The sequence below is a fragment of the Diceros bicornis genome, chromosome 25, assembly GCF_020826845.1.
Source record: "Diceros bicornis minor isolate mBicDic1 chromosome 25, mDicBic1.mat.cur, whole genome shotgun sequence".
In the NCBI taxonomy this organism is placed as follows: Eukaryota; Metazoa; Chordata; class Mammalia; order Perissodactyla; family Rhinocerotidae; genus Diceros; species Diceros bicornis.
In genome coordinates, this window is record NC_080764.1 from 12,679,731 (window position 1) to 12,821,725 (window position 141,995).

At 50.0% G+C, this 141,995-nt stretch overlaps 3 protein-coding genes across 4 annotated transcripts; 1 reads left to right on the forward strand and 2 right to left on the reverse strand.

Annotated features, from left to right (window-relative positions):
• The first annotated feature begins 1,445 nt into the window (after nucleotides 1–1,445).
• On the forward strand, nucleotides 1,446–31,386 carry LOC131421679 (cytokine receptor common subunit beta-like). Its single transcript, XM_058568427.1, has 14 exons — nucleotides 1,446–1,498; nucleotides 9,940–10,144; nucleotides 11,107–11,230; nucleotides 13,117–13,307; nucleotides 16,563–16,714; nucleotides 16,800–16,968; nucleotides 17,515–17,650; nucleotides 17,810–17,967; nucleotides 22,156–22,295; nucleotides 23,207–23,369; nucleotides 24,662–24,752; nucleotides 24,979–25,036; nucleotides 25,911–26,014; nucleotides 26,699–31,386. The coding sequence occupies exons 2-14, from the start codon at nucleotides 10,069–10,071 to the stop codon at nucleotides 27,690–27,692; spliced, it is 2,556 nt and encodes an 851-aa protein (XP_058424410.1). The 5' UTR covers nucleotides 1,446–1,498; nucleotides 9,940–10,068; the 3' UTR covers nucleotides 27,693–31,386.
• Nucleotides 31,387–33,482: 2,096 nt separating this feature from the next.
• On the reverse strand, nucleotides 33,483–56,252 carry LOC131421681 (cytokine receptor common subunit beta-like). Of its 2 annotated transcripts, none has more exons than XM_058568428.1 (14): nucleotides 56,151–56,252; nucleotides 48,787–49,034; nucleotides 47,700–47,823; nucleotides 45,047–45,237; nucleotides 41,641–41,792; nucleotides 41,387–41,555; nucleotides 40,705–40,840; nucleotides 40,388–40,545; nucleotides 39,101–39,240; nucleotides 37,981–38,143; nucleotides 36,801–36,891; nucleotides 36,519–36,576; nucleotides 35,544–35,647; nucleotides 33,483–34,856 (listed from the first exon to the last, which is right to left on the reverse strand). In XM_058568428.1, exons 2-14 carry the CDS (start codon nucleotides 48,860–48,862, stop codon nucleotides 33,716–33,718), a joined length of 2,703 nt encoding a protein of 900 aa, XP_058424411.1. In that variant the 5' UTR covers nucleotides 48,863–49,034; nucleotides 56,151–56,252; the 3' UTR covers nucleotides 33,483–33,715. The 2 variants fall into 2 exon arrangements, with proteins under 2 accessions (XP_058424411.1, XP_058424412.1); XM_058568429.1 differs by lacking the exon at nucleotides 56,151–56,252 and adding an exon at nucleotides 49,370–50,026.
• A 43,181-nt stretch (nucleotides 56,253–99,433) lies between these two features.
• Nucleotides 99,434–116,860, reverse strand: NCF4 (neutrophil cytosolic factor 4). The gene is made up of 10 exons (XM_058568430.1): nucleotides 116,689–116,860; nucleotides 111,257–111,341; nucleotides 110,740–110,893; nucleotides 108,353–108,423; nucleotides 105,235–105,362; nucleotides 104,043–104,100; nucleotides 103,274–103,372; nucleotides 101,342–101,472; nucleotides 101,006–101,071; nucleotides 99,434–99,814 (listed from the first exon to the last, which is right to left on the reverse strand). The coding sequence occupies exons 1-10, from the start codon at nucleotides 116,718–116,720 to the stop codon at nucleotides 99,619–99,621; spliced, it is 1,020 nt and encodes a 339-aa protein (XP_058424413.1). The 5' UTR covers nucleotides 116,721–116,860; the 3' UTR covers nucleotides 99,434–99,618.
• Between the last annotated feature and the right edge of the window lie 25,135 nt (nucleotides 116,861–141,995).

The following is a 141,995-nucleotide window of genomic DNA, read 5'->3' on the forward strand; positions in this document are numbered from 1 at the left end:
TCTACACTCTCCCTGGCCAGGTGTGCCCTTGCTGGCAGGAGGTAATCAAAGAACCATCAGGAGAGAATGCCAACGGTTTCCCACTCTCTCCCTCTCCTCCTCCCTGCCCTTCTCCCCATCCCAGGAGAAAGGCAGGGTACCAGTGTGGGAATTCTGAGCATCAGGGCTCAGTGAGCCCACCCCTGTGGTCTACACACTTCACCCAGCTTGTTGTATCACCAAGTGAGCCTCCCCCATTTGTGTGCCCAGTCCTGAGCCTGGCTGGACAGAACTAGAGAGAGAAGGGAGGACGTGTGGGCTCTGGAGTCTCCATCCTCAAGGAGTCACTCATTCATTTATTCATTCATTCGTTTGTTCATTCATTCATTCATTCCACACAGTCCTGAGTGCCACCTCTGTGCCAGGCCATGTGCAGACAACCAAAGAAAGAACTATTAAGCAGGCTGGGGAATGGAAAACTGAACTATGGGACAGTATGGGAAGGTGCAGGGAGAAAGAGAAACTAGGGGAGTAAAAGTAATTTCAGCTCACACCCATCGAGTGTTAGCATGTGCCAGGCGTCATCTCATTTGATTCCTTCAAAACCCCTTTGGGGTTTGTAGATGATCATCTTCAAGCAACAGATGAAGATCCCATGGCTTGGAGAAGTTACAGGCAGGTATTTGCATAAGGCCACTGTCTCAGTCTGCTAGGGCTACCATAACCAAATACCGTAGACTGGGTGGCTCCAACAATAGAAATTAATTTTCTCATAGTTCTGGAGCCTAGAAATCCCAGATCAAGTGGCCAGCCAGGTCTGGTCCTGGTGAGAACTCTCTTCCTGGCGTGTAGACGGCCGCCTTCTCGCTGTGTCCTCGCGTGCTGGAGACAGAGACAGAGGGCACTTTGGTTCCCCTTCTTCTAAGGACACTAATTCTACTGGATTAGGACCCCACCTTTATGACTTTATTTAACCTTAATTACCTCCATAAGGCCCTATCTCCAATACAGTTTCATTGGGGGTTAGGGTTTCAACATATGAATTTTGGGGAGACACAATTCAGTCCATAGCACTCACACTCTGCGCAGTGGTGGAGGTGGGAGTTTAGTCCAGGTCCCTCTGGCTCTGGGCTCTCACCTGCTCTGGTTAGTGCAGCCCCCTCCCCCTGCAACCTCCTGGGGGCGTCAGGGAAGTGTGCATGGAGGAACTTTGCATTGAGCTGGCAGTGAGAGGATGCGTAGGAGTTTACAGGGAGACAGTGTAGGTAGAAGTACTTCTGGCAGCAGGAACATTTGCAAAGTTAGTAAGGCTTAGAAAAAAGTCAATATCTTGGTCCATGATTCTAAGAAGGCAGGCAATCTTGTGAAGAGTCGCTTGTGCAGAAACAGGCCTGGACCAGCATCGCTTCCTCTTTCTGCCTCTCCGTTTCCTAACGACGTCAGCATAAATAGGAAGCATGAGAGGCTCTCTGCCGCCTGGAGACTCCAGCAGAAGGCTGGGCTGTCTCACCACAGAGAGGTATGGCCAGGCTCTCGGGGGCAGGCTGAAGGGTGGGGTTGGGAGCAGGGGACGCGTGGGGAGCCTGGGATGGAAAGGACAGGGAGAGCCTGGGGGTGTTGGGTGAGCAGGTGTGCTCTGGGGATGGGGGAGGTTAGGGCTTGGCCACTCAGTCGGGCACTGGAATGAAGGGTTGGAGGAGAGAGCTCTGGAGTCAGATATCTATTCTGTCCCTTGCTTTGCCACTAAGGTGTTGGTGGCAGTGAGAACATTCCCTCTGTCTCCCCATCTTTAGAATAGGGGTATTGGAGCCGACAATCCCTGAGATCTCTTCCAGCTCTGACATATAGATTTAAAAGTGTTTGTGTGTGTGGAGGTGTGTGAGTACACACGAGGGGTGTGGAGGCAGAGGAAGAGGGATGCAGAGGGTGGAACCTGGAGGTCTGCTCTATTCAGGCTCGAAGCTCAGTGTGGCTTGGCGAGCTCAATTTAGGAGCTGAGAAGGGCTGTCCTTTGCCCAGAGTTGCATAAGGACATTGACTGTCCTTGAGCACCAATCATTCCTTTCCCCCAGATGCTGTGTATTGACCTTGTACTCTGTAACTTTGCTAAATTCACTTGGTTCTAATAGGTTTTTTTGGTACTTTCCTTAAGATTATCTGTGGACGAGTATCATCTGTGAATAAAGACAGCTTTATTTCTTCCTCACTGATATGTATGCATTTTACTTCTTTTTCTTGACTGATTGCATTGGCTAAGACCTCCAGCAAAACGTTGAATAGCAGTGGTGAGAGTGGACATTCTTGTCTTGTTACTGATCTGGGGGGGGGGGGAAGCAGTTGCAGCTTTTTCATAGATGCCCTTCATCAGGCTGAAGAAACGCCTTCATGGTCCCACTTTACCGGCAGGTGTTTTGTTTTTCTTATTGTATCATAGATGGGTGTTGAATTTTCTCAAATGCTGTTTCTGTGTGTATTGAGATAATCATTTGATTTTTCTCCTTTAGTCTGTTAATGTGCGAAATCACATTGACTAATTTTCAAGTGTCAAACCAACTTTGCATATGTAGTATAAACCCCACATTATCAAAATGTGTTATCTTCCTTATATATTGTTGGATTCAACTTGATAATATTTTGTTAAGGATTTTTCTGTCTATGTTCATGAGAAATATTGGTCTATAATTTTTTTATCTTGTAGTGTCTTTGCTATAAGGGTATTAATGACTTCATAAAATGAGTTGGGAATTATTCTCACCCCCAAGTTTGTATAGAATTGATGTTATTCATTAGAACTCATCAGTGAAGCCATCTGGGCCTGGCATTTTCTTTGTGAGGAGGTTTTTAATTATAAATTTGACATTTTAATAGATACAGGCTTATCCAAAATTTCTAGTACTTCTTGAGTTAGTTTTGACAATTTGTGTCTTTTAAGAATTTTTTCCATTTTATCTAAGTTGACAAAAATATTAGCATAAAGTTGCTCATAATATTTTCTTATTATCTTTTTAATGTCTGTAGAATGTGTAGTGATGCCTGTTTCTTTCCTGATACTGGTAATTTGTGTCTTCTCTCTCTCTCTCTTTTTTTTTTTTTTGATTAGCCTGGCCAGAGGTTTATAAATTGTATTGATTGAAAAAAGAAAACAGTATTTGAGTTTTCTCTAATTATTCTTGTTTTCTATTTCATTGATTTTTACTCTTATTTTAACTATTTCCTCCTTTTACTTGTTTGTGTTTAATTTATTCTTTTTTTTCTTTCTTCTTAAGTTAGAAGTTTAGATCATTGATTTTATACTTTTCTTCTCCTCTGAGATAATCATTTAAAGCATAAAATTTTCCTCTAAATACTGCTTCAGCCGCATCCCACGTATTTTGATATATTCCCTTTTCACTTTTTTCAGTTCAAAATATTTCTGATGTTTCTTGTGATTCTTTCTTTGATCCAAGGGTTATTTAGAAAAATCTATTTTCCAAATATTTGACAATTTTCCAGGTATTTATCTGTAGTTATTATTGACTTCTAATTTGATCAGAAGACACTATATATGATTTCAACTCTTTTAAATCTATTTAGTCTTGTTTCATGGCATAGAATATAATATAGCTTGGTGAATGACCACGTACACTTGAGAAGAATGTTTATTCTGTTGTTGTTGGGTGGAGTATTCCATAAATGTCGATTAGATCCAGTTGGTCGATAGTATTGTTTTAGTCTTCTATATTCTTACTAACTGTTTTATCAATTACTGAGGGAGGACTGTTGAAATCTCCAACTATAATTCTAGATTTGTCTATTTCTCATTTCAGTTTTGTCAATTTTTTTTATTGATGTTTTAATGGTTTCTAACATTGTGAAATTTTGGGTTGTACATTTTTGTTTGTCCATCACCATATATATGACTACCTTCACCCCTTGTGCCCACCCCCCACCCCCACTGCCCCTGGTAACCACAGTCCAGTTTTCTCTGTCCATGTGTTGGTTTATATTCCACATATGAGTGAGATCATACAGTGTTTGTCTTTCTCTTTCTGGCTTATTTCACTTAACATAATACGCTCCAGACCCATCCATGTTGTTGCAAATGGGACGATTTTGTCTTTTTTTATGGCTGAGTAGTATTCCATTGTATATATATACCACATTTTCTTAATCCAATCATCAGTCGAGGGACACTTAGGTTGCTTCCACTTCTTGGCTATGGTGAATAATGCTGCAATGAACATAGGGGTGCATAAGCCTCTTTGGATTGTTGATTTCAGGTGCGTTGGATAGATTCCCAGTAGTGGGATGGCTGGATCATAGGGCATCTCTATTTCTAATTCTTTGAGGAATCTCCATACTGTTTTCCATAGAGGCTGCACCAATTTGCATTCCCACCAGCTGTGTATGAGGGTTCCTGTTTCTCCACATCCTCTCCAACATTTGTTGTTTTTTGTCTTGGTGATTATAGCCATTCTAACAGGCGTGAGGTGGTATCTTAGTGTTGTTTTGATTTGCATTTCCCTGATGATTAGTGATGTTGAGCATCTTTTCATGTGCCTGTTTGCCATCTGTATATCTTCCTTGGAGAAGTGTCTGTTCATTTCCTCTGCCCATTTTTTGATCGGGTTGTTTGTTTTTTTGTTGTTCAATTGTGTGAGTTCTTTATATATTATGGAGATCAACCCCTTGTCAGATGTATGGTTTGCAAATATTCTCTCCCAGCTGGTTGGTTGTCTGTTCATCTTGATTCTGGTTTCATTTGTCTTATAAAAGCTCTTTAATCTGATAAAGTCCCACTTGTTTATTTTTTCTTTAGTTTCCCTAGTCTGGGTAGGCATGTCATCTGAAAAGATCCTTTAAAACCAATGTCAAATAGTGTGTTGCCAATATTTTCTTCTATGAGTTTTATAGTTTCAGGTCTCACCTTCAGGTCTCTGATCCATTTTGAGTTAATTTTTGTGAATGGCGATAGCACATGGTCCACTTTCATTCTTTTGCATGTGGCTGTCCAGTTTTACCAACACCATTTATTGAAGAGACTTTCCTTTCTCCATTGCATGTTCTTAGCACCTTTGTCGAAAATTAGCTGTCTGTATATGTGTGGTTTTATTTCTGGGCTTTCAATTCTGTTCCATTGATCTGTGTGTCTGTTTTTGTACCAGTACCATGCTGTTTTGATTACTATTGCTTTGTAGTGTGTTTTGAAGTCAGGGATTGTGATGCCTCCTGCTTTGTTCTTTTTCTTTAGCTATTCGGGGTCTTTTGTTGCCCCATATAAATTTTAGTATTCTTTTTTCTATTTCCGTGAAGAATGTCATTGGGATTCTGATTGGGATTGCATTGAATCTGTAGATTGCTTTAGGTAATATAAGACATTTTAACTATGTTTATTCTTCCAATCCATGTGCATGGGATATCTTTCCATTTCTTTATGTCATCTTGGATTTCTTTGAATAACGTCTTGTAGTTCTCATTGTATAGGTCCTTCACCTCCTTGGTAAGATTTATTCCTAGGTATTTTATTCTTTTGGATGCAATTGTAAATGGTATTATCTTTTTGAGCTCTCTTTCTGTTAGTTCATTATTAGCATATAGAAATGCATCAGTTTTGTCAATTTTTGCTTCATGTGTTTGAAGCTCTCTAGTGAAGTGCACACTTATTTTAGTTTGTTATGTTTTCTTGATGAATTGACCCCTTTTGCATTATGAAATGTCCTTCTCTATCCCTGTAATAATCTTTGTTCTGGTCTACCTTGATAGTGATATAGCCACTCCAGCTCCCTTCTAATCAGTATTTGCATAGTATCTTGATATCTCTTTTCCTATCACTTTACTTTCAACCTTTCTGTGACTTTGAAGTGGTTTCTTACAGACATCGTTTTGTCAGGTCTTGTTTTTTAGATCTATATATCCAGTCTCATAATCTCTGCCTTTTAGTTGTAGTGTTTATACTGTTTCCACTTATAATCACTCCAGCTATGGTTGCTTTTAAGTCTATCATCTTGCTATTTTTCTTCTACTTGTCCCGTGTATTTTTTATTCCTTTCTTCCTCTTTTCTCACATTCTTTTGCTTTAATTGAGCATTTTTTTAGGATTACATTTTATCTCCTTTATTGACTTGCTTTATTTAAAAGAAAATTTTTTAGGGGCTGGCCCCATGGCTGAATCTATAAACATGTAAACCCCGCTTTACATGTTCAATGGGTATCTTTAATTTATCACAGTTTAGCTTCAAATTATATTTTACCATTTCACGTGTAATGTAAGAACTTTATATCAGTATATTTCCATTTTCCACTTTTGCCTTTGAGCTATTGCTGTCATGTTTCTACTTTCATATATATTATAAACCCCATGATGCATTGTTATTGTTTTTATTTTAAATAAAGTTCCATAGGCTCCACTTCAGTGGCCCAGGTTTGCGGGTTCAGATCCTGGGTGCGGACCTACTCCACTCATCAGCCATGCTGTGGAGGAGTCCCACATATGAAAAATAGAGGAAGATCGGCACAGATGTTAGCTCAGGGTGAATCTTCCTCACACACACAAAATTTTTTTTTAGTGGCTACTCTAAAATATTATCTCTCAACTGGGGTGATTTTGCCCCTCAAGGGACATTTAGTGATGTCTAGACACAACTGGCAGGAGAAGGGAATGCTACTGGCATCCAATGGATAGAGGTCAGGGATGCTACTAAGCATCCTGCAATGCACAGGACAGCCCTCCATGATAAAGAATTATCCAGCAGAAAATACAACATTGTCAAGGCTGAGAAACCCTGCTTTACATGTTCAATGGGCATTTTTAATTTATCGCAGTTTAGCTTCATATTATATTTTACCATTACATGTGTAATGCAAGAACTTTACATCAGTATATTTCCATTTCCTCCTTTTGCCTTTGAGCTATTGTTATCATATTTTTACTTCCATATATATTATAAACTCCATGACGCATTGGTATCATTTTTGCTTTAAATAATCAATTATCTTTTAAATTAAAAAGGAGAAAAAATAGTTTATATTTACCCATGTTTATCACTTTTGACACTCTATTCCTTCAGATTTCCATATAGAATCATTTTGCTTCATCCTAAAGAGCTTTCTCTAACATTTCTCATAGTGCAGTTCTGCTGGCAGTGATTCCCTCGGCTTTGGTTTGTTTGAAATGTCTTCATTTCACCTTTGTTGTCGAAAGACATTTTACCTTTGTCGTCAAAAGACATTTTCACTGGATATAGAATTCTAGATTGGCACGGTTATTTTTCATTAGATCCTTTAATATTCCTTCCATTATCTCCTGGCTTTCATAGTTTTTGATAAGTCCGCTATCAGCCTTATTTTTGCTACTATGTGTGTAATGTCTTTTTTCTCTGGCTTCTTTGCAGATTTTCCTTTTATCACTGATTTTTCAACAGTTTACTTACTATTGTTAGTTAGCAAGTTCTTTCATTTTTTTTCTAATTTTTTTTTAAGTTATACATCTTATTTTGTACATACAGAAGAGTACAAAAACTTACAGGTACAGTTTAAGAAAAATAATAAAATGAACACCTGGCTACTCATCACTCATATTAAGAAATTTATTCATCCCACAAATATGTATTGAGCATTATTCTAGGTACTTGAGATGCATCAGTGAAAAGAGAAGACAAAAACATCTTTGCCCTTACAGAACCTGTGGGGAGAGAAAGACGATGGAAAGAAATGGAGCTAGTGGGGAGAGAGAAATAAAAAACACAAAAAGATAAGTACATTGTATAGTGTGTTAGAAAATAATATGTGTTCTACAGGGTAAGGGACATCAGGGATGGGAGGATGGAGGAAGTGGTTCAAGACGTGCCTTTTTGAGCAGAGACTCGAAAGAGATGAGGCAATTAGGCATGTGGATGTTGAAGGGAAGAATGTTCCAGTCAGAGGGAACAGCCAGTGCAAAGGCTCCAAGGGAAGAGCATGCCTGGAGTGTTTGAGGAACACCCAGGAGATTGGTGGGACTGGAGCACAGTGACCTAGGAGGGGAGCAGGAGGAAAGGAGACATAGAAGCAGCAAGGGGGCAGATTCTGTAAGCCACTGGAAGGACTCTGCTTGTATGCTCACTATAATGGGATAATCATGGGCTAGATTTTATCACAAGGTTGACATCTGCTTGTGGCTTCCATATTGTGAATAGATGATGAGGGGAGGTGAGGATGGAAACAGGAAAGTCTGTTAGGATGCTTTCCCACAACTCCAGATGAGGTATGAGGACGACTTGGGCCACCATGCTGGCAGTGGGGTGGTAGGAAGTGGTTGCTCGCATGCACAAGATCCTGATTAGAGCAAAGACAGACGGGGGAAGAGGGATTGGGGATGCTGAATGCAGACAACTCTGAGGGAGTTTACTGCAAAGAAGAGAAGAGAAATAAGGTGTAAGATGGTGGGGGAAAGCGGGACCAAGAAAAAGTGTTTTTGTAAGGATGGAAGAAATTACAGCATTGGTGTAAGCTGATGGGGGTAATCCAGTAGAGAGGCCCAAACTGATGCTATAGGAGAGAGAAGGAGAGGACATTTCTGGAGCCATGTCCTGGAGCAGGCAAGTGTGGATGGGTCCTGCGCACTGGTTGGGTGGTTGGCTTTGGACAGGAGCACGGAGAGTCCATTGGTGGCAATAGGCATGGGCACAGAGTGTGTGGGGGAAGAGATGACTGCAGATGCTGTGATGAGACCTGTGGGGGAGGGGGTTCTATTCAGATCAGTTTTCCCAGGGACGGAGAAAGCAGGTGGAGGCTGAGTATGGGAATGGGTGCAGTGGAACTGGAGGTGTAAGGGAAGTAGAGAAGGTGTGAAATAACCTCCTAGGAGACAGGAAGAGCAAATGGACTGGGGCAGCATCATATGGGGGTCTGGCAGCACTTCTGGATCATAGTTAAGAATTTAAAGTGAGACCAGCTGGTGTGGTTTATTTCCACTGCACAGAGGCAGCTAGGTGAGGAGTTAGAGTCAGCCAAGACTGTGGTTTGCCGGGACGTAGAGGAAGAGGGGGAAAGAGTTGAGGCTGGATGCTGATGCTGTATAAAACACAATCATTTTCTGCACCTAGAAACACCACTGCCTCCTTGCAAACTCCATCTCAATCATGTCCTCCTACCTGCCCCCTTCCTCAGGTAGGAGATAAATTTTACACTGAATTCTATGTTAACCTTTCCTGGTTTTTCCTTAAAGAGTTGCCATGTATTGCTAAACAAGGTATTATTAATCTAATTCTGGAAAACTGGAAAGCAATCACAAACCTGGCTGGTGGGGGAAGGGCAGTACTGCCATGTTGGACAGACACTCCCAGGAGAAGGAGGCGAGACAGAGTCTCTTGGGCGAGGGACCAGCTCCAGCTTCCCCAGAGTCTGTAAGAGCCCTCCTGGGGCAGTTGGTTCCTATGTGGTCATCTGAGCGCCTGTGTGCAGATGTGTGTTTTGTAGCTTTCAGAAATTTTGAGGAAGAAGAGAAGCCAAGACACCTGACTCTCCTTGTAACAGATCAGGGAAGGCGAACGGCTCAGCATCCTGCAGAGGAAAGGGAGCAGCCAGGAACCACGTGGGAAGGGGAGGAAGCACACTCTAGAATGTGGTCCAGAGTGTGTCTGTTCATCCTCAAGACCTAGGAGATGAAAGGCTCCATGTGTAGGAGGTGGATCCCTGAAACTTATCCACCAAAAATACGTAAAGAGCTTTACACAAACACACACGTGTCAACCCCATAGCAGACGCACCGAATACACGGAATCCCCACTAACACTGTGGTGACTGGTGGAAAGCTGCAGGTGAGCGGACCACCCAGGTCCAGAGGAGAGGGGCCTGATCCAGGGTCCCAGGAGGGGCAGGAACAGGGACTGGAGCCCAGGCCTGCTGCCCCTCCCATCACGCCCTTGCCCCCTCATCCCTGGTCATGTTCATGCGGGCAGAGGGAAGGTGGGCGGCCTGACCCTGCCCCATGTCTCTTTCTAGGCCCTGGGGGAGGAACAGCAGGAGCTGGTGAGGCAGGCCTGGCCTCCCGGGCAGTGAGGACCGTCAACCCGGCCCACAGCCAGAACCCACCGGTGCCGGACCCCTGCTCATCCAGAGTTGACTGCGAAGATGACGCTGACCCGGGTGCTGCTCCCCATCACTCTGCTGGCTCTGTGCTGGGGGCTCAGCGTGGCAGGGGCCCAAGGTGAGCCCGATTGCTCCCTCCCCTTCCCCGTCCCCCTCCTCACAGCTGGTCCCATCCTGAGGAAGCCCCAGGCCCTAGCAGCTCCAGCCTCCCCTCCCTCTCTTTTCTCTTTTCTTCTCTCTCCCTGATCTTCCCTGGCACCTCCCTCTTCCTCCTCCCACACTCCTGCTCCTTCCTCCCTGGCCTCCTGTAAAGTCCCTCTCCACTTGTGGCCCTGCTCCGCCCACGTTTCTCAGTGTGGCTTTCGAGGCCTCTAACCTCCAGGCCCGTCATTCCAGCCTTGTCTCTGCCTCTCCTTCCCCACCAGACACTCTGCTCCTCTGACGGCCTGGACTGGCTCCCACCTCCCCACCTTCGCTCCTGGGGGGCCCTCAGCCTGGGGGTCTCTCCCTGCTTCAGCCCCAGCATCTTCCTCGTGCTTGGAGGCCCGGCTGGGATGCTCCTCAGGCTCCTGAGGCCCATGAATCCCCCTCCCAAGGGCTCCCGTGGGAACCGCAGTCTCTTTTCCCACCATTAGGTCTGGCGGCTGAACAGGAGACCAAGGTGGGGAGGTCCAAGTTAGGGCTTTGCTTCTTAGGGTGTGTTTGTGCCTCTCCTCCCAGGCTGCCCCGCAGGGTCCGGGGGCAGGGCCTGTGCCTGATGGGCGTCCCCATCCTGGCGTGGGAGGGAGACCCTGGCCCAGGAGCAGGACACAGCAGGGGCTCAGGAGATGTGCTGTGAATCAGCTAGAATATTCTGTTTCTATCCAGACAGGAGGGTCTACCACCAGGACGCTCACACCCACAGAGCCCCCGGCCCCATGTAGGGCCCCTGGGGACCTCTGCCTGGTAGCCAGGAGCCTCTACAAGCTCTCTCCAAGAGACCCCTCTTCAGTGCCACGTGCCCCAGAGGGGCTGGGAGGGGTGGTGAGAAGGGACCCGTGGGGGGAGAGGTGTGACCCCTTCCTGCCTCTCCCCGGTCAGGGACCATCCCGCTGCAGACCCTGAGCTGCCATAACGACTACACCAGCCGCATCGTCTGCAGCTGGGTGGACACCCGGCACGCCCAGCGGCTCATCAATGTGACTCTCCACCGCAGGCTGAACGAGTGAGTGACGCGGGGCCCGGGGGCCGGAGGGCAGGGAGGGCGCTGCTGTGAGGGGCTGTGCCACGTGGGGGTGGACGGAGGACAGAGAGGGAGGCCCCTGCCCCGGAGCCCCTGCTCCGTCGGGCAGCCTGCCAGGCCTGGGCCCTGGTGTCTGATGCCAGTGTTTCTGAGAAGGGCAGTCTATGTAATATTGTGCTTGATGATGGTCCTGGTGATAATTTTCTTATTTTATCACAGTTTAACAAAATCACCCCACAGAGTGGGTCTCAATCCATCCTCACTGTGAGGTGGGCCAGGCGGGGGCGTGTTGCCCAGTTCACAGATGAGGAGACTGAGGCTGTGGAGGTGAGGTCCCTCCTCCGGCCACATGGTGGGTGAGCGGCCGAGTGGGACCAGCGTCCTGTGTCCAGCCTGTGGGGAGGGCTCCGTGTCTCCCCGAGGCCCGGCCTCCTCCAGAGTGTGGGGCTGCTCCTTTCTCCCCACGTGGTCTCCTGGGCACACGCCATGTGGGAGGATTCCTCACACCATTCTGGGATGTTGGTGAGAGTAACTCACCATAACAGACATAATTAAACAGCCGGCCTCACGGGGTCTGGGGAGAGCCCCTGGAGGCCGCCCCGTGGAGGAGCCGGCCCTTCACACGCCACAGCATCGCCCTCTCTCCCGCTCTCCCTGGAGCCTCCATCCTCCCCTCTCCACTCTCCTCGACTCCCCCTCCACCTCGCCCCTCCGCTGTGACCCCTCCTCCTGCACTGAGACCACAGACGCCCCCAAAGGAGACGCTCCTCAGCCCCCTTCCTGCTCACACTGCCCGCCCTGCCTCTGCCCGCCTCCGTGGATCCCCCTGCAGTGGTTTCCTGTCCCAGTCCCCTCTGAGGCCGCAGCTGGGGGTCCCATCTGCTCTTGCTGCTCAGGGACATTGCTGCCACCATGGTCCCCACTCTCCCTGTGCCGTGCATGGGCCCTCTCCCGGGATCTTCCCCAATCACTGAGCCAATGTGCCCCAACCCCCACTTACAGATGCCACCCAGGGATGTAGCTCCCTATCTCCTCCAGACGTGGCCCATTCTCTGCTTCCCTTTGCATCAACACTCCACTACCTTCTCCCACGTACCTCCCTTGAGCCCACTCTGATTAAGGATTTCACCCCCACCACGGCAGCCAATTTCTCTGTCAAGGTTACCTGTGACCTCGTGTAGCTGAACCTAAAGGTCTATTCTCAGTCTCTTTTTTCTTTTGCTGAGGAAGATTCACTCTGGGCTAACATCTGTTGCCAATCTTCCTCTATTTTATATGTGGGTCGCCACCCCATCATGGCCACGAGTGGTGTAGGTCTGTGCCCGGGAACTGAACCCGGGCCGCCGAAAGAGACCATGCCAAATTTACCCACTAGGCTACCGGGGCTGGCCCCTCAGTCTTCTTTATGTGATGCGTCAGCATCACGTGGCACAGATGACCCCAGTGTTCTCCACTTGACCTCCAGGACAGTCCTGTCCCAGGTGTGCCTCATGCCACTCTGGCCTCCAGATCTCTTTTGCTGGCTCACCCTTGTACCCCACACTCTGCGTGGCGGGATGCTCCAGGGCTAATGTCACCTGTTCACACCGCCTTCCCTGACCACCCATTTCAAGTTCACCTTCCTCCCCCTCCCTGCTGTACCATCTATGTCAGGTTTTCTCCATTTGACACATGACAAATTTACTGAGTTGTGTCCCGTGTGTCTCCTCCACCAGGATGTGGCTCCGTGGGCAGCGATTTCTGTGTGTTTGGTTCACTGCCAGATCCCCTGGCCCTGGACAAAGCCCCGCATGCGGTAACCACACAGCTATGTTTGTGAACGAGTGATTCTTCTTCACTCTCAGCTAACCTGTGTCCTCTCCCGGCAGGGTCCCCCCGGAGCCAGTGGCTTGCCATCTCAGTGATGACACATCCTGGTTAGATGGCACTTGTCCTGGCTGTGTGCCCAGAATATGCATCATCCCCTGCACGCTTTTCCTCCTTCATGACAGAGACTACTTCTCATTCCGACCAGACAGGCCTCTGGGCGCCGAGCTCACCGTCACTCTGACCCAGCACGGTGAGGCCCGGGGGCCCTGGCCAGGGGTGCTCCCTATGTGGACAGTGGGCCCTATGGGTGGCCAGACTGCAGGAGAGGGGCCAGGGAGTGAGAGCCTTCAAGGGTGGAGACCCTGCTTGGGGTGGGTTGGGTCTCCTGAGGGAGGAGGATGTGGTCTCCTCACGATGGGGCCTTGGAGCAGGTGCAGCGTGATGAGCCCTGGCCAAAGGCGCCTCCCCTGCGCCTGGCGGCTCCCCCTCCTGCCAGGACACTGCCGCCCGGCACTAGAGGCGTCCCTTCTAGAAGAACTGTTCTTAGGATTCACATAAAAGCTTATCTGTTTAGAAAACTCTTTCATCTTTGTGGTCTCATGCGATGTCTGCAAACACCCACGTATAGATGAGGCTCCTGTGACCCCGAGAGATGACGTAAAATTTCCAAGGTGCCCCCACAAAGCATCATGACAGTGATGGGTTAGATGTGCTGAGCGCTCCCTGCACGCTAGAGAGGGAGGTCACCCCGATGGCCCTCGCTGAGTCGCCCCAATGTGTGTACTCTGTGCCCATGGCAGCCCAAGAAAGTCAGTGGTGCTGGGTGGGGGCCGATGATCATTTTATATAAATAGTTAGGCTTTATTGGACTGTATATTAGACAGAAATATAACCAACTTTTCAAATTCTGCATTCAAGGTAATTGTTTCTTAGAATGAGGCTAAATTAAGAAGAGGAGTCATACCATAAGAGTTTACGTTGACATGGCAAAAACCACATATGTCCTGGGCTTCCAGGAGACACTACCGATTCTTATTTAACCCTCAAAACAACACCAGATTAGCAGTAACACTATTGTTATTGCTGTTTGACTGGTGAGGAAACAGGCGGAGGGAGGTGGATGCTCACAGCCTCTCAGCGGCTGGTGGCGGAGCTGAGATTCAAACCCAGGAAGGTCTGACTTTAGCATCCTGGGTCTCCAACCCTGGGCCACCCTGCTGTCCCTGCAAGTGTCAGATGCGGAGGGGGCTCCGGCCTTTGCTTCCTGCCTCTTTTCATCCCAGCAGCACAAAGCTGTGGCCTGGGAGAGGGGGTGGGTTAGTTCGTGTTGAATTCATTTCAAACAATGTCTCAGAACACGTGTTTGGTGGACGAGAGAGAGTCTGTCCCGGGGGGAGCTCAGAGTACCAGCTGGAGAGGCCGGGAGACAGCAAGTGTGGCCGGTGTGAACACTCACTGAAGGCAAGTGTGTGCCACGTGCCAAGGGCAGGGGACAAGGAGCCCATGGGAGGTCAGCCAGGCTTCCCAGAAGAAGAGCTTTGCAGAGAGATCTGAAGGGTGGAGGGAGGAGAGTGCGGCAAGAGCATTCCTGGCAGAGGAAACAGAGTGTGCAGAGCCTGGGAGACCCGGGAGGGCGAGGCAGGTTGGGAAAAGCGCTAAAATTGTGTCCTGGGAGCACCAGCTTCAAGGGGGCTGGACAGCGGGAGGAAGGAGAGGGGCAGCGCAGGCAGGGCCTGACTGGGGGGCTTCTGTGCCCTGCAAAGGAGGTTAGAGGTCAACGTCTAGGCGATGGGGAGCCATTGAAGGGGCATGACATGACCAGATGTGGGTGTGAGGATGTCGGAGGTGGGTGATGTACAGGCTAGATGTCAGGGATGGGAGGGGGCAGAAGGCTGGAGCCCAGAAAGTGACCGAAGGCGCTCATCCCAGAGAGAAATGATGAGGACTCAGCTGGAGTGTGGCCAGGGGATGGGAACGCGGGGGCATGCGAATCAAAGTTAGAATATACACGCAGTTCATTCATCAACCTGTTCGCTCGTGGAGCACCAGCATGACCAGGAGAGCCCCGAACACACCAGGCAGTCTCCCTGCCCTGTGAAGCTATGGCGTGGAGCAGGGAAGGGTCATGCTGGAGACTGGGACAGCTCAGAAATGGGAGGGCAGTGTGACATCTGCCTCCTGGAGCATATGCTGAGTAGGGAGGTCACTTCCAGCCCAAACCATTTTGGCAACGAATCAGGGAAGTCGCGGGGTGCTGGGGAGGGGACAGGCGTGCATCTCATCTGCTCTGAGGATATTTCGCTTCCTCATTCAGTTTCTCCAGCTGTGAAAGGAGCTGGTGGACTAACCTCCCTCAGGTTGGATGAATGGGTTTTGTTGGGCACCCAGGGTTCAGTTGGCAGCAGCTTCCCAGAGCTCCGGGCTGAGAAGGGCCCCCTCCATGCCAGGCTCATGGGCTAGCTGTGCAATGAACGACTGGCGATGCCCGCATGGCTGTGGGTGGGAAGCAGTGCCGAGTATCTGCCATGCTGGGCTGAAGATTTTCTGAAGGCTCCGGCTCTGCCAGGCTCTCACACGCCACGTTCACGTCCAGCACAGAACTTTTACATCTTGTTGGGGCTCTTATTGAGGTCTTTGTTTGAAAGTCATCTCTCAGCGTTTAGACACAGGAGCTTCAGGAAGGTAGGAGCCGTGCCATTCACTACTGCATCTGCTCGCCCAACCCTGTAGCTCCCAGCAGATGTTTGCTTCTGTTGGTTGATGGAATGATTTCATGAAAAGCCTCTGAAGATTGCCTACATGTATTTATTCATTTACTTACTCAATCATTCACTCACTTTGTCCCCAAACTCCCTGAACTACGACGTCTCAGGCCCTTGGGATAGGGAAGGGGGTCAAGACCCAACCTCTGCCACCCACAAGCTCCTGGACTCCCTGGGGACACAGACACGGAAACACACAAATCCACCAGGGTTGTAAGGACCACACAACTGGCTATGGGGGGACAAGAAAAAGAGTGATTCTGCCTGGGGGATGGGGACCAAGAAGGTTCTGGAGGAGATGTTTCCTCTGGGCACTGAGAGGTGCGGGACACTGGGCAGGGGAACAGGGGAAGGAGGGTGGACAGCAGGAGAGGGCGCAAGGTGAGCCACAGCAGCCTTTGCTGAAAAAACGAGGCCACATAGGCCACATTCTGGGCAGTGGGGTCCCAGGGACAGAAGTAGGCTCCACTTAGAGTTTCATCGCCAGCACCGTCGAAGGAGCTCATGTTGTATGTGCACGGCAAGCTGCACAGCTCTCACTCAAGATCACACTGAATCCCACGATTCTGCAGATGAAGGGCCTGAGGCCCACAGAGGGGAGGGGTCTGGTCCAAGGTCCCCCAGCTGGTGGGGGGGCAGTGCTCCACCTGGAATCCAGGTCTCTCCACACAAAGACCAGCAGGCCCTTGACCGCCACACAGGCGTCCAACCCCTCATGGGCCCTTTACTTTCTCTCCCTCCAGTGCAGCCCCCCGCCCCTGAAGACCTCCAGGTCACTGCTGCTGGGAACCATTTCCTGCTGACCTGGAGAGTGGCCCTTGTGGCGTCCCAGAGCCACTGGCTGTCCAACCTGGAGTTCAAGGTGGTCTACAGACAGCTTCAGGACTCCTGGGAGGTAGGGACCACGGCCAGCTCTGCCCCCAGCCAACAGGGATGCAGCCCAGCCAGCACCCGCTCCAGCAGCCCCTCTCTCCCAACAGGACGCCCCCACCCTCCTCTCCAACTCCTCCCAGGCTGTCCTGGGGCCAGAGCACCTCCTGCCCAGCAGCACCTATGTGGCCCGAGTGCGCACCCGGCTGGCCCCGGGCTCGGGGCTCTCGGGACGGCCCAGCCAGTGGAGCCCGGAGGTTCGCTGGGACTCCCAGCCAGGTAACGCAGTGGGGTCGGGGCGATGCCCTCTGCGGGGAGGGGGCTCATTACAGCTCCAGGACAGAAGGAGTCCAGGAGGCCACACTGCGGGATTCCACGGATCTTCTGTGCCCCGTGTTTGGAGTCTCTCCCCTGGGCCCACCCCACCCCCTCTGTGACCCTGCAGAGGCAGCGGCTGCATCTTGCTCATGTCTCGGCCCCAGTTTGCCGCACAGTTTCTGACTGGGGACAATTACAATGAGAGTCACGATGGCACCGTGAGCGGCTCTGTGGTCCTGAGAGCTCTGCCGTGTGCAGACACACCAGCGTCATTGTGTACACCCCAGCACTGAGATGTGGATGCTCTCCCTGCTTACACAGGGGTGTGAAGGTGCACAGACTCGCTCTGCTCTGTGCTCACACAGCCGGCGGGTTCAGGCTGACGTTTAACCCCTGGTCTTTCTGGCCCCAAGGCCCATGATCTCTCTGCGATGAGTCTCATGGTGGCCCCTGAGGGCTATGGGATGACTGAAGGAGGGAATTACTGAGGGACTGTCTCCCTCCCAGGGGATGAGGCTCAGCCCCGGAACCTCCAGTGCTCCTTCGACGGTGCCACTGTGCTCAGCTGCTCCTGGGAGGTGAGGTCCGAGGTGACCAGCTCAGTCTCCTTTGCCCTCTTCTACAAGTCCAGCCCCAGTGCAGGGTGAGTGTCCCCTTCCTCCTTCCCCTCCCCTCCTCTGGGCCTTGCCCTCTCCAGGCCTCCTCCTGTCTCTGGGCCCCAGCAGCAGCCACAGCTCCTCCTGAGGTCTCATCCCTGCCGTGGTCCCTGCCTCCCCTGCCCTCACCTCCACGTCATCCCCAGGGAGGAAGAGTGCTCCCCGGTGCTGCAGGAGAAGCGCGGCGGCCCCTACATCCTGCACCGCTGCCGGATCCCCGTGCCCGACCCCAGCAACCACAGCCAGTACATCGTCTCTGTGCGGCCAAGGGAGGAAGAGAAATTTATAAAGAGCTCAGAGAACAGTGAGTGTGCCCCCAGCCTTCTGTGTGGGGGTCTTGGGACAGCACTGTTTAGTTGTGTAAGCCGTAGAAACTCAGGGTTCCTCAGGGCCCGGTCTTCCCGTGTGTCCCTTTCAACGCAAGGCAGTCCAGTGAGCAAAGTCAACAAAACTAATTCTAATCTTTAATTGAAGTTCTCAAAAATATGTTAGTGATGCAGTTGATAACATGCCAGAGTCATTCTGAAAATACTCCCCCCATTCTTTCTGCTCTGTGCTCTCATCTCAATCTGCTGTGTCCAGACCTCCGAGCTCCAGCACTCGGGCCCAGTTCCCCTCTCCACACCACCACTCAGATGGCCCTGGTCATTCCACACCTCACGTGCTCCAAGGTGAATGCTCACTTGTCCCTCTTACTCTGCTTTTCCGCTTTCCCTGCCATCTCTCTAAATGACACATCTGTTTTTCAGTTGTCCAAGCAAGAAACTTTGGGATTATCCTTGTCACAGCTTTCTTTCAAATGCCACATCCAGGCCACCAGCAAATTCTGCCACCTTTATCTTTGAAATATGCCTAGAATCGGGCCATCTGTCTACAGCCTTGCCTTGGTGCACGCCACCACGTCTCTCTGGATCCCGGATCCTCACCACTGTCTCCTCCCAGTCTCCCTCCTCCATCCTAGCTGTCCCTCAGTGTCTTCCCAATCCAGCAGCCTGTGGGATTCCCTTAACACATAACTGAATCATGCCCTTCCTCTACCAAAGCCACCCAAGATCTTCCATCCTGCACAGAGTAACAGCCGAAGTATCCACGACAGCCCACAAGGCCCATGGCCTCTCTGACCTTCTCTCCTGTCCTGGTCTCAGGGCCTCCTCTGTGTTGGTGACACTCTCTGGGCACACTCCCACCTCAGGGCCTCCTCTGTGTTCGTGACGCTCTCTGGGCACACTCCCACCTCAGGGCCTCCTCTGTGTTGGTGACACTCTCGGGGCACACTCTTGTCTCAGAGCCTCCTCCATGTTGGTGACACTCTCTGGGCACACTCTTGTCTCAGGGCCTCCTCTGTGTTGGTGACACTCTCGGGTCACACTTCCGTCTCAGGGCTTCCTCCGTGTTGGTGACACTCTTGGGGCACACTCTTGTCTCAGGGCCTCCTCTGTGTTGGTGACCCTCTCTGGGCACACTCTCACCTCAGGGCCTCCTCTGTGTTGGTGACACTCTCTGGTCACACTCTTGTCTCAGGGCCTCCTCTGTGTTGGTGACACTCTCTGGGCACACTCTTGTCTCAGGGCCTCCTCTGTGTTGGTGACCCTCTCTGGACACACTCTCGCCTCAGGGCCTCCTCTGTGTTGGTGACACTCTCTGGTCACCCTCCTGCCTCAGGGCCTTTGCAACATTTGTTTCCTCTTCTGGGAACCTTTGTTCTCTCAAGTCACTGGGACTTCCTTCCTCATTTCCTTCAGGCCTTCGTTCAATGTCATGACCTCTGTGAGGCCTTCTCTAAAAATCTTATTTACAATAGCTCCCCAACCCAGAAATCATGATGCTACCCCTCCTCCCACTTCATTTTCCGACACTACCTTCTACCACCTGACATATAATATATTTATCCATCATGTCAGCTTCCTGAGGGCAGGGACTTGCTTTGCTTACTGCTCTGTTCCTGTGCCCAGAACAGCACCTGGCACACAGTAGGCCCTCGAAATGTGTTGACTCAGTGTCCGAACATTCCTGATGGTACAGGCCGCTCCCCCATCTCCTGTCTGCTCTCTGTCCTCCATCCCCCTCTTCCTCTAGGGTCCTCCCTCCCTCATGTGCCCCCCATGGATTTTCCTGGGATGGGGATGGGGAGGAGAGGAGATGAGGCTGATGTGGAAGAGGGGGATAGAAGGAAGGAGTTTCTTCTTCTTGAGGCCTTTGAAGCAAAATAGGAATAAAAAATAACAATGCAGGTAAATACGATATTATTATTATCATTATTATTGTCCTTGCTATCCCTTGAAGACCCCAAAGAGAAGAGAGCTCTTATGTCTGCCTAGCACTTTAATCTTCCAGAGTGTTCCTTGCTGTGTCCTCTTAATTGTGAGGGACTCGGCCTTTAGGGCACGGGGTAAGGGCAGAGGGGTTGCCAGACAGACCCAGGCTGGAGTCTCTGGCTTCCCCGCAGACTGGTGGCCCCGCTAACGCCTAGTCTGTCCCTGTAGAGAGAGGCCCCAGTCCCACAATAGAAAGATCAGCAGTTCCAGGCCAGGTCTGACTCTGGAGGCTGCCTTCTTCTCCATTCTGAGACCCTGCCTCGCCACCCCTTCCGCTTCCAGAAAAATCCGGGAGCACTTCCTGCTGCAAATGCCAGGAGGTCCTTCCGTCTCTGCGCAGCCTGAAGCTGGAGAGAGCTCAGACCCGGGGTAAATCAGGCCAGCCCTGAGGGGGAAGAAAGCTCTGTCCTGTCGGAGCCAGTGACAAGCTCCTTCCCCGTCTGAGGCCATCAGGCCCAGTTACGGGCCTGGTCAGTGGGGAGAAGGCTCAGACTCACCACCCTCTCCCGTGACCCTCAGGCCTGTTGTGAGGGGTGGGAGAGCCGTGACCCTGACCCGTGACCCCACAGATGAGAAAGCTGAGGCTCAGAGAGGGGAGGTGACTGGATAAAGTCACACAGCAAGTGCAGAGCCCTGGCCAGAATCTTCCGCTTCTGTGTTAGTTTCCTGTTGTTGCTGCAACGAATGACCACGAATGTAGTGGCTTAGAACAACACACAATTTCTCTGACAGTTCTGGAGGCCAGGAGACCGGTATCGGTCTCCCTAGGCTAAAGTCGAGGTGTCGACAGGGCTGCACTCCCTCAGGAGGCTCTAGGAGAAAATCCGTTTCCTGGCCTTTCCCAGCTTCTAGAGCGGCATTAGCCAGCCCTGGTGGTCGAGTGGTTAAGATCCAGTGCTGTCACAGATCCCAGCTGCGGCCCAGGTTCAATTCCGGTCAGGGAACCCCACTGCCCGTCTGTCAGTTGTCATACCGTGGCAGCTGCGTGTCGCTGTGATACTGAAAGCTATGCCACCGGTGTCTCAAATGCCAGCAGGGTCACCCATGGTGGACAGGTTTCAGCGGGGCTTCCAGACTAGGACAGACTAGGAAGAAGGACCTGGTTGCCCACTTCCGAAAAAATTGGCCGTGAAAACCCTATGAATAGCAGCGGAGCATTGTCTGATACAGCACTGGAGGTGAGAGGATGGGGTAAAAAGACAGGGCAGGGCTCCCCTCTGCTGTCCACAGGCTCCCTAGGAGTCGGAATCCACTCGGCAGCACTAACAGCAGGGTGACATCTTAAATCTCTTTCTGCTTCTGCCACGTTGCCTTCTCTTTGTAGTCACGTCTCCCTCCTGCCTTCCTCTTACAGGAACCCCTGTGATTACATTTAGGGCCCACATGGATAATCGAGGATAATGTCCCCGTCACGAGGTCCTTAAGTTAACCCACAAAGTCCATTTTGCCACGTAAGGTGACAAGTTCGATGGCTAGGACCTGGATATCCTTGAGGGCTGTGGTTCAGCCCTCCACAGCCTCTCTCTGGTCTTTGTATCACAGCAGCTCCGAATCCTGTCCTGAGGCTCAACCTGGGGGAGGGGTGGACACAGAGCCACTGGAAAAGCCTGGCCTGTGTCAGGGTTAACAGGGGGACAGTGAGTGCCTCTGAGTTCCCTCCTGAGAGTCTGCGCCTGTGTTCCGTCTCTGGGGGACAGGTGCCTGTCCCCACGCCCAACAAACCCACGTGGGCAGCAGCAAAGACAGGCTGGAGGCGCGGGAGAGAGAGGTCGTTTCCCAGGGCATGGAACTCTGGCCTCCTCTCTTTCCAAGGCAGCATGAAGGCAAGTGTCTGGGAGAGATGGTCTCAAAGCGAGGACGCCAACTCCGCCCAGGTTAACTTAGCGTAAAAGGCACAGCATTGCCAAACTTGCCGACTTCAACTACTACGAGTAACCAGTAACGCAGCCACCCCACCACTAGTCAACAGCCAACAGCTCCTCTCAGCGCCTCCCGGGAGGGGCTGCCCCGGCCAGGATAGATGCTGACATTCCCCTGGGGGCGCAGAGACCCCGAGATGGCCGGGACCTGGGTCCTGGGCCAGTGGAGATGGTACCTGTGACAAGCATGGAACACAAGGAATGTTCCGTGGGAGGGATATTAGGAACAAAGTTCCCTAAAAGTTTCCTTCCCTCCAGTCCAGATGGCTCCCCCGACACTCAACGTGACCAAGACTGGGGACGCCTACGTCCTGCACTGGCGAGCAGAGGAAATGCATGAAAAACACATAGGTCACACCTTCCAGGTCCACTACAAGAAAGATGCGGCCTCGTGGGAGGTAAGGGCCTGTGCCCGGGGAGGGGCCTGTGTGGGGGAGGGGGGAGACAGCGCCCAGGAAGGCACCTCCTACCAGGTGCTGGGACTCGGTGACCACGACCCCGTGTGGTCAGCAGGTCACCGCCCCATCCCTTGGTGAAGGCACTGAGGCTCACGGAAGTGACGTGACTTGGCCAGAATTAACACAGCTGCCCCTGAATTGCAAAGGGGGCCTAAACGTCAGGGTGGGGAGGGCTGAGTGCCAGCTGGATGAAGCGTTTTCCAAAGTCATAAAGGGGACGTTTCTTCAGAGGAATCTCATCTGGAACACAAATGTGCAGCCACTAAGAGCAGAGCAGATTTTGTGGAATCAGGCAGGGCCCCATCCCAGGGCTCAGTCTCTTGCCCCCTCCTCCAGGCAGCCCTCAGGGCCTGTGTCCAGAACCTGAGGTTCTGCAGAGCCCAGATCAGAAACCTTGGAGCCAGCCTCAAAGATGTGGAAACTGAGGCCAGGAGGGTGTGGTCAGGGGTGGAGCTGGGAGTGGGTCCCTGACTCCGGAGCCCCTGTCTCAGAGTGCAGACACTGCACTGCATTCCTGGGAAGGCTATCTCTGGGGTCCAGGCTGCTCCCAGAGGAGCTGGGAGGTTGAGGGGTCTCAAAGTGAGGGTGGGACACGGTGGAACCTGGAGGTTCCTGCACCTCAGTGTTGTCACCTGTAATATGGGTGGGTGGCATGTGGTGGCATCGCAGGTACGACACTGAGAGGTAGTGCTCGGTGGGCCCAGGGGAGCTGTCTCCTGTCAGGGGGAAGACGATGCTGCAGCTGATGAGGGGACATAGCCAGAGCCCCCGGGGCGTGGGGGGCCCAGTGGTGCTGGACTCCGGGGACTGACCCCCTCCTCCTCCTGCCCCCCTCCCCTCCCCATCCACAGGAGGCCAAGAAGGAGACTGTGTCACACACACACAGCCTGTCGCTCTCCAGGCTGGAGGCCTCCACCAGGTACCAGGCACGGGTGAGGGTCAAGCCTGCCCCTGGCAGCTACAAGGGGATCTGGAGCGAGTGGAGTGAGGAGCGCTCCTGGGTCACTGAGTGGGGTATGTCTCCCCGGCCTCCACCCAACCTCCTGCTGCAGCCCAGCTGGGCAGAGCACAGGGGTGATGCGGACATGGAGATCTGACGCCCAGGCCCTTTTCTACTTGGGCCTCCTTTCCTGGGCCTCTGCTAACTTTTACTAGTGGGAATTAAGAAAATGCATCTTCTTGGAGAAATACAGACCCATGGGCACAGATGTTGCATATGAGTCTCAGGCTGGATTTCGGCCACTTGCACTTTCACTGGTGTCCTTGTGCAGTGAACAACCTGCACAGCTGTATATGGGGACCCTGCTTTATTCTCTCTACATACCTTAACTTATTAACAACCTTTGGGAAGTGACAGCTGGTGTGCAAAACAGACCCCACATGGCCTGAAAGCAGAGCAGAGTAGAGCAGGTTCCTCTCTTTCATCTCCATCAGTTTAGAGCAAAGGCCTCTACTAACGTGGTCCAAGGATTCATTAGCCGTTATGGCAGACACCAACACAGGGACCACTCAGCCTGCTTTCCTGTTACCATGGCAGCAAACATCGGGAGCTGCAGACTGAGGCCTGGGACCGGAAGGTCTGGGTCTGATTTCTCAATCTCCCCCACTTCCCTGCTCTGGCTGCTTTCATTTCTCCCTCACCTTTCCCCACAGGGGCCACAGGAGACGAGTGCAAGACTAGGTCCAGGAGGTGGTTGCAGAGAGGATGGAGGAGTGGGGAGCAAGCGCCCCAGACCCAGGCGGCCTTAACAGGGGAGGAGCCCCGGGGAGAGGGCCACAGTCAAGCAGAAAGGGGGGCTGGACACCAGGCCGAGGGAAGGACAGCAAGGGGGTCCTGGAGGGCCCAGCCTCTGAGGGGCTCCAGGCTGCCTGGCAGGAAGTGTCGGGGACTCCTGATGGGCCTCTGCACCTGCTGGTGCCTCCACCAGCACAACTTTCCCGTTCTCTGCCTCTCCAATCTTCCCTGTTCCTCGAGGCCCAGTTTATATGCTGCCTCCTTCAGGAAGCCCCTCGTGATTGCCATGGGCTGCAGGTACTGTCCCCTCCACAGCACCTCCTGCTACTGGAAAGGATCTCCCCTCTGTGTCCTCCCCAGTACTTGAACGCTGTGGGGGGTGCAGACCAATGCCCTCTTCTTAGCCTGTATCTGGCCTCCTCTCTTGTTTTGCACCCCTCAAGGCTGTGAGCTCTGGAGCCCTGCGCCTGCACAGAGCAGGGTTGGGGGCACTGACCTGCCCACGTCCTGAGCCCCCAGGCTTCCCTCCCCCAGATGCTAAGGCTCCTTTTCCTTCCTTCCTGCCCGGAAGTGCTGCCCATGTGGGTCCTGGCGCTCATCCTGGTCTTCGCCACCCTAATCTTGCTCCTAGCCCTGCGCTGCTGTGGCATCTACGGGTACAGGTAAGGGGACTCCATGACGGGGGGGTGGGGTCCCCACGAACTTGGGGGTTGCCAGGCACCTCACAGCCAGCTCCCTCCAGTCCCTGCTCTGCCACCTACTCCCTGAGGGCCTTGGAAAAATCCCCCCCCCCCGGGCCTCAGTTTCTCCTCTGAGCTTGGAGAACATGAGCAGGGGGCAGCTGCCCTGAGGGCTCTGGCGGCTGTCACCTCCCTGCTGTCTTTCCAGGCTGAACCGGAAGTGGGAGGAGAAAATCCCCAACCCCAGCAAGAGCCACCTGTTCCAGGTAGGATCTGCCTGTGAGGGCGGCTGGGGTGGGAGGGGCTCTCCTGCTCCTGTGCCCTGGCCCCGTGCCCCCGTCCTCCTCCCCTTCCTGTGGCTTTGAGTGGTAGGGCGTCCGTGGCCAGGGAAGGGGCTGGGAAGCTCTAAGAGCCAGGCCAGCTCCTGCCAGTTCAGCCCTGCCACCCCCTGGGTCCCGCAGATGCACAAGGTGCCCCAGCTGCGGGGGCCCCCGTGGACCCGGAGAGAGCTGAGTGCGGGCGTGTCAGGATCCAGGGTGGGCTCAGGGAGGGGGTTAGTGCTACTGGGGGTAGGTGGGCCGGTGGGAGGCAGAATGGCTTCCTCGGGGACAGGACGTTGGAGCTGAGTTTTGAGGGGTCCGGGGCGGTGCCAGGTGGTAAAGGCCACTGCAAGCAGAAGGCACGTGGAGGGTGGAAACAGGAGCCCTTCATAAAGGGAACTGGGGGGCGGGCAGTGAGGCTGGGGGCACACCACGGGAGGCTGCGATGACCCCAGGGTGGGAGCCAGCGCCAGGGTGGAGGGAGCCCTTTGGTCAGGGAGGGACGGCCAGCTCTGCCCGCGGAGGGCGCTCATGGCCAGAGTGGGGGAGACCAGGGTGTGAGTGTGGAGGCAGCGACAGCCCAGATCAGCAGACTCGAGGGAACAGGGTCCCCATCCTTGGATGCTGGAGAGGACCCCCGGGAAGTCCTAGCCCTTCTCGGGCCTCCCCTTCCTGGTGTCAGAAGGCGTGGCTTGTCCTGACGGTACTGAGATGTCCCTGTGTCTGGGCTCACTGAATCCCCGGTCACCCCACAGCCCTCCCCACCCTCAGTTTCTCAATGGCCCTGGCACCACAGGCACACATGTCCTCTCTCTTCCAGAACGGGAGCGCCGGGCTGCGGCTCCCAGACGGCGTGTGGGTCCTCACCAGCAGGAGCCCCCCATACCAGGGGCCGTGGAGCAGCCACTTCCCTGAGCTGGAGGGGTGAGCGTCTGGGCACGGGATCCCCAGGAGGTGGGAGGGTGCCCATCATGCACCTCGGGGCTCAGATGAGGTGGCCTCTGGCCTGAGGGCACTGGGAAGAGATCCGTGGAGGCTGGTGTGCACTATAGCAGGCGGCATCCCAGTTGGACATCGGGAAGAACCTGATTCCCAAGTTAGGGAGGGCCGTGTCTCTGACTTGACCCGAGATGGGAGACTGCAGCAGATGACTTCTCCCTGCCCTGCTGCCCAGGGAGACCCCACACTGCCTTGACCTCAGGGGGTGGCCGAGGGGCTGCAGATCTCGTGGCCTCAGCACGCTGCCCCCAGCTCACCACTCACCCTCAGGAGAGGGGACTACACGCGGGGATGAAGGAGGGGGATGACTGAGCCCACGCGGTGGGGCGCTGACCTGGGCCTGACGCTGGGGCTGTCGGGGAGCAGAGGGTGGGGGCCGTCCTGGTGGAGGAAGACCCTGGACGAGAGCCCAGAGGCTGGTGGGCGAGATCCGTGGGGAAGCGAATGAAAGTCCAGTGTCCCCCTCCAGGCCTGCCTCCTCTCCTCGCCCTGCTCTCTGCTCCCTGTGGGCCCCAGTGGGCCAGGCTTTCCCCTCACCCTGAGCCTGCGCTGGGGCTAAGGTGTCTGCCTAGGGTGGTCCCAACATCTCTGCACCTGTTCTCCCCACAGGGTGTTCCCTGTAGACTGCGGGCACAGCAAGGTGTCACCTCTCACCACAAAGGACCCTAAAGATTCCCGGGACTCACCATCTGAGCCTGACACGACTCCGGCCCCCTCGGACCTGCCCACTGAGCGGGCCCCCAACCCCCAGCCGGGCCTGTCGGCCCCCTCAGTCCGGCCTGAGAGCCTGGTCTCTGGCTTCGACTTCAATGGCCCCTACCTGGGGCCGCCCCACAGCCGCTCCTTGCCTGACGTGGTGGGCCCGCTGGCACCCCTGCAGATGGGCACGAGCCAGAAGCTGCCACCTCCGGGGTCCCTGGAGTACCTGTGTCTGCCCGCGGGGGGACAGGTGCAGCTGGTCCCGCTGTCCCAGGCGATGGCACAGGGCCAGGCCAGGCATTTGGAGAAGGAGAGTCCCTCCCTGGAGACAGGGGCAGGCCCTGCCCCTCCTGCACCAGGGCTGGTGGTGGGCGCTCAGGACTCAAAGGGCAGCCCCACAGCTCTGCCCGCTGGCTCTGGGGACCCTGAGGGCAGCGGCGTGGCCTCTGGTTATGTCACCACTGCAGAGCTGGCCCTCGTCCCGCCCACATGGTCCCCCTCTGTCTCCCAGGCTCCGCCTCTGGTGCTCCCCTCAGACCAGGACCACAGCCTCTGTCCTGGACTGGCCGGTGCACCTCCTGGAGCCCCGGCCCCCATGAAGCTAGAGTTTGAGGGCTATGTGGAGCTCCCTCCCACCACAGGCCAGTCCCCCAAGTCCCCACTGGTCAGTCCTGCTCCTCCTGCAGCCTGCAGCCCCATCCTGAGCCCAGGGGAGCCTCGGGCAGATGCCGCCCCAGCCTCCCCACACCCTGAGGGGCTCCTCATCCTGCAGCAGGTCGGTGACTATTGCTTCCCCTCCAGCTTTGGAGCACGCCAGCTCTCTCTCCAGGGCAAGCCCTCCACTCTGAAAGAAGGCGCTCGGACTAAGATCCGCTGGCCCAGTGCCCTCGCCCAGCCATTGTGAAGGGCCGGGTATAACTTCACTCTAAAGCAATCAAGCCACTGCAGGATCCAGCACTATCGGGGAGTGACGACAGGCCTGGGGAAGTTTGGCCGTACTCTACCTCTGCTGGGTGCCTGGATCCTGCCTCCCTCCTTGTTCCATTCTCTGGCTCCTTCCCTGGAATTTTCTGTGTATCCAGAGGAGGCCAGTGCAGTGAAGAGCGGTGGTTCTCAAACTTTTTCAAGCACCAGCATTGACGGCAGAGCTTGTGAAACACACAGGTTTTGATTCAGTGGGTCCTGGGTGAGACCTGTGAGTCTGTGTTCCTGTGATCCCAGGGACGCTGATGGTCCTAGTCTGGGGACCGCACTTTGAGGACCCCAGGTGTAGCAGAAAGTGCTAATACAGCGCTTTCCCTCTGCCCCTCACTCACGCTGGGTCTTTGTGTCTCTTGGATGATTTGCATGTGATTGTCATCCATTTCTCACATCTGCATTGTCTAATTGTTGAATAATGGGCAGGGATTGCTTATAATTAAGATTAATTATGAGCAATGAATCAAGATTTTTTTCTTCTTTGTTACCTTGTTATTACTGATTTCTAGCTTTACTGTATTGTAGCAGAAAATGTAGCCTGGAAAATTCCTACTCTTTGGAATTTCTTTAAAGTTTTACTTGCGGCTAAGTAAATCAACATTTATGTATATATTCCCAAGGAATAAGAGAAGAAAACAAGAAAAGATCATCTCTATTTATATATTATATACATGTTATATTATATATTAGACACACATATACATATTCACCTATATAAGCTCACTTGTGAATTATTGTTTTATGTAATTATTGTTTTATGACTGTGGACAGAAGAGGGTAACAGCTGCAATTCTATAGCTATACTGTCTGGGTTCAAACCCTGGCTCAGCCACTTGCTACCTTTAGGCAAATTCCCAACCATCTCTGCACCTCTGCTTCCTCATCTGTAAAATGGGATGATAATTGTCAGCTCTTATATAATTTTATTCATTCACAAATATTTATTGAATGTCTACTGTGTGCCTTGTACTGGGCCAGCTCCCCAGTTGCTCATAAATATTTATTTTACCTATGTGATCTGCCAAATATGAGACAAGTGCGTTGAATTTGCCAACTGAGATTTTAGCTTTATCAACTTCTCTTAAATCTATAAGGATTTCCATTACGGATTGCCCTGCGCTGTTCAGTTTCAAAAGATTTGTGATCATTATATCTTCAAGTTTTGCTATTTTTAGTTGTTGTTGTAAATATCCTTCTTTATCCTATTTAATACTCTTGGCCCTAAATGTTGTTTAATCTGACATTAACACTACCACCTGCGTTTTGTTGTTGTTATTGTTATTAGCATTTGCCTAAATATATCTTTTCCATCATGTTATTTTCAACTTTCAAGTCCTTTGTTTGGGAGAGGGGTGTGTTGAAAACAGGCTAGAGCTGCTTGAAAAGCATCCAGTCCAATCAGGGAATCCTTGTGTGAGTGGCTTTGCTTGCTTTTATTGTGATAACAAATAGATATTTGCTTTTGTTTCATTTCTCCTTTTTCACTTACCTTGCTTTTAATACTTTAATATACTTTTTAAAATATTGGTTTTAATTTACACAAGTAACACGTGAACATAAAAAATTCAGTTTGAAAAGTATGTAGAATAAAAATGCCCCAATTCCGTCTCCTCACCAGAGGAATCCCCTGTTGTGGGTTGCTGTGTGTTCTCAAAAAGTTTCCCTGTTGCGTTTACAAACTTGAGCTTAGATTGACTACCTCCCTCCAGCCCCCTACAAAATGGGATGCTACTCAACAGATTGTTCTGGGCCTTGCTTTTTTTGGTTAATGTGTCTTGGAGATCTTTCCGTAATAGTCTCTCTTTTCAGTGGCTACATAGTATTCCATGAGGTGGATGTGCCGAGTCTCTTCCTATCCCAGGCAGTAGCAAAAGCATATTGTTGCTCTTTGCATGGTTCCTATTTCTAGAAGGCAAGCAATGTGGCAATAAACGTCTATGTACCTGTATTTTGGGGCTTATTTCCCAAATCATTTTAGAAACAAAATTGCAGCTTCAAAAGTTATGCATTTTTCACTTTGCTCCATATTGTCTGAAAAACTACTTCCCACCAAAATAGTCTAAGAGTACCTGGTCAAGAGAATGAGAAGACAAGCCACAGGACTGGGAGGAAACATTTGAAAAAGACACATCTGATGAAGGACTCTTATCCAAAATATTCAAAGAAGTCTTAAAACTCAACAACAAGAAAATGAACAACTCGATCTAAAAATGGGCAAAAGATCTGAACGGACACCTCACAAAAGAAGATGCACAGATGGCAAATAAGCATATGAAAAGATGCTCCACATCATATGTCATTAGGGAATTACAAACAAAAACAACAATGAGACCCCACTCCACGCGTATTAGAGTGGCCCAAATCCGGAACACTGACAACACCAAATGCTGGCGAGGATGTGGAGCGACAGGCATGCTCATTCATTGCTTGAGGAATGCAAAATGGTACAGCCACTTTGGAAGAAAGTTTGCCAGTTTCTTACAAACTAAACATACACTTCCCATAGGATCCAGCAATCGTGCTCCTTGGTATTTACCCAAAAGAGTTGAAAACTTATATCCACATAAAAACTTGCACACAAATGTTTATAGCAGCTTTATTCTTAATTGCTCAAACTTGGAAGCCACCAAGACATCCTTTAGTAGGTGAACGGATGTGAAAGACTCAGACACCACTCAGCTCCCCACTCAGGAAAGGACCAGCCACCCAGCTGCTGACAGCCTCCAACTTTGGCTCCTTCCTTCTTCTCAGCGGGTCCCAGCCAATGACCGACACCACGAGGGCCCCAGGGCCTGGCCGTTTCTGCCCAGCATGGAGCCCTTCTAACTGCAAGATTTGCTCTGATCTCCCCACGGCCTGGCAGATGTTTCACCAGGTCTGGAGGGTCTGATGGCTGACCCAGCTTTGCTTCCTTCTCTTTCCTTTCATCCCCAATAAGTCCTTTGCATGTCCCTCCTTCTCAGGGACAGCTTCCTGGAGGCCTCAAGCTGTGACAATTCCTTAATCATCACCTGCTATGTGCCTGGCTCTGGGCTGGTTCCCAGGGGCAGACAGGTGAGGAAGCCGTGGTCCTACATGCAAGGTCTCTCGGGACTTCAATGAATGGGAACGTGCATCCTTATTTAGCTCCCAGAGAAATACAAACATTCTTCATGGTCACCTCTGGCTCCATCTCCCCCCGCCACCGGAGCAGCTCGATTTGTGGATTTTTCCATCTTTCCAAGCAATGTGGATCACCTCGCATCCATGTGTGGATCTCTAGGTGAGAGACCTTGCTTTCGAGGGCAGGCTCTGAACCACAGGGCCAGGGCTTGAACCCTGGTTCTGCCACTCACCAGCTGGTTGACCTGGGGCAAGTTATGTAACCTCTCTGTGCCTTAGTTTCCTCGCTTACAAAAAGGTAATAAAGATCGTGCCTGCCTCAGAGGATTGTGAAGATTAAACGAGTTGATCCCACTAAGTCAACTGAGCAGGGCCTGCCAGGAATAAGCTCTCAATAATCCTCCGCTATTTTTATGGGGAATTCAGTCTCTTACGTAGTTCTCCACTCTCATTAGAGATCAAATACAGGACGTCCAGTGAAATTTGAATTCCCAATAATAAAAAATAATTTTTTTAGAGTGAGTATGTCCTTTATACTCCCCCTATCCCATCTTTCTCCTCCCCCCATTCCCTCCTGTCTTGTCCCAGGAACCACCTGCTCTCACTCAGTTGGGCTCAGTTTTCCTGTTCTCGTCTGGACTGTCCCTAAACTCACTGTCATGTCTCAAAGACCAAAGGTCATTTTGCTTAAAAGAATTCATTCTCCTTAATGCAAGCAAGCATGGTTTCAGATAGCACCTGCCCCATCTTCCCCAACACGTACACACAAGTTTAGGGTTTGGTTTTGTTTTACAACAAAAATATTTTATTGCCATTTTTTGCAGTTACCAATGTCTGAACATTTTGGGATTAATATCTTGGACTGCTTTCTAACATGTAGGTCCACTTCATTCATTTTTAACACAGGATTCTTCTTTAGAATGTACTAAAATATTGTTGCTGATTTCACTATTGGTGGATATTCAAGTTGCTTGTAATTTTCTTCGACCACAAACACTCCTGTAAGGAACAGAGATTTAGGAACAAAAGTAACAGGAACATTTGCTCTGCCACTTATTAAAACATAAAGCTAGAACCATCAAAGAGATGAGGTGCCATTTAGAGAACAATGTAATAAAATTGGAAGCCTAGAAACTGACTCAGTATATCCAGGGTCTTTCTATGTCACAAAAGTGGCATTTCAGATACACGAACGAAGAGTGAATGATTCCACAGATGCTGCAGACACCGGGGCTACTCATTCGAGGAAAACATAGAGTTAGCTCTCCATCTCATAGGCATACATTTCAAAATCATTACAACCGTACATGAAAAGCTTGAAATACAAAAAAAAACTAGAAAAAATATAAATTAGGATGAACGCAGTTTTGAAGAGGTTCAGAAAGCCTTGTAAACTTGACACCAAAAGTGGAGTTAGGAAGGAGTTCACCAGTAGATCTATTTGACAGCACAGAAAACTCGACATGGTGGACACCCAAAGCCTCATATACAAAATTAAAAGACAAACCACAAACTACGAAAAACATTTGCACCATCTAAGAAAGGCCGTATGTAAACGGTTTCAAAAATTCAATCAGAAAAGGATGAACATCCGACAGAACAAAAGACATTAACGGGCTTAGCCCAGTAAAAAAATATCAATCCCCAAGGAACATGAATATATGTGCAAACATGGTAATTATCAAATAATGCAAATTAAAACGATTTAATGCCACTTGTTTTGCACATCAAAAAGGCAAAGATTTCAAAGAACCATAATCCCCAGTGTAGGCCTAGACATAGTCCAGAAGCCCCCCGTATGTGGCTGGTGGGAGTGGGAGCTGTGGGGTCTTTCTGGAGAGAGGGGCAGCAGGGAGATTTGGACTATAAGACCGAAAGCATACATGCCCTTTGATGACTTTCCTTTGTTGAGCAGTTTTTCCCAACTTTTGTATAGTAGACCTGGGTCCTGGCCTCCCCTCCCCTCCCGAATTTCCCCGGGCCCACCAGGCTGGGTGTAGAAAGATCATTTCAGCACTGCAGGCTGCTCCGCTCAGTGGCCTCTACACGATGCAGGGCCCATGGTCCCCTGAGGCTCCCCAGTCCCCTCGTTGAGACAGCAAGGCTTCCGGTGAGCTCAGAACACTTCTTCCCTTACCACGCCCATTTCTCGGAGTGACAATTGAGGCAGGCGCTATGCCGCCATGTCTGGGGCTGCAGTGCCTGGCGTAAGCGTGCCCAGTCCTGGGCTGCTCTTCCCAGCCTTGAACCCCCATGGCCCCTGTCCCAGTGCCTCCTGCCACCTGCACCTGGGCTGGAATCTAATCACGTGCATTCATGCTGCCGGGGACAGGCCACGGACACAGGTCCTCCAGCACAACCAGGCAGGGCAGCATCAGACTAGCTGAGTGAGACACGACATCTCAGAATAGGCTCAGCTTGGACCTCAAACTCACACTAATAATAAATCAGTGAAAAGAGAAAGAAGAAAATAGCAAAAGCAAGAAAACCTGGTAAAAAAGAAAGTGAGGGCAAATGGAATGAGTATGCATGGAATGTTCTATTAATTCAGAACCTAAAATTAAGGTAACTCAAAAGAAAAGTGTGTGTGTGTGTGTGTGTGTGGCGCGTGTGTGTGTGTGTGAGACAGAGAGCGAGAGAGAGAGGAGAGAAGTGATTTGCTGAGGGTCGAGAGAGAAGGCGGTGGTGGACTCTTTTTCCCAGTCTCCATCTGCTCCAACATGGAAGCCTCTCCTTGGCTTTGCAGAGATGACTGTGGAAGGGACCAGGGGCTGGGGGGAGAGAAGGGCAGAGCGGAGGGAAAGCAGATCCTCTCCTTCCACTCGCACCCCCCGGGGTCTAAGGGTCTCAGCACACCTCCCCAGGCCTGGTGACATCCCAAGTGGGCAGCGACAGGTAGTCCTGCTGTTTCAGGGCTTTGAAGAGCTGAATAGCTGGCACCTGGGGAATGGCCTGGGACCGGGGCTTCTGGGACGGGGGCTTCTTGGGTGGGAGCGCCTGGTTGAGGTCCCCAATCTCAGGACAGGGTCCTGGGGAAGAGGGCTTACTCTGGGGTGAGACGGGGCCAGACCCCACGCCAGGGAGGAAGCAATAGTCACCGACTTGCTGCAGGACCAGGAGCCCCTCGGGGTGGGGGGAGGCCGGGGCCGCATCTGCCCGAGGCTCCCCTGGGCTCAGGATGGGGCTGCAGGCTGTAGGAGGAGCAGGACTGACCAGTGGGGACTTGGGGGAATGACCTGTGGTGGGAGGGAGCTCCACATAGCCCTCAAACTCTAGCTTCATGGGGGCCGGGGCCCCAGGGGGCCCACCGGCCAGTCCAGGACAGAGGCTGTGGTCCTGGTCTGAGGGGAGCACCAGAGGCGGAGCCTGGGAGACAGAGGCAGCCCCTGTGGGCGGGACGAGGGCCAGCTCTGCAGTGGTGACATAACCAGAGGCCACGCCGCTGTCCTCAGAGCCCCCAGAGCCTGCAGGCAGAGCTGTGGGGCTGCCCTTTGAGTCCTGAGCGCCCACCACCAGCCCTGGTGCAGGAGGGGCAGGGCCTGCCCCTGCCTCCAGGGAGGGGCTCTCCTCAGCCCCTGGGCTGGGCTTCTTCTCCAAATCCCTGGCCTGGCCCTGTGCCATCGCCTGGGACAGCGGAACCAGCTGCACCTGTCCCCCCGCGGGCAGACACAGGTACTCCAGGGACCCCGGAGGTGGCGGCTTCTGGCTCGTGTTCATCTGCGGGGACGCCAGAGGGCCCAACACGTCAGGCAGGGAGCGGCTGTGGGGCGGCCCCAGGTAGGGGCCATTGAAGTCGAAGCCAGAGACCACGCTCTCAGGCCGGCCAGAGGGGGCCGAGAGGCCCGGCTGAGAGTTGGGGGGCCGCTCGGTGGGCAGGTCCGAGGGGGCCGGAGTCGTGTCGGGTTCGGATGGTGAGTCCCGGGCATCTTTAGGGTCCTTTGTGGTGAGAGGTGACACCTCGCTGTGCCCGCAGTCTACAGGGAACACCCTGTGGGGAGAACAGGTGCAGAGATGTTGGGACCACCCTAGGCAGACACATTAGCCCCAGCGCAGGCTCAGGGTGGGGGGAAAGCCTGGCCCACTGGGGCTCACAGGGAGCAGAGAGCAGGGCGAGGAGAGGGGGCAGGCCTGGAGGGGGACATTGGACTTTCATTCGTCTCCCCACGGATCTTGCCCACCAGCCTCTGGGCTCTCATCCAGGGTCTTCCTCGCCCAGGGACGGCCCCCACCCTCTGCTCCCCGACAGCCCCAGCGTCAGGCTCAGGTCAGTGCCCCGCCGTGCGGGCTCAGTCATCCCCCTCCTTCATCCCCCCGTGTAGTCCCCTCTCCTGAGGGTGAGTGGTAAGCTGGGGACAGCGTGCTGAGGCCACGAGGTCTGCAGCCCCTTGGCCACCCCCTGAGGTCAAGGCAGTGTGGGGTCTCCCTGGGAAGCAGGACAGGGAGAAGTCATCTGCTGCAGTCTCCCATCTCGGGTCAAGTCAGAGACACGGCCCTCCCTAACCTGGGAATCAAGTTCTTCCCGATGTCCAACCGGGATGCTGCCTGCTACAGTGCACACCAGCCTCCACGGATCTCTTCTCAGTGCCCTCAGGCCAGAGGCCACCTCATCTGAGCCCCTGAGGTGCACGATGGGCCGCCCTCCCACCTCCTGGGGATCCCGTGCCCAGACACTCACCCCTCCAGCTCAGGGAAGTGGCTGCCCCACGGCCCCTGGTATGGGGGGCTCCTGCTGGTGAGGACCCACACGCCGTCTGGGAGCCGCAGCCCGGCGCTCCCGTTCTGGAAGAGAGAGGACATGTGTGCCTGTGGTGCCAGGGCCATTGAGAAACTGAGGGTGGGGAGGGCTGTGGGGTGACCGGGGATTCAGTGAGCCCAGACATGGGGACATCTCAGCACCGTCAGGACCAGCCACGCCTTCTGACACCAGGAAGGGGAGGCCCAAGAGGGGCTGGGACTTCCCAGGGGTCCTCCAGCATCCGAGGATGGGGACCTTGTTCCCTCGAGTCTGCTGATCTGGGCTGTCGCTGCCTCCACGCTCACACCCCGGTCTCCCTCACTCTGGCCATGAGCGCCCTCCGCGGGCAGAGCTGGCCGTCCCTCCCTGACCAAAGGGCTCCCTCCACCCTGGCGCTGGCTCCCACCCAGGGGTCATCGCAGCCTCCCGTGGTGTGCCCCCAGCCTCACTGCCCGCCCCCCAGTTCCCTTCATGAAGGGCTCCTGTCTCCACCCTCCACGTGCCTTCTGCTTGCAGTGGCCTTTCCCACCTGGCACCGCCCCGGACCCCTCAAAGTCAGCTCCAACGTCCTGTCCCCGAGGAAGCCATTCTGCCTCCCACCGGCCCACCTACCCCCAGTAGCACTAACCCCCTCCCTGAGCCCACCCTGGATCCTGACACCCCCGCACTCAGCTCTCTCCGGGTCCACGGGGGCCCCTGCAGCTGGGGCACCTTGTGCATCTGCGGGACCCAGGGGGTGGCAGGGCTGAACTGGCAGGAGCTGGCCTGGCTCTTAGAGCTTCCCAGTCCCTTTCCTGGCCACGGACGCCCTACCACTCAAAGCCACAGGAAGGGGAGGAGGACGGGGGCACGGGGCCAGGGCACAGGAGCAGGAGAGCCCCTCCCACCCCAGCCGCCCTCACAGGCAGATCCTACCTGGAACAGGTGGCTCTTGCTGGGGTTGGGGATTTTCTCCTCCCACTTCCGGTTCAGCCTGGAAAGACAGCAGGGAGGTGACAGCCGCCAGAGCCCTCAGGGCAGCTGCCCCCTGCTCATGTTCTCCAAGCTCAGAGGGGAAACTGAGGCCCGGGGGGGGGATTTTTCCAAGGCCCTCAGGGAGTAGGTGGCAGAGCAGGGACTGGAGGGAGCTGGCTGTGAGGTGCCTGGCAACCCCCAAGTTCGTGGGGACCCCACCCCCCCGTCATGGAGTCCCCTTACCTGTACCCGTAGATGCCACAGCAGCGCAGGGCTAGGAGCAAGATTAGGGTGGCGAAGACCAGGATGAGCGCCAGGACCCACATGGGCAGCACTTCCGGGTAGGAAGGAAGGAAAAGGAGCCTTAGCATCTGGGGGAGGGAAGCCTGGGGGCTCAGGACGTGGGCAGATCAGTGCCCCCAACCCTGCTCTGTGCAGGCGCAGGGCTCCAGAGCTCACAGCCTTGAGGGGTGCAAAACAAGAGAGGAGGCCAGATACAGGCTAAGAAGAGGGCATTGGTCTGCACCCCCCACAGCGTTCAAGTACTGGGGAGGACACAGAGGGGAGATCCTTTCCAGTAGCAGGAGGTGCTGTGGAGGGGACAGTACCTGCAGCCCATGGCAATCACGAGGGGCTTCCTGAAGGAGGCAGCATATAAACTGGGCCTCGAGGAACAGGGAAGATTGGAGATGAAGAGAACGGGAAAGTTGTGCTGGTGGAGGCACCAGCAGGTGCAGAGGCCCATCAGGAGCCCCCGACACTTCCTGCCAGGCAGCCTGGAGCCCCTCAGAGGCTGTGCCCTCCGGGACTCCCCTGGTGTCCTTCCCTCGGCCTGGTGTCCAGCCCCCCTTTCTGCTTGACTGTGGCCCTCTCCCCGGGGCTCCTCCCCTGTTAAGGCCGCCTGGGTCTGGGGCGCTTGCTCCCCACTCCTCCATCCTCTCTGCAACCACCTCCTGGACCTAGTCTTGCACTCGTCTCCTGTGGCCCCTGCGGGGAAAGGTGAGGGAGAAATGAAAGCAGCCAGAGCAGGGAAGTGGGGGAGATTGAGAAATCAGACCCAGACCTTCCGGTCCCAGGCCTCAGTCTGCAGCTCCCGATGTTTGTTGCCATGGTAACAGGAAAGCAGGCTGAGTGGTCCCTGGGTTGGTGGCTGCCATAATAGCTAATGAAACCATGGCCCATATTAATAGAGGGCTAAGGTCTGGTCTGAGCGAGGACTGATGGGGAAACCTGCTCTTCTCTGTTCTCTCAAGACCTCACCTGCAGCCTGTGTCACACCAGGTGTCACTTTCCAATGACTAGTGACTCATGGGACGGAAGGCTGCTTGGGCGGGGCGGGGTCACATCTCCATGTCCGCATCACCCCTGTGCTCTGCCTAGCTGGGCTGCAGCAGGAGGGTGGGTGGAGGCCGGGGAGACATACCCCACTCAGTGACCCAGGAGCGCTCCTCACTCCACTCGCTCCAGATCCCGTTGTAGCCACCGGGGGCGGGCTTGACCCTCACCCTCGCCTGGTACCCGGTGGAGGCCTCCAGTTGTGGCAGGGACATGCTGTGGGCGTTCTGGAGGGACGCTGTCTTGCTCTCCTGTGGGTGCAGGTGTGTGAGCAGTGGTGCTGAGGCTGTGGCAACCTGTCTGGGGCACGTGGGCGCAGCAGCAAACCCCTCCCACCTCTGCACCCCAGCTTTTCTGCTAGCCCTCAGTCCCCAGCTGTGCCCTCATCTCCAGGTCTCATGCGGCATCACTCCCACCGTGGAGGACTCAGCCCAGTGCCCACGGAATGAGAGCACTCTGGATAGGACCGGGGGCCGCACCTCTTGTAATTCACCCCTGTGACATATTACAGCACCGAGGCCCAGAGACCCTGAGGAGTCATCAGGTCCCCCAGCCTTGAAACCCTTCAACCTCCCAGCTCCTCTGGGGGCAGCCTGGACCCCAATGATGGCCTCCCCAGGAACACAGTGCAGGATGACTGGACTCTGGGCTCTGAGACACGGGCTCAGGAGCCTGGGGCACACTCCCAGCTCCACGCCTGACCCACGCCCTCCTGGCCTCAGTTTCCCATTTTCAGTCTAAATGTCTGGGGCTGGCTCCGAGGTTTCTGATCTGGGCTCTGCAGAGCCTCGGGTTCTGGACACAGGCTCCGAGGGCTGCCTGAGGGAGGGGGCAGGAGACTGAGCCCAGCGCTGGGCCCTGCCTGATTCCATATAAGCAGCTCTGCTCTTAGTGGCAGCACATTTGCACTCCGGACAAGACTCTTCTGAAGAAATGTGCACGTTACAACTTTGGAAAACCGTTTATCCAGCTGTCTCTCAACCCTCCCCACCCTAGGCTCCCTTTGCAATTCAGGATTGGCTGTGTTAATTTTGGCCAAGTCATGTCACCTCTGTGAGCCTCAGTGCCTTCACCAAAGGATGAGATGGTGACCTGCTGACCACACGGGGTCGTGATCACCGAGTCCCAGCACCTGACACATCGTGCCCTCCTGGGTGCTATCTCACCCCCTCCTCCACACAGGTCCCTCCCCAGGTAGAGGCCCTCACCTCCCATGAGGCTGCATCTTTCTTGTACTGGACTTGGAAGGTGTGACCTATGTGTTTGTAGATCATTTCCTCTGCTCTCCAGTGCAGGATGTAGCCGTCTCTGCTCTTGGTCACATTGAGTGTCGGGGGAGCCATCTGGACTGGAGGGAGGGAAACTTTTAGGGAGCATCATTCCTAACAATCCTCCCATGGAACATTCCTTGTGTTCCATGCTGGTCACAAGTGCTGTCTCCCCTGGCCCAGGCCCCAGGCCCCACCCATCTCGGGGTCTCTGTGCCCCTACTTCATCACATCATCTGTTTTGACCTGAGCAGCCCTTCTCTGGGGAGATGCTGAGATACACTCATTTGTAGTGAGCCGACCCAAGGCATGGGGTGCCTACTAGTATTTAAGTAAAAACAAAATCACTCTTAATTGGATCTATCCTGGAGTATTGACTACGTTCTAGGCACTGTAATGATGTTCAATCTGCATGAATTATTTCACTCAATTCTCACAACAACCCTATGTTGTAGGTACTATCAACTTGTCACACTTTACAGACGGAGAAACTGAGCCCCAGAAGGATTAAGTAACTTGTCAAAGACAGGCAGCTAACGAGTGGAAGAGATGGGAACCCTGCAGCTCCCCAGAGAGTAAGCAGTGGATTCAAACCCAGGTGACAAGAGAAACTGGCTGCTGCCTCTGGCACACAGTAAAGACTGTGCGGAAGAGTTTGGTCATCACGAAGCAATGTAGGAGTGTCCTTTGCATGGGGTCCTTGCTACATAACAGGAATCAGAGATGTTGACATGAAGGAATTACAGTTTATTTGCACACACCCTAGCCCGCAATTGAAGAAGTAAATCATAGAGCAAGACTAAAGATATCAGTCAATGGGGGACTTTGGAAACCTAAAAGAGAAAGATATAAAGAGGAAATGAAGGGGAAAGTTTGGTGGGATGACCCGCAGGGCGTGGTTGACAGTAAGAGCTTCAGAGCAGCTGCCGAATTGGAGAGAAAAGCAGAACTGTAGGAATGGAGGAAAAATATTTTAAGGATGTGTTCCTGGGGATTATAGGTTGAATTTTCCTTCATATTATTTGCCATTCACTGTAGTACTATTGCTGCTTGAGAACTTCAAGAAGAGATTAGAGTTACTTTTGTTGACTTTGCTCACTGGACCGTGTTGTGTTGAAAAGGACACACGGGAAGACCGGGCCCTGAGGAACCCTGAGTTTCTACGGCTTACACAACTAAACAGTGCTGTCCCAAGACCCCCACACAGAAGGCTGGGGGCACACTCACTGTTCTCTGAGCTCTTTATAAATTTCTCTTCCTCCCTTGGCCGCACAGAGACGATGTACTGGCTGTGGTTGCTGGGGTCGGGCACGGGGATCCGGCAGCGGTGCAGGATGTAGGGGCCGCCGCGCTTTTCCTGCAGCACCGGGGAGCACTCTTCCTCCCTGGGGATGACGTGGAGGTGAGGGCAGGGGAGGCAGGGACCACGGCAAGGATGAGACCTCAGGAGGAGCTGTGGCTGCTGCTGGGGCCCAGAGACAGGAGGAGGCCTGGAGAGGGCAAGGCCCAGAGGAGGGGAGGGGACAGAGGAAGGGGACACTCACCCTGCACTGGGGCTGGACTTGTAGAAGAGGGCGAAGGAGACTGAGCTGGTCACCTCGGACCTCACCTCCCAGGAGCAGCTGAGCACAGTGGCACCGTCGAAGGAGCACTGGAGGTTCCGGGGCTGAGCCTCATCCCCTGGGAGGGAGACAGTCCCTCAGTAATTCCCTCCTTCAGTCATCCCATAGCCCTCAGGGGCCACCATGAGACTCATCGCAGAGAGATCATGGGCCTTGGGGCCAGAAAGACCAGGGGTTAAACGTCAGCCTGAACCCGCCGGCTGTGTGAGCACAGAGCAGAGCGAGTCTGTGCACCTTCACACCCCTGTGTAAGCGGGGAGAGCATCCACGTCTCAGTGCTGGGGTGTACACAATGACGCTGGTGTGTCTGCACACGGCAGAGCTCTCAGGACCACAGAGCCGCTCACGGTGCCATCGTGACTCTCATTGTAATTGTCCCCAGTCAGAAACTGTGCGACAAACTGGGGCCGAGACATGAGCAAGATGCAGCCGCTGCCTCTGCAGGGTCACAGAGGGGGTGGGGTGGGCCCAGGGGAGAGACTCCAAACACGGGGCACGGAAGATCCGTGGAATCCCGCAGTGTGGCCTCCTGGACTCCTTCTGTCCCGGAGCTGTAATGAGCCCCCTCCCCGCAGAGGGCATCGCCCCGACCCCACTGCGTTACCTGGCTGGGAGTCCCAGCGAACCTCCGGGCTCCACTGGCTGGGCCGTCCCGAGAGCCCCGAGCCCGGGGCCAGCCGGGTGCGCACTCGGGCCACATAGGTGCTGCTGGGCAGGAGGTGCTCTGGCCCCAGGACAGCCTGGGAGGAGTTGGAGAGGAGGGTGGGGGCGTCCTGTTGGGAGAGAGGGGCTGCTGGAGCGGGTGCTGGCTGGGCCGCATCCCTGTTGGCTGGGGGCAGAGCTGGCCGTGGTCCCTACCTCCCAGGAGTCCTGAAGCTGTCTGTAGACCACCTCGAACTCCAGGTTGGACAGCCAGTGGCTCTGGGACGCCACAAGGGCCACTCTCCAGGTCAGCAGGAAATGGTCCCCGGCAGCAGTGACCTGGAGGTCCTCAGGGGCGGGGGGCTGCACTGGAGGGAGAAGAAGTAAAGGGCCCATGAGGGGTTGGACGCCTGTGTGGCGGTCAAGGGCCTGCTGGCCTTTGTGTGGAGAGACCTGGATTCCAGGTGGAGCACTGCCCCCCCACCAGCTGGGGGACCTTGGACCAGACCCCTCCCCTCTGTGGGCCTCAGGCCCTTCATCTGCAGAATCGTGGGATTCAGTGTGATCTTGAGTGAGAGCTGTGCAGCTTGCCGTGCACATACAACATGAGCTCCTTCGACGGTGCTGGCGATGAAACTCTAAGTGGAGCCTCCTTCTGCCCCTGGGACCCCACTGCCCAGAATGTGGCCTATGTGGCCTCGTTTTTTCAGCAAAGGCTGCTGTGGCTCACCTTGCGCCCTCTCCTGCTGTCCACCCTCCTTCCCCTGTTCCCCTGCCCAGTGTCCCGCACCTCTCAGTGCCGAGCAGAAACATCTCCGCCAGAACCTCTTGGTCCCCATCCCCCAGGCAGAATCGCTCTCTTTCTTGTCCCCCCATAGCCAGTTGTGTGGTCCTTACAACCCTGGTGGATTTGTGTGTTTCCGGGTCTGCGTCCCCAGGGAGTTCAGGAGCTTGTGGGTGGCAGAGGTTGGGTCTTGACCCCTTCCCTACCCCCAGGGCGTGAGATGTCGTGGTTCTGGGAGTTTGGGGACAAAGTGAGTGAATGATTGAGTAAGTAAATGAATAAATACATGTAGGCAACCTTCAGAGGCTTTTCATGAAATCATTCCATCAACCAACAGAAGCAAACATCTGCTGGGAGCTACAGGGTTGGGCGAGCAGATGCAGTAGTGAATGGCACGGCTCCTACCTTCCTAAAGCTCCTGTGTCTAAACGCTGAGAGATGACTTTCAAACAAAGACCTCGATAAGAGCCCCAACAAGATGTAAAAGTTCTGTGCTGGACGTGAACGTGGCGTGTGAGAGCCTGGCAGAGCCGGAGCCTTCAGAAAATCTTCAGCCCAGCATGGCAGATACTCGGCACTGCTTCCCACCCACAGCCATGCGGGCATCGCCAGTCAGTCATTGCACAGCTAGCCCATGAGCCTGGCATGGAGGGGGCCCTTCTCAGCCCGGAGCTCTGGGAAGCTGCTGCCAACTGAACCCTGGGTGCCCAACAAAACCCATGCATCCAACCTGAGGGAGGTTAGTCCACCAGCTCCTTTCACAGCTGGAGAAACTGAATGAGGAAGCGAAATATCCTCAGAACAGATGAGATGCACGCCTGTCCCCTCCCCAGCACCCCGCGACTTCCCTGATTCGTTGCCAAAATGGTTTGGGCTGGAAGTGACCTCCCTACTCAGCATATGCTCCAGGAGGCAGATGTCACACTGCCCTCCCATTTCTGAGCTGTCCCCGTCTCCAGCATGACACTTCCCTGCTCCACGCCATAGCTTCACAGGGCAGGGAGACTGCCTGGTGTGTTCGGGGCTCTCCTGGTCATGCTGGTGCTCCACGAGCGAACAGGTTGATGAATGAACTGTGTGTATATTCTAACTTTGATTCGCATGCCCCCGCGTTCCCATCCCCTGGCCACACTCCAGCTGAGTCCTCATCATTTCTACCCAGGGTGAGCGCCTTCGGTCACTTTCTGGGCTCCAGCCTCCTGCCCCCTCCCATCCCTGACATCTAGCCTGTACATCACCCACCTCCGACATCCTCACACCCACATCTGGTCATGTCATGCCCCTTCAATGGCTCCCCATCGCCTAGATGTTGACTTCTAACCTCCTTTGCAGGGCACAGAAGCCCCTCAGTCAGGCCCTGCCTGCGCTGCCCCTCTCCTTCCTCCCGCTGTCCAGCCCCCTTGAAGCTGGTGCTCCCAGGACACAATTTTAGCGCTTTTCCCAACCTGCCTCTCCCTCCCGGGTCTCCCAGCCTCTGCACACTCTGTTTCCTCTGCTAGGAATGCTCCTACCGTGGTCTCCTCCCCCCACCCTTCAGATCTTCCCGCAAAGCTCTTCCTCTGGGAAGCCTGGCTGACCTCCCACGGGCTCCTTTCCCCTGCCCTTGGCACGTGGCACACACTTGCCTTCAGTGGGTGTTCACACTGGACACACCTGGTGTCTCCTGGCCTCTCCGGCCGGTACTCTGAGCTCCCCCCGGGACAGACTCTCTCTCGTCCACCAAACACGTGTTCTGAGACATTGTTTGAAATGAATTCAACACGAACTAACCCACCCCCTCTCCCAGGCCACAGCTTTGTGCTGCTGGGATGAAAAGAGGCAGGAAGCAAAGGCCGGAGCCCCCTCCCCATCTGACACCTGCAGGGACAGCAGCGTGGCCCAGGGTTAGGGAACCAGGATGCTAAAGTCAGACCTTCCTGGGTTTGAATCTCAGTTCTGCCACCAGCCGCTGAGAGGCTGTGAGCATCCACCTCCCTCCGCCTGTTTCCTCACCAGTCAAACAGCAATAACAATAGTGTTACTGCTAATCTGGTGTTGTTTTGAGGGTTAAATAAGAATCGGTAGTGTCTCCTGGAAGCCCAGGACATATGCGGTTTTTGCCATGTCAACGTAAACTCTTATGGTATGACTCCTCTTCTTAATTTAGCCTCATTCTAAGAAACAATTACCTTGAATGCAGAGTTTGAAAAGTTGGTTATATTTCTGTCTAATATACAGTCCAATAAAGCCTAACTATTTATATAACATGATCACTGACTCCCATCCACGACCACTGACTTTCTTGGGCCACCGTGGACACATGGTACACACATTGGGGTGACTCATCGAAGCCCGTCAGAAGTGACCTCCCCTCTAGCGTGCAGGGAGCACTCGGCATGTCTGACCCGTCACTGTCATGACTGCTCTGTGGGGGCACCTTGGAAACATTATGTCATCTCTTGGGGTCTCAAGAGCCTCGTCTATATGTGGGTGGTTGCAGACATCGCATGAGACCACAAAGATGATAGAGTTTTCTAAACAGACAAGCTTTTATGTGAATCCTAAGAACGGTTCTTCTACAAGGGTTGCCTCCAGTGCCAGGAGGCAGTGTCCTGGCAGGCAGGGGAGCCGCCAGGCACAGGAGAGGCACCTTTGACCAGGGCTCATCACACTGCACCTGTTCCAAGGCCCCATCGTGAGGAGACCACATCCTCCTCCCTCAGGAGATCAAACCCACCCCAAGCAGGGTCTCCACCCCTTGAAGGCTCTCACTCCCTGGCCCTTCTCCTGCAGTCTGGCCACCCGTAGGGCCCACTGTCCACACAGGGAGCACCCCTGGCCAGGGCCCCCAGGCCTCACCGTGCTGGGTCAGAGTGACGGTGAGCTTGGCGGCCAGAGGCCTGTCTGGTTGGAATGAGAAGTAGTCTCTGTCAGCAAGGACGAAAAGCTTGTAGGGAATGACGCATCTTCTGGGCACACAGCCGGGACAAATGCGGTCTGTCCAAGGCATGTCATCACTGAGATGGCAGGCCACTTTTTGCAGTGGGTCCCTGGCATGAGAGGACACAGGTTAGCCCAGAGTTAAGAAGAATCAGTCGTTCACAAACATTATTGAGTGGTTACCAATAAAGGTGGATGAGGAGGCCAGAAAGGCTGGGGTGGTGGACATACTTTGAATTGGGGAGACAGCGAAGCCCTCTTGGAAAAGGTGACATTTGAGCAGAAACTTGAAGGAGATCAGGGAGGGAGCAAATTCTGGGGAAAGGGGATCTCAAGTAAAGGGAAGCAAGTCCAAAGGCCCTGGAGCAGGTACAAGTTTGGAGTGTTGCATGACTAGGCAGTTAACCAGTGTGCACAGAGTGGAGTATGCGAGGGAGGGTGGTCTAGGAGACTAGCTGAGCCAGGGAACAGGACGCCAGCGCTTAAAAGGAATTTACGGAATTTGGATTTCACTGTAAGTGGGGAAAATTTAGAGAGTTCTGATCAAAGGAGTGACATATTTTGGTGTATGCTTTGAAAGGATTCTTCTGGCTGCTGGGTTGTGGATAGATTGGGTTGAGGGCGGATGGCAATACGGGATGCAGAAAGCCCAGTTAGGAGGCTTCTAGAATATCCAAGCGAGAGGAAGTGGTATGAACCAGGGCGATGGTCTTAGCAGATTCACGTTCTATCTGAAGACAATGTTGACAGCATTTGCTGCTGGATCGAATGCTGTGGTGGGGAGGCAAGGTGGTGAAAGAGATTAAAAAACAACAACAAAAAACCTCTCAGTTGTTTGGCTGGAGCCCCCAGGAGCCCCCATTTGGTGAAGCGAGATGGGGAGACTAGGCGAGGGCAGTCTTTGGGAGCAGAGCAGGAATTTGGCTCAGGACGTTGGGGTTAAAGACGCCTGTTAGCTGAGGGGCGAAGGGGAGAGGCAAGCGCACCTACGGCCTGGAGCTTCGGGGAGGTGCGGGCTGGACAGGGTGTGAGAGTGTCAGCCGTGGCCTGTGGCTGGATCTCTGCCCACTGGATCAGGATCTGAGATTGGAGGCCCAAGGACTCCCCATCTCATCCTTCAAGTTGGAGACAAAAGAAAGGAGCAGACAAGGAGACAGAAGAGGGCAGGCCAGGGAGACATGAGGAGGAGGGTGAGGGTGGCGGCCGGAGTCAGGAGAAGGGGCGCTTCCCGAGGAGGCTGTGGGCAGTCCGGGTCAGGCGCTGCCCATGGGCCCAGCAGGGAGGAGGCTGAGACCGGCCCTCAGATTCAGCACCAAGGAGGGCTTTGCTGCCTGTGGCAGGAGCGGTTTGGGCGGCCTGGGGGAGTGGGTCGGGGGCAGCAGAACCCTGGGGGAGCGGGTTCAGGAGAGAAAAACTGGAAAGGCACTGGGGACAGTGGTGTAGACACCTCTTTAGAGGAGTGTCACCTCACAGGAAGCAGAGGATGGTCCCGGCCCTCAGAGATGGGGTCAGGAGGTGCCTGGAGCTGCAGCCCTGGGTGGCATGTGTAAGTGGGGGTTGGGACACATTGGCTCAGTGATTGGGGAAGATCCCGGGAGAGGGCCCATCCACGGCACAGGGAGAGTGGGGACCGTGGTGGCAGCAATGTCCCTAAGCTGCAAGAGCAGATGGGACCCCCAGCTGCGGCCTCAGAGGGGACTGGGACAGGAAACCACTGCAGGGGGATCCACGGAGGCGGGCAGATGCAGGGCCAGCAGTGTGAGCAGGAAGGGGGCTGAGGAGCGGCTCTTCTGGGGGCGTCTGTGGTCTCAGTGCAGGAGGAGGGGTCACAGCGGAGGGGTGAGGTGGAGGGGGAGTCGAGGAGAGTGGAGAGAGGAGGATGGAGGCTCCAGGGAGAGCGGGAGAGAGGGCGATGCTGTGGCGTGTGAAAGGCCGGGTCCTCCACGGGGCGGCCTCCAGGGGCTCTCCCCGGACCCGGTGAGGCCGGCTGTTTAATTATGTCTGTTATGGTGAGTTACTCTCACCAACACCCTAGCATGGTGTGAGGAATCCTCCCACGTGGCGTGTGCCCAGGAGACCACTTGGGGAGAAAGGAGCAGCCCCACACTCTGGAGGAGGCCGGGCCTCGGGGAGACATGGAGCCCTCCCCACAGGCTGGACGCTGGACACAGGACGCTGGTCCCACTCGGCCGCTCACCCACCATGTGGCCGGAGGAGGGACCTCACCTCCACAGCCTCAGTCTCCTCATCTGTGAACTGGGCATCACATCCCCGCCTGGCCCACCTCACAGTGAGGATGGATTGAGACCCACTCTGTGGGGTGATTTTGTTAAACTGTGATGAAATAAGAAAATTATCACCAGGACCATCAACAAGCACAATATTAGTATAGACGGCCCTTCCCGGAAACCCCGACATCAGACACCAGCGCCCTGGCCTGGCAGGCTGCCCGACGGAGCAGGGGCTCCGGGGCAGGGGCCTCCCTCTCTGTCCTCCGTCCACCCCCACGTGGCACAGCCCCTCACAGCAGCGCCCTCCCTGCCCTCCGGCCCCCGGGCCCCGTGTCACTCACTCGTTCAGCCTGCGGTGGAGAGTCACGTTGATGAGCCGCTGGGCGTCCCGGGTGTCCGCCCAGCTGCAGACGATGCGACTGGTGTAGTCGTTATGGCAGCTCAGGGTCTGCAGCGGGATGGTCCCTGACCGGGGAGAGGCAGGAAGGGGTCACACCTCTCCCCCCACGGGTCCCTTCTCACCACCCCTCCCAGCCCCTCTGGGGCACGTGGCACTGAAGAGGGGTCTCTTGGAGTCTTGTAGAGGCTCCTGGCTACCAGGCAGAGGTCCCCAGGGGCCCTACGTGGGGCCGGGGGCTCTGTGGGTGTGAGCGTCCTGGTGGTAGACCCTCCTGTCTGGATAGAAACAATATTCTAGCTGATTCACAGCACATCTCCTAAGCCCCTGCTGTGTCCTGCTCCTGGGCCAGGGTCTCCCTCCCACGCCAGGATGGGGACGCCCATCAGGCACAGGCCCTGCTCCTGGACACCTCAGGGCAGCCTGGAAGGAGAGGCACAAACACACCCTAAGAGGCAAAGCCCTAATCTGGACCTACCCACCCTGGTCTCCTGGTCAGCGGCCAGGTCTGATGGTGGGAAAAGGGACTGTGGTTCCCACGGGACCCCTTGGGAGGGGGGTTCATGGGCCTCAGGAGCCTGAGGAGCATCCCAGCCGGGCCTCCAAGCACGAGGAGGATGCTGGGGCTGAAGCAGGGAGAGACCCCCAGGCTGAGGGCCCCCCAGGAGCAAAGGTGGGGAGGTGGGAGCTAGTTGAGGCCGTCAGAGGAGCAGAGTGTCTGGTGGGGAAGGAGAGGCAGAGACAAGGCTGGAATGACGGGTCTGGAGGTTAGAGGCCTTGAAAGCCACACTGGGAAACGTGGGCGGAGCAGGGCCACAAGTGGGGAGGAACTTTACAGGAGGCCAGGGAGGAAGGAGCAGGAGTGTGGGAGGAGGAAGAGGGAGGCGCCAGAAGATCAGGGAGAGAGAAGAAAAGAGAGAAGGGAGGGAGGAAGGGAGGGGCGGCTGGAGCTGCTGGGGTCTGGGGCTTCCTCAGGATGGGACCAGCTGTGAGGAGGGCGACGGGGAAGGGGAGGGAGCAATCGGGCTCACCTTGGGCCCCTGCCACACTGAGCCTCCAGCACAGAGCCAGCAGAGCGATGGGGAGCAGCCTCTGGGTCAGCCTCATCTTTGGGGTCAACTCTGGATGAGCAGGGGGCCGGCACAGGTGGGTCCAGGTCTGGGCAGGGTCCAGGGTCCTCACTGCCCTGGAATCTTGTGTCCCTCCCTGGCTGGGGGCCAGGCCAGACCCATGTTATCGGCTCTTGTGGTTCCTCCTTCCAGGACTCTGCTCCTTAGGCCTGGGGAAGGAGGTGTTAGCTGAGAGCTGCCCGCTCCGGTCCTGTAGCCATGGCGACTCGGCCTGTGCTGTGGGGTGACGCCAGGAGCGGCCCTGATGCAGGGGCTCCAGCCCCCACCTGACTCAGCCTGACACCCTGGACAGCCCCTTCCCCTTACTCAGGGTCTGGGGCGTGATCGGGAGGGAGATGCACACATGACCTCTGAGAAGTGGATCCCCACCGGGTCGTGCATCAGGTATCCCTGGGCAATGCCCTGGTGAGGGGAAACCCGAGAGGCAGGCCTGGTGTTTGGTTTCTCCTGAGCTCCCGGCTCCCTGTGGGCTGCTGACCCACACCTGCTTTGGGGTCGCTGGGTGTTGGGGGCCCCCGCGTCCTCCCCTAGGTGTGATCTCGCGCACGCATGCCCGCTCACACGTTCACTGCCACCCTCCCGGCCTGGTGCTGTCCCCGCCCTCTCCATTTACTGTCATTCCTCCCACACCACCCTCTGAAAGCCAGTTCCCTTTTCTCCGCAGGAGGCTGGGGATTTCCTCTTTTCATCTTGTCTGGGCCTGGGAAGTACCCAGGAGAGCAAAACAGAGGGCCGTGGCTACTTTTCTCCCCGTAAGATTGTCTGAAATTCACTCAAGACGCACACACACAGGCGCACACGTGCTCACACATATGCACGCATGCTTACACACTTGTGTTGATGCACACACACACATACACACAGAGCAGCAGCTGGCTTGTTGGGAAAAGCACAGCTCCGGGCTCAGCCAACCCGACCTTCCACACAGGCTCTGCCCCTCCCATGCCCGTGACCTGGGCTAACGCACCAATGCTCCCTGCACCTCGCTCTGGGCATCTGTGAAACGGGTACAAGCTCATATCTCACATGGTGGTCCTGAGGAGAACCAAACGCTATGATGTTTACAGAGTGGTTAGCCTGATAAATGCTCAGGAAAGAAGAGCAGGCTTGTTTGGGGCTGGAGGAGCGTATTTGTCCACTTTAGCGCCTGCGGGGGGGGGAATGCCACGGGGTAGGCATGTGAGGGTCTGCATGGGCTGGTGCAGCTTGGGCTGCCTACCTGGGACTAACCTGAAAATTCAGAGCTTCTGTTTGGATCTTATCATAAGTAGAAATACTACATGTGTAAAGAGAGCAATTCATCCCCAAATAAGTGCTGGTTGAACACAATTCCAGTCAAAATCTAACAAGATATTTTTGCAAGAACTCAGAGGGAAAAAATGTATATGAGGACAGCTAATGAGATTTTTAAAGATAAGGAGGTTCTACCAATAGCAAAATTTATTACAAAGATCTGATAAGTAAAGAAGTGTGTTGTCTCACACACACGCGCACACACACACACACACACACACGTGATAGATCAATGGACATACTGACCAGACAAACTCTGTTTTTACCCAAAATGTACTATATGGTGAAGGAGAAATCGTGAATAAAGGTGAAGTGATGGAATAATAAAAAGTGCTAAGATAATTGAATAACAACACAAACATATCAGCCCAAGTCCCTATTTCACACCATTCCCCAAATATCAGGTAAATTAAAAATCTAAATGTAAGAAGTCAAATCATATTAAACTTGCAAACCATAGAAGTGAATACCTTTGAACTATTTAAGCTTAAATGCAGTAGAAGAAATCAGAGAGACAAAGGCAGATAGATAGCACATTAAAGCAAAATCTTCTATACTTTATAAAAATAACCGAATCAAGAAGCAAAGGACAAAGTGAAAAAAAAAAAGTTTACACCAAAATTGTGGAGAACAGATCACTATCTTTACACTGTAAACAGTTAAAACAAATTAATGTCACCGAAGGACACAAGCATGAAATTTACATGCACAGAGAGAATTCATATCAGTGGCTGACAGTTACTAAACACTTACCCTGAGCCAGGCAGTGTTCAAAGGGCTTTACAGATATTAATACATCAATGTGTAGGTTACTATTAGAATCCCCGCTTTACAGATGAGGAAACAGGAATAGGGACGTTAAGTAACTGGTCCGTGATCCTCAGCTAGTAAGGGACAGGCTGGGATTGAAGCCCGCAGCAGGCTGGCTCTGGTGTCACTACACCAACAGTGATTGTGTTTCCCCGTCATCAGTACCGTGCGTGTCTGTTCTGACATATACTGACCCAACGGATGCTTCTAAGGACATGCACAGATCCAGCAAACACAAAACTTTAAAACATCTAAGTTAGCATCCTCAGGGAGATTTGAGATCAGAGCCATTTGAAAGAACAGACTGCTATGCAAAGAAATAAACAGAGTTCTTGGAATTTGAAGGTATGAGATCCATAATCAAAAAGCAAATCTCAGTAAAGGGTCAAATCACAGAATGAACACTACAAATGATCATGTTACCGAGGTAGATGTTGGAGACAGAGCAAATGGGCAAGGAGATGGAAAGTCTTAGAGAAAAGTTGAGACCTGGGAAAGGGAACCAGGAGTTCCAACATCCACAGGCAGAGGGCAGAGAGAATTGAGGGCAGGAAAGGCAGACAGTGTCACCTACGTAGCTGTCCCTTCCTCTTTGGTGACAGAAGCTCAAGCTTTAGCTGGGCTTATTGCTGTACAGAATAAGAGATTATCTTTCCTACACTCTCCCGTTGCCAGGTGTGGTCATGTGACTATTATGTTGTACAAGGAGATATGAGTAGAAGCACTGGGTGTGCCTTCCAAAAAAGGCTGCTTAAAGGGAGTTGTCTCAGGTGGGAAGGGTCAATTTTTGCCCTCCTGCCTTTCCTCTTTTTTCCAGCCTGAAACTTGGAAGTGATAAATGGAGCTCCAGCAGCCATTTTGGATCATAAGGTTACCTTGAGGATGGAAGCCATATGCAAGGCTGATACAACAGAACGAGAGGAACTTGGATCCCTCTTGTCACTGTGGAATTACTGTATCAGCCTGAAACTGTCTATTTCTGGCCATCTTTTATGTGAGGGAAAAATAAACATGTATTGTTAAGCCACTGTTATTTGGGGATTTTCCATGTGCAACCAAACAAATGTAATTGGAACTAGAAGAAACTGCACAGAGCTTTAAAGCAGACAGTCTACTAAGTGAAGAGCATGATTCATTTTTAATAGTGCCCTACCCAGGCACATGCTGGTGAACTTTCAGTCATCAGAGAATAAAAGGGTAATTCTAGAAGCTTCCAGAAGGAAACAAACAAACAGGTTATTTTGGGACAAGGGTCAGGTTGGCAAGATTTTCTCACAAGTGACCCCGAATTCTAAATAGATAGTGATGTCTTGAAAATACTGAGGGAAAACATGTTTAAGCCTAGAATCATAAAAAAGTCAAGCTTACTTGGAAGTTCAAGGACAAAAAAACACAACATTTTGGAAATGTAAGGATACAGAAAGTTTTTCAGATCTTTTCTGAAAAAAATTACTCTCGGATGTACTTCAGAAAAAAAAAATCCAAGAAAGAGAGACAGCATATGATACTGAAATCAGTGGTGAGAAAAGAAACCGATAAGACTTAAGGTTAAGTAAAGAGAAATTGTTACTGTATAAAGTGAAAATAAATAAATACATGATAACAATATTGAAGTAAAACTCGGATGATCTTACTGTAGGAGTTGGCCGTAAGGTTGTGGGTGGAAGGCAGACGAGAACTGAAAGCTCGCTAAGGATCTTGTCTTGTTTTGGAGGAGCATTTATAGGTTAAGCCCAAATGCTGTTGGAAAATATAAGTTAAATACGTGTTTTAAAAATATAAGGGTTAAAAGTCACTAAGAGTGAGGGGCATAGAGCAAGAGGATGACAGGGAAAGGGAAAGGAAAGGGAGAGAGAGGGAAAAAAGAGGATAGAAAAACCTGACAACTTCTCATTCAAAATAAACACGCACACCCAGATTCTCAAACTCATGAAGAAATTTAATGGTAGGAATAAAAACTGGAAATGAAAAAAAAATGCAAAACACAAATTCATTCCGGACAAAACCAATTTCATAGGACAATCTGACAAAGACTTTTAAAAGAAGAATGCATCATGGTCACATAGAGATTATTCCAGAAATGGACGGAGAGCCATTAAGAAATCTGTTTATGATGAAAAGAAACAGATTAACAGGTTAAAATGAAAAAAAGGATAAGTTTATCTTAACAGGTGATCCTAAATATTTGATAATACAAAAGTCATTCCTGATTAAACAAACTTCAGCAAATGAGGAGTTGAGGGAAACGATGGCATTTCTGGGTATTTACTAGAAACTCGTGGCAATATCAGAGTCTAAGGGAAATGTTAGCACCTTCCTCATCAAAGGCACAGACAGGAGGAGGCTGCCCACCATTGTCATCTCCTGTGGTCAATCCTCCCCCAAATAATCTTTACATTCAATGCAACCTAAGTCAAAATTCCAAAAGAATTTTTAACAGGCTTGACAAACTGATTCTAGATTATAACAAAGCAAACATGAGAGACTTGCTCTATTAGCTAGAAAAATAATAAGGCATATAACAGTGGACAGATGGAACAGAAAACAGTAAGGAAAATAACCAAGTAGGAATTTGGAAAATAATAATGGCATCTCAAGTCACCGAGGAAAGGATGGGCTCCATACTCATAATTAATGATATTGCAACAATTAGCTGATAATTTTTTTAAAACTTAGATTATCACTTTACACATTACCCCACCCTTCCAAATTCTAGATGGATTAAAGACCTAAAAGTCAAAAATAAAATGATAAAAGCCTTAAAAATGTTTCTTTAATCTTTGGGGTTGAACAAGACACCAAATCCAGAAAGCATACAGTAAAAAAAAAAAAAAAAAATGACAGATTTGATTTAAAAACCATTAACACATTTTTATACTTGCAATATATCTTAAACATGGTAAAAAAAAAGACAAGTGATAATCTGGAAGAAATTATTTTCAACATAGGTAAATAAATGGTTAATACACATAATAAATGAATCACTCAAAGTTAATAGGTAAAAGACCAAGAACCTGTCAAAAAAAGGACAAAGGACTTTCTGTGCATGTCATAAAAGGAATAATAATAATAATCAGAGAAAGGAAAAATCTAAGTAAGAACCAGATAATTTTCATCTATGACATCGGACACAATTAAAAGATTGATCATTTCCCTAAAGAGAAATTGGTGTTTCTATGCATAACCATGAGGATGTGTGTTAATTCAGTTACTTTGAGGATGGTTTGACAATATCTATTAAAATTTTAAATGTACCATCTCTTGCCCAGAAATTTTGCTTCTAGGAATCTGGGCTGCAGAAACACTTTCATACGTGTGGAAAAATTTGAAACAACCTAAGTGTCCATCAACACAGGATTGAATAAACTGTGGTGTGCCCAAACCAATAAATGCCATGTATTTCTTAGGATTGATCAATGAGTTAAATCAGTATGTATTATTGTGAAAATTGTCCAAAACATAAGAGTAAGTGAAAAAATAAGTCATAGAACAATATATATGTTATACTCCCATCTATGTACAAAGAAAAATTATATACTATGCTTAGAAAATGTTCTAGAAGAATCTGTATGGTAAAGGGAGTGGGATGTGGGACTAGTATATCAGGATAATTGAGACTTTATCTTTTGTGCTACCTAATTCTGGGCCATTCTAATCTTTAATAAAGCAGATATCCATGTATTTACTTGTTTAATATTAAATAACTCAGGGCCGACCCAGTGGCATAGCGGTTAAGTTTGCGCATTCCGCTTCGGTGGCCCGGGGTTCGCCAGTTCAGATCTTGGGTGTGGACGTATGCACTGCTCCTCAAGCCATGCTGAGGCGGTGTCCCACATAGAAGAGCTACAACTCTACAACTATGATACGCAGCTATGTACTGGGCTTTGGGGAGAAAAAAAAAGAAAAAGAGGAAGATTGGCAACAGAGTTAGCGCAGTGCCAATCTTCCTCAAAAAAAAAAAAATTAAATAACTCACGAACTATCCCGTAGTATTGGTGGATACAGCACAACATAAGTAAAACTGATGAATGGAGAAAAGAGTGACCAAAAGCTAATAGGACAGGTTTTACTCATGAAACTATTAGAAAGAAGGAAAGACGGTAAGTAGAGAAAATTAGAATCCGGTTATGCAAAAAGATAACAGCAGGGCCTTTGAAGACTAAAAATTGCACATATGAACTTGCCACTGGAGCCTTGCACCCCAAGTCAGACCCATAGAAACACTTGCCCTCCCATCCACAGGGCAAATGCATGCACCTGCACACACCTGAACACACACGCACACACCGTGATGCAGACACCCCCAGACGCCCACCCACCCAGCCAACACACTTGGGCACAGAACATACGCATCTGGGCCCAAACCCAACTAAGCAACAGTGGTTCAGGGCGGAATGTGACAGTGAAAAGCATTCTCTGAGGGGGAAAAATATGTCCTGGGCAAGGGACTGGGCCCACTTCTCATCTTCCAAAGTGAGCTTCCCAAGAAGCACCGAGCTCTGGGCCAGAGCACAGCAAGATTCCAGGCTTCACCTTCTGCCTCCCAGTCTCTCTGCATCCCCATGGATACCCACGCATGCGTGTACACACACACACACACACACACACACACACACACACACACTCTCTCTCTCTCTCTCTCTCTCTCTCTCTCTCTCTCGCTCGCTCTCTCTCTCTCTCTTTCTAAACCAGGAGCTCTTGGTTGTCAGAGCTCTTCCCTTTCCAGAGACGAGGAGACAGAAGCCCAGGGCAGGGAGGAGATGTTCTCCCTGCCATCAAGGCCTTAATGACAACTTAGTGACAAAGTAAAGATGGATGGCACACAGATGTCTGACTCCCAGTCCTGAGCCGTCCTCCACCTCAGCTGACCTCCCTGTGGCCAGGATAGCCAGATCCTGCCAGTGAGGCCCAGCCCTCCCAAGCCCCCCCAGACACTCAAGCGGGTCTGCACCCCTGGCTATCTCCTCGCCCACTGGCTGCCCGAGGAGTCTGGGCTCAGGTCTTCCCAAGAGGCCAAGCCCCAACCTCCCCAGTCCCCAGAGCTCACCTGCCCACCCAACACCCCCAGGCTCTCCCTGTCCTTTCCATCCCAGGCTCCCCACATGTCCCCTGCTCCCAACCCCACTCCACCCTTCAGCCGGCCCCCGAGAGCCCGGCCCTACCTCTCTGTGGTGAGACAGCCCAGCCTTCTGCTGGAGTCTCCAGGCGGCAGAGAGCCTCTCACGCTTCCTATTTATGCTGACGTCGTTAGGAAACGGAGAGGCAGAAAGAGGAAGCGATGCTGGCCCAGGCCTGTTTCTGCACAAGCGACTCTTCACAAGATTGCCTGCCTTCTTAGAACTGTGGACATCAAGAAGCAATTTTTCTCTAAGCCTTACTAACTTTGCAAATGTTCCTGCTGCCGGAAGTTTCTACCTACTCTGTCTCCCTGTAAACTCCTATGCATCCTCTAACTGCCAGCTCAATGCAAAGTTCCTCCATGCAACCTACCTGACACCCCCAGGGGGTTGCAGGGGGAGGGGGCTGCACTAACCAGAGCAGGTGAGAGCCCAGAGCCAGAGGGACCTGGACTAAACTCCCACCTCCACCACTGCGCAGAGTGTGACCTTGTGCAAATTACCTGCATGTAACTTCGCCAGGTCTCAGGAACCCCATCTGTTACTTACTTACAAGCATCTACAAACACGGAAGGGCTGTTGAGGAAACCAAAGGAGATGCTAATGGCAAGACCTCAGCTCAGAGCCTGGCGCACAATAACCCCCAAGTGCTAGCCGGGATTATTTTGATTCCCCTGGTGGCCTTTTGCCCTGTACCTCCCCACGCTGTCCCATAGCCCTCAGTGTTCGTGGCTGTCTTTCCCCAACCCTGCCTTGTGTGGGGCTCACATTTCTCTCCCCAGCATCCAGCACATGCCCTGGCACAGAGGAGGCCCTGGGTGACTGAATGTGGAATGAATGAATGAATGAATGAATGAGTAACTCCCTGAGCACAGCAGCGCTGTGGTTAAGGCAAAGCGAGTGAGGCATCCCCCTGGGCACAAAATTTAAGAGGGCACCAATACATTCAGTAATCGAGATAAACAATATTTCAGTGAAACATTGTAAAAAATCAGAATTAATGCAAAAAACTCCAGAACGAACAAAATATGAAATTTTAAATACAGACGGGCCCAGTATCAGTGCCATGCCAAGCCGTGTTGGAGTCGGAGGCAGAAGGAAAAAGCAATGCTGTTTCTGCTGAGCAGAGATGAGGAGAGAGGAGGAGGACGCCTTCCAGGGAAGAGGGTACAGCGGCGGGCGTGGGAGGTGAGAATGAGGGCTGGGAACCTGTAACAAAGCCCCTGGACTCCTGGCCTGATTGTTCTTTGCTTTCCTCCTGCCAGGAAGGGCTCACCTGGCCAAGAATAGCTGGAAATGCCCCGCCTGGGCGGAGAGAGTGCAAGCTGGAGGGCGGAGTGGTGGCTGCCGGACCCGAGTTCTCTCGGGCACACCTGCTGGTGTGCAGTTCCTTCTGGAGTGGAGAGGTGGTGCAGGAGTCTGCGCAGGGCTGGAGAGGAGGGAACTGAAGTGATGTGCAGGGGTCTTTCTTTTCTCCTAGGGGCTCCCATCCAGCCTGTCCTCTCTGAGCTCCTCTGTTGTGCTAGCCAGGCTGAGGGCTGGGGACCCCAGCAGGGGCCACACCCAGGTCTGGTCACCAGGAGGCCAGTCTGTGGGAGAGAGGCCCTCCTGGAGGTCAAGGTGGGCAGTGTTCTCCTGCCGTCTGCTAGGCCCATCACTGGACCAGAACACTGGGACCCGAGAAGGCTAACACAGGTGCTGGGTTGCTGGGGATTTCTCCAGGTCGCTGGGGATTTCTGCTGTCCCGAAGCTTCCAAAGCTCCATCTTGTTGCCTCGAGGGAAGGCCTAACCCCCCATTGCCCACCAAGAGAGGACAGGAGGCCTATGCTGGTGAGGAGTCCAGCTTCTGGTTAAAAACTTGTGTGATTTTCAGGCCCAAGTATTGGCAATTGCAAAGCTTTCCGTGGCAGGCCTCGAGGGGGAAGCTGCCCTCCCACACCAGGCTGGGGCAGCCACTGTGCACGGCAGTCTCTGAGGGAGTTCCGACCAAGGACTCAGGCCCCTGGCCGGTCATGCTGTTTCACGCATTTGCATTCCCAGGCCTCTAACCTGAGGCCTTGGGCAGAGGTCGTCTTCAGGTGCTTCCGCCGAAGCCTTCTCACGGGGGGAGGAGGCGACACCTGGAAGGCACCTTTCCCCACTCTGATTCAGCACCCTGTGCTTCCCCACGCCTAGCCGCCCCCCTCCATCCTCGCCCCACCCCGGCTCCTGTAACAGCGAGAGGACCCCACGTCTGTGCTGAGGATCCATCTAACCCTCAACAGGTACTCCGTTCTACGGGGGACAGTGGATGAGGGGTGTCAGTGCTTTCTCCAGGTTTTACACTCTGGCTTATACCACCACAGAGGGTGATTAAGGCTTAACTCTCAGGTTTTGGCTTGTCGCTATAACTGGCTACTCCGACACCTGGCAGCTCAGCTCCCTCTCCCAGCTCAGCCGAGCTCTTGACAACGGTAGTCCCCCTTCCTCAGGTGGGCAAAGGTGCACCTCAGTCTCGGGGCTCCCTGTGTGACCAGGACTTAGCAGTGAGGTGGCCTGAAAATGGACTATTAGAACCTGACAATGTTCAACTTAAAAATAAAGTTGCCACTCATATAAAAACGAACATGCAAGCCACAACAACAAGTCAAGCAAAATAAAACAAGAAAAGCTTACTTACGTTCCTGAGGGGTGCCTCTGATGTGGGAGCGAGATCCCACAGGGGAGAAGGCGGGTGGCTCCCCACCGCGGTTCTGACGAGAGGGTGGAGGAGGCGTGGACCTGTCTGGTTGGAGAGAAGCTTGCTTTCTCAGCTCTGTGACTCTCGGACAACTGTCCTGGATGTCATGGAGCCTCGGTCCTCTCTGCCTGGGACTTACAAAGTTTTGCTCATATAATCTAAAAAAAATTCTCTATTGTATTTGCATTTCCACACTTTAAAGTACACAAATCTTAAGTATACAGTGCAGTGAATATGTGAATATTTACACATCGATGCACCCATATAAGCACCACTAGATCAAATATAGAACATTCCCAGACCCCAGAAGGCTCCTTTGTGCCCCATCCCCCTCACTAGCTCTCAAAGGTAACCATTACTCTGATTTCTCTCACTGTAAATTAGTTATGCCTGCTTTTTTTAACTGTGGTAAAATATTCATGACATAAAATTTGCCATTTTTACTACTTTTCAGTGTACAGTTCAGTGGCATTAAATACATTTACATTGTTGTGCAGCCGTCTCCACCGTCCATCTCCAGAAGATTTTCATCATCCCGAACTGAACCTCTGTCTCCATTAACAAGAACTCTCCATTCCCACCTCCACCCAGCCCCTGGCAACCATCCCCTCTCCTTTCTGCCTCTATGAATTTGACCATTCTAAATACCTCATATAAGCGGAATCATACACTACTTGTCATTTTGGGACTGGTTTATTTCACTTACTGTAATGTCTTCATGGTTCACCTACATTATAGCATGGGTCAGAATTTCCTTCTTTTTAAGACTGAATAATATTCTATTGAATGGATATACTACATTTTGTTTATCCATTCACCTGTTGATGGACATCTGGGTTGTTTCCACCTTTCGCCACTGTGAATAATGCTGCTGTGAACGCTGGTGCACAATTGTCTGTTCATGCCCCTGTTTTCACTTCTTTTGAGAACGTATCCAGAAGTGGAATTGATGATCATGTTTAAACTTCTGTTTAAATTTTTGAGGAACGGACATACTAGATTGTGCCTGTTTTTGAACTTGTGGAGTCGCTTAATACTTGGTTGCATCTTAAGGGCTTCAGTTAAACCAAGTGATAGGCAAAGGCTTTCTGACTCCAGAATTTCCACAAGCCTGTCCTGTCCCGCTCATCCATTCTAACTTGATCACATCACTGGTGACCCAGTATCTGACTCTGAAATTCTGGCCCAAAGACGATCTGTAACTTGGGAGGTGCTGTTAAAAATGCAGACTTTGGTCTTCCAGATTAAATGCAAAATCGTAGACGATCTCTCCCGAGCGCTAATCCAAATGAACAAAAAATTCGTTACGAAAATTGGGCAAAAAATGTACCAGTAACAACCAAAGTAGCCAGTCGAGGACACGGAAGTGACCTTCTGCTCTCAATTTCACGGCACGGAAGGGAGGGAAGTCACAGAGGAAGCTGGCAGGCACGCGCAGGGAGCTCCTCTGCCCCTTTAATCAGAAGTGATACTGAGACAGAGGGTGAGTCAACCATCTTGGCAGAATTACCCTTCAGCGCAGAGGAGCTGGTTGAGGGGCAAAGCAGATGCTCTGTAGAACCCTGGGGAAAGGCCCTTAAGGTCCCTGCAAGCCACCTGCATGGGATAAAAAATGTTAGGTCAGCCTCCGCTGCCCCACGGTGACTTGCCAGTGAGTCAAGTGCCCAGAGACAGTGCAACATCTGTTACTTCAGTTGGCGCAATGACCCAGATACTCCGAGCATCCCCTTTACTACAAAACCCCTAGATCCTAGATAAACTTGAAATGCATTGCTGGACTCTCAAGAGGCAAGGGAACACTCAAAGGCACCCACTCTTTTCCAACAAAAGCCAAAAGCAAGAAATAAAATCAACAAAAATAGTCAACTGAAACAGGAAATGTGGCGTCCAATTTGTTCTCGGTGCAAATGCCGGTTAGCAGTCCTGACCATCTGAAATGGAAGCCGTGGGCTCCCAACAGCACGAGCAGCTGAACTTGAGATTCTCACCTTAAACTCAGGGCCCTGAATGGGACTGAAATTGATTCCAGGGTACCCATGCTGCTGCCTCCCGGCAGAAACTAGTGCAAATCTCTCTGGAGGAAAGTGTTCTCAATTTCCCATATATAAGCTCACAATCATCCACCACCAAACACACAAGGAAACAAGCCACCGTGGAGAGAGTAAACAGAAACAATAAACAATAGATATAGACCCCCCAAGAAACAAAGTTGTTGGAATAATCAGATACTGGATATTAAATAAATGTGTAAGAAAGACAGAGATAAAATTTATAGTCACTCTCCTTCTCCTAACCTCCTTCCCTCTCTCTTTTCTTTCTTCCTTCGTTTTCCTCATATAACAAGTCTGAATATATGCAGAATGGTGGGTGGCCGTGGCTGGGAAGAAAATTCTAGTGATAATAGTGGAATGTGAGTAGCATTCACATAAGTGATGCTGCCTTGTGGATGCCCTCAATGGCACAGAGGATGCTGTTGGGTGGAAAAGCAAAGACACTGAGATTCTGAATCAAACGATTTAGGAGCACCAGGGTCCAAATGTGAGGAGTCGTAAGCACCCTTCAACCAATTCATTTTGCTTATAATTTCCTTTTTATGTAATCAATAGAGTGACATAGGATTAAAAAAATCTACATTTAAATAAGTCTAAAAGAGCTCTCCAATAATTATTAAAAATTCTAAGTGAGAATAATCACTTTGTCAATTTAATTGGGAATATTTTCATTTTCCCAGTGGCATGTAAAACAATAATGTCTTACAATTAATGACAACTTAGATTCTATGGAATACAGTAAAATATTGATAAAACACAAAAGTAGTAACGACCACGGATTGAGCATTTACACTATGATCAGACACCAAACCCCGAGCTTCACTCACATGATCTCTTCTATTCTTTACAATATCCTTTAAGTAGCTGTTTTTATTTTCATGTTAGTGCTGAAGAAACTGAGGCATAAAATGTGAAATAACTTGTCAAAAGTAACATAGCCAGTCTATGGTAACACTGCATTTTTTTCTTTTTACTTTTATTCTGAAATAATTTCAAAAAACAGAAAAGATTAAGGGCGGTCCAAAGAACCCCAATATAGCCTTTACGTGTAAACCATCCAGTTTTCACTAATTGTCTCAGTGATGTCTTTTATAACAAAGGATCCAATTCTGGACACGTATTGTATTTAGTTTTCACATCTCTCCAGTCTCCTTCAATCTGGAAGAGTTGCCTCAGTTCTCAATGACATCTTTGCAGCCTGCAGGCTGGGCATTTTGCAGAATGTCTCTCGATTTGGGTTTATCTGAGGCTCCCTCTTGATTATACCTTGGCTGTGCATTTTTGGCCAGAATAATTTAGAAGTGATGCTGGATTCTTCTCAGTACCTCCCATCAAGGGTCAATTTCAACTTGTCTCGTTACTGGTGGTGTTCACTCTGAGCACTTGATGAAGACGGCGTCAGCCAAGTGTCTCCATTGTTAAGTTACTCCCCCCTCTTTTGTAATGAATAAGTATTTTCTGGAGAGATACATTAAGACTATAAAATCCCATCCATCATCCCACTTCCACCCACTGGTTTAGTGTGCAATGACGTTCCTAAACCAAATTCAATATTATCATGATGGTTGTCAAATGGTGACTTTTTAATTCCATCATTCATTCTACATTTATTAGTTGGCATTCTACGGTAAGGAAGAGCTTTTGTTTCCTCCCCGCGTTTTATTCACTTATTTAATCAATGTAGACCTCCCGGATTCCTATTTTATTAAATGGATCACAGTCAATTACCATATTATTTGTTTGGATGTTTTAGCCATCCTAGGTTTGGCTAAGGAGAGCTCCTTCAAATTGGCTCCTGTGTCCTTCTGTCATATTCCCTTCATTCTTTAAGACCTTCCTGATTTTCAGGCACCATACGATGCCGTCTTATCTTGGACTTCTCCGACCCCTGCCTTGGACTTGGGAGTTTCTCCAAGGAGCTCTGCTTCCTTGTAGTGGAGAATGGTATTTAGAGCTTGCTGCTGCTGGGGTGTCACTGCCTTCTCAGGGGACAGAGCCAGCAAACGAATGAATGCATGAACGAATGAATGAACACACATATTTACAGCTATATTTATTTCTATATCTATCATTTTGAGAACCATAAGTTCACACAGACACTCCCAATTCCAATGCAACACCACAGCGTTCATTCTTGCTTTCTCCCCGATATATCTACACCTCCCTTCTTGGCTGTGAGAAACCAGACCACTGTCCTCAGTATGTTTGCTTCATTGCTCACCCGCCCACATGCAGCCACCTCCCTGCTGGGCTGCTACCCTGCTCTGACACCCACTATTATGGGGTTAAATTATGCCCCTCGAAAAAGACATGTGGGGGCTGGCCCAGTGGCATAGTGGTCAAGTTCACACACTCTGCTTTGGCGGCCAGGGGTTCACAGGTTTGGATCCTGGGCATGGACCTGCACACCGCTCGTCAAGCCATGCTGTGGCAGCTTCCCACATGCAAAATAGAGGAAGAGTGGCACAGATGTTAGCTCACGGCCAATCTTCCTCAAGCAAAAAGAGGAAGATTGGCAACGGATGTTAGCTCAGGGCCAATGTTCCTCACCAAAAAAATATATAAATAAATAAATAAAAATTGAAAAAAGGAACGTTGAAGTCCTAACCCCCCGTACTTCAGAATATGACTTTACTCGGAAATAGGGTCTTTACAGAAGTAATCAAGTAAAAATGAGGTCGTTAGAGTGGGCCCTAATCTGGTATGACTGGTGTCCTTATAAAAGGGAAATTTGAACACAGAGACATGCGCAGAGGGAAGATGTATAGACACACAGGGAGCAGACAGCCATGTAACTGGACTGGTGCATACAAGCCTAGGAACGCCAAGGATTGTGGGCCATCGCCGGAAGCTAGAAGAGGCAAGGAGGGGGCCAAGGAAGGATTCTCTTTCAGCGCCGTCAGAGAGCGCACGGCGCTGCTGACACCTTGAGTTTGGACTTGTAGTCTCCAGGACTGTGAGACAATAAATTCCTGTTGTTTTGAGCCACCCAGTTTTTGGTCCTCTGTTACAGCAGCCTGGGAAAGGATTACACCCTCCTTGCATCAGCCCTGGCTGCCTTCTTGCCCTCATCAGTGACTTCGAGAAGGAAGGGAGGGAGGGAGAGAGGGAGGCTGCAATCAACATTTGAATATAGGTCCATCTGTCTCCAAAGGCTATGTTCTTAATTATTCCTCTCTTTTTATAGAATAATAGGAGAGACCAAAATAAGCCTTTTAACAAGCAGATCTTAATAAGTTCTATAGCAGGTGTTGGTACCCAATGGCCTGCAGGCCAAATATGGATTACTGCCTGATTTTGTCTGCTTAGGAGCTAAAAATGGTTTTATTTTGTTTTTTTTTTTTGTTGTTGTTGTTGTTGTTTACTTATTTTTCCCCCAAAGCCCCAGTAGACAGTTGTAGGTCATAGCTGCACATCCTTCTAGTTGCTGTATGTGGGACACGGCCTCAGCATGGCCGGAGAAGCAGTGCATCGCTGTGCGCCCGGGATCCGAACCCTGGCTGCTAGTAGTGGAGCGCGCGCACCTAACCGCTAAGCCACTGGGCTGGCCCTAAAAATGGTTTTAAATTTTTTAAATGGTTGGAAAAAATAAAAAAAAGAATAATATTTTGTGAGATATGGAAATTATACGAAACTCAAATTTCAGTGTCCATAAATAGCTGTATTGGAACACAGCCATGCTCATTCATTCATATTTTGTCGATGGCTGCACTTCATTTTTGCGCTACAATGGTAAGGGCGAGTTGTTGAAACAGAGACTGTTTTGCTGGCAAAGCCGTATTTACTATCTGGTCCTTTATAGAAAAAGTTTGCCAGCCCCTGTTTTAGATATTCAAAGAGCATCCAGGAGAGTATGAGGAAAAGAGAGAGGACTTCTACTTAAGGAGGCAAGGGAAGCCTTCTAGGGGCAGTGACATCAGCTCTGGGTGGTGAAGGTGGATGTGAAATTTTGACATTCCTTCATATATTCATCCATTCGATAAGCATTGAGCACCTGCTATGTGGAACATGAAGATGAGTAAAACCCAGTGTCTGACCACATGCAGTTCGCCGTCTAGGGAGGGGCTGCGCAAACCTCTCCCTCCTATGCACAGTGAGGACCCCCACTCACGGCGGAAGCATGTGCAAGCTGAAGACTCATCTCCTGGGAGGTTGGAGGAGGCTCCACAGAGGAGGCGCCCCCGGAGCTGGATCTCGGAGTTCATGGAGGCTCTCGCCAAGTAGAGGAAAAGGGATATCTGGGCAGCCTTCTTGGGCGGGAGGACTTTTGTCCTCAGACTCACCATCCCTGGGGTCTACTTATTGACCTGGCTACACCAGGCATTCAAGAGGGCCTCCACATAGGGCTGGGCCCATACCCCCACCTCCGGGCTCACAGGCAGTGAGTGACACCCCAACGTCACAGTCAGTAGTGGTTGAGTTGAGGCCAATGCCACCTCTCATGACTTTGAGCACACTAAGGGCTCCCAGGAGCAAATGTGAAATCCTTAGCTTTCTGTACCCTCTTCTCCCCTGGCACACGCCAGCTCCTGGGACTTTGGGAAGAAAGATGACCAAGGAAAGCTCAACATTGCATCATCTCCATAGGAAACTCGGAGAGAGACGGGACCTTAACTCTCCCAACCTTCTGCTTCCGTTCTCCCTCAATCCCCTGCAGACCCTGCATTTTAGCATCGTCCATGTTCTACTGTAGTTGCTTGCATTTCTGTCTCCATGGTTTAGCCTGACAGCCAGTCAGGAGCAGGGACCGTATCATTTATTTCTTATCTCTGATGCTGAGGAGTTGTAGATGCTCAATTAACGTCTGTTGAATGGACTAGGATGTAGTCCAATTGAGTGGAGTAGGCAGGATGGGTTTGGATCAAATAGGAATGGTAAGGCACCAAAAGATGATCTCATGGGACATCATGAGGATGTCCTATGACATAGGACACAGGTGGCCTCCCTACATCGATCTCAAAAGACACAGGCTCTTCCAACAGTCCTTTTTTGGGGTAAATACTGAATTCGCTTTATGGGTCTTGTCTGGGAATTTATCTACAATCATACTTTTTTTTTTTTAATTTTATGGTATCTAAGTGGACTTCCTTCTTCTTTCTTGAGCAACTGCAACTACCAAAACCTCAGTTCATTATCTCCCCAGCACAGCCAGCCCCTGTGCTTTCCATAAACAATTTACTTTCAGTACTTCTATCCCTCTTATCTTCCCACCTGCTATAAATCTGAATTTGTGTTAATTCTACTCTGGCCAAGACTCAAGCTTCTATCACTTTCTACTGGTCCCTTATGCTACCCCCAAGTCAGGCCTTGTTATGTCTCCAAGAGCTTCCTATCAAACAGTCCTGCCTTGCACCCCTCTCAGCACCAGCCCTCCCTCACAGGGCCACCATGTTGCACAACTCCAGTGGGCATCATTCACATTGTGCTCTGTGGGATTGTAAATGGTGTCTCTGGGTTGTGCAAGATAGTGACCTGGAGTGGTCACCGGAGTGATCTGTCACTCTCTTGCTCAAAAAGACCATCAACTCTGGAATTTCCATTACCCAAGGCATTGCCTCTGAGACTGTCAGAGTTGTTTACGACACTTCATGAACCTACCCTCCCAGCCTTATGTGTCACCACTCACAACTTCCCCAAACCAGACCCTTGTCTCAAGTGTGCTCTGAAACTCATCGTTTCTAAGACTGTGAGTCATTAATTCCCACTTCTCTCTCCTGAGTTTTCATATTGGAGGGTTTCTCTAAGTCATAAACATAATCAGGCTGCCGCCGTGTTTAGAAACAAAATCCTGCATTCTTCTCAATCCTCATCCTTCTCCTCCCTATTCATTCATTCATTCGTTCATTCAACCAATATTTTTGAACACCTACTAGGTGCCAACACTTTGTTCTAGGCACTTAGGGTATATGAGTGAACAAAACAGATGAGGGTCTCTGTCTTCGAGACTCTTACAGTCTCCAAGGGGAGGTACATAATCAACAAGGAACATAATAAATTAGTAAAAGTTAAAAAGCATACAGCATTTTGGAAGGGATAAGTGCTATGGAACAAAAGAAGTCCAGCTGAGAAAAGGGATTGGGCAGGTGAGGGGGAGCAGGTTGCAGCATTAAATGGGATGGTCAGAGTATGCCTCCTTGGGCAGAGGAGATAGTTGCCATTTCTAGAGTCTTGTCTGCATTCACTGCCATCACTTCTCAGCTACCACTTATTCCTCAGCCCAGGGAAATCTGCTCCGTAAACACTGCTTCCAACAAGGCTGACAAGGACCTCCATATTGGACCTCCATATGAGGACCTCCACATTGCCAAATCCAGGGTCACCCTCCAGCACTGTGGAAGCAGAGTTTGATGCTGTTGAACATTCTGTTCTCAACACATAGTGGTGCCTTGTCCTCCAGGATCCCATACCTTCCTATTTTCTTCTATTTCTCCTTTGTCATCTCTTCTTTCTCTGCCCATCCCTTAAGTGACAGTGTTTCCAAGGACTGTCCATGCTCTCTGCTCATCTCAAGTTGTGTTTCCCCTAGAAAGTTTCATCCACATACATGCTATGAAACCCAACTCTCTGTTTCAGCCCTGACCCTTGGAGAGATTTGCAGGCTACTTTTTGGTCATGAAAGGTAAAGCCCCTACCTTCCTGCCAGAAACCTGCTGTGCATAATTAAGTTTCAGGAATCGAGAAGGTCCCCTGGCAGAGCAGGAAGAAGGCAGTGGAGGGTTTGGGCTAGAGTCTGAGGTCTGAGGTAAGAGGAGGAATAGGAGAAGGCTTGTGGTGGGACACAGAGACCCTGGAAATATGGTCACAAGTGAAGCACAGGAGAGAGACCACCATTGAGAACTCCTTGGAGTGGGAATGGCTGTTTTTGGTGGAGATGGCCTGTTCTGTGTGGACCCAACCCTGGAGTAATGGTAAAGGCAGGCTGCCTAGATTGCCTTAAACCCCAGCACAGGGTATTAGGAGAGAGCATCCTTCTCTGCCTGCCTTGGGTTCCTGCCTTCCATGGTTTCCCTCCAGGCAGCCATGTTGATAGAGGGAGGAAGTGTAACAGCGTGGACATGGAACCACGTGACTTATTACGAACACCAACTTGACCAGTCACCCGGAGGAGCAATGGGACAGCTGAATCCCAAATGTCTGTCAGGTACAAAGCTCTAGTTACCTGGAGAAGACACCATTTTTTTGCCAAACCGTGTTGACTTTCCACGTAGCCCCATCCTCCCATACATAAGCCCATAATTAACAATCACCAAATTCACAAGGAAACAAGCCATGGGTGACAGTAAGCAGAAACAACAAACAATAGAAATAGACCTCCAAGAACCAAAGATATTGGAATAATCAGATCTTGGATATAAGATATATTCCTGTCCCCAGTTCCAGGAAGGCAGAACTTGATTAGTCTAAGCTATGCATGGTAATTCTCTTTTTGCTAGCGATTGACTTAGAAAGGAGCTTGTGCATTCAATCTGGCCAATGAGACTTGAAGGGAAACCTTCCCTTGTGAGGAAAGATGTCATTCTTATCTCTGGACGTTGTCCTCTGCCTGTGACATTTGGAGCCACATCAGCCATCATCACACACATTCTGAGCTGTTAGAGCAGAGAGAGGGGAAGCACATGGGTTTATGATGGGATTGAGACCCTGAGTTGACTCACACGGTACTGCCCCACCTCCAGGCTCCATGTCTTACTGCTCAGGTACTTTCAGTGGTTTTCTGGTTGCTTGCAGCTGACAGAGTCCACACTGCTTCACCCTTTCCCGTGCTTTATATTCTTTCCCCTTCATGACATCCTTCTTTATCTGCTCTACAAACCATCTCAGATCTTCCCCCAAGGGGATGCCAACAAGGCCCTTGCTACTCAGAGTGTGGTGCCTGGGCCGCTAGCAGCTGCCTCACCTAGCATCTTATTAGAAAAGCAGAACATGAGGCCTCACTGCACATGCAGTGAACTAGAACCTGTATTTTAACAAGATCCCCAGGTGATGTGCGAGCACACGAAAGCTTGAGCTGTACTGGGTGATGCCACACATCGCCTCGCCTTGACTACTGGCTCTTTCATCTGTATTTGACTTTTATCTTTATAAATCCATTACCGCGGGACGACGAGGCAGCCAGAGTGGAGCGCGTGCAGTGTAGCCTTGAGCAAGTTCCTTGACTCTACCTGGCCAGGCTGGAGCTCTGCTCCAGGGCCCCTCACTCCTGAGAGTAGAAGATATAAGCCTATCCTCCATTATTGCTTGTTTTCTGGCTTTACTTTGTCTTTTTTCCCAACCAACATCTGACTGCAGAGCAAGGGCCCAATTTAACTTCAACTATGGAACTTAAACTACTTCACTTAAACCGACTTAAACTACTGAATTGACCTATTTAACTCCTTGACGCTTTTCCTTCCTTTCATATTACAGATTGCTCCCTTTGATCAATACCCCATACCTGCCCCCAGTATTTCAATATTTCCTGTCTGGTGCTCAAATGCAACCCCCTCCGTGCAACTCAGACCCCCAGAGGCTCTGCCCCCAACACAGCCTTGGACGAAGGGTGCTGTGGGGCGTTACTGCTGCCTGCTTCCACTCAAGGGACAACTTTTTTTTTTTTTTTAACTCCAATGGTTTGAAGTTTTTTCCCTGCAATTCTATTTATTACACTTTTACAATCCTGAAGGGATTCTAGTATCTGAAGTTTTTCATGCATTCAGCTATTTTGCATGATGTCTGAGCTGATCAGTCATAAAGGTTGCAATGAAAGAGAAAATCTAAAGACAAGGGGAATTTTCTGTTCTGTACAGACAGCTAAGAAGTTATCAGGAAGTAACTGTGCATCTGAAAGGAACCGGACATCTTTTCCTTGATCAGTTAGTGTGTCCAACTGAGCACCTGGATAGGACTTCACAAGGTGGAGAGGATTTTAAGCCTTCCATTTACTTGGATATGATCCCAGATACCCACTGAAAGGCTTTTCTCTTCCCCCCAGGACAGAGCACTGGGTTGGCTTTCCCAACCTTGGAAACCAGCATAGCCTTGGCCATGGCGGTATCATGCAGAGGCATGGACAATAGCCCTGGGTTTCCATGCCTCCAGAGCAGAAATGAAACAAACTCTCTCTTCCCTCCAAAAAAACAATGAACGGAGAGGTGGCTAGAGAGGTAGAGAGATAGAAAGATACTAACCAGATGGGTTACATGAACTTGTCCAAATTTTTATAATCACTAAAAAAAAATACAATAAAACTTAATTTTTAAATTTTATCTTGGGCGAGAGGGAGACTCTTAAGAGATCAGAGTGAGAATTTTCATTGAATATCATTTATACATTTAATTTTTGATTGTATTACCTATTCAAAATATACACAGAAAATATAAATTCTATCCATCTTTCAAACCCATTTCAGGTCTGCAGGAAACCTTCTTCTAGGAAATTCCCCAACCTGATTATCTCTCCCCATCTTGAACCCTCACAGAGATGGATTCTTTGAATAAGATGTCGTCGGTCCCTGATATTTGTCCCCCACTGTGCGCTACCTCAGGGATCTCCGTCTTTGGAAGGTTACAGACCAGTAACATTTCTACCCCACTTTTCCCCAGATTATTGCAGTGACCAACATAGGGTTGCCAACGTTTGGGTGGAGGAGTGGTGCTAGGAAAGGACATTTTCAAAAACCACTACAGGCCAGGCAGTTCCCTTCTGGTTCAAGGCTGCTCACTTAACTTGCCATCAATTCCTGAATCTTAAATTGGAGATGTTAATTTTTCCTCCAGTTCCTTTCCTGGAATGTTAGGTAAGTAAAAGGGACAATGGGATGCAAAAGTGAAAACCATCTACCATTGTTGATTTCACCAGAAGAAGAACATTGTGAGTTTTTCCTTTTTTAAAGGAAAGGACATAATCTCAGAATAAAGAATAGTCCTTTATATTCAATACGATTGTTTTTATTTTCCCCATTATACTTCGGACTGGTGAAATCTTGGTCTTTGACCTGAATTTGGGAACTGTTGGTTTATTGCTTTTCCTGGGAGGGTACCTCTGCAGGTATGTTTTGTTCCACTCCTGGGTCCTAAGTTTCTCGAAGCTGCCTTGTATGGTAGAAGCACAGCTTGGGAGAGGCACACATCACTTCTGCTTATTCCCACTGACCAGGGCTTCATCTTATGGCCATATTTAGCTGCAAGGGGTTTTATTCAAGTTGTTTTATTCATGGTGACTATGTGTGTTGGTTTCCTAGAGTTGCAGTAAAAAATTACCACATACTTGGTGGCTTAAGACCACAGAAATTTTTTCTCTCACAGTTTGAGAGGCTGTAAGTCCAAAATTGTCGTGTCAGCAGGGCTGTGCTCACTCTGCAGGCTCTGGGGAAGGTCCATCCTTGCCTCCTCCATCTCCTCGTGGCTCCAGGCGTTCCATGGCTCATGGCTGCATCACTCCAATCTCTGCCTCTGTCTTCACATGGTCTTCCCTCCCTCTCCCTGTGTCTATCCTTGTGGATAATCCAGGATGATCTCATCTCGAGATCCTTGACTTAATCACATCTGCAAAGACTCTTTTTCCAAATGAGGTCACATTCACTTGTTTGGGGGTTAGGATGTGGACATATCTTTTTGGGGGGCCACCATTCAACTCACTACACTATGTACCCAGCACAAAGTCTTTTATTAGGAATAGGGAAGTACAGACGCTGGGGGACAATGGGCAGTCTCTGTCTCATGCAGGATGATGGGGATCCCTGGGAACCCACAGAGCCGAGCTTTGCAGAACTGAGAAAGCAGTTAGGGAGCTGCAGGTGGCCGAGAATTTGAGGCAGCTCTAGGGTCTAGTTATGTTGTCAGCCCCTCAGCAGTGCACCTGCCACTTCTGTGACCACTCCCCTTTATTTCTGCCCCCTCCTTCCTGCCACTGCCGTTAGCACCCTCAGCCCGACTCCTTGCACTACCCATGGCTCCCATGGGCTCTTCCGTCTCAGGGTCTCTGTCACCTGCCCTCTCTCTGTTACAGGCTGGGCTCCCTGTTAGGCAGACTCTGAGATGGAGTTTGGTGTGTTGTAGGGTGTTTATTAAGATGTACCCTTGGGATCAAAATTAGTAGGAGGGAAGGAGAGGCAACACGACTGGCAGAAATTGAGCAGTGTTGTAGGCCCAACCTCAGCCTTGGTCTATGAGCCTGTATTTATTCTGACCTTGGGCCACTTCTCTTTCCACACAAAGTAAATGGCCAAATGCTTTGCCCCAAACTCCGCCCATTGGGAGGACTTTTCCTTGTCACTGTATTTCAAGACCACTCCTACATGGGGCTGAACTGCCATTCCCTCTCTGCTGGCACCCACATACCTGCTGACCCATATAAGAACCAAGCTTAGCTTTCTCCACCTCTGTTGGCTTGTCCCAAGGGACCCTCCCACCCTACGCAGTCTAAGCGTGAGCTGAGGGAGAGGCACTGATGCAGACAGGCAACCTATAGCTTGTTTATTTTATGCCCTCCTGTCCTGTTCATGCTTGATCCCAAGCGGACCGCTTCCATCTGATGATGTAATGCTCTGGGCCTGCCCCACATCATGACTTGTGTGTTGGACAGAATCCAATTCACGATGGCCAGTTGTGTCCATGTGGTCATGAGGTGCCCCATGATCAAGCATTGTGGGCCCCATGATGTGGAAAGAATTACTTTCCGAAAGGTGTACAACCCTCCACTGCAGAGGGCATAGTCTTTCCATAGAACCACAGGGCTCTCCATTTTGATTCTCCCATTGGGGCTTGCCATGTGGCATCTTTTCCCACCACTGATACCTTTGATGTCATAGATTCTGCTGAGCCATATGGCCCAACTGGCAGGGCTGCTTGCGTTGTAGCTTGACCTTCTATAGAGCCGTTTCCTTCTCTGGGTCCCTCTCAGATCTGGTGGCCTTTTACGTGGCCCAGTATGTGAGTCAGAGAAGTAGTCCCCAGTTTAGAATATGCTCTGCAGAAGGCTACCAAGCACTGTGCTTTCTCCTTTGTGGAGGCACATGCAAGATGCAATATTTTTCCTTTAGTTTGGATGGAGTGTTCCAGCACTCTCTTGACCACTGGACCCTTAAAAATTAGACTGAAGTGGAAAGCCCTGAATTTTCATAAGGTTTATTTCCTACCCACTGGACTATATGTGTCATATCAAGGCCTCTAATGTGCTAGCCATTTCTTACTCATCTGGTTTGATGAGTGTGAAGTCATTGACATAGTGGGTCAATGTGATGTTCTATAGGCTGTCCCGATGGTCCAGATGTCTCAGGATTGTATCATGACTGAGGGTGGGAGAGTTAACATAGCTCTGGGGGAAATCTGTAATGTATACTATTGTCTATTCCATGCCAGTGTGAACTGTTTCTGATCCTTTTTTTCTGATTAGATGGGAAGTAACACATTCGCCGAATCGACGGCTACATACCATGCACTTGAGGCCATGTTTATCCACTCTTTCAAGGTCTCCACATCTGACATGTCAGCTGTAATGGGAGCTGCTGCTACTTGGTTGAGTTTAGTAGACCACTGCCATTCTCCAGGATCTTATGTTTTTTCCAGGGGTGAAGTGAATGGAGTCATGATGGAGACCCCACCCCTGTATCATTTAGATCTTTAAGATTGACACTAAGATTTGTCATAATTTGTCATCATAATTTGTCACCAGTGAAAGTGTTAATAATTGAAGGCTTTGTGCTTGGTGCTATTTATGCTCCACCTGCCACCAGTGATGGGGTCCTCACTGCCAGCTGGGCAGATCCAAAACCCCATCTTAGTGTCTGCTGTCTTGAGACATTCTTGCTACCAATTGTCACAGGTCGGGTTTCCCAGGAACTAGACTCTGAGACAGTTTGGTGTGCAGGATGTTTATTAAGGAGTGTCCTTGGCATCGAAAACTATGGAAGGGAGAAGATGGAAGCAGGATTAAGCAGATGGAGAAGCTGAACTGTGATTCAGGCCCAACAACAACCTGGCTGATCCCACAAGGAGCTAGAATGTCCCTTCAGAGCTGTCTTGAGTTGGGCCAAGATGGCCAGGCCTTTGTGCTGCATCCATTAGTCACTGTATATCCTGACCCCTCCCTTGGGAAAGGGCATGACCTTGGGCAAGGTGGAGCTCTGCAGCCATGCCTGAAGGGGCTGTCCGCTGAGCCAACAGCACTCCCAACTCCTGGGGTAACAAGTCCTTCACCAATGGGGAGTCTCAGTGGTGTATCAGTGCCCATCACAGTGTGGTTTAAAGCTTCTGTTTCCACTACCAAATCCTCACTCTCTCCACAAGTCTTCTTCGTTCAAGTTCACAAGAGAGACTCAACCAGACTCAACTAATCCAAGAGTCCTGATAGGTAGCCGGCTATGGGGGAGAATGGCATTAGAAGTGTCTAGATGCAGGGAAGGCATGCTGAGCTTGGGCCTCCCTGGTGCTCTCATCCATACGATGGAGACATCACCACCTACTTGTCATAGTGCTGTTGGGGAAAGTCAGTGGAATTACCCATGTAGCATGGCTAGCATAGAGTGGGCATGAAATTAGTGTAAACTTTCTTATCCTTTTCCTTCTTTTTACCCTGAAAACAGGAATACTAAATTGCAACTCATTTTCTTCATTTCACTTCAGTTTGACTCAACAAACACGCACTGTGGCAGCCAAGGTCTGTTGTCTACTCTGCATGTTTGTGGTGGCCACCTCCAGAGGACCCCCAGTGATCCCTACCTCCTGAATTCACAACTTCATGTAGTCCCAATCCAAAACTGTGTCAGGGTTGGTCTGTGTGACCAACAGAATAGAGCAGAAGGTGGCATGTCATTTCTGATATTAAGTTATAAAAGATACTGCGTCCTCCATCTTAGGTCTCTCTCTCTCTCTTCCTTCCCCCTGCCCCCCACCCAGATGGCTCTCTCTGGAGCCATCTGCCATGTCATGAACAGCCTTGTGAAGAAGCTCACATGCAGGGAACTGAAGGCTTTTGTCAACAAACACATGAGTGATCTTGAAAGCAGACCCTCCAGCCCCAGTCCAGCCTTCAGATAACTGCTGCCCAGGCAACAGCTTGACTGAACCCTCATGAGAGATCCTGAACCAGAACCATATAGCTAAGCTGGTCCCAGATTTCTGACCCTCAAAAACTGTGTGAGGTAATGTTTATCATTTTAAAATGCTAAGCTTTGGGGTAATTCAATATGCAGCAATAGATAATTTCTGTATTTCTCTCCCCTCACCTTCTTCTCTTTTAGCAGAACCATTCCTTTTCAGGCATCTGGGAAGATCCCTTGTGCTCAGGGAAGGTGGTTCTTCACTGCAATTCATAAGAAGAATCACGATTTAAAAAGAAGAAGGGGTCGGCCCCGTGGTGTAGCTGTTAAGTGCGAGCGCTCCGCTGCTGGCGGTCTGGGTTCGGATCCCGGGCGCGCACCGACGCACTGCTTGTCAGGCCATGCTGTGGCGGCGTCCCACATAAAGTAGAGGAAGATGGGCACAGATGTTAGCCCAGGGCCAGTCTTCCTCAGCAAAAAGAGGAGGATTGGTGTGGATATTAGCTCAGGGCTGATCTTCCACACACACACACACACACACACACACATACACAAAAAGAAGAAGAAGAAGGGGAAGAATCATGATTTAATAAAGCAGTTTTGGAAGCCTCCTTCTGCTTGGGCAGTGTTTGGCCTAAGGAGGAACATCTGACCTGTTTTGACCAAAATAGACATGGTGATCTGCCAGAGAAAGCGCCTCTTCACAAATAAAAAGACATACGTTTGTGAGGAGATAGCTTTGTACCCGTCCTTTCTTACCCCTCCCTCCATCCTTGAACATGGACTTGAAGCCTGGAGCCCACCTGTTTTCTAACCACGGAGCAACAGAAATGAGGCAAAGCCAAGAGAACCATTCACATGCTGGCCCTGACATTATCAAGGCACTGGACCAACACGGGTATCTCTCACTTCCAGATTTATTCTGTGAAAAAAAATTAAACCATTGCAGACGGATGCAAGCCTAATAGATTAAGCTCTTACTACATTCTGGGCACTGCGCAGGGCGCTGGGAAGAGGGCAGTGAACAAAACAACCATGGTCCTGCCTTCATGAAGCTCAAGTTTTGTTCAGGACAGGGATGATAAGCAAAAGTGTGATGGACCTTTCACAGCTTTGTAAAGGGAAAAGTCTAGATGCCGCAGGAAGCAATGGCCGGACTGCCTAATCTGGTCTGGAGGTTTAGGGAAGGCACCTCAGAACAAGTTTCCTTTAAGCCGAGACTGGAAGTGAGGGCAGGAGTTCATTGGGGAGAGGAGAGGATAAGAGTCACTGGGATGAGAGAAAGTGAGGCATTTGAGGAAGGGCTGGGGATGGAGCCCAGACAGGGAGGGGGAAGAGCGGGCGACGTGAGGAGATGGAGATAAGGCGACAGCTCAGACTCTGAGGGGCTTTGGGGCCTCAGTAAGAATTTGAGACTTCATTCTAAGGGCACTGAGAAGCTATGAGAATTTCAAAGACACGAGTGATAAGGTCAAGTTTGCTTTTTGATCTGATGGCTCAGGCTGCCATGCCGAGAATAGACTGGAGACAGGGACACCACTGAGCAGGCCATCACCAGGAGGAAGATGATGCTGATTGGGGCTTGGGTGGTGACAGTGGGGAGGGAAGAGTGAGTAGATTCTAGACATATTTAAAGGATAGAATCATGGGGTCTTGTGATGACATTATCATGTAACCCTACAGAGCTGGGAGGGGTGGCCACTGTGTTGCTTTGTGCAGCTGGGTGGGTAGATGGAGGGGAGAAGCAGGTCTGGGGAGAGACGAGACCTCTGAGGGCACTTGCCATAGGCCAGCGCTGAGCCCCACACACAGTAGATTTTCTTTTAGGATTTGTGGACGGAATTGGTCTCCCTGACAGAGGGAGCTCTGACATCCTGGAGTTGGAGAATTTGTGTTTTGAGCCCTGGTGATTCTGCCTTCTCCCCCCATGCCCCTCACTGGACCATCTCAGTTGCTTTGCCTTGGACCACTAGCTCTTCCAAGGCAGAAAAGTGCCCAGCACACATCTCCTCACCGGCAGCGGTGTTCTGAGCCGGCAATGGAGAACTGCAGAGGAGCCCCAAATCCCCTCCTCCGAAACCATCTGCTGTTTTTCAAGGGTAGGCCAAGGTGGTGAAGGAGATACCAGGAACCAAACTATGTGGTTTGGAGTCATGAGGAAGATAAGAGCCTGTCAGTGTTTCATCTGTGCAGAGACAGATAAGACAACTGCCCTCATGTGAGGAGTTACAGGAAAATCCCTGCCCGATCAACACCGCTCCCCTCTGAGAGATGGGGCTGATTCACAAGGTCTCCCGTGGGAGAGTTCAGAGCTGAGAGACTTCAGGCAGTGATGAGTGGCAGGCAGCAGGGGGCCAAGGAGTGTCCCCACCCCTGGCTGATTACAGTGACAGGGAAAGCTAGTTTGTTCTGAGGGGCGGGCTGTCAACAGAGAGCTGGGGCCCGTGCCCGAGGTCTGGGGCCCAGGAGCACCAGGTGCAAGGATAGGAAGCCAGCCGGGGAGCGGCAGAACCAGGAAGGCCTCCACCTCTAGCTTTTTCAAAAAATTTTTAAGATTTTATTTTTTCAGAACATACAAAAATTTCCCACGCACACCCTGCCCCCATACGCGCACAACCTCCCCACTATCCGCATCCTGCACCACAGGGTACATTTGTTACAATTGATGAGCCTACATTGACACACCATTATCACCCCAAGTCCATAGGTTACATTATGTTAGTGTTATACATTCTATGGGTTTGGACAAATGATAATGACAAGTATCCATCATTATGGTAGCATACAGAGTAGTTTCACTGCCCTAAAAATCCTCTGTGCTCCATCTATTCATCCCTCCTCCATCCCCTGGCAACCACTGATCTTTTTACTGTCTCCGTAGTTTTGCCTTTTCCAGAATGTCATGTATTTAGAATCATACAGTATGTAGCCTTTTCAGACTGGCTTCTTTCACTTACTAATATGCATATCCATGTCTTTTCACGGCTTAATAGCTCATTTCTTTTTAGCACTGAGTAATATTCCATTGTCTGGATGTACCACAGTTTCTTTATTCGTTCACCTATTGAAGGACATCTTGGTTGCTTCCAAATTTTGGCAATTATAAATGAAGCTGCTGTAAACATCTGTATGCAGGTTTTTGTGTGGACATAAGTTTTCAACTCCTTTGGAAGAAACTATCTTCCTAAGTGGCTGTACCATCTTGTATTCTCATCAGCAATGAGCGTTCCCATTGCTCCAAATCCTCACAGCACTTGGTGTTGTCAATGTTCTGGATTTTGCCCATTCTAATGCGTACGGAATTGTGTCTCATTGTTGTTTTAATTTGCGTTTCTCCGATGACATATTTTGTGTGCTTATTTGCCATCTGTGCATCTTCTTCAGAGGTGTCTGTTCAGATCTTTTCCCCCCCTTTTCAGTTGGGTTGTGTGTTTTCTTATTGTTGAGTTTCGAGAGTTTTGTATATTTTAGAGTAACAGTCCTTTATCAGATATGTCTTTCAGAATATTTTCTCTCAGTCTGTGCTTTGTCTCTCATTCTCTTGAGCAGAAGTTTTTAATTTTAATGAAGTCCAGTTTGTCGATTTTTCTTTCATGGATCATGCCTTTGGCGTTGTATCCGAAAAGTAATTGCCAAACCCAAGGTCATCTAGGCTTTCTCCCATGTTATCTTCTAGGAGTTTCGTAGTTTTGCTTTTTACATTTAGGTCTATGATCCATTTTAAGTTAATTTTTGTGAAGAGTATAAGGTCTATGTCTAGATTCATTTTTTTTGTATGTGAATGTCCAGTGTTTAACCACTATTTGTTGAAAAGATTATGTTTGCTCCATTGTGTTGCCTTTGCTCTTTTTTCAAAGATCAGTTGACTATATTTGTGTGGGTCTATTTCTTGGCTCTCTATTCTGTTCCATTGATCTATTTGTCTTTTCTTTCACCAATACCACTGTCTTGATTGCTGTAACTTTATACTAAGTCTTGAAGTTGGGTAGTGTCAGTCCTCCAACTTTGTCCTTCTTCAATGAGGTGTTGGCTATTCTGGGTCTTTTGCTTCTCCACATAAACTTTAGAATCAGTTTATTGATATCTACAAAATAACTTTCTGGGATTTTGGTTGGAACTGCATTGAATCTATAGATCAATTAAGGAGAACTGACATCTTGAGAATATTGAGTGTTCCTATCCATAAACATGGAACAGCTCTCCATTTATTTAGTTCTTTTTTTATTTCATTAATCAGAGTTTTATAGTTTTCCTCATATAGATCTTGTACATATTTTGCTAGATTTATACCTGAGTATTCCATTTTTTGTGGCTGCTGAGTTAAATAGCATTGTGTTTTAAATTTCAAATTCCACTTGTTCATTGCTGGTTATAGGAAAGCAATTATCTTTTGTATATTAACCTTGTATCCTGCAATCTTGCTATAACTGCCTATTCTTTCCAGGAGATTTTTTTTCAAGTCCTTCAGATTTTCTACATAGATGGTCATGTCATCTGCGAACAAAGCAGCTTTGTGTCTTCCTTCCCAATATGTATATTTTTAATTTTCTTTTCCTGTCTTATTGCATTAGCTAGAACTTCCAGTGAAATGTTAGAAAGGATAGTGATAGGGGACATCCTTGCCTTACCTGATCTTATTGGGAAAGCTTTGAGTTTCTCACCAGTAAGTATGATGTTAGTGGTAGGTTTTTGTAGATATTCTTTATCATCTTGAGATTTTTAGGATAGGGATTCCAGCATGGGAAGGAATGTAGGAATTCAACTGTCAGGCATAAGTGGGCCCTGGCTCTCAGAAACAAGGTTACACCCAGGGGTGAGAACAGAGGCTCAAGGAGGGCTGGAGAACAGCTGTGACTCTATGAATCCCTCCTGTCTTGGGTCAAGGCTGGTCCTAGGGCAGAAGATGGGTCTGAGCCTCCAGTTGAGGAGTGAGGGGACAGTGGCTCAGCCATGGAGAAAGGAGGACCTGGGGGCTTCACTGAGAATACTTTTGTGGCGTTGAAGGTTGTGCTCGAGGAGAGAATGCGGGAATCCCTGCGAGGCATCTTGAGGAGAGGCCTGGACAGACAGATCCTGTGAGTGTGACTCAAGGCATGGAGCTGCCTCTGACCAAGGCATTCTGAGCATGGAGGTGCTGACGGAGCAGCCGGAAGAGGTGGATGTGGAGTGCTGAGCTCAGAGAGGGTGGGCTAGGGCCCTGCACAGCCATGGGGAACCTGGGGCACTAGCCCTGGGTGAGGGGCTGATAGAGAGACGGGCGGGAGCTCAAGGCCCACATGGCCCCTTTCCCCAGCCTGGGAGTGCCCAGCCTCACCATTGGCAGGGGCTTGTCCAGAACTCATAGATTGCCCAGACTCTGCTCCTAGTTTCAAACACATCTTCCCTGGGGCTGCGTGAGATCCTGATGCTTTCTAGACTGTGGTTTTAGTCAGATCTCTAGACTGCTTTCTCTGTTTCTCTGTTGCATAATTGATTTCTTTGAATTGATAGTTTCTTTAATACAACAGAGGAAGTGGTCAGCATGTGTCCTGGGGTGATTAGTGTAGGGGTGGGGGAGCTGACTGGACACCAGACAGTCTCAGGTGACAGTGCAGGGGAGGTTGGGTTTTGGTAGGGAGGCTGATAAGGAGAGCTGAGTAGATTCAGATTCTGTGGGGTCATCAGCCCTGGAGTTCAAGGCTATCCGTGGGCCCTGGCGTCCAAGACCATCCATCAACCATGGAGTCCAAGGCCATCAGGGCCTCTCCCATCCGAGTGCTTCCCAGGGACTTGACCCTCAGCAGTGCTCCTTCCTTCCAGCCCAGCCTTCCATGAAGTTGGCTCTCCTGTAGGCTCCAGAAATTCTCCACATCACCTGCATGTCTTCAAGGGGCCACTCCCTCTGCAGCCTCGGGGGTTCCTGCTTCCCAAACACCCACTAAGGCAGGATGCCTCAAAATTACCATAAGGGCATTCTATATTCTTAGGATTTTTGTTTCCCTACCTATTACAAGAGAAAACTTGACAGGGGTAATAAATCTAGTTAATTAAGGAAGTCACAAAGGTTCCAGAACTTCCATTGACTCTGCCCTCACTTTGCACAGAATGGTCGGTGTGCTCAGTGAAGCTAACTCTGCTTTGAAGGCCTTGGGGGAGACCTCCTGTCCTTTTATTTCCAGGGGGAGGAATCCACCCACCCTCAATGCTGCCTAAGAGAGCAGGCCCCTAAGGAGGCCTTCATTGTCCACTTGACACAGAGCTACCAAGAGGGGAAGAGAGGTCAGCTGTCCAGTGGTCCTAGGCCAACTGGAACTGGTCACCACCTTCCCTAAGAGACCATCAGGGCCAGGGCCAGCACATCAACTTCTTAGTCCACCCCGATCACTGCCAGCAGCCCAGGCTCCCACGGCTTAGCCCATCACCCAGACCTTCATCCCAGAGTACTCTGTATACCTTCCTAATCGGCCCCTTATCTGATCTCTCAGCCTTCCCAAACCTTGCCCTGTACTGGTGGGAACTCATGGTCTAGCAACAGCCCACTCTCTCTCGGTCTGTTTGTTGACTGTTCCTTTCATTTTTGTTATGGGTTGAATTGCATCTTCCCAAAATTCATATGTTGGAGTCCTAACCCCCAATTCCTTAAAATGTGATCTTATTTGGAGATCCATCTTTACAGAGGTAGTCAAGTCAGAATGAGGTCATTATGGGTCAAATAAGATCAAAATGGGCCCCTAATCCAATATGACTGGTGTCCTTATAAAAAGAGGAAATTTGGAGACAGACACGCATGCAGAGAATGCCGTGGGAACATGAACACAGCCGCCTACAAGCCAAAGAGAGAGGCCTGGAACAGACCCTTCCTTCACAGTCCTCAGAGGGAACCAACCCTGCTGACACCTTGATTTTGGATTTCTGGCCTTCAGAATTGTGATACAATAAATTTAAGTTTGTTAAGCCACCCAGTGTGTGGCACTTTGGTAGGGCAGCCCCAGCAAATTAGTACGTCCCTCTAGCTCCGACTCAAGCCTGCCCTTACTGAGGACACTGCTTCCTCTGCAGCTCTCTCCAGGGAGGATGTCTTTGCTCCCATTCCTGTCCTCTAAAAACCCCAGCTCATTGGAAGTTCATGACATCAGACTCTCCCCCGGCTCCCTTTTGTGTTTCTGGGACCTACCAACACTCCAGTCAACCCCTGTCAATCACTGATGACTTGAGCACCTGGCTCACTGTCCCCTTCCTTAGGCGACTCCTTAGGTCGCCATTCCACAAGATCAATCCATCCAATCCCTTGGCCTCTTGGCCACTCATCACATTAGTGGCAGAGCTGTGATTCAGAGCGTTTCTTTCCACAACACTGCAGCCAACAGGTGAAGTACACGGATTCTGGAGTCAGCCTACATAGGGTTGATTTCTGGCCCTGCCACCCAGACCTCTGAGTCTTTGGGCAAGTTTTTTAACCTCTCTGGGTATCAGTGTCTTTGTCTATAAAGTGAAGAGAATACTAGTGTCTACTATATGGGGTTGTTTTGAAGACTAAATGAGAAAATGCAAATAAGGAACTATGTGGTATACAATAAACTCATAATAAATACTATTACTATTATTTCCTTAAAATAAGAACAGTCTAGTAGGTAGAACTTTGTAACCCAAGAGGACATGAGCAGAGTGAGAGCGAGGACAATCTAGGGGATTGTTTACTTGATTACTTTATATACTAATCGTAGAGTTAGGTCTGGAATACAGATCTTCTAAGTCCCAGGCAATGAATTCTAAGTCCCAATACAATAAATATTATTAACTTATATTTACTGTATAAGTCAAGGTCCAATTCAGAGACAGAGATCACACCAGTTATTTGACCAGAGAGAATTTTAATTGTTAATTAAGTTTAAAGCTGTTAATTAGGTAACTAAAAGGTTAAAAAAATAAGAGAGAGAGAGAACTTTAAGATGTCGTGGATGAAGCAGCTACCAGCCATAGGGCTGGGAGAACAAAGGGAAGAGTTTGGAATTATAAAAACGTGGAAATTGAGAGGAGGGACCCCATAGAGGTGAAACTCAGACCTCCGAGGAGGGGACACAGTTCAGCTGGTGCTGTGTCTTAGAGGGCAGGGTGGGCAGAGTTGCTCAATGATGCTGGTTCCGCCTGTGCTGGAAAAGCTACAAGATGGATTTCACTGCTGCACAGGATAGAATTGCCCCTGCCAGAGGGGAGCGAGGAACAGTAAGCCGGCGGGAAAGAGCCAGGCCTTTCTCCCTCTTCCAGCCTCTCAGCTTCCCTCCAGAGTCCCCATCAACAGACACTAACAGGGAACCAGCTGACAGAGCAGAAATGTGGCTGGGGAGTCCCAGGCCCCGCATCACAACAAAGCAGAGCACAGAAGGATGGGTTTGGAGCTGAGAGACAACAGCTTGACATCCGCTAAACAACAGGCACAGGCAGTTATTTATATGGGAGGAAAATAAGGAAACGGGCTCAGGGTGCGTTGGGAAGGGGCTGGGTTATCCAATAAAAAGGTGAATTCCATAATTAATGCCAACAAATTGTACACTTGAAATGGCAAATTCTGTGGTATATATTTTACCACAATAAAAAAATCTTCCCTACCAAAAAAAACAGAACTGAATTCCTGGGGCCAAGTTCATCAGGGAAATCCTTGATTTCTTCTGGGAGCCACTGAGTGACATCCTTCCAGAATTTAAAAAGCAGATCACGCCCCCTGTGCAAAACTGTACAATTGTACAGTGCTAAGATGTAACAAACCACCTTCTGAGACAGAAGAAAGTGACAAACTGAGGACAAAAGTTTGCAAAACAGGCCAGATACAGAGTTGATCTCCATCTGAACAAAGGTGTTAATACAAAGAAAAATATGAACATATCAATTAACAATAATTCACCATTTTCTCAATATGAATGACAAAGATTGAAAAGAATAATAATTCTCAGTGTTGGTAAAAGTTGATGAAAGAAGAGAAACTCAAATTCTCACACACTATTGGTGAGAGCGTAAATTGTTTTCAACTTAAAATGTGGCTACTTGTTAATAAGTATCAACAGCCTTAAATAAAAATACTCATATCCCTTCACCCAGAGATTCCACTCCTGGGAACTTATTTGAAGGAAATACTTAGAGAGATGCACGTGGATGTGGACAGGGTAGTTCTCTGAAGTGCTTTTTACAGCAAAAAAATGGAAACCACCTAAATATTCAATGAAGATGTCAGTCAAATCTATTATGGCACTACATACGCAATCATAAAAAGATGTTCTCAATGTGTTGTTAAGTGAAAATGCTGGTTGAAAAATAATATTTGATCTAATTTTTGGCCCTGAATTGTAAATTATATATATTTACAAATATGAAAAAAAAGAGACTGAAAAGAGCATACACTGAAAAATGTCAAGAGTTTTTTCTCTGGCTAGGACTATGGTGATTTTTGGTTACTTCTTTTACTTAGCTGTAGTCTCTAATTTTTCAACATGTGTTATTTATGAACAGGGCAAGAAAGGAGAAGCAAAAATTTAGTGGTCACTGAAACTGCCAATATATCAAAAGACAGCTGTGTCCATGAGGAAGGAAAGGAGTGGCCCTTGGAAGTTCGGACAAAGCAGCTATGGAGGCCAAAGCCATTCAAGTCCTGTTCAGAGGATGGGGACCCTGGGGAAACTGAGGCACAGGTCTCTCCTGTGAGATGAACCCCTTAAGCCATCTTAGCCTCATGTCATTAAATATGCTAATCGTGCATTTAATTTCCCATTCCAGGCCTTGAGGATTAGAATTCATCTCTCCATGAGGGCTTGGAGAGAACTTTGGACAGAGAATGTAAGTGTTTCATGTCCTTGCAATTATATTTCTTGCTGTAAATTGATAAACCGAGGGGTCAAGGGAGGAGTAAGGAGCATGGTCTGGCCCGGAGCTTCTGGATCTCAGGGGCCCTGCTCTCTGCCCTGCCCTGTGAGGCCAGAACTGGCCGGTCGATGGAAGTGGCAAGTTCCAGCCACTGCCTGGAGTTCTCATCAAAGACGAGGATATTCCCCAAGGTAATGTAAGTTCATCCTCCAAGTGGAAGAACAAATTCCATGACTCTAAAATAGAAAGAAATGGTGGATTACGGAGGAGAAACGTTCTTCCCTGGAGCCAGGCGGCCTGGGTTCCGTTCTGGCTCCATCAGCTCCCCAGCTAGGGCCCGCGGGCAAACCTCCCAGGAGCTCTCCACGCCTCCACCACTTCAGCTTCCTGGAGTGTTGCAGGGAGTGAAGGAGTCGATGAATGGCGAGGGCCTAGATCAGTGTCAGGTGCACGGTAAAGGTTCAGTAGGTGCCCATTGTTATCATTATGTCTCCAGTGTTCTTTCTGTTACCACAGCACACCCATGTGCCACCAGGAGAGCCGCCCTGTTTCTGGGCGTCTGCATGCAGAGATCATGAAAAGTACTTGGAGACAAGTTGCTTCTCTGACACACCATTGAAGGTCCGGGGGTTGAGATATTCTTTAAATTTTATAATCTTCAAATGCAACAACTCCAAAAAGCAACTGGATGAAACCCTTTATGCGATGCCATTCCCCAACAGGGTACGTTTGGTGTGGATTTGAAGGCAGCAGCCTCATTTGCCTCACCGAGAAGTAGATTCTGATAATAGATGGGAAGTAAAAATAAAATCTAGGCTGGGGCCAGCCCGGTGGCGTAGTGGTTAAGTGTGCGTGCTCTGCCTCGGCGGCCCGGGGTTCGCGGTTTCGTATCCCAGGTATGGACCTACACACCGCTCATCAGCCATGCTGATGAGTATTCCACATACAGAATAGAGGAAGATGGGCACAGATGTTAGCCCAGGGACAATCTTCCTCAAGCAAAAAAGAGGAAGATTGGCAACAGATGTTAGCTAAGGGCCAAGTTTCCTCACCAAAAAATAAATAAATGAAATAAAATAAAATCTAGGACTTGCTCCAAACACTGGAAACATCCACAACTCAACATTAAAGGGATTATATTGGACCCCTCTCTAAGCACATCACAATGTCAAGAAACCCAGGAATGGAGCAATCCTCAAGTTTGGTAGGAGAAAATATGATACTTTAAAAATTAAGGGAAAATTTTGGAAGGAACTGAAGCATTCATATAATCCAATTCCAAAAAATAAATACAAATGTTCTCATGGTAAGATAAGGAGTGAGTCAGAGTGCCTGGGTTCAAGTCCTACCCTCAGTGGGACTTCAAATAAGTTACTCAGTCTCTCTGTACCTCTGTTTCCTCATCTCCAAACTGGGTACTATTGTTCCCTTTCATCCTGGGCCTCTCTGAAGGTTCAGTGGGATAAGCCGTGGAAAGTGCTCCGAGCAGCCCTGGCAGAGGTAAGTGTTCAATGCGTGCTCCCATTGTCATTGTCCTGGACGTTCTTGACCCGGAGCAATTTTACCTCTTCCATGTAGTGAGATTAATTAAATCAAGCAAATCATTTGCTATTCCTCAAGTATTTTTTTTGATTGAGGTTACCTTGGTTTATAACATTATATAAATTTCAAGCATACATCATTATATTTTCACTTCTGTATAGACTGCATTGTGTTCACCACCAAAAGTCTAGTTTCCGTGCATCACTGTACAGATGTGCCCCTTTACCCCTTTCACCCCATTCCCATCCCCTTCCCCTCTGGTAACCACCAATCTGTCCTCCATATCTATGTGTTTGTTTTTTGAATCTTCCTCATGTGAGTGAAATCATCAGGTATTTGTCTTTCTCTGTCTGACTTCTTTTGCTTAAAATAATACCCTCAAGATCCAACCATGTTGCTGCAAATGGTATGATTTTGTCTTTTTTTATGGCTGAGTAGTATTCCATTGTATATATATATACCACATCTTCTTTATCCATTCATCCATTGATGGGCACTTGGGTTACTTTCAAGTCTTGGCTATTGTAAATAAGTCTGTAATGAACATAACGGTGCAAATATCTTTTCAAATTAGTGTCTTCAAATTCTTTGAATAAATACCCAGAAGTAGAATAGCTGGATCATATGGTATTTCTATTTTTCATATTTTTGAAAAAATCTCCATACTGTTTTCCATAGTGGCTGCACCAGTTTGCACTCCCACCACCAGTGTATGAGGGTTCTCTTTTCTCCACTTTCTCTCCAGCACTTGTTATTCCTTGTCTTTTTAATAATAGCCATTCTGAGCCAGCCCTGATGGCCTAGTGGTTAAAGTTCGGTGCTCTCTGCTTCGGCAGCCTGGGTTTGGTTCCCGGTCGTGGAATCGCTTCACTTGTCTGTCAGTAGCCATGCTGTGGCAGCGACTCACATAGAAGAACTAGAAGGACTTACAACTAGGATATACAACTATGTACCGGGGTTTTGGGAAGGGGAAAAAAAAGAGTAAGATTTGCAACAGATGTTAGCTTGGGGCAAATCTTTCCCAGCAAAAATAATAATAATAATAATAATAGCCATTCTGACGAGTGTGAGGTGATACCTTGTTGCAGTTTTGATTGGCATCTCCCTAATAGTTAGTGATGTGGAACATCTTTTCATGTGCCTGTTGGCCAGCTACAGATCTTCTCTTGAAAAATGTCTATTCATGTCCTCTGCCCATTTTTTGATTGGGTTGTTCATTTTTTTGTTGTTGAGTTGTATAAGTTCTTTACATATTTTTAGAAATTAACCCCTACTGGATATATGATTTGTAAATATTTTCTCCCAGTTGGTGGGTTGTGTCCTAAAGTATGTTTTAGTTTTTGAACCATTCAAATGCATTTTAAAAATATTTTACTTATTTTTATTTACTCTTTAGCAAAAAAAAAAAAATTTTTTTCCTGAAAGAACTCTACTTTTCCCCTTTGGCAGCATATCTTCACACTTTTCAGCTGTAGATATTTTCTGAGATATCGACTTTCATGGACTTCCTTTATAACTCTGCAGGCCGTGGTATTAGCCCTGACAAGATGTTCTGAGTGTTCAGAGGAAAGTGGGTGGGGTGTCTGGCTTCCTCCAGCTTTGTCCTTCTGCCCCGCCTTCTCTGATGGGGCAGAAGGCTGGCACCTCCCAGATAACCTTTGCCTTCGCTGGGACAAGGGAACAGGAAGCACCGCTGATGGGCCGTCACCAAGTGTCTTTCAACTTCAGGCTTCAGAAATGTTTCGTCCTATATACACGACTTTGATTTCATCCATCCCACGTTGGTTTTGTTGTCTTGGTGTTCTCTCCTCCACCCACTTTCCCAACACACTCACACACACACACTGATCTCCAGAAGTTCTATGATTTAGTCATGGGGATTCTACGATTCCAATTGCCCAGGTTGCTGAGGTTATAAGCCTTTAGGATCTGCCAGAGCTAATGCTGCTTCTCAAAGGCCCCACTTTCCAAGCAGGAAGGACATAAGCCCTGGACCAAAATCACCAAACATCCCAACTGCTGTTATTTGGTCCCAAATGTACACTGTTTAAATGTCAAATGAGTGATCAAGTCAATCCCGCCTTACAGGAAATCTGCTGATGAATTCTGGTAAGGCGTGAGAGGAACAGGACACAGCCTGTAAAAAGTCCAGTTAACAGTAATAACTGTGCCAAAAGCACAGTTCCTGGATGGCTTTGTGTTTACGGGGGCAGCTTTCTTCCTTGAAGGAATTGTTGTAGGACGGGCTGGGCAGAGGGGTGGTGGGAAATTACAATCAAGGGGTCTGCGATACTCTCCAGACTCCAGCCAGCCCTCGCTGGAAGTGGTCCCCATCTCAAACGCTTAGAGTTTCTTGTTAAAGCTGAGGTGAGTTCTTTTTAGGTGGTCTTATTTTTATTAAGTCTGCATTTATTGGATGGGTGCTGTGTGCCAGGCAATGTACAAGATCTATTTCCTTCTTTTCACAAAACTCTGTGACAAAGGAAGGTACTACTATTAGCCCATTTTACACATGAGGAAACTGAGTCTCTTACCCAAGTTACCCAGCTAGGAAGTGATGGAGACAGGGTAGAGACAGGATGGAGACCCATGTTCTTACCCATGGGACTAGACAGCCTCCCCTGCTCTCCCTCCCTTCACAGCAGCCTCCAGGCAAGCAGCTGCCTCCTGTTCCTTTTAAGTGTGAACTTTCCTCTCCACCCTCCACACTCACGCCCAGCTGTACCCACCCTTCCTTCCTATAATCCCATTCCTTCTTGCCCCTAAAGACAAACCTCCAAACCAAGGCTATTGTGTTTACTGCACTCGCCTGCAGGGAAATGGAACATTAACCAGAACTCTAAAGGTGGAAAGTCCCAAAGTTTTCAGCCTGGAAAGGGAGCTCTAAGTCCCTCCGCCACGACAGTGCTGACTTGAACTCCTGCTCCGACCTTTCTTCTCCAAGGCCAGGCTCACTGATCCACAACCTCATCCCATTCTATTTTTCAGGAAAGCCCCACTTACTTTTCTGTCTGTCGTCCAGAAGAGTCGGGAAAACAGACTGAGGTCACATTCACGGATTGCTTATTGCAGCCTTGGGCACTGCACAGAAGAGATGTCACTCCCCCTTCAAATGCTAGCATCGCCCAATCTTTGCAGAGAAGGGAAACGTCATCCTCACTTCTGCCGTGCCCCTTCTGGAGGTGGGAGAGAAAGAATTGATCAGTGTCATTTAATGTCCAAAAATGTGCAAAGGGATCCAAGGCAGGGAGGGAGTGGATACTCTCTTAGCATAGTAGATCAAAATAATTAATTCACACAAAATGAAGCCAAAGTTCTGAAAAAGGAGAATATTAATTTCCCATGGAAGCCAATTTTTGAACTTTTAATCTATATTATATCTTTAATGTCACATTTGATACATAGAAAAGAATATGTGTAACATACACGTAAGCTACAAAGTATAACAAACAGCTACGAACCCACCACTCAAACCCAAGTAGTAGAACTCTACTAATCCTTTCTATCTACCTATGTCTTCCTCCCCTCTGCATTCTCTACCTTCCTCCCAGCGGTCACCACTATCCTGAATTTTGTGTCTGCTATTTTTTGTTCATAGTTTTAGAGCTTTATAAAAATAGAATCATATCTTCTAAGACTTGATTTTTTCATTCAATTATGTTTCTAAAAGTCATTCGTGTTGTCACGTGTGTTTCACCGTTGTGTCATAATCAACGAATGAACCTACTGTTCTCTGGATGGGTGTTTGAGTTGTTAACATTTGTGTGGGAGGATTGCAAAGACAGCTGCCATGAATGTTTTTCTTATGTCTCCTGGTCACGTGCAAGGGTTCATTGTGGAGTCAAAAAATACATGAATGTTCAGCTTTACAAACTAATGGCAAATGGTTTTCCAAATTGAATTAGTTTACATTCCCCTTATTACTACTCAGCATCTTTGCATATATTTATTGACTATTTATTTTCTCTTCAGTGGAATACTTATTTATGCTTTTTGCCCATTTTTAGTATAATTGTCTGTATTTTTCTTATGGATATGTGGGAATTCTTTATTTCTTATGGATATGTGGGATATGTGGGAATTCTTTATATATTCTGGATACTAAACTTTTGTCAGTTACATGTCTTGCAAATATCTTTCCGTTTTTGGCTTTTCTTTTCCCTTGTGTCTTCTGATGATCAGAACTTCATAAGTTTAGTATAGTAAAGTGTATTGATATTTATTTATTTTTGTTTTGTTTAAGAAATCCTTTCCTACCCCAAGATTAGGTAGATAGTACTCTATATGTCTTCTCGAGGTATTGGTTTTCCCTCTTAATGACTCAATACCTCTAAAATTGTCTTTTGGAATAGTTTGAATTAGGGATCCAATCTCCTTTGTTTTGTGTTCCATATGCTTGAGCAATTTGCTGAGGCGCCATTCTTTGACTTTGTTCCTTCTTTCCCCCACTGATCTGCAAAGTTACATCTATCACATACCAAATACCATGTGTACATGGTATTTCTGGGCTCTCTAGTCTGTTCCATTGCTAAATTGTAAATCCCTGTGTCAATATCACACTGTTTTCATTTCCATTGCTTTACAACGTCTTGCTGTCTGCAGGGCATGTCCCATCATTTAATTTTTCTTCAAGAGTACGTTGGCTAGTCCAAGTGCTTTCCTCATCTATATAAATTTTAGAATAAGTTTATGAAACTCTAAACAAAACAACAAAAACAAAAAATTATAGGGGTGTTTTTTCTAATTGCATTAAACCTGTGGATATCCATGGGTCAATGGGGAGAACTGACATCTTTATATGATATTCCCTTCCTATCCATGAACATGGGATGTCTTTCCATTTATTTTGGCCTCCTTTAATCCCTCAGTTCAGTTTTACCATTTTATACACACAACTCTTGCACACCTTTATTTAGATTTATTTCCAAGTACCTTTAAGATTTTATTGATGCTGTAAAATTCTTTTCAAATTGTTTATTGCTGGCATATAGGAAGGCAATCAACTTTTAGTATTAATATAATCAGCCACATAACTAAACTCGATTATCACATCTAATAATTTGCCTATACATTCGATTGGGTTGTCTATGTAGACAATTACATCAAATGTGAGTAATGACAGATATGCCGTCACCTTCCAGTCCTATACTTTAATTTCTTTTTATTGCCCTGCTGAGCTGGCTAGGACCTCCAGTGTTGAATAGATGGGCAATAAAGGTTGTTCTTGCCTTCTTCCTGTGTTTAAAAAATACTGCTGCTAATATGCTAATACTTTCCTATTAAAACTGATGTTTTCTGTAAGTTTTCTTGAAGTCAGACTTTATCAGGTCAAGGAAATCTTTTTAGTCCCAGTATACTAAGATTTGTGTGTGTGTGTGTGTGTGTGATTTAAATCATGAAGGGGACTCTACTTGTATCAAATTCTTTTTCCCACGTCTGTTGGGATGACCATGTAGTTTTTCTCTTTTAACTTCTTATGCAGTGGTGAATAATATTTATAGATGTTTAAATGCTAAACCTCCCTTGTATGTTTGGGTTAAACCTAACACAGACATTTGTATTATTCTGTGTGTGTGTGTGTGTGTGCCCTGCTGGATTCAGTTTGCTAAAATGTTTACCTATATCCGTATATGTGATTGGCTTATACTTTTTACTACTTGTAATATCTTTGTCTGTCTGGGCATCAAGATTATTCTGGCTGCCTAGATGAGTTGGGAAGTATTTTACCTTCTGTTTCCTGGAAGTTTCTTTTTGTAATATTAGCATAAATATTTGGTAGAATCTGCTCATAAAACAGTAAATGTCTCGTGAGGCACAATACTTCTGCTTCAATTTATTCACAGTTAAAGGAAAATTCAGGTCTCTAGTCCTCACTTTTTTTTTTTTTTTACCAAGTTATACTATTCTAAGTATTTGTTTTGTCTAAAATTTAAAATTTAGAATATTCAGCTTTGGTGGATTTCTCTAAATTTCTTTTTAATCTCTATTTTATCTGTAATTATGGTTCTTTTCCATTCCTAATACTGTTTTGTTTTTTCTTCCTTCTTTTTATCTTCATCAGTCTTGCCAGAGTCTTTCGGAAGAACTCATTTTGGGCTGTGTTCATCTTTTCCTATCATATTTGTTGTTGCCGCTGATGGTGACTTCTCCCTTATCTTTATTATTCCTTCCTTCTACTCTCCTTGAGCTAATTCTGTCTTTCCTTTTTTTGTGTGTGTCTGCTACTGAAAGCTTAGCCTATTCATTTTCAGCTATTTTTCTTTTTATGCACTTTCTGTATTGTTATATTTGATAATTAAAAATGTTTTCTAAAAATCCTCACACATTTTGAAATTTAAAAACAAATTTCTAAGTAACTGATAGTCAAAAAAGATCATCATAATTGAATTTAAAGAATATTTATAATTGAATGACAATGGGACATATCAAAATTTATGAGATATGACAAAGTCATATTTTAAAAAATTAGAGCCATTTGGGGCTCCTTGTGCCACTGAGCCAACAGGCAGAGAAAGGAGTCACTGTCTTGACCGGGGTGATTGATAACTCTTACCAGGAGGGAGATTAGGTGTTGCTACACAAAGGGGGCAGACAGGAATATTTCTGGAACTACAGTGACTTACGTGGGTGCTTCTTAGTATTTCCTTACCCCCTAGTCCAGGTCAATGGAAGATCAAGGCAATCCAATAAAGAGAAGACTTCCAAAAACTCAGATCTCATGGTAATGAAGTCTTGGGTCATCCCACCAAATAAAGACACTTATTTGGCCAGTGTGCTGGCAGAGGGTAAGGGAATATGAAATGAGTGGTGGGAGGAAGTAGCTTGAACTACCAATTTAAGCCCTGTGACCAGCTGGGGATGCACGGACTGTAACTGCCATGTGTATATTATCTAATCCATCACCCCTCCCACTACTTTATATAAAGAATACCTGTGACAGCTAATGTTTTAGGTTTCAGGAAGGAGTATGACTTTATTGATATTATCTTACAATGATATTGTAGCTGATGGGACTTCCCATGCTCCCTGAATAGGGAACATGGGATTTTCATTTGGATAAGGACAAGGTGGATGGTGCGGGGCAAAATGGGTGGATTGTGACAGATATATTCATTTGTCCATTTCTATCTACTCTACACTCTTCTCCACCCTGCTGTCTGCCCTAGGAAGCTGACCTGCGTGGATTATAACAGCCTAGTCCTCTGGGTTCCAGCTAGGACGGGCAATGGGGAACTCCTCCCCCTAAGGAAGATCAGAGGGAGAAAGGAGGGGGAGGATGGGGTATTTATTTCTGTAGTTCTCTCCCTGCAAGTTTACTTTGGGCCAACTTTGTCCACCAAGTAAAGGTCACTGGTCCTGTCAAGGTGGCTGTCCACACAACTATCTCCTTCCAGGTTTTGTAAACACTTGCTGCCTATATTCCAATGGACCCAGGAATGTAACAGGTCCATAGTCCTATCTCTGGGTTATTGAACTATTCTCCATGGTTTTCACATTTGCTGCCTCCATCTTTGTAAGTAGTTCCTTTATTAAACCCTCTTTGAATTATCCTAATCTGAGGGTGCCATAGTTTTCCTACTGGACATATGATGATGGGTCAGAAACAAGGTTCTCAAAGGAAGAAGCAGCGTTACAAGTGATTCTCTTTCTAATGATTTTTTCCAGGGCTGTATCCCACAAACTTAGATTTCTGGTTAAGTCTGTTTCTAACTGGGTAATTTGCCGTTATCTTCTATACACTATCAATTGCAAATTATTCAAGGCTGTTAATTAACTGATCACAAATATTCACCATATTATCAATGGGAAAGTTTTCATCTGTGTTCATTTTATCATCACTATCATCGTGATTACCAGTCAACTCTCATCTGTATTTAACAGCACTGCAGCAATTTCCCCATTGCGCAAGGAATGAACAATAGATGAATCATAGAAGTCAACCTTTCTATGATATTAGCTTCTCTAACTTATTTACACTTTTGGCTGATAAACTTTTTGTGCAAGTATGACATTTTATATCATCATCTTCTCATTAGTCACAAAAAAATCTTCTAAGCTCTTATGAGCAGATTCATTTTTCAAACATCACTGTAGACAGAATCTGTGTCAAGCATTCGTGAATGTTGACTTATCAGCATTGACAATGCGTAAATGATATTTTTAAGACTGAACTCTTTCGAGAGGTCATGGAGTCCTAGGTTCTGTGATTGTAGCAAGCACACAGCCTGAAAAAACTGTTTATCCTTGCTCTAAAATTCTTTGTACACAAGCTGTAATACACATACCCCACTGAGGAGAAATAAAAGCTGAAACCCTGCTTTTCAGGAGAAGTTCAGGAAGGAGGTATGCATAGTAGTTTTCCAGGAATGATGATAACATCTTCCAATTGGTTTTTTCCAGTCCAGAATGCCTGCAATGAGTTTGCACCACTGGTACAACGTGGTCATTAATCCGCAAGAAAACATTTCTCTGTTACTCATGCTGCCTTGTTTGCATATAATGGACAGTAAATTGCATTCATCTTTCAAAGATGACACGGGTTGCCCTTTTCCAGTTAATTCCAAGTGTATCCTGTGTGTACTTGTAGCACTTGGCACATCAAGAGCAGTCAACACGGTGTAACAATCGGTGGATCCTCGTCAGCCATTCTGCAGAGCAATTTTATTCCCACTGTCAATTGGTCAGTGTCAAAGTTTTCATCAGATAATATATCACAGCCAACCCAACTTTCAGCAGCTTCATTATCGGCAAAAGCTTTTTCACCTCTGATTTTGTCATTTTCTTACTTCGGTTATCCATAAAGTCAAAAATCATCCCCAAAAAGCGACAAAACATAAGGGACAACGGAGTCAAGTGCGGCTGGTGAGCACAACTCTTCAGTTCAGGGTCAAGAATTGCCACTAAATGAGTTTTGGTGCCAAGTTTATACAAAAATAGGCTGTGTGTCTGTATAGATCCTCCCCCACAGGCTGTCTTTTGCTTAACAGTTGCCAGGAATAACTTTTTCTATGCTTTTACTTTCAATGTTTCCATGTCCTTAAATTTTATGTGAGTCACATGTGCATGACACTTCAATGAACTTAGTTTTTTTAAATCCAATCTGACAATCTTTTAACTGGTGCATTGAGTCCATATATATTGACAGTACCGAAATTATTGATATATTTGGACTTATTTTTACCAACTAACCTTTGAATCCTACTTCTTTTCTCTTGCCTCTTTTTAATTGATTTCCTTTTTTCTCATCCATTTTGATGTAAATATTAGGAAATACATATGCTCGGTTTCTATTCTTTGAATGATTTTCATTAAAATTTTACCATGCATGTTTCATTTGGCAAAGCCTAACATTAAACAATTTTTAACTCTGCTTGTGAATAGCATAAGCACTTTAGGATACTTTAATTCCACTCTCCCAATGCACTTATTATTATTATTATTCAGCATTTTAGTTCTGTCCTTTTTTTTAACCCTACAAATTATTATTGCTTTATATTGAGAATATTTGTTTGAATTCATATGCATGTGTAACAGTCAAGGTTCCATCACTAGGAATCGCTAGGAAAGATATAAAAAGAGATTTGCTTTGAAGGTTCAATCTTCCTCAATTGTGGGAGCTGGTTAAACCATTTATATGGTGCTATTGCATCTATGTCAGGTCTGCCAGGCAGGCAGTCAAAAATAGAAGGTGCATGTGAAGTGAGAGAAGCAAGGACAAACTGGAACCTGCAGGTGTGAGCTGGAGCCACGAGGACAGACTGTAACCACATCAGTCTTTCACCACCTCCAAGACTCCAATGAGGGTGGCCTGCCGAAGAAACTGGTGCCCTTTGTCATGGAGCTAAACACACACCTGGCCCAGGAGGAGAATCCACAGGAGCTGGGACTTGACATTGAGGGTGTTACTGAGAAGTCCACTTATGATTACAGGCATCCCTCGTTTTATTGCACTTTGCTTTATTGCACTCTGCAAATGTTGTGATTTTTACAAGACCCTCCATCCGCAAAAAGATGACAACTCGCTGAAGGCTCAGATAATGGTTAGCAATTTTAGCAATAAAGTATTTTTTAATTAAGGTATGTACGTTGTTTTTTTAGACATAATGCCATTGCACACTTAATAGACTACAGTATAGTGTAAACATAACTTTTATAAGCACTGGGAAACCAAAAAATTTGTTTGACTCGCTATACTGGAATATTTGCTTTATTGTGGTGATCTGGAACCAAACTCTCAGTATCTCTGAGGGACGTCTGTATAAGTATTGTCCTTTTGTGGTGATTTCAGTTTTATCTGACTGTTTTGAAGATCTTCTCTTTGATTGTGTTCTGAAGTGTCAAAATGTGAGCCAGCAGAGAAGCAACAATGTGCTTGAACTGCAACAGCATCTCTTAGCTGAACTAAAAAGAAGTTGGCTGCTGCATCCCATTGCCCTTCTAAATTTCTTGCAAAGTGTCTCTTATGGCCCACGCAAATCTGGATCCATGCAAGGAAGGAAATTCTTGAAAATGTGGTTCCAGCTTAGCTAAGTCAACACAGTACAAATCCACCACAATGTTTACCATTGTTTTTGCTTATCTTTTGTTCTTGCCTCTCAGACTATCGCTCAAGGACCATTTTCCTTTTTGAAGAATATACTTTAAAGACACTTTTAGTTCAGGTACCTTGGTGGCAAATTCTCAGTTCTTATCTGTACTTATCTTCCTATCACCCTCACTACTAAAAGATGGTTTTACTGAGCATATAATTCTTGATTGAAAGTTATTTGCCTCAAAACTTTGAAGATACCGTAATATTGACTTTGGCTTCCATGGATGCCTTTGAGAAGTCTGCTTATCATTCTAATTGTTGTTATTTTGTAATGATCTCTACTTTCCCTGACTGCTTTTAAGTTCTTCTCTTTGACTTTGGTGTTTTGTAAATTCGAAATGTAGCCAGTTGTGGACCACTTTTTATTTATCCTGCTTATCCAGACTGGATAAGCTTCTTTTATCCATAGATGTAAGTTCTTCATCAGTTTTGAAATATTGTATCTGCCATCTATTTAAATGTTGCCTCTTCTCCCTTCTCTTTTTTCTCTTTCTGAGATTCTGATTAAAAAAACAAAACAAAACTCGTTCTCTTGTTCGTATCTCAACTTCATTTTCATATTCTCCAGCTTCTCTCTCTGTGTTATATTTTGGGTAATTTCTTTGGTTTTATCTTCCAATTCACTAGTCTTCTCTTCAGCTGTGTGTAATGTACTATCTAACTTATCCACTGAGTTTTCTGTTTCACCAGATGCACACACACACACATACACTTATACATAGGTATATGTATAAGTGTATATATATATATATATATATATATATATATATATATATATATATGTATATAGTTCATCTTTCTTTTGCAAATCTGCTGGGTCATTCTCTTTAGCTCATTCATTTCTATGATTTCCTTTTTTATTTCTTTAGACATTTTAGTCATGTAGTTCAGTAACCTGTAGTCCCTGGGGCTCTAAAGCTACTGTTTACTGTCACTGCCTCGTTTCACTCACAGAGATTTGATGATCTTTGACTACAAACCTTTTGTTTCATCTTAATCTGAGTGACCCCATCAGCCTAAATAGGACACTCGACTCCAGAGGGGACTTTCTTCTGCTTCTGCTTGGAGGTGGGGATGCCACTCTCTCAGGATCACCTAAGCCCTCACTCCCAGGGCCTTGACCCAGAACAAGAGCCCCTGGTCCAGCCTCCCCACGTCATGGCCTCCCTGGGGCTCAGCATTCTGACAGCAGCACTGCCTCTGCATTCCAGAACAACCCTCAGTGCTATGGATTCTGGCCCCAGATCTGAGCACGGCGGGTGAGGTTTGGGGAGGAGTGGAGCATCCGTGGAGAGCCCTGCCACTTCTTGTGAGGCTCATGGTTCTTCGGACTGTGAGTCCTCTCCAGGGCCTCATTGTTTTACAGCAGTCAGGACCTCAGTGAGTCTGCTCAGGCAACATCTCAGAAGCCAAACAACCCTGATTTGTGAGAACAGACATTGCAAACTCTGTTCAACTTTTCTTAGGTGGATGTTTTCTAGTACGCTGTTATAGGTTGAACAGTATTCCGCAAAAAGATATGTTGGAGTCCTAAGACCCAATTCCTCAGAATGTGACCTTTCATGGAGATGGGGGGTCTGTGCAGAGGTCATTAAGTCAAAATGAAGTGATTAGGACGGACCTTGTTCCAGTATGACTGGTGTCCTTATAAAAAGGGGAAATTTGGACACAGAGACAGACATGCACGCAGGGAGGACAGTGTGAAGAGATAGGGGGAGAACGCTCCGTGAAGATGGAGGACTGGAGTGAGGCATCTACAAGCTAAAGAACGCCAAAGAATACCAGAAAACTAGCAGAAGCTGGGAAGAGGCAAGGAAGGGTTTCCAGAAATGTTGCATTGGGAGCACAGCCCTGCCAACACCTTGATTTGAGTCTTCTGGTTTCCAGAACTATGAGACAATATGTTTCTGTTGTTTAAGCGACAATACGTGGTACTTTGTTAGGGCAGCCCTAGGAAACTAGCACAGGGAGCTGTGGTCGCCTGGAATAACACTTCCACAACACAGGGCTGTGGGGACGAGAGGTCCTGGCTGCCTGCCTTTTCTGGGGTGAAACGGCAAAAAACTGGGAGCTGAGGGGAGGGGGATCCCCCATCTTCTTGGCTACATCCACCCAAAATAGTACAACTGGAGTAGAGTTTCCACCACACGGAGCTGGGGAGGGGATCAGAGCACGTTGTGGCTCAAATGCCACACACCCGCTCAGCGGAGACCACCAACAGGTCTCCCTCCCCTTTGCAGGATGGCAGAAACACCAGGCAGAGGAAGCCCCTGACCCTCTTCACACAGAGGGCTTGGTGTGGGCATGACCCCAGAGGGCGCCTGAGAACGGGTGACTTCTGTGAAGCAGACGGCCAGTCCCGGGACACGGGTAAAAGGGAGGGGGCAGCAGGGACAGCAGGTTCCCCCACACTCGTGGACAGGGCAAGGGAATGGGGTGGCTGGAGAGAGGCCCAAAGCCAGGCCCCTTCCGGGTATAAATGAGCTCTAATTGACTCCCTAGTTAATGCTCATTAAAGGGTATTTTATTCCCTCTCCTCTCTTTCCTAAAACATATCATCTTCCCCAGTCTGGCCCTTTGAGATGAAATGGTTTATTTAACTCAGAGACCACGTGTAGAGACCGACAGAGAACAAGCCAAGCCCAGTGAGTCCATCGCTTTGGAACCAGGAAGTCTGTCCCGCGCTCCCAGCCTTTCCTGCTCCTACTCTCCTCTGAGGGCTCTGCCGGGTGTCCCCTCACTGCCCAGGGACACCGTCGGCTCAGGGGACTGTGTTGTAGACCCTGTAGTCGTCCTTCTGGGTGATGTGCAGCTTCCAGGGGAAGAGGCGCTTCTGGGAGGGGAGACCTTGGGCCTGCCTCACCATGAGCCCCACATCCTCATCCGATAGTAGCCGAATCAGATCCCCATCAGCATCCCGGTAATTTAGGGCGATGTCCTCCCTCTGGAACTCCCGCCTGAGGGGGAAAGGTCAGGGTTAATGAAAGGTCCAGGGGCCTTGGGCCTAGGCCTGGGGGCAGCGAGATGGGGTGGAGGGAGTTTTAGGGCCTGGATCCAAGAATCAAAAGAGGTCTGAGCTTGACACATCATCCGAGTGGTCCAACCTCCCACTGTTCAGATGGAGAAACTGAGACTTTCACCATAAATCAGTGGCATAGCCTGAAATGTCTTGTGTATAAATGTGCTGAAGACTTAACTGTTCTGGGGAAGAGCAGTGGGTTTGGCCGAGCACAGAGTAGGGCAGAATAAAGCCCCAGAGATACCCATGCGCAGCTATGAAGGAGAACTGTAAAAGGATTGGAACCGTCTGCTGCAGGGTGCCGGGAGATGCGCATTCTTACACCCGGCTGGCGAAAGTAAAAATCGACCCAAACTTTGTATAGGAAATTTGACAAGACGGGTCAGAAGCCTAACAGACTTGCAAAGACCTTGATCCCCAAATTCCACTTCTAGAAAATCATCCTAAGAAAATAATCAGAAAGAATTCACATATTCACCAAATATGTGAATCACAGCACTATTTATGATAGCAAAAAAGTGGAAGATAATTTAAATTACCAACAAGAGGGGATGGCTACATTAATTATGGTGTGTCCACAGAATGATACTGTGTAGCCAATTAAGGTAATATTTATGTGGGGGTGGGGCGGGTGTGCATTGCAGAAATCTGAATGTACATCAAATAACGAGAGGAGTAAAAATAGGAGGTGATTCACTCCTTTATACCTTTCTGGGAGTTTCTGAAATTATTTTTTTTATATAATGAATAGGTATAACTTTCATTGTCAGGAATGTAACAATGGTATTTTCATTCTGTAAAATAACTTATCCTAAATAAACTAGATCTTGGTAGTAGTTCCCTAATGGTAGAGGGTCCAGGTCCAAGGTTTTTACCTAGGAAGACATTACCTCTAGCTGCAAATCCACACTCCCAAGCTGTGTGACCCCAGACAAGCCCCTTTGCCTCTCTGCAGCCCCCGCTTATCTCTAACTCAAAAGCTGACGCCTGCTCTGCAGGGCTGGGCTGTGGATCAGACAAGAAGGCAAAACAGATGCAAAGCAGCTAGGCCCCTAATGCATTGTGCTCCTCCCTCGGTCTCTCCTCCAGGGCACGTGATCCCCCTCTGTCCTCCAGCCCCGCCCCTCACCTCATGAGCTCCAGCAGGTCCTTGAATAGCGGGGTGCTGCTGAGGTCTTCCTCCACCGCGATGTCCCTAAGGGGATAACAGGCAGGGGTGAGGAGGCGTCACGCCACAGGGGGACACGAGAATGAGGCTGGCCAGGCCGTGCTGGACCTTGACATCTTGTTACCAAGTTATGGCTTATCCGGAGGGCAGTGGAGCCACTGCAGGCTTTTGAGTGTGTATGTGGAGGGACAGCACGAGATTTGGTTCGGGTCTCAGAGCCTAGAGTGTGATGTGGGGGTGGGGGTGGGGATAGGCCAAGTGGGTGGACAGGCCCCCTCCCTCCCAGCAGCCACAAACTTGATGGTGCTGATGGTGTCCTCGTAGTAGTAGCAGCGCAGCCAGTTGGTGGGGTCATCCTCCTCGGGGAAGTCCTTAAGGATCTTCACGAAGGACAGTGGGAAGATGCCCGTGGCTCCCCGGACAGTGCCCTGAGGAGGAAAACAGGGGCTGCCCTGTCGGCGCGAGGAGAGGCAGCAGGGCTGCACCGCGGGGCCCCAGCCCCCTCATGACGATGGGGAAAGGCAGACGAGGTCTCGGTCCCCTTACGCAGAGGGAGGAGAAACAGTAACCACAGTCACCAAGATGTTCACCCCAAGAAGACTTCTACTTTGGTTTTAGAATAGGTCAAGATCTGAACTTATCTGGAAAGCTGCTATCGTCTCATTCATTCATTCACTCAGTCATTCATTCAAAGATTTCTTGAGCACCACGTGGCCCTGGGCACTCAGAACGGATGGAAGTCCTCGCCCTCCCTCATGGAGCTTCCACCGTAACGGAGGAGACAGAAAATGCGCAGGTAAATAGGTGAACTTCATGGTGAGTCAGATGGTGGAAAGTGTTGGGGGGCAGAGCAGGCGGTGGTTCCCACTCATCCATTCATTCCACAGATGCCACTGAGCACCTGCTGCAGACCACACAGCCGGAAATCTCTCTCCTTCCCGGGCCTCTCTCCTGAACTTCAGGCTAAGACCCAGCCCCGCCTGTGCTTGGCAAATATGTTGTCCTAGCCTTCACAACCCTGCAGAAGACATATTGTCTACATCTCATTTTACAGATGTACAAACTGAGGCTCAAAGTAGTCCCCTCACTCCTCCCCTGACCCTCCCCTCAACCTGAGGCCAGCATACTGACATATAGAACTTTTCAGAAAACAGGAAGGCAACAAACATTTCTTGTTTCTGGAGAATGTCCCAACGATACCCCTCAGGCAGCTGTAAGGGCCGATGAGTACCTGAGGCAGAGCTCCAGGACTGGGGTATAATTGAAGCCGCCAAGTCAGCAGGACCAATGGTCCTTGCCCCTCTCTAGCCCCTGGACACCAGGGAGCCTCCCCTCCCGTCAATGGTTCCCGGACTCCCGGGGGCTGGCCTCGCCTCGGGACCTGTCCCACAACCTCCTTCAGACACCCTCCCCCAGAGCCCCGAGTAAAAGGAATCTTAAGAACGACAGGATCTAATCCGAAAGGCTGGCACCAGGCCAGAGCCTCCCACCCAGTGACCTCCTGTCTCCATTCACCAGGTCACCACGAGTCCTTGTGTGGGCCACGTTTGCCACATAGGAGGACAAAGCGATGAGCAAGACAGGCTCTGGCTCCAGAGCCTCACTGAACCCTCCCAACCGCCCACGCGTGCAGGCTCCCTGTGGGCCAAGCCCTGAGCAGCGATGCCTCCTTTCACCCTTCCAGGGGCCCGGTGAAGAAACTGCCTGCGTTATCTGTGTTTACAGGAAAGGAAACCACCGGGCTGAGCGCGTTTCCCAAGCTCACAACGCTAGTGAAAAACAGAGCGAGGATGTGACGACAGACAGGCGACTCCAGACCTCAAGCTCTTCAGCACTATTTTTTCTCACTGCCTCTCAGGTAAGTAATGCTGTCCCGCCCTACAGACCAGTGCCTCTCACCTGGGGGGATTTTGCTCCCCAGGCCAAAAGTCTGGAGACATCTTTGATTGTCGCAACTGGAGGGTTCTACTGGCATCTAGTGGGTGGAGGCCAAGGATGCTGCTAAACATCCTAGAACGCACAGGACAGCCCCACAACCAAGAACTATAGGGCCCCAGGTGTCAACATGCTGAGGATGAGAAACCTTGTGATAGACCAGGAAAACCTCACCTCCAACCTCACCTCCATTCCCACCTCCATCCTCACCCCCCTTCCCACCTCCATCCTCACCCCCCTTCCCACCTCCAACCTCACCTCCAACTTCACTTCTATTCTCACTTCTAACCTTACCTCCAGCCAGTCTTTATTGATCCGACTGAGAAGAAAGATCACATCTCCGACTTTGAAACTCAGCTCCAGTTTGCTGTTCCCGGTGAAGTCGAACAGCGCCTGGGGAGAAGAGTGGAGTAAGGCGGGAGGGAGGAGACATCTGCTGAGTACCTACTAAGGTGCTTACATACTTCGGTGACCCCTTTAAGAGATGAGGAAATAGAGGATCAGGGGGAATGAGTGACTTGTCTGAGGCCACTCCATTTGTTAGTGGATGGGCCGGGATTAGAACCCAGGTCTCGCTGACTGCAGAATGCTCCTTCCAGACCGGATAGGATGAGCACGGAGAAGGAAGGGTCCAAACTCCCTGGACCAAGCACCTTCCCTGGACCCCAGGCCTCACCGGGGGCTCCGGTGCTCCCATAACCCCCAGGGCACTGACCACACCATTTCTGAAATGCCGTCTGTATGTGTGTGTCCTGGGGACCTGTGAGCCCTCTGAGGACAGGGTCTTGTATGAGTCATCTCTGGGGCTTCAGTCCCCAAGGGGGGCTGGCCCAGAGGAGGCCTGGGAAAGCTTGCTGAATGAACGATGAACGGATGCATTTTCCTACGCCTCCCCTCAGCTGAGCTGGGGGTCCTCGAGGGCCGAGCCTGAGACTGTGGGCCCTTCCTCCCTGCAGTACCCAGCCCACACAGCGGGCGCCCAGCAGGAGGGCCTCAGTGGCTGAAGGCAGAACAAGGCTGCTGCCCAGAGGGGAGGTGGGAGGGCCTGGTCCGGCAGGGGTACCTCTGCTCGTGGAGCTGCCATGTGGTCAAAGCCGGCACCTTGTGGGGACTCTTTCTTGCTGTGGAGAGAGAAGAGGGGCTTGTTAGGGCCCCTGGTTCTCTCAGGGCCCAGAGGAGACCCTCACCAAAGGTGGGAAAGGCGGGGAAGGGAGAGGACGCTAAAAATGCAGATACAGTTGCTGCTCTGGGCCCGTCACACTTACCCCCTCGTTCTCACCGCCCCTGGAGGAGGGATCACATCCCCCCTCTGTGGACCCAGAAGCGGAGGCTCAGAAAGGAGGTGGGAGGACAGACACAATTGTTTAGTGCCAGAACTTGCCAAACCTCTCACATTTGTGCTTTCTTCTGCACCCCACGCCCAACCTCTAACTTTTTAGCCAAGAAAACGGGCTTGGAGAGGTAACATGCCCTGCTCCACGGCCCGGGGCTGCCATGTGCCACGGCTGGAATTCAGGCCACGCTTGCCCAAGTGGACAGGGGAGATGTCCAGGCACGGAGGGGACGCTCTGGGATACTGGCTGGAGGAAGGAGGGAGGAGCTGGAAGGGAGGTCAGGGCTCAGGAGCGCTGTCCCTGGCATTCTTAGCAGCAGCAGCCTCGCCTTTGGGAACCCAGCACTATTTCAGTGGCTTGGATTTTCCATGATTATTTCCTGCTTAGGAGGGGGCCGGAAGGGCATGAGGCTGGAAAGGAGTGGTGGGCTCTTTAAAGTAAGGAAGTGAATGGCAGTGTCCTCTGTGGGCCGCCGTGATACACAGGGAGCCACGGCTTGCCCCGTGGAACTAAAACAAACCAGGGACAAGACACCCCGGGAGGTGCTCAGAATGTCTGCAGATAGAGCAGCTCCCCCTCCTCTCCGGCTCCCCACTCCCCCAGGCACCAGAGCCCTCGGGCCATCCCCGGTGGTTGCTGTGGCACCAAACCCTCCCCATCAATGGCCCAGCCCCTGTCCTTGGTCCTTTCTGTCACACACACACCCACCTTCTGTCCCTCCAGGCCGTGAGCCTGGTTTTCCAAGCTCATCTAATCAGCCAAACATCCTGGAGTGTTTAGGGACAGAACTGATCTCTATTCCTTCTCTTCTTCCGGGGAAAAGAGGGGCCTGTGCAGCAGGGGCCTCTAGGATGGAGCAGCTGATTAGGAGGAAGGGGCCCAGGGCTCCTGCCGGTGGGAGTGCGGGGACCGGTCACTCACACTTTCCGGGTGTGCGGGCGGAGCCGGCGGAGCGCGAGGGGCACCTGCTCCGCGTCGTAGGGTGACTGATAGAAGAAGATGCGCACGTTCTCGTCCATCAGCACCCAGACAGGCAGGCTGAGCAGGTTCTGCGTGTGGGTGAGAGGACAGGTGGGTGGTCAGCAGAAAGGTCTGGACAGCCCAGCCCAACTGCTGCATCTCCCTCCCCAACCCTGGACCGCTCTCTCTACTCATGTGTTGTCTGCCTGATAATAGAAACAAGGTGTATTTGAACAGTCTCAACAGTCTGAAGTTAACATTTCACAAGCTTTGCTCTTGGGTTCAAGGTCAGGACGGGGCCAATTTGGAAAGACCTAGAGGCCTCCAGATACAGCAATTAAGGTGACGACAGGTGACATGACGTGGTGGTGACCGTCCAGGTACTACACCAAGGGTCACACTGTGTGACCTCACTCCATCTCATGACAACCTGGGAGTTAGCATCAGAGAGGTGAAGGGACCTGCCCAAGGCCACACAGCCTAGAAAGTGACAGAGCTGGGGCACCCAGAGCCATCTGCTGCCAAGGCACGTCCCTTCAAGCACATGAGACAATAGCAGGGAGAAGGATCCCCAAATAACCCACATTAGCAACAGCTGGTGGTATTATGGCCAAAAAACACTTCCTGGTACTTAATCTCATATCACAGTTGGGGAAACTGAGGCTGGGAGAGGGAAAGTGCCTGGCCCAGTTGGCAGAGCTAGGAAGTGGTGAGGTCGGGACTCTCATTCCATCCCATGCTGGTTACACCCTCCACGAGGCAAAGACACTAAGGCTGTGAGGACACTGAGCACCCAGAACCTGGCAGGGTCGTCCCCCCAGCCCTGCACTGCACGGGTCCCCAGGAGCACTGGGGTCGGCTTTGGGTGCCACAGCTCCAAAGGCACCCAGACCCCCTCGGAGAATCCCACGGAGGCAGCGGGATAGGAGGGGCTGGGAACTCCATCCCAGAGGAACTGGGAATGCAGAGACTGGAAGTGAAGTGGCTCTCATACGGGGAGGGCTGGGGGGCAACCCAGAGACGGGTTTAAGGGCACAGACACTGAGCCAGGCTGCACCCGGGATCGAACTCCAGCCCAGCCACCCCCAGCTGGGTGACCCTGGGCAAGCGTGCTTCCGCATGTTCTTTAATAAAATGAGGATGATAATAATATCTCCCCAGTGGGATTGTGTAAGGATTAAGTAAGGGAAGACGTGCACAACACTTAGAACAGCACTGGGCGTCTAGCCAGTGCCCCATCCAAGTCAGATATTATCATTGCTGCTGTTATCTTAATTACAACATAGCACAATAGGCAAGAACACAATCCTGGAGTCACGAGATGTGAGTTCAAATCCCATCCCTCCTACCCATTGCTCTGTGACACTGAGTGAGTGACACCACCTCTCTGTGCCTTCATGTCCTCATTGTTAAATAGGGATAATGGTATCTAACTCCCAAGTTATTGAGGGAATTAAATAAGCCTATTCATTTATCCAACAAGTGTACATCACCAGCCTCCCGGCTGCCAGTCAAAGCACTTCACAGAGTTCCTGGAAGACGTTGTTCTCACATGACCTATAGGCTTCATGAGGTGAGACCTCATGGGTAGAAGCCAGGTGAGACCAGCGGGTGGAAATCACAGGGAATCAGGCCTTTCTAATAGTTGTCCAACTATGGGATGAGCAGCCTGGGTCAGGGGAGAGTGGTAGTGAGCTCCCCATCTACGCAGGTGTGCAAGCAGAGGATGGGATTACCTTAGCAGAGATTTCTGCACTGATTGACCTCTGGGCTTCAAGGAACCAAATTGGACACAGATAGGCAGGGATGGGGTCCTCCAGACTGCTGGTTGCTAAGACCAGCTGTGGGATGAAGAGCCCCAGCTCTGCAGCCTCTTCTCGGTTCCTCCAGGGCACACTCTCCTCTTCCAGCCCCAAGGAGGAGGGTGGAGCTTCCAGCCACCCTGCAGAAGCAGCTGTCACAGCGCCCCCTTGAGGGGAGGCGCCTTCAGTGCTGGAACCCACAGGGCTTCCCTCCCTTTCTCTTCCCTGCTCAGAGCCCAGGATTCCTGCAGCCGCCAGAGAGGGCAGGGGGCCATCTTCTCCCTCCTCCCACCTCCTCTGCACTCCTCCTATCCCTCACTCCACTAGGAGTCATGATCTCTCAAGTTCTGGAAGCAGGTTCTCAGTTTACAAAGCACTTTCCTGTCTTTTTCTCAATAGATTCCAACATCACTCCTGTGAGACCAGAGAGCTGGAGGCACTGCCCCATTTCATAGGTGAGAGACCAAGGCGAAAACAGAAGAGAAGGGGGAGCTCTCACTGTCTGTGAGGAATCCTCTGTGCTACGAGGAGGGCTTCCCACTCCAGTTTCCTGAGGTTGCCATAAAGCCATGGCTTGTATGCCTCTAGTGATGGAGTGCTCACTGCCTCACGAGGAACACTGGCCCTTTCTTGCATTGCTCTGTTTGGTGGAAGGCCTTTCCTGACCAGCCTGGTCTCTGCCTTTAAGATGCTCCTTCATCTACCCTTCCATCTCCTAGGGATACAGACAGTTTTCAGGTTGGGGTGTACACAAGGGCACCCAGCCAAGGGCTGTGAGTGTGATATCATAATCTAATATCCAGCCTGTGCCCTGGCAAAGGGGCCTCTCCCAGTTCACACAAAGGCGCTGTGTGAGAGAGCCAGGGCCCTGGTCTGTCACGCCCCCGTTATATGGGCCACGCATCTGTGATTTCCTAATCCCCTGTCCATACTCCCCCTGGGCAGCGGGCACCTCGGGGGCAGGCACCGGGTCCTATTCACCTCTGTATCAAAACGCCCGGCCCGGGCATTAGATTTGTCGATTCAAAGTGTGGCTCCTTGAAACTTCCCCATGGAGGGTACATGGAGAGTACCTCCTGCCCCATCCCCGGAACCCTGAGAACATATCCTGCTTCTCTCCCCAGGCCAGGCCTTTAAGGATTAAGGATGTTGGCCATGGGAGCAGGAGAACCAGCCCCGGTCCCCAAAGCCACACCCAGGGGTGGCACCCGGGTTACTCCCCCCTCCACAACACCCCACACCCTCCCAGCCGCCACAGCCGCACGGCCTACTGTTACCTTCATGTAGGCATTGAGGGCAGGTATCCGCGACTCAGCGATCTCCTGTTTCACGCCCATGTAGACTTTGGCTGAGGAGAGGGAAAGAGCTGTCCCGGAGCCTGGCCCAAGAACACGTCTCTGGGCTCAGGGCTCCCTCCCGGGCCGGAGTCCTCCCCCGGGGCTGCGCTCCTCCCCTCATCTTCCAGGGCGCTGAAGTGGCCGCTTTGGAGCATCCCAGCACGCACCTTGCATTCTTTGAGCTGCACTCTCACCAGCTGATATTTCTCGTTTTGATTGTTTATTTATTGCCTGTTCCTATACACACACACACACACACACACACACACACACACACACACAGGATTCTTGGCTCCAAGAGAACAAGGTCTTTGTCTGCGTTGCTCACAGCTATACCCTCAGCCCCAGGACAGCGGTCCTCAATCCTGGCTGCATACTTGAGCCACCGAGGAGTGTTAAAAATTTCATTGTGTGAGACTCATCCTCGAACAATTAAATCTGGGGGTGGAACTCGGGCATCAAGATTCTTTCAATCTCCAGATACTTCCACTATGCCACCAAGGTAAAGAACCATGGGTCCAGAATAAGGCCCAAATCAGTGAATGTTTGTTGGGTGGATGAATGAATCGTTCCTCAAAAGCAAGGCAGAATGTTTCAGGGGAAACGGAAGCAGACGGTGTTTGACCAAAGACAAATGTCCCCTCCAGGAGCCTTAGGTGGGGGCCCCGGTGGAACCGTCCACCCAGAGGGCCACCAGAAGGAGAATGGGAGGCCTGTCTGGCTCCCGCTGCCCCGGAGACAGGCAGGGGTGGTACCTGACGGTGGTGGGAGGAGAGCATCTGAGGTCTGTGGTAGAGATGGAGATTTGGGAGTTAGCAGCAAGAAAAGGGACAATTAAAGTCACAGGGCAGGTCAGATTGCCTGGGTTGGGGGGAGTGAGAAGACAAGACAGGATGGGGGTGTAGAGAACGCCCGCCTTGCAAGGAGCAGCAGGGGAGGCAGAGCCTGTAAGAAGTTGGAGGAGCAGCCGGTGAGGTAGGAAGGGAATCGGGAGACGCTGGCGCCACAGAAGGTCGGGGAGAGCTTCCCGGAGGAAGAAGCAGGACGATGAAGACGAGATGTGCCCACGGCAGCGGAGTGCACAGGTCACGGCCAGTGTCCCGAGGGGAACTCACGGAGCAGTAGGAGCTGAAACCAAGCGGGTGCGTTGAGCAGAAGATGGGAGATGAGAAGGCGGGACGGTAAGTGAAGATTTATTGGAAAAGGAAGAACAAACAGATCTTTGAGGGCTCTTGGCGCTCAAGGAGGCTTGTTGCAAGAATGCTTACTTATGGCATGTGTTTGCTTAAAGATGGAAGAGAACTGAGCCTGTGCAGAAGCTTGGCAGGGAGTCGATACATACAGGAGAAGGTGCGTGAATGAGGACCACGCGGGACGAGCCGTCAGGGGAACACCCCAAAAGGAGAGAGGAAAAGTGACGTGGAGCCTGGAGGGGAGGTCAGCTGAGAGCAGGACAGCCCCCTTTCTACTGCAGCCCAGAGACGGAAGGAACAGGTGCGAGCAGAACCAGCTCCAAAGGAGGAAAAGAGAAGCCAGGAGCCCCTGGGGGCAGCTTCAGTCCCTCCGTGGGGCTGGATGAGCAGGAACCACGGGCATGTGCTGAGACAGAGAGAAAGCAAGAGGGAGCTGGAGGGGGGGTTTGGAGCTTGAAGAAGGAAAGGACAGGAGGTGTCTCTGCCACTTGGGGGAAGGGTGCTTGTATGCGGCCTGCAGGGCATGGAGGGCACCATGGAGACCACCCCGAATGCCCCCCAGCCCACACGGGTGGGGTTTTCTCTTGCAGGGCTCAAGCAGGCAGGCGCTGGGAAGCCAGATGTTTGGGCCTGTCCAAGGCGCACGTTAGGACCAAGTTGGGGAAGAAGACCAGGAGGCAAGGAATGAGGGGACACGCGCCCCAGCAGAGCAGGGAAGGAGGGGGAGCCACGGGGAACTGGTGGAAGCCTGGACTGCAGAGGCAGAGGGCAGTTCTCACGGAAGGGCGGGAGGGAGGGCTGGGAGATGCATCTGTGTGCTTAATGAGGGACACACTGGGATTCCTGTCTTGAGGAGGAGAGGCCGGTGCCGACGCGCTCCAAACTGGCCTTGGTGGTAGATGGCTGAAGCAGCGTGGCCGTAAAGGTCATTGGAGCTCAGGACATCAAGGGCTAGGAGGCCGGAGAGCTGGAGGTGGCAGCCTGTGCCTGCCATCAGGGGGTCTGTGGACTAAATGCACAGTTTTCACGGGGGCTAAAATAGAACAACCAGACAGTGCTGGCAGGGCTGGAAGGAGGGGCCGAGGGGCGCGGGGCCCAGCTCAGCAGCTGCAGCCCCAGGACTGGCCGGCCTACCTGGCAGCGTGGGCAGGCTGCAGGTGACGGAGCTGCTCTTGTTCTCTGGCCCGAACCGCTCCTCCAGCTTGCTCTGCAGGGCGTAGAACTGGCGGTAGCGGCGGTAGATGAGGTACTTGGATCCCCCTTTCGTCTTCACCTCGATGACGAAAACCTGAGGAGGGCAGAGGCCAGGGGCAGAAGAGGGCCGAGGCTCAGAGGTCCTGGGGTCACAGCGGGGTTTCTCAACCTCCATAATTCGTGCTGGGGGGCCGTCCTGTGCACTGTGGGGTGTGATGCAGCATCCCTGGCCTCCACCCTAGATGCCATCGCACCCCAGTCCCGAGTCATAATCATCAAAAATGTCTCAGGATTTTACTGCCCAGTGTCCCCTGGAGGGCAAAGTTGCCCTGTTGAGAACCAGCGGGATAGAAGCTGAGATGAGAGAGTTGGAGGTTCAGAGGTCAGAGGGTATAGTTCAGAGATCCAATGGGTGGAGGTCAGAGGTCAGAGGGTCACGTCCAGGAGTCTCTCTTACAAAGTGGCTGGTGAAACCTCTCTTCTCCTGGATGTCGGCGATGTTGGCCGAGATGGCAATGTCGTCGGGAAGCTGTTCAAAGTCACTGCAGGAGGTGGAAGGAAGAAAGCCTGGTTACGCCCCTGATGCGTGGGGCAGGCCCCTGGGTGTGCGGCAGCGTGAACGTGAACCGCGGGCATATCCGGCACTCCTCGTTCAACACCCCGCCCTGTGCCGGGCCAAGACCCAGACCAGACCTCGAGGGCTGGGCGCTTGGAGATGGGACCACAGATCAACAGCCGTGGTACCGTCTAGCAGATCGCTTTGAGACCACATTACTCATCCAGGACGGTGGATTCATCAAGAGCCTTCTCCATATCAGGCCTGCTCTAGGCCCCGGGTCTCAGGGGTAAACAAAGTCAACACCCCCCAACAGAGAGAATGGCTAATTATGCCCAGGTGGGGAAACGCTCATAAAGGTGACATTTGGGCCAGGTCTAGAAGGTCAAAAAGGAATCCACCATGTAGGAGAGGGTGGTGGGGAGGAAGGGGCTTCCTGGCAGAAGAACAGCATATGCGAAGGTCCTGAGGCCCAAGAAGTGGGCCCAGGTCTAGGGTGGCTGGAGTCTGGTGTGGTCAGAGACTGAACAGGCAGAGGAGGCCAGGCTGAGGAGGGCCTCTAGTGCTGAGCTAAGGAACTTCTCGAGGCAACAGGGAGCCATGCAAGGCTTTGGAGGAGAGCGAGAACACAATATGATCTCCGCTTTAGGAGGACAACTCAGGCAGCCTGTGGAGAGGCAAGGGAGGCTGAAAGGACAGAGCACTCCTGGGAGGCCCTGAGGTATCCAACTGAGAAATGATGGGGGCCTGCACCAGACAGGAGGGTGAGATGAAAGAACAGACACATGGACCCCACTCTTGGCAGACGCTGATCCGTTTGCTGCATCCCCTGCTACTTCCTGCTCATCAAGCTCCAATTTTTTCCAGAGTGGCAACGCACCTAGCCCCAAGGTGATAGATCAGGATTGGTCTGAGCCCAACATAATGATCTCATTCCTGTTTCCCAGCCTCCCTTGCAGCTAGGAGCAGTGACCAGTTCTGGCCCATGAGACCTAAGAGGAAATCTGCTACAGGGGCCTCTTGAAAAATGTTTGCTTTCCTGATCCAGAGGGATGGACAAGGCCAACATGGTCTCCTCCCCTTTCCCTTTCTGCCTCTCTTGAAAGCAGGTGTGACATCTGGACCTGCAGCAGCCATATTGCATCCATGAGGCAAAAGCATGAGGAAGACCGAAGGAATCTCTGAGATGCTGGTCCTAAAGTCACTGAGCTGTGGAACCAGCTGTGGCCTACCTCTGGGCTTCTTGTTAGGTGGAAAATAAACCCCTGTTGGTTTAAGTCACTATCAGTCCCTCTGTTCTGCAGTCTTATGCATTTCCAACAGACACACTAACAATTTGTGAGTCATTCCTGAGTTATGACCCCCACATGTCACCCTTATTCTGATTAGAATGAGTGGGAGGGGAGCAGGCTTGATGAATTCAGTTTCGGGCATGCTCATTTGAGAGACCTCTTGGGCACAGAGGTCGAGGTCCAGCAAGAGCTGGCGTGTGGCTCTTGAGCTCAGCAGGGTGTCTCGGCTGGAGTGGGAGAGGTAGGAACCGTCTGGCCATGACTTGTGGCTAAGACCCCCAGGGAGGAGCAAACAATGAGCAGAGAAGGAGGCTGAGAGGGACAGGCAGAGGAAGAGAAAACAGACAGCCAGGGAGACGGAAAGGGAGCAGCCAGGGGTTACGGAGTCCAGCCAATTGTGGGCGAATGAGGAAACAAGAGGCAATTATGACTCTACTGGTGTGGCATTAGAAACAGCGTGGGAGTCGGGGGTGAGGGCTGCCACGTCCCAGGCCATAGAGCTGGCCAGGACCTCAGGAGAAATCGGTTTCCAAGTGCATACCCAGTCCCAGCCCCTGCTGGTGCCCACGTGACCCGGGCTGCCTGGGATCTCGGGCCACCTCGGGACACTGGAGGCTGCCACCAGGAGGTGACTCAGGGTGACACAGGAAATCCTCACCAGTCCCAGAGCAACTTGGTGGCTGCTGGCAACCTCCCCTCTCACTTTCCACACATGCCCGCCCGGTGACACCTTCGGGGGACGCTCCCTCCTCCACGTTCTCCCCGAGGCTGTGCATTTCCTGGGTATTTCATCTGCAATCTGATGGAGGTGGGGCCGGAAGGAACCAGAGGGTTAGCAGTGGCCCTGCTCAGGGAAGCGGGCAGGTTGGGTAACACTGACTACAGCTAACTATTTCCTGAGTGCGCTCTACGCACCAGGCACCCTTCTAAGAAACCTTTTTACAGTCGAGGAAACTGAGGCACACAGAAGTTAATGAACTTGCCCCAGAAAGTCGAGAAGCTGAGATGTGAGCCTAAGTAATTTGGCTGCAGAATTTTGTTGCCTAACACTGCCGTGCTGCCCCTGGTTTGAAGCTCCCAAAGGCTTCCTGCGTGAGCTTAGGTGAATCCCAACCCTTCCCAGCCTCAGTTTCCCCATCTGAAGCAATAATAATAACAGCAAACCCTCGTTAGCACCCACCGTAGCTCAGACCCTGTTCTAAGCACATTAGGACACGACCTCTGCCTTCCTGGGTGTCATGGCCGAGTGAGGAGGTGGACACTAAACAAATAATTACATAATTTCAATGGTCAGAGATGCTGTAAAGAAAAAGCACACAGTGTTTTGAGCTACAATAGGAGCCTGGCCATTATTCTATTCCCTCAAAGAATCAGCAGTGCAGTGGGCAAGAGAGCTTGGCAAGCAGACACTTCTAATGTGGGGGTGACGTCTATCAGAGAGAGAAACAGGGGTGCTGTGCATGTATGAGGGCAGGGCCAGCTCAGACGGAGGGTGGTCAGGGAGGGCTTCCCAGAAGAAGTGGCACCAGGTCAGTGGGAGAAGCAAAGAGGAGTTGGCCACAGGACGACAAGCGAGGGAAACAGTCACGCCAGAGGGAGCAAGTCCAAGGGGGGATGGTTTGAGTAGAGAGCAGAGAGCGAGAAGCAGAAGGTGGTGAGAGAGGAAGCCGGAGCTCACTGGGGGCCCTTGGGCCTTGCCCTGGGGTGGCGGGGGCGAGGAGGGGCTATGCCGGGAGGGCATCGGCAGACCTGCGCGTAACAGAGTGGCAGGCACAGACAGAAGACGAAGACCTAATCCCTGCTCTGCCGTTGCCAGCAGGGGCCTTGGGAAGACTCCTCTGTAAATGTGGACCGTAGAGGGGTTCACATCCCTGCAGGGTCAGGAGGTCCCATCTGCAACAAGCACAGCTCGAGAACCCCACGAGATCAGGGACCCTGCTCACCGCTGCACCCCCAGGGCCCAGAACAGCACCGGCACATAGGAGGTCCCCAACTCAGGGCCGCTCCCTGCGTCTGTGTCTTACACAAGTCCTCTGGTGGGCAGCGTGGGAACAGTCTGGCAGCCTGCCAGGGCCAAATCAGGAAGCTGCTTCCCCGGGGCGGGGCCGGGGATACAGCAGACCCCACTGGAAGTCACCCTAGATGAGCCACTCCCTGGGAGACCTAAGCCAGGACTCCCCAGAGCTGAAGTCCACTCAGGGCCCTCCTGGGCCGGGATGCTCATGTTGTTCATGCAAAGTCCACTTCGCAGCCTACACAGGAGAGGCTGCGGGTTGTAAAGACCCTTGAACAACAGTTAGTTCAGGTTTTGTGGCTCCTGCCACAAAACATGTTTGGTGCTCAAAACATGTTTGTTGAAACCAAACTCACTCTCCCCCCCACCCCACCCCCGGCCGTCCTTTCCATCTTTGGGCATCCTGGGTCTTAGAAAGTCCTGCTCTGGGGAATCTGTGGTCCTCCCACTGTGTGCTCTGCTTTGGCCTCAAGCACAACACATCCAGGGCCCAGTTTGCATCTGAGGCGCAGGGAGGCCAAATAACCCCAGCGCCTGGGTCTGCGGCTCCCAGAAGGGACGGAGGAGGGCGGCCTTCCTCCTCTAGGGGCACGGGGGGGGGGGGGGGCTGAAAAGGGACGGCGAGGGGGAGGGAGGGAACACACAGGCCGGCTGGCCAGCTCCTGGCCTTCTCTCTCTGACCGTGCACCCCAAGAAGTAGGAAGTGCCACAGCCCCAAACAGCAGCTATTTCCTGAAGGTTCGAGTTTGCGTGTTAGGCTCAGTGAGAACCTATGGGGAAGACAGACTGGCCTCTGGTGGGATGACCTGGCCCCAGCCCCCCAGTTCCACCCTCTGTGGCTCACGAAGGCCATTCTTGATCTGCCCTCTAAGCATTTGCATCTGCTGCCCCTCCCTCTACACACACACACTGACGAGCCTTCTTTCTGAAGGTCAACCTTGGAAATGCCACCCCACCTTCCACTTCCAGCCCCAGACTCCCCCAGGGGCCCTTTGCTGCTGACTTCAGCCCAAACCCACCTGACCCATCTCCAGTGACCCTCTGGGTCACCTTCACACACTTGGCACGTTCCTTTTCTGATGTCACCTGCTGTTCCAATCCAGGAGGGCAGGAGCCAAGCCCTGTGTCCTCAGGTCCCCCACAGATCAGAGCACAGGCCTCGCTACTGAGGAACACTCAGAAAATTCTTGCTGAGAGATGGGGCTCCAAGCCCCAGCCCTGCCACTCACTCCATGTCACCCTGAGTGAGTACTTGGTCCTCTGTGGGCCTCAGTTTTCTCCTCTGTACAATGACAGGATTGGACCGGAAGGATCTAAGGACATTTTCCAGCTCAAAGATCTACTCATTCATTCATTCATTCAGCAGCATTTACCGAGCACATACGATTAAGACTAAGGCTAGCATTGTTCTCCATCCTAAGGATACCGCTGTGATCAGGAGAGACAAATACTCTCATGGAGCTTGCTTCTAAAGGGGGAGCCAGTGATAAAGAAAACAAATGAGTGAGGGTAGAATATTACGCCAGTAGTACAAGGACTGTGCAGAAAAAGGAAACACGTGAGGGGCCAGAGAGCAGTGAGGGAGCTGTCTGGGAAGGCTTCTCAGAGGAGGTGACATTTGAGCCAAGCCCTGGATAAAGAGGGACAACAAGCCAGATTCTGTGACTCTGTTTGAACAGAAGATGAAAGTCATTACTGACCACAATGTGGAGCAGTTAGCCCAGCCTGGGACCCAGGACACCCGGGTTCCCATGCAGCCTCTGTCACCCGCTCCTGTGTGACCCTGGGAAAATCGCTCCCCCTCTCTGAGACTGAATGTCTTCACCTGTGCCCGAGGGAGGTGAGCCGCAACCCAAAGTTTCCTTAAAACAATTCTGAGAGTCCATAGTTCTCAGTATTTAGGTTCTGACTCAACTCCAGCCTCCCAACTTCTGATGTTGAAACGGCTGCAGGAGGGCAGGCTCTGTCCCCCGAGGCCTGCAGGGGACAGTGAGGAGGCCCAGGGAGGGCAGCGCCCTCGCACTCACCTCTCAGCCCGCAGCTGCTGGGCCGCGGCCATGGCCGTCAGTGGTCCAGGAGAGTGGGTGGCGGAGGGTCTCACCCAGCCAGGCCAGGCCGAGTTCACCTCTCACTTCCCTCCAGCCACCCCGCGTCTCAGCTGCGGTCTCAGCAGTCCCCAGGAGCAGCCTTTGGGGCGGCCCCACCCTGCCTCTCTCTGTTCTAGAAGAGGCTCCTCCCCCAGCCCTCTGGGTCTAGCCTGTGGCCCACACTTCCTCTTCCCCGTCTCCCAGCTGCACCGCAACTGGGGAAGTGCCCAGCCTCGGACCCCGGGTTTGCAAAAGTCCACAGACTTTGGGGACTTCCTCGATGTCAGTTCTTGGTGCCAGGCCTTGGTTGGGCATCAGAGCCCCACTCCATCAGAGACGGGAGTCCTAGTGCCGGCTCAGCCCCCAAGGGGCCTTGTGACCTTGGGGAGTCACTTCTCATCCTCTGGCTCATCAAACCCACCCATGCACACTGGCTGCCAAGCCTTCCCCAGGCCTGGCGTGCTGGCCTCTGCCTTACCTGCCATCCCCCAAGCCCAGCTCAAATGCCACCTCCTCCAGGGAGCCTCCCTGGTTCCCTGACAGAGTTAGCACTCACAGGCACTTCTGTCGTATTAGAATGCTATCCTTTCCCCATCCCTAGATGCCCAGGCCCACGCAGGCCTGGCACAGCCACTGCTCTCTACAGGGCTGCCAAGCAGAGTGAGCTTCACATTACAGGCCTGATCACAGCCCCCCTGCTTAAACCCTGCATTGCTCCACCCTGCACTCAGGAGAATGTCCATACTCCTAGCCCTGCCTGCCTCCAAGCTCTGAAGGCCCTGCTGGCTTCCCAGCCCCCTCTCCCGGGCTCTCTCCTTCCCACACAGGCCTCCATTCCATTTCTAGAATGCTCCAAGACGTCTGCCCCTCAGAGCCTTCATGCATGCTGTTCCCCTCCTGGAACGCTCTTCCCTGCCTCTTTTAAGGCTCAGCTTGGAAGTCACCTCTTCAGCGAGGCCTTCCCTGACCCCTCACCCTAAATCAAGCACCTCCTTATGATCTTCTCTCTCAGATCCCTGTACTTTCACTTCAGGGCATTTGGGACTGTTGTCATTTCATATTTGTTTGTGTATTTCTATGTTTAACAACTGCCTTCCCGGCCAGCATGGCACCTAGTGCATTGCAAGTGCTCAGCAAGTTCCCCATTCAGGGAAGAAAGGGGATGCTCTAGTCGGTGATTCTGTGGCTCCTCTAACGTGTATGGCTATTGGATCCTGAGGGGAGCTCTCTGAGAAGAAGGCCACAGCCAGCAACCCACACCGGTTGCACATACTCTCACACGCTCACATTCACACTCACTCAGGCATTGCAGATGCAAAGCAGAAAGACACAGAGAGAGAAGACAGACAAGGAAGCAGCTGTGACTTGACACCCATGGGCATCACAGAACGGGCCCTTTTGACTCCCCTGCCCCAAACCCATGCCATATTAGGACCCCTAGGACCGGGACAGGGGTCTGGGGGCACAGAGGCTGCTGGGTGGAGCCTGGAGCCAGGGTCTCCCACAGCTGTCTCTTTGTCACTTCCCAGACCGTTCTCAGGATCCCGAGGGCTGTGTGGCTCTAGGAAGGAAGAGTAGCTGACAGCCTCAAGCCCTTTCTCTGAACCTCGTTGCTGCTTCACCCAGCCACCTAAGGGACCTTCCGCCCCAAACAGAGTTCAAGGTGGAGCCAGAGTCCCCAGGAGGGAGCAACTCTGGGCCCAGCCCTGCAGCCCTGACCCAGTAAGGGTGGTCCGCTCTTCATCCAGCCGGCCAGGGTTAGGGACTCTTCTGAAATCAAGATCCTTTACGGACTCCTTGGGAGGCAGGGACAGAGTTGGAGAAAGACAGAAGAGAGAACAAGAAAGGAGACAAATGGAGAGAGATACTCAATCAACAACTAATTTTCGAGCAAGGCGTTGGGATACAGAGATAAAGTAAGACGGCAGGGTGAACGCAAGCTGAAATTTCCCGTCCTACTCCAGGCATATACAAAATGCTGGATAATATATTTTTAAGTATTTTAAATATGTAGATCCCAGCTTAAAAGCCAGGAAGTGTAATTTTCAGGCTCTAAGAGAGGGGACACCTATACCAGTGAGGGGGCCTGGTGCCCCACACCCCATGGGAAAACCAGGGGTGCATATGGGTTGCTGGGGCTGAGATTTTAATGACTAACTGGGGACAAGGTCCAGGCTCCAGGTCCTGCTGTCGGCAGGAAGTCAAATCTGAGCTCCTGAGCTGAAGCCAGTGTCAGAACTGATTAGAGGAATAGGATTTCTCAGCTCTCAGCCTGGGGTCTCTACAGGAATCAAGATACTCTCCCAGGCCACAGATGGAACGAGGGATTCGTACACCAGGTCAGAGCCTCAAGCCTGACACACGCACTGCTGTGAGGCCCAGATCTCAGTGACCCACACAGCACAGAAATCTCCCACTGAGGCATCTCATCAAAGTAGGCTCCATGAGCCTGCAGAGGTGACAACCAAACTTCCCTGTGAGCTCATGGACCAGAATTACACGTTACATAAAGAACACCTTCACTACGAAAGACCGCTTATAGACTCAACAGATTGAAGAATTCACACCTGAAGAAATAGAAATACTACACGTGATGACTCAGTCACTGGTGACTCGGGGCTGCCCGTCTCGAGGATGAAACAACTAAATGAGCAATCATGGAGCAGAGTTCAGTGTGGCAGCCATGGCAGGTGACTGTAAGTACCAGGAGGGGCGAGCACCTAGGCATGGCTGGGGACGAGGGGGACGTTGGCCTAGAGTTGGTCAGGAAATGCAACAATTTTAGCAAGAAAGTGTGATCCAGCACTGGCATGTGTTAAGTGTATCGTCATATGTGTATAGCTGAAAACATACACTGTTGTATATAAACCTGTATATAAACATGTACAACTCCATAGGCAAGTGTGAGCGTGTCTCTGTTGTGTCTACACAAGAGCACGCAATGTGTATGGTAGTGACATTGCGAGTGTGAGAGGACAGATGTAGATGCTGGAATCTAAGTGGGCACACAAACACGAATGTATTCGTTAACACGTGAACTTGGGCAAGCACATATGTCCTTTTTGATCCTTTCTTTGCTCATCTGTGAAACAGGCTTCCTGAATCGGTAGTAAGAATTAATGAGACAAATGGAAAGTGTGAAAAGCACCTAGACACATGGGAATTTCTTATTCTTGTTCATAGTCTTCAGAGTGTGTGTTTGTGTGTGTTTCGGATAGGACAAGCCCTCAAGTTCCCCTTCTCGGGTTTCTCAAGGTCTTGCCTTCCCTTTCCCCACCCCCTCCACCCCAAGAAGCCTCCTGTGGCCCCGACTCAGCCACTGGGGGCAGGGGGTGATGAGGACGTCCAGGGAAGGGCCCCAGGGCCTGGTGCAGTGGGCCAGCTCTTGCCCTCCTTGGCTCCTTCTCTCCCTTTCTTCTGTCCCTGCCGTGGTTCTGCTGAACACGGATATTTCTTTGGCTCCTCATGCACAGAACACCGCTGCTAATTTTATGCCCGAGCTCTGATACGGTGTAATTTGAGGCCAGACACTCCGTCAGCAGTGGGCTCACATCCTGCTGCTGCCGCCGCCGTTCTGTGCCTTCTCCCACCACCCCCACGACTAGTCTCCTGTGGCAGCTGTGGTGAGGAGGGGAGAAGGAGGCAGACAAATACCCAGGAAGAGGAGCCAAGCTCTGCATGCATTCCATTAGGCAAGTATTGTACCAGAAAGGCTAGGTTCAAAGAAATGCCTGAAGTCACCTCTGGCATATGGAGAACTGACTTGATAACCTCCACTCTCCAAGGCCTGTGAGTAAACAAACCAACAAGTCATTGAATAGCCTGAATTAGTGCCTCCCCATCCATCCATCAAAGCTCATATATCTTAGTCACAGAAGAAAGCACCTCTGGCCCTCCCTTCCTGCCAGGTGACTTTGAGACCACAGCCAAGCCTAAAAACTCACAGATTCAAAGCAGTGAGTTAGGAGGAAGAGACTGCTAGGAGCAGTCAGAAGCAAATGACAGTTAAGTGACATTCTGACAATGACAAAGAGGATGGGATGCTGAAAAACATAGGCTCAAGAACTCAGAAACAAATGCCAGGGGCCATTCAGAGAAGGGGCATCGCTGCCTTATAAAGTGTCCGTTCATAACCACATCACCAAGAAAAGGTTCAATATGCTCAGACCACACCTGAGGGATCCCCAGGGCCTGAATGAAGACTGGATCTCAAAGTCACAAAATGCAAAAAGCACTGTGCAAACCTTACTCATCCGGGTGCCGGGGTATGCGAGATAAAACAGCCTCAGTTTAGAGATGAGGACACCGGTCTCCAAGCAGCCAGGGGTCAGGGCTAAGGGCTCCAACTGTGGGAAAAGGAGCACAGTGTGGGGCAGGGGCGGGGGAGGAGGCGAGCATCTTCTGCAGGACCAGGAGAGGCCCCCGGGAGCTCATTATGGCAACTCAGCAAGTGCCTGCTGCCCGAGGCAGCGACTCTCCTAGGGAAGAGACAGAAAATCCCACACTAAGCTGAGCGAGATTCCTGGGGATCCCTCGTGCACTGAATTCCCCAACCTTGACCCACATGTGTCTCTCTCTGTAATTTATGAGGGGATCTTCACTGGGCCTCCTCTCTGAGCCACAAATAGCCATCCCTGGCAGGCTCCCGGGAGCCGTATTTGAAGACAGGGAGGGTGTGGATGAGGACAATTAGGCAGCAAGCTTCCTGAAGGCAGAGGGTCCTTCCTTCTCCGTGACCCCCCCGCACACGACAGAGCTGGGTCTGGAACTCGGGTGCCCTGGCTCTGGCTTGCACCAGCTGTGTAACCTCTCTGACCATCACTTTCCTTGTTCATTTTTCTCAATGGAGATGGTAATGTCTGCTTCATAGAATTACTGCATTATTCATTTGTTCAAAATGTGTTGGGTACCTACTATGTGCCAGACACCTACTGTGTGCCCAGCTCCAAATGAAAGTCATTGTTCCTGTGATCCATACCTTCTGAAGGTGTGTTAACTAAGACAATGGATGCCAAGTGCTTACTACAACACCTGACACACAGAAAGTAGTCAGTAAATTACAGATGCTAATGTTGTTGTTATTATTGATGATAATTCTCTTGGTATGGCTGGGTGCCTTCTTGGTCTATCTCCCTCTGCACACCTTGCTCCTCTCTGTCTTAAAACTTATCCCACTGAATTTTATTTTTCCCTATATTTTCATCCTCTCTCACTGTACTTGACTTGTGGAAACGGCTCTGCACTTAATCAAAATGTTGACGGGAGGAGACCACCAGGGGGCGCCGCGACTCAACAGCTCGGTTCCCACTCTGCAGCGCCACCTAGAGGAGAAATGTCATAAGCCGCAACAGAAAGATCAGTCCAACCAGAGTCAAATTGTGAGCTGGCCTGGCAGAGCGCGGCCTGGCCTGGTGGATCCCGCTGCTCTCTCCAGACCGCCCCATCAGTCAGAACCTGAGCATGACTCATGAGAAGATGCCCCAGCGGCTAAGAATCCCGAATCTCCTCTCCGTTGATCATAAGTATGATAATGGCCAAGATGCACTGAGTTGACTGTTGAACCACTCCTCCCATAAAATTACAGGAGTGCATGAGTTAGCACTTGCGAAGCCCTTAGAACAGCGCGTGGCCCAAAGTCAGCTCAGTACATGTTGGCTCCGGTTATTGCTACTTAATCCTCACACCAACTCCCATAAAATAGGTCATATGTTTATCCCTGGTCTGGAGATGAGGAAACCAAGGCTCTATGGGATCAGGAGACGGAATCGAAGTGACACAGTGAGCGAGCAGCAAAGTGAGGTTTTTGACCGCAAACTCTGCCGACTCCAAAACCCACCTGTTAATAACTGTGCTGTACTGGCCCCCATTCATTCATCTATTCATTCCACGAGCATTCATTCAGCATCCACTCTGCACAGGGATAAAGGATACAGAGACGAATTTGGCACAGTTGTGCCCTCAAGGAGCTTGTGCTCCTGTTGAAGTCCACATATAAACAGGCATGCAAGCATGCACACATGCACACACACAGGTGCGCACAGACATGCACACACATGGATACAGACATGCGTATACACAGGCATGCACACATATCCATGCATACAAGCACACATACACACATGCACACATACACGCATGCATACAGAACAAAGTGCACTTCAGGGAGAAACCTGGAAACACATGTTAAAAATCCAGTTTCTCTGGTTCCATGCCCACTGCTGTCTTCAGCCCCCAGGGGGCTGCAAACACAAATGACTCCAGGGGCCTGGCAGGTATCCTCTCAGTTTCAGATGGAGCCGGGGTGGAAAGGTAAAGGGGGTAGGCTGTGGCTTAGGGTCTGCCTCTCTGTGCCATCACCCCGGCACAGTCTCCAAGGACTCCAAGAATTCTAAATTTGACCCTAGTCTTCCTGCTCGTCGTGAAGGTACACTTGTCGAGGTAGGAGGATAGAACTTACTGTGTTAGCACTCTGTTGGCTTGATCTCCAGCTTTAGGTACTTAGACACGTGGTACGTAGGCTTCCATTTGTACCGTGGCTCTGGTCCCTGCGAGTGTTGTGGTCAGTGAGCAGGGCCGAGGGACTTGTAGGCCATGGTAATCCTCTGGATTTCATTCAACGAGGAAAGAGAATCCATTAGAGTGTTTAAATAAAGAGTGATGTAATCTGATTAATGTTTTTAAAAGATCCCTTTGCCTGCTGCTTGGACAACGGCTCACAGGAGGTGGTGTTGGAAGTAAGTAGACTAAGTGTCCAGTCAGACAACATTCTAAACCAATTTTTAAAAATCAGCTTTATCAAGGTATAATTTACCCGTGATAAAACTCACGAACTTAAAGTGTATGATTCTATGGGTTTTAACAATTACGTAACCATCACATCACAATATAGGACACTTCCATTATCCCAGAAAGATCTCTCTTGCCCCTTTGTAACCAATATCCTTCCTTCCCCGCCCCAGGCCCTGGCAACACTGATCTGCTTTCTATCATTCTATTTTGCCATTTCTGAAACTTTCTACAAATAGAATCATAGAGAATGTGGTCTTTTTTCACATGGTATAAGGCTGTTGAAATTCATCAATGTTGATGTGCACATCAGCAATTTATTCTTTTTATTGTATGGATATACCACAATTGGTTACCCATTCACAAGTTAGGCATTAGGGTTGTTTCCAGTTTGGGATTGTTAAAACAAAGCCGCTACAAACATCCAAGCATAAAGGCTTATGTGGACATGTGTTTTCACTTCTCTGGGGTAAATATCTAAGAGCAGGATGCTGGGCCATATGGTAGGTGCATATTTACCTTATAAAGAAAACTGTTTTCCAAAGTGATGGTACCATTTTGCATTCCCATCAGCCAGTGTATCAGGAGGTGGATGTTCCAAGGTTCCAGGTCCACACTGGCTCCCAGACAGTGGCCCCAGGTCTGTAAAGACCGGGGGTCTAAATGCAGTCACAGCCTCTGGGCTGGTCATCAAACTATCTCCTCTCAGCTCCATGCTGAGACCTCGCCTTCCATGCTCAGCCTCTGGTGCTGGAGTTGGGTCTCCAAACTACATTTCTGCTTTGCAGCTGATTCCCATTAGTCTCGGCCAGTAGGGGGCACGGGCGGGAGACTGGAAGGATGGAGAAGGCATTTGCTCCTTTATATTTGCTCACTGTACCCAATAGCGCTGCCCCGGGAGCTAGAGTTGGTCCCAGTAACAATCGATTCTAGTTTCTAGTTTTTTCCACTTTCCCAGGATGAGCTCACCCCCTTCTCAGAGGTCTGAAGTTCTGGGTCCCAGCTCCGTGCGGGCCCTTCTGCAAGCTTCTAAGGCACCAGCACCAGCTGGGCAACAGCATCCTCTCCACCAGCTCCCTCCTCCAAGTTCTAGACTGTGATAACCCCACTCTCTTTCTTTTTTTCCCACGGCCGTAGGAAGCAGTTACTATCTCTGGTTACCTCAGCATTTCCTTTAGCCTTTTCAGCCCTCCAAGATCTGTTCAATCAATCCTCTATATCGAATTCTCACTGCTCAGATAATTTGTGCACTTTCTGTTTTCCCAACACCAGCCAGCGTCGCAGGCCATAAGTCTAGCTCCTGGCTAGATTGTCCCAAGGAAAGCAGGACAGTCAGACAAGAAGAGCCTCGTGCTGGGAGCAGAAGGATGGGCCCTTGGATAAGTCACCCCACCACTCTGACTGTCAGTTTTTTAATCTGTAAAAGGCACCTGGTGACAACCTGATATAATTGAAGGCTCAAAAAATATTTGAGGAAGGAAGTGGGGGAAGGAGGCATTTTATATTGGTTACTGACACCTGCTGGATTTGGGCAAGTTACCAATTTTATTTCAATACCCTACAGCGATTGCAAATTCCTCCCCATCCTCACTCTGTGCCTTTGTTCTTCTTGACTAGAGACTGCTGAAATCCCCTAGAATCCATGCCCCACTTCTTCCTTTGGTGATAAAGTCCCCAAGTTGTAGCTGGCCTCACGGCCACCCAGATAAAGGGAACGTTTCCCAATCTACCTTGCAGCAACATGCGACCACGTGACCAAGAGCTGGCCAGCGGTTGGGAGGGGAAGCTGTGGGCTCAACTTCCTGGCTGTGCCCTCGAAGGGAGAAGGTGTGTCCTCCACGTCCCCTCTCCCCTTCCTGCTGGCTGGAGAGGCAGAGGATGGAGACAGTTGACCAACAAAGTAGAGGGAGCTTGGGTCTCTGACCCAACCCCAGATGGCTTACATTCAGACTGTTCATGAGAAACAAAGAAATCTCTATTGCGATCAAGCCAGTGATATTTCAACCTTTGTTACAGCAGCCGAACCTGTGCCCTCCTTCATACACTAGAGCCAGGGTTGGCAAAGGTTTTCCGTAAAGGACCAGAGAGGAAATATTTTAAGCTTTGCAGGGCATTGATCTCAGTCACAACTCCTGAAGTCTGCGGTCGTGGCGTGAAAGCAGCCATAAACAAGAAATGATTGCGTAGGTGTGGCTGTCTTCCAGTAAAACTTTATTTATAAAAGCAGGCAGCAGATGGGGCCCTCGACCCGTAGTTTGCAGACCCCTGCAGCAGCGTTAAGAGCCAACAGTCTCCCTGGTAACAATTCACGGAGATTCTAGGTGAGAAGAGCGGAGCAGGGCTCGGGAGGGTGGATCCTTGGGGCGACGAGGCTGAGCACCTTGACTCTGCCCCCACCCAAAGGCCACCTCCTCCCTGGGGGTCTACCTCTGCCTCTTGGTGCTACTGGGATGGCACCGCCTTTAAAACTCTGGCCCAGGAACGGAGGGCTGCTCTGCTTGCAGCTTGCACCGCCCAGACATGTTGAAACTTGACTTTCTTAGAGGCACCAAAAGTGGGAGAATATAACCAGCAGAAAAGCCATGGTCCCAGGCTGCCTAGTGGCTGCATGGGGCTCTATTCGAAAATCAGTGCCACCTCCAAATAGCACCTGACAAGGAGTGCCAAGCTTCCTTCTCGTGAGCCCTCCCCTCCTCCTCCTCCCTCCCTCACGCTCTGCAGCTGCTCTGCAGCCCCTTGGCCACGCTCTCCCTCCAGCCCCAGCCCCCATGTGTCTTCCTCCTGTCTCCTGCTTGCTCTTCATCCTACAGATCAACGGGGCCCCTCCCGATGCATTCTCCCCACTCTCCTCCCACCTCCAGAGTCTACGGCTTTCTCTCATCCTTATGACTTTCTGCATCACCTGAGATCCAAAGCTGGTCAAAGACTTTCCCTGAAGGCTGGGGAAGCCTCTCTTTCTAGCTCTTACGGGTTGAGAGTCTCTATCCGAGTCTTCCAGTCTCTGTCAGAGCATCTTCTAGACTCTCCACCTCTTCCTGCTAAGGATTATGTACCATGAGCACATTTAGCTCGAGGTCTGTGCCATATTCATCTATGAATCTCCAGTGTCCAAAACGGGACCAACAAGCGTTTGTGGGAGGGAGGGAGAGAGGGCGGAGGGAGGATGGGGGAGGGGGCACAGCAGCTGAGTGGGCTTGCAGACCACGAGGACTGGGCTTCCATTCCCAGGCGCTCCTGTCTCCCTGGGCCAGGCCAGGCCCCTGGCGACTGAGATAACATCTCCTGCTCCTCGTGGGCTCTGCCCTCTCTGTTAAGGGAAGAGCTTCCTCTCTCCCAGCCCATGATGTGCAATAACTGCCAGAGTGCCCCGGCGCCCCGAAATTGCAAACCCAGGAACCGGACAGCTTTGCAGCATGAGGTCCTGCAAATTCTGCAACCGCCGTTCCATCTCCTCACCCTTTGGCAAGCTGCTCCCAACCCCGAGGTCCTGAGACCCCCTCCAGGGTTGCCGGTGGTCTCCTACATGCTGCCTCAGGGCACCCCACCCCCGCCCTCACATGGGGGCTCTTCTCCAGCCATGGCCTCTGCCGACTGCCCATGATGCTCCCTCGATCCCCCGCACCACCTGCTCCGCCACCTCCTCCCGGGGGCTCCTTCCCAGGCTCCTCTCCCTCTGCTTCCTCAGCCCCCTCCTCACCCCCCACGCCCTCTCTGGCTGTGAGCTTCCATCCACTCCCGTGCCTCCATAACCATCTGCACACTGATGGCTCCCCAGTCTCTCCCCGGAACACCAAGCCCAGGTGTCCCAACTGCCCCCTGGACACCCGACCCAGATGCCCCCAGCTCCTCAAAGCCGGGAGTCCCTCTCTCTTCACAGCGGCTCTTCCTCACGCATTCTGTCTCCTCCATTCACTGAAGCCAGAAACCTGGGGGTCACCGTGACCTTCTCGTCCTCCTCTAACTGCTATGCAACCCATCAGGGATGTATTTTACTTCTGAAGGTCCCCCAACTGCCCCCTCCCTCCATCCCTATAGCCTGGTCTTAGTTCAGACTTGCCTCCTGTCCTGCCTGAGCCCTTTCAGCAGCAGCCTGATTGGTCTTCCTGCCCCATCTCAGCCCTGCAGCCTGTCATCCACGCTGGCTCCAGGGAGGCCTTTCCTAAATCTAACCAACTCGCAGGCTGCCAATCCTTCCAGGTCTCTGGAGACCGAGTCCAGATCACTCTCACTGAAGCCAGCCTCCAGCCTGGCTCCAGCCTCAACCCTCCCCTCTCCCAACTCAAACCCATGTCTCAGGTTGGCCCCCAGTCATGCCCACACCTTCTCTGCTTGGCGGACTCCTGTTTCTCCTGAAAGACTATATACCACCCTCTGGAACGGTGTCACAAGGATTAGCAATGTGTTCTCTGCCTGACACACAGTAGGTGCTTGAGACATGGAAATTGGGATTGTTATGTGTGGGGGCCCCTAGAGCTGCGGGGTGCTAACAGTGATCATTAAGTTACTGCTCTCATGCGGCTCTCAGAGTGGGCTTTACCCTCACGATGACATTTGATGCTCAGACCACTCAGACCACTGTAGCGGTGGGATCTAGACTTTCTCCAGCCCCCCACCCTGCCTCTTTCCAAGAGTCCCCTTCTTCTAGTAAGAGGAGGAAGGAAGAGGGGCCTTATCTCCTCTACTCCTCTGCAGCCACACCCTTCCACCCACACCCCTGGCCGCCCTGGGCCCTGGCCCTCATTCCTCCCAAATCACATTTACAGACTTGTATGGAAAGATGGCATGTGTATGCACGACCAGAGGGGAGAGGGACTTCTCTATGGCTCTTTGTCACTGGGCCTAATACACGGCCCTTTGTGGGACTCTTCTCCCATGTAGGACACTTCCCTTCCAACTCTCTTCTCCCTGCCCAGTGCCTCTGGCTGCACCTGTTCCTTCTTTTCATCAATTTGTCAATGTTTGAATAAAAGATACATACACTTGGTTCACAACAGGAAGAAGGCTGTTGAAGACCCCCTGCCCTCCCTTTCCCATTCCCAAACGAACTACTTAAACCTTTTCCACTATTTCCTCTAAATGCCTCTATATTTCTATATAAAAAAGCTTACATTGCTATTTTTGATTGATTTATTGATTTTTAGATATTATGTATTAGGCTCCTTCTATGTAAATGAGAATTCACCATTCTTGCATGCATGCAATGCATGCACCATTTCTCCCCCTCCCCATCCTCCCAAAATATTTGTATCACTACTTTTAGTTAAAACAATAATCCTGTGTACAAGTTCATGACCATGTATATTATTCATTTAGGAGTCATCATGTGTATTACGATTAATTTTTCCACTTGAGCAACTTTTGTTTTTCTATGAGTTAATAATTGCTTTGACTTTTTACTTGCCAGAATGTTCCAAATATATATTTTTAATTCTTTCCAGAGGCTCCATCATGTTACCTAATGTATCATCTACCCTATCCTTTCTACCTTTTTTCTCAAAGCTTTCTGTGGTAGGTGAAAAAAAAAAAGCTAGTCCTAGCCAGCAGTTCTCTCTGCCTCCCCATTCCTTCTTGAGGCTTTCTCCATTGTTCTCCTTCTCCTGAGTTGGAGCCACCATTTCCTAGATGCCATGTCCTTCTCTTTTTTGTTCTACTCCTTCATTTTGCTGGAGCACATTCTCTGATATCTCCCTAAGAATGGATGCATTGGAGGTTAATGTTCCAAGTCCTTGCATGCCTGAAAATGTCTTTATTCCATCCTCACACTTCATTGAGCTTAGCTGGGTATGGACTATTTTGTTGAATTATTTTTGTTTATGGGCTGGCCTGGTGGCGCAAGCGGTTAAGTGCACGTGCTCCACTGTGGTGGCCCGGGGTTCGCCGGTTTGGATCCTGGCACGCACCGATGCACTGCTTGTCGAGCCATGCTGTGGCGGCGTCCCATATAAAGTGGAGGAAGATAGGCACGGATGTTAGCTCAGGGCCAGTCTTCCTCAGCAAAAAGAGGAGGATTGGCATCAGATATTAGCTCAGGGCCGATCTTCCTCACAAGAAAAAAAAAGAAAGAAAATTATTTTACTTCAGAATATCAAAGGCAGTTTTCCATTGTTTTCTAGTATTCTGTGTAGATCTTGAGAAAAAAGAAATACTGCCTCCATTTTTATTTTTGTTTCATTACATTACTTTTTTTTCCTTTTTGAACCTTCTAGGACCTCTTCACCTCTGGTCTTCTAAAGTTACATGATGACGTGTGTCGTGTGGATTATTTCTCCATTTCACTAGTTCCATGGTATACCTACTCAATCTGGAGGCTCACAATCTTTCAGTCTGGGGAAATTTTCTTGAATTGTTTCTTTGATAATTTCCTCTTCAGTTTTCTCCGTTCTCTCTCTTTTTCTTTTCTTTTCTTTTTTTAAAAATTCTTATAACTCAGATGTTAGACCTCTGGATTGTTTTTCTAAGTTTGTTCCCCCCCCTCATATTTTCCATCTCCATTTCTTCCTGTTATACCCGTGACGATATTTCTGTGACTCGTTTTCCAAATCTGCTACTGAAATTCTTATTTTGGCTACCTTTTATTAAATTTCCAAGATCTCTCTCTCGTTCTCCGATTGATCAGTTGTCATAGCATCCCATTTTTGTTTTATGGATCGTATCGGTCAGCTTTTGCTGTGTAACACACAGCCACAACAATCACAGCGGCACACAACAATAAGCAATTTATTTTCGGTCATACATCTGCAGCTTAACTGGAGTCATTCCAATCCAGTGACTCATTCTTGAGTCTAATCTAGAGGGACAGTGTTTCTTCTAAGTTCTATTATAATCTTTTTAGTCTGATGTTTCTGTTTCACTTTGGGGGCTTTCCTTATGTACCTAATGCTCTTTGGTTGTTCATTAATATTTAACACAAATGTACTAATAAGGCTGATCAGAAGCTCTGCAAGTGTGGGTGAGGGCTTGTGGATTGACAGGTGTCCAGTTGGGTGTTGGACAGGGAGGCAGCTATGTTGAGAGCCCCCACAAATGATAACATGCATAAATATTTTTCTCTAGTAAATTTCTAGTCGCTTGTCTGGCAGCTGACAGTCTGTTCTTGGAGTGTAGGAGCGAGCAAGGGTGGATTAGGGGTGGGAGTGTGGGGAGCATGCTCTGACCATTCAGAATGCAGACTTCCAGTTAATTCCCTGTTTTCAGCTTCACGGTCTGTCCCTGTCCTCTGTCATGCTGGTGGCCCTGGTGTCCTGAGAGTGTCCCCTCTACCATCTCTAGAGAATAAACCTCCTGCAGAGGCTCAAGGGTAAGCCCTTGGCTCTCAACTCACCCCATCATCCTCTCCACCTGCTCCCCTTACGTCCTGGACCCTGTTGGGATTCTGGAGGCTCATTCGCTTCCTTCTCACTGGTATCCCCCTCTGCGCATTCTGGTTTCTTCTGCCTTTCTAAACATGTTACCATCATTGCAAACAAATCCCCCTTCCAAAAGTGTGTACAGCCTCTCGTCTATTGATGCCCTCTTTCTATTCCCTTTGTCTTTGTGGGATTATACTTTTTATATTTTTTCTCTATAACGTCAGTGAGTGCTCAGGAGGGAAGAGAAACCAGTGCTGCTACCTTTTTCCTACAAAGTGGTTGATTGCATTTTGTGTGTGAACGTCTTCCATCCAGACTGTGCTCAGGAGGCCTCCCATTTCTAACAACACAAAAGTTAACCAAGGTATTTTCCTGAGCTAGGAAGTCGTCTGCTACCAACTCCTCCAGGAATGAGGCATAACAGGCATTGCATTTTTTTAATTAGCAATGTATATTCCCCCCTCTTTTTTTTCTTTTACATTATTCCTCTCATTTCATAGATGAGGAAACTGCAGCTTGGAGAGGGGAAGGAATCGCCCCAGGTCAAGGGGCAGGGCTGGGACTTGAGTTCCATTCATCTCATTTCTGGAGCCTGCCGCTGCCCTACATCATACGGTCTGGGGCCCAGAGTGCCCCCTGACGGAGAGAGGACACAGGCGCAGGGGCCATGTGCTGGCTCATTCAGCACTGCAGGCAGCAAGAGCCCCCATCTTATACACAACGAGACTCAGACACGACACGTCCTCATAGGGCAGCTCCCCTCCACGTGAGGCTGACCTCAACCATTTTCTGCTGCTTCCCTTGCAGACATTTCTAACTTTGTCACAAATTCAATGATGGTTTCCCAGTGGACCCCATGGGCTTCCCATAAGCTAACCCATGGGGCGCCATGGAGAATATGAAGCAACATACACATAGGAGAGGGTTTTCCCTCTGAAGACCATCATCCCACATGACCGGTGGGGACCCAGAGGGCTAAAGAGGTAGAGTACCCGGTTCAGGGTCAACCGTCTCCCATCAGCCCCAGAGTTCTCAACTCTCGCCACCTGAGGGACAACATCCTTCATTTTTAACCTGGTTACTAAACTGTCGTCTCAAAGGCTAATCCAATTTGCAAGCCTATTTGGATGAAGGTCTCAGGTGCTGAATCATTATTTTGCACGCCACCCCCTGCTGTTTGTATAGTGTGCGCTGGGAGACATGAGGAGAGCAGGCTAGGAGCTCCCTGTCCCTGTCCTGAATGTGTGGCCCCGGCGGTGAAGGACCTTTAGGCTACAGAAGCAGGCCAGATGGGTGTCCACGGTGCCATGTGGACAAACTCTGGGAAAACCGGGTCACCCAAACGCTGTGCTGACTTCAAAATAAAAGCTTCCAAATAGTGAGGGGCTGGAGGTGGCTGGCAGGACAATAGGGCAAGGTACAGGGAAGCTGGGAAGAGGGGAGGGAGCAGGGGCCAGAGATGGGGAAGGAGCTTTCCAGAGAAACAGGCACAGTTGTACCAATCGTTAAAATATTGAGATGCTTCTACACCAGTGAGTTAAAAAGCACTGCCCCTCTGTGCCTGTGCCCCCGCCCCCAGTCTGCCCCTGGACCCCCAGAACCTCCTCATAATCCGGCAGCTAACAGGTTAATGCCTGGTACATCAGGAGGCCTCCAGGACACTGCTCACGACTAGAAAATTGTGGTTACAGATTTTGAATATGACCCCTGGAAATATATAATGACATTAACTGACATGGATGTCACACTGACTCACAGAGCATCCACTCCGTGCATTCTCCCACCGGCCATACATGGACCAAGGTTGACAAGAGCCCCTGCTGTGCTCCAGGCCCTGTGCGAGGCCCTGGGGAATCAGACAGGAGGCAGGTAGAGCTCAAAGTCAGGTGGGGCTCAGAGACCTGGGAGTTGGTTCATCTGGCTGAAAATGGAGCGGGAGGGGAGAGAGAGAGGAGAGGTCAGCAGGGAGCAGACCACAGAGACCTGAGAAGTCAAGCTAAGGAGTCTGGACTTTATCCGGCAGGCCAGGAGCGGGCCAGGTGGGGTATGAACAGGGGAGTGGTCAGATCAGATTTGTGTTTTACCGAGAACTCCAAAGAAGCCGAGGGGAGGATGGGTTGGAGCAGGGCAAGACTAGAAGCTTAGATTGAGTAGCGGGCTGAGTGTGGACACAGGGGAGGGTTGATAGGGTCTGAGGAGAGGGGCAGTGGAGATGGGAAGACGGAAGGCAGATCACAAAATCGCTAGCTGGTTCCACCACGACCACATTGTGTACTGAGCAACGTTCAGGATCATCCCCATTTGAAAGACTGGGAATGTTAAGGCTGCAGAACAATAAAAGCAGCTCACCTTCACTGAGTGCTTACCGCCTGTTCAGCACTGTGCCAGGGGCTTTACATGTAAAGTACCCAGTGAGGTATATGTTCCTATGATTCCCATTTTACAGATGAGGAAACTGAGGCAGAATGGGTAACTAACTGGCCCGAGGTCACACTGCAAGGAGGCAGTGGATCCAGAAGAACCAGGCAATGCGAGAAGAGGAGAACACTCAGAAAGAGACTCATGCTGGCTTTGAAGAAACATAGACTCATTCTGTGTGTCTTTAAAAGGAGGTTCCAGGAACAGAGGTAGGAGCAACTACAAGGAAATGCCAGCTCAATATAAAGAATTTTCTAACAGTCCAGTCCGCCCTGGGAAGCACTAAGCTTTTGGTCAATGGCAGGATGCAAGAGCGAGGCCATGTCCCCGCGGGGTGAAACACGTGGAGCAGGGGACGTCCCTGAGAAAGAAGAACCGAGAGGGTTGGGTAAGAGGGGGGCTCTGGGTCCAGACTAATTGGGTTCAAATCCCAGCGTGCTACTGATCATCTGAGTGACTTCGGGAAAGTTACTTAGCCTCATTGTGGCTCAGTTTTGTCACCTGTACAATGGGGCTAAGAATAGTGTCTATCTCATATGACGATTAAATGAGCAAATACATGAGTTGACTCACCAGTGTCAGCATCCTCATCACACCCCTGGGGGGTGGGGGGGCTGTGGGTGGCTCTGTCCCAAGGAAGCAGGCCAAGAGCTAGTTAGTGGGGGACCCAGGCAAAGCCATCCGTCTCTGGATTCTCTTGATTGACAGACTGCAAGCAGGTTCCAAACACTGGGTGGTGAGCTGAGTATGACGTGTTTAAATCCACGCCTCTTCGTGTTTACTTCTCAGTTGTCCTCCCTTAGGGCTTAGTAAAGTCTTTTGACAGTTTCAGGCTGATTCCGCCATTCTAGGGATAAATGTTGGAAGGAGTTTGTGGCCCTGGTTGGGCTAGAACGTTAAAGGGATAGCGGTGTCCCTGCTCCAGCCCTTGAGGCCAGAGTGAAGGCGTGGACAGATCCAGACTCCAGGGAAAGTCCTGTCCACGGCCCACAAGGAAACTGGACTTCCTGTGCCCCACCTCCGTCTCGTCGTGTTCACACCTGCCTGTCAGGGTCATGGAGAGAGAGCTCGGTAAGTCATATGAGACAATCCGTCTCATTTCTTCATGGTCAAGCCTTATTTCTGAAGCAAAACGGTGTTAGACAGCCTGATCCTCCTTCTTCTTTGTTCCAAGACTGGGGTCTAAAGAATGGTTACCACCCCAGTCTTGTGCATCAGCCAGGGGCCAGCCAAAGGAGAAAGCACACCTGTTGTTTTAACACAGAGAATTTACTAAAGGGAATTGTTTAGACAGGTCTTAGGACCTAGAAGCTCAGAGAAAGGACCCCAGAGAGCTGGGACCTGGGGACATTACCAGTTGCTCAGGGATCTTGAGGGAATGCAATGGGGCTGGTTTTGTGGGTGCTGGAGAAAACAGGAGACATAACCAAGTGCTGCCACCAAGACGAAGGGCCATTGCTGGGGTGAAGACGTGAGGCTAGCGATGGGCAGGAGAACAGGAAGTGGAAGGGACAGCAAGGCCCTGCCCCTCCCTCCAGCCTCGCAGTCTCCCTCTAGCGCCCACTAGTGGCAGAGCCTAACTGGAGGCAGCTGGCAGCACAGATGTGGGTTTGCAGAGTCCCAGCCCCTGCACCACAGAGGGGAACACAGAGAAGGATGGGTTTGGGGCTGAGATGACAGCTTATTGTCCAGCACACTCGGGAAGGAGGACTATCTTCACCACTGGAGACCCATAGAAATGGACTGCAGGCCTTGGAGCAACTCCCAAAGCATAATTTAGGGGGATAAAAACTCTTTTACAAATAAATTATGATTACTCCAACATATATGGATCACCTACTATGTGCCAAGCACTGTGCTGGGCGCTATGGGGAGGCTTAGAACCAAAAAGATCATCAGGGTTGGGTGTTCAAACGCTGGCTCTTTATCGAGAAAAAATTACAAGACAAATGCTGGCCATACTATTGCCTGCTAGGTGAGCTCAGATAAGCACAGTTTTGACCTCTATTTCCCTGATCATAATATGCAAATGGGGTGGTCACCTTAGGTGTCGGCGTCATGGCATAATCAGAACAATTGCGTGAGCGGAGTAATATAAAGTGCCCAGCACACAGTAGCCTCCAGTTGGTCCTTCCTTTTTCCCTTCCTTTTCATTTGCCTCATCTTGGTCCCTCCTCTGTTCCTAGTCTTCCTTCTTTTCCTCCTCCTCTACCGTCATCACCACCATCATCACCATCATCATCACCATCATCATCATCACCACCATCATCCTCATCACCATCATCACCATCATCCTCATCACCATCATCACCGTCATCCTCACCATCATCTTCATCACCATTTATTAGGCACCTCCTACTTGGGTGCTGTGTTAAAGGCTTTACATGCATTATTTTATTTACTCCTCACAACAATCCTCTAAAGTGAGTAATATTATTATCCATATTTTATAGACAAAGAGCCCAAGTCTCAGAGAAGTAAAATCACTTGCCCAAAGTCACAATACAAAGTAGAAATTATTCCTCTCATTTTAAAGATGAAAACATTGAGGTCCAAATAAGTGAAGTGACTTTTACTCAAAGTCATCACACAACTTAACAAACGGCAAAGCCATTCAGATGCAATCTTCAGACCGCGTGTCTGGAATTTGGCTTGTCAAAAACCAGTTGCAGGTTTTCCTATTTTGTTTTATATTACATGTAATAGGATTTTTTTTAAGTCAGAAAATAAAAATGGGCTAATCACCCTCTGACCTAGATCATCCCCGTAAACTTTTTTTTAATAAAAATAAATTATGTACATGGTAAAAAAGGAAAAAAAAAACAACTCCACAGTATATTTCATTGTATGGCTAATCCATAAGTGTGTCCCGTTGGTGGAAATTTAAATTGTTTATAGTTTATTTTTGTTATTACTGGAATCTTCTGAAATAAACATTCCTTTGGGAGAATATTCATAAGGATCCGTAGAGTAACTACCTACCAGGTGGAATTTCTGGGTCAAAGGCTTGTGCATTTTTAATTTGCATAGAAATCACCAAATTTCCCTCCTAAAAGGGAAATTTACAATTCATCTCCTCATTGTCGCAGCTGGGTACCATTATATCTTAAAATTTATGCCAAATTTTAAGTAAAATTGCCAGTTTGCCAAATTGATAAGTAAAAAGAGTATTTCATGTTGATTTGTGTTTCCTTGATGGTAGACGAGGCTGGGCATATCTTATACATTTATTAGCTGTTTGTATTTCTTTTCCTTTACCCTCCTGTTTATGCCCCACGACTCTCTTTTTCTATTGAATTGTTTGTCATTTTCTCATTGATAATGGGCTCTTTGTCAATCAGCAGCAACTGGCCTTTTTTCTATTGTATGTGTTGCATATATTTTTCTTTCCACGTTGTTGCTTGTTTTTGACTGTTGATGGCGTGTTTTGCCTGGCAGAAGTTTTACGTTCCCCTACAGTCACGTTTGTCCATCCATCTATTTATGGTTTCTGGGCAGCTTCGTGGTTTAGAGCTGGTCTCTCCTTGCCAGCAGTTGAAGGAATTGCCCTGGGTTGCTGGGCGACTCGCTGACTGGCTGTGACCCTGGGCTTGCCCTCTGCCACCCCCATGTGAAGATGCTGCCCCCTCAGAAGATTCAGCACACAGGGCCCCTTGGCCTGTCTGAGAGGGCTACTGCCCCCCGTTTCACGGCCAGCTTCGGGATGCACCCCGCTTTGCTTCTCCCATGGCATCCAGCTCATTTTAAGGAGCTATGCACCTTATACGTTCCTTAATCCTCCAACTAAATTTACCAGCTCTTGTTTGCAGCCAAGACATCAGCTAAATTAAACTTTGGAGCCATGAACACAGTGCATCAGATGCCCTTCGGTGAGGGTAGTGGGAGCACCACGCCCCACCTGTCCTGAGGGCTGGGGGTCAAGCTCTCCCAATCCCTCCTGGCATCTTCCTTCGCTCAGAAACACCATTGCCCCGCCATTTGTATTGAGTACGTCCACCACCTCAAGAATTCATCCATTCGTTCAACAAATACTTCCTGATGCATTTTGCCAGGCACCCTTGTGGGGGTGGGGAAACCTTTGACGTTTCCTTTCTAAGGAGAGAGACGGATGATGGAGCAATGACTATGTAATCCCCAGTCAAGCAGCAGAAGAGCGTGGAGAGACTAAAGCAAGGAAGGGAAAGAGAGGCGGAGGGGAGGGCTGGGCGCCAGCATAGAATGGTGGCCAGGGCAGGCCTCTCCCACGAGGCAACATTTGTGCAGAGACCCGGATGAGGAACTAGCCAGAGCCCAGAGGGTGGGGTATCTGGGGAAGAGCTAGTGGAAAAGCCCCAAGAAGAGAAGATGCATGGTGCCAATCACAGGACCCGTGGGGCTGTCAGGGCTCCTGGAGCCTGTGGTGAGGGAGGAAGGGTGGGGCGGGAGGTGAGGTCAGAGGGAGTGGGTGGAGCACCCAGAGCCTGGCGGATGTGGGTCCTGGGTTGGAACTGGGATTTCCTTCCTCACGTGACGGGGACTCATGGGAGGGTTGAGAATTGGGAGTCAAGTGATCTAATTTCCATCGTTACTGGGTTCCCCTCTATGGCGGCCTATGCGCAGGAAAGGCCAGACATGGATCCTGCTAAGGGAGGCATGACTGGTACCTACATGGGAGCTTTAATGGTGATGTTGCAGGCACTACCACTGCTACTGTTCCATCACAGAGGCGTGCACGAGGCTCTCCCTGCTCTGGACACAGAGGCACATGCAGCAAGGCCCACCTTGCCCAAATCTACATCCCTCTCACCAGGAGGGAGGAAGCCCTGCCCCCATACCTAGAGACTTGAACCCTGGAAGCCCCCTGCCTGGGCCCAGCTGTGCCCCTGCGTCCCAGTGCCAGGCCCCAGCTGCTCAGCCTGGCCTCTGAGGACAGGGCAGGCGGGGCAGGAAGGGACCATCCTGTGCAGACGCCATAGACCAGGTCTGGCCCTCGGTACTGAAGGCTCCAGAGCCGAGTTGGCCAGCACACCCAGAGCTGAGCCAAACGTGCAGGCCTGCGCCAGCTTGTTAGGCTCGCAGGAACAGCAGTTATAAAGCACTATTGCACACCTGGTGGGCAGCAAGGCCTGGATAAATACAGCTCCCTCGCGTCTCCCTCTCTAATCACAGCAGGTGAGACACTCAGACACCCCCAGGGGCAGCTGAGACAGGAGTGTTGGGACCAGCCCAGGAGGAGCCCAACCACAGTTTGCTGACTTGACAACAACCTTACACACACACACATACACACTCACACACACACCGAGTCAGCTCCATATGAATAGGTCCCATCATCCATTTTTGTAGAGAGAGGGCATCTAGGCCCAAATATCACCCCCAGGATTCCATTGTTAAGCCTCAAATTCCACCATCAAATTCTATCCAGACCACCAAACTCTGCACATACATAACCATGGCCAAGCCTCACTTAATTTGACTTTTGTTGAACATACAGAGCACTATATGTCACTGAAAATGCCTCTTAGTCATTGACAGTGTTCCAATAAATTGGAGACAGAAATTTTGCACCACTCAGAGAAAACATTGCCTTCTGGGGGTAAATCATCAAAGCTTTGTGTGCATAGGTCCTACTATTGGAGCACCTGCAAATGTCCTGTGTGCAAATGCAACTTGATGGTCAATTCATAAAGAAACACAACCATGGCTTCTTTTAACACATTCTTTCATCTTCCTGCAAATATCTTCCTCCACAACAAAATTTGCTTTGCAGAGAGAAAAGAGCCTTCCTCTGCCACTTCCACTGCAAGTTAATTCTGTTTGAGTTGCTGGGATGATGACAAACATGAGAGAAAAGCTCTTAGGCACTGAAACGATGGCTCAGCATTTCCAGGGCCTTTTGAATGTAATCAAAGGAAGAAGCTGCAAGTTAAAACATCCCTTGACAGAGGAGCCTGTCAAGTCTGAAGAATATGCAGCAGGTCTGAGCAGATTAATTTCCTCCTGGCATAAAGTATTCCTTCTACTCATAAAGAATCTGCTCAGAAGTAACTCCAGCAAACCACAGAACTGTTACAGGAGAGGTGGAGTGACAAATCATAACTTTGATAGTGACAAAAAGAGAGAAAGTGAGTGTCTCTGGATTCAACTCTGCCCTTCCCTGACATCCTTCAAAAGCTAACTCTCCAGCCCCCACCTCACCTCCACCAGACAACATTAGAGCTCACAGCCTAGTATGAATTAGACTGTTTATGACCAGATGGGCAGGCAGCCAGATAACCTTAGGGAGAAAAGAGAGCAAAATGGTCAAGATGAAGACACAGGATCAAGAATTCAGCCTGGCTCCATGGCACCTTTCTGAATGTCCATCATCTTTTGCATCAGGAAACTAGAGTTCTCCAAGTGTGTCACAGGGAATGCGAATCACATAAGATGCCCCAGCAGAAAAGATTCCAGAATATTTAAGAAAACAGCATATTATAGATCGCTCCTTCTCCCCTTGAAGAGAAGGCCTCCATGAAAGAATCTTATTTACCTTTTGTTTTTCTACTGTGTGCATATCTCAAATTTATCTGGCCACGGAATATTCTATTCATCAAACATCTGAAACACTCTGTTAAAGTGGAAATATTTCCATCTCATTTTTAGCTGAGTGTCCAAGACAAGAGCTGCCAACTGTTCCCACATGCCAAAGTGAGATTCTAGATTGGAAAATTTTTCTTAAAGGGCCAGATAGTAAATACTTTAAGCTTTGTGGGTCATAGTTCACGGCCATTAAAAAAAATTATATCTCAATAAAATTTGCTGGGGAGGAAGAGTGGTTGGCTGCATTTGGGCTATAGTTTGCCAACCCCTGTACTAGATTCCTTATGCTGGTCTTGCAGAAACGAGAAGGTTAAAAACAGTTTTGTGACTCTTGGCCTCTCATCCACTGGAAGCAATGATAGGGTTAAAATTGGAGAGGCAGAGAAGTTGAAGGTTGCAGATTTCTCTTCAGATGGAGTTGTTGGAGGGTCATGTGCCCCACCCCCAACGGGTAATTGTTGGGGTATGTTTCAATTTCATTGCAAAACTTAATCTTTCATGATGTACTATTTCCAATGATTCTTTGGGTTGGGCAGTCGGGTGGTTCTTCTGCTCCATGAGGTGTCATATGGGGTTACTCATGTGGCTACACTCCTGGGATTTAGCTGCAACTGGGAGACCAAGGTGGCTCCACTCACAAGTCTGGCACATCAGCTGGGGTGGGCTGGATGGGCTGGAGGCTGGAGGGACTCCTCTCTCTCCATGTGGGCTCTCATCGCTCAGTGGTTTAGCCCAAGCTTGGTTACCTGGTGGCTGGATGTTAAAAAAGCAAAGGTGGAAATTGCAAGGCATCTTGAAGCCTAGGTGCTGAAACTCACACAATGTAACTTCTACCCGTGCTGTTGGTCAAAGCAAGTCACAAGGACATCCCAGAGTCAAGGGGATGAAAAAATAGATTCCGCCTTTTTGATGGGAGGAGTGGTATGCACAGCCAGGGTGAGATGGGGACATCACTGCAATAGATACTTTTGTTAAAAAGCAAGAAGAGAGAAAACAGAAGGCTCATGACAGTGAATGGGCCATAGCAATTTGAAATCCAGGTAGGCACATGTCGCCACTGGATTCAATATTTGCGTGGTTTCAAATCCCACTTCTGGTGCCAACTTCTGTATCACTTTTCTGTTGCTGAATAAATGTTAAGTCCAACATTTAGTGTCTTAAAAAAACAACAACTGTTTTGTTTGTTCATGATTCCACAACGAGGCAAGGCTTGGTGGGAATGGCTCGTCTCTACTCCATATGGTGTTGGCTAAGTTGCTTCAGCTAGGGTTAGAGGATCCAAGATGGTTTTGCTAACATGTCTGGAACCACAGAGAGTCACTGGAATGGCAGGGGGCTGGTTGGGCTTCTCTTCTCTCTTTTTCCCTTGTGTCTCTCATTCTCTAGGGCCTCTCTCTCCAGCAAGGTGATCAGATGTCTTTATGTGGTAGCTGGTTTTCTGCTGCACTGTGTTGGTCAAGGCAAGTCATGGAGCAGCCCAGATTCAAAGAGAGGGGAAATAGACTCTATTTCTTGATGAGAGAAGATGCAAGGAAACCATGATTATCCTTAATCCACCCTAGTCTGCCCTTTGGCCACAAATATCCCACATGTGAGATACACTTCCTCCATGCCAAGACCCCCAAAGTCTCATCTCATTTCAACATCAGGCTTAAGGACCAGGATCTCATCATTTCAATCAGGTGCAGACAAGGCTCCTCAGATGCAGCTCTTCAAGTTCAGTTTCCTCTTGTTTCAGACACTTGTGAACCAAAAAGACACGTTTCCTGCCCCTACACATCCAGCATATAATGGTGAGACAGGGACAAGATAACCACAATAGAGGCTCCCAGTCAAAAAGAGGAGGAAAGGGAAGCACATGGCCATCACTGGTCCATAGAAAATCTGGAAGTACAGCTGGGCACACATTACCATTTTCCCCCACTCTAGGGCGGCAAATGCTACTTCACTAGGGAGTAATCCCCTCGTCCACTGTTCTCCTTGGCTCTTGGTCTACCCTCTAGACACTCGGCTCCAATCTCTGAGTCTTCTTTCCTTTTCCATAATGCATGGCCCACATTTCCAGCAGAGAAGCTTTCTCAGCTTGCTTCCTAAGTGTAGAAAGTTGCGATCTCAAAGACCTCTTTTCAGTTT

Bases quoted from the DNA above. Each gene is read 5' to 3' on its own strand.
- LOC131421681 (XM_058568428.1), bottom strand. From the start codon at position 48,862: ATGAGGCTGACCCAGAGGCTGCTCCCCATCGCTCTGCTGGCTCTGTGC. The intron at 47,824-48,786 runs GTGAGCCCGATT...CTCCCCGGTCAG, and splicing joins CAGTGTGGCAGGGGCCCAAG to GGACCATCCCGCTGCAGACC. The intron at 36,577-36,800 runs GTAAGGGGACTC...CTGTCTTTCCAG, and splicing joins TGTGGCATCTACGGGTACAG to GCTGAACCGGAAGTGGGAGG.
- NCF4 (XM_058568430.1), bottom strand. From the start codon at position 116,720: ATGGCCGCGGCCCAGCAGCTGCGGGCTGAGAG. The intron at 105,363-108,352 runs GTAACAGTAGGC...ACCCACACGCAG, and splicing joins CCCTCAATGCCTACATGAAG to AACCTGCTCAGCCTGCCTGT. The intron at 103,373-104,042 runs GTACCCCTGCCG...TCTTCTCCCCAG, and splicing joins TGGCAGCTCCACGAGCAGAG to GCGCTGTTCGACTTCACCGG.
- LOC131421679 (XM_058568427.1), top strand. From the start codon at position 10,069: ATGACGCTGACCCGGGTGCTGCTCCCCATCACTCTGCTGGCTCTGTGC. The intron at 22,296-23,206 runs GTAAGGGCCTGT...CCCCATCCACAG, and splicing joins AAGATGCGGCCTCGTGGGAG to GAGGCCAAGAAGGAGACTGT. The intron at 26,015-26,698 runs GTGAGCGTCTGG...TTCTCCCCACAG, and splicing joins CACTTCCCTGAGCTGGAGGG to GGTGTTCCCTGTAGACTGCG.